At 34.2% G+C, this 140,733-nt stretch overlaps 22 protein-coding genes and 1 pseudogene across 25 annotated transcripts in view; 16 read left to right on the forward strand and 7 right to left on the reverse strand.

Moving 5' to 3' along the window:
• LOC123918462 (WAT1-related protein At5g07050-like) overlaps positions 1-790 on the forward strand; it is a 3,813-nt gene extending 3,023 nt beyond the window's left edge. Inside the window, exon 7 of the mRNA XM_045970524.1 lies at positions 137-790. Coding sequence (XP_045826480.1) covers positions 137-377 — 241 coding nt within the window. The 3' untranslated portion in view covers positions 378-790. The remainder of the gene's footprint in view (positions 1-136) is intronic.
• A 725-nt stretch (positions 791-1,515) lies between these two features.
• On the forward strand, positions 1,516-6,579 carry LOC123913913 (cytochrome P450 4X1-like). Its single transcript, XM_045964827.1, has 7 exons — positions 1,516-2,039; positions 3,276-3,475; positions 4,012-4,629; positions 5,106-5,256; positions 5,412-5,561; positions 5,740-5,906; positions 6,014-6,579. Exons 1-7 carry the CDS (start codon positions 1,694-1,696, stop codon positions 6,119-6,121), a joined length of 1,740 nt encoding a protein of 579 aa, XP_045820783.1. The 5' UTR covers positions 1,516-1,693; the 3' UTR covers positions 6,122-6,579.
• A 5,736-nt stretch (positions 6,580-12,315) lies between these two features.
• LOC123915383 lies at positions 12,316-15,884 on the forward strand (annotated as a pseudogene).
• Positions 15,885-16,880: 996 nt separating this feature from the next.
• On the forward strand, positions 16,881-21,169 carry LOC123914052 (disease resistance protein RPM1-like). Its single transcript, XM_045965025.1, has 2 exons — positions 16,881-20,400; positions 20,921-21,169. The coding sequence occupies exon 1, from the start codon at positions 17,599-17,601 to the stop codon at positions 20,386-20,388; it is 2,790 nt and encodes a 929-aa protein (XP_045820981.1). The 5' UTR covers positions 16,881-17,598; the 3' UTR covers positions 20,389-20,400; positions 20,921-21,169.
• A 164-nt stretch (positions 21,170-21,333) lies between these two features.
• Positions 21,334-25,411, forward strand: LOC123914049 (disease resistance protein RPM1-like). The gene has a single exon (XM_045965023.1). It carries the CDS (start codon positions 22,257-22,259, stop codon positions 25,077-25,079), a length of 2,823 nt encoding a protein of 940 aa, XP_045820979.1. The 5' UTR covers positions 21,334-22,256; the 3' UTR covers positions 25,080-25,411.
• Positions 25,412-31,039: 5,628 nt separating this feature from the next.
• LOC123914046 (disease resistance protein RPM1-like) lies at positions 31,040-34,744 on the forward strand. Its single transcript, XM_045965019.1, has 2 exons — positions 31,040-34,010; positions 34,443-34,744. Exons 1-2 carry the CDS (start codon positions 31,177-31,179, stop codon positions 34,573-34,575), a joined length of 2,967 nt encoding a protein of 988 aa, XP_045820975.1. The 5' UTR covers positions 31,040-31,176; the 3' UTR covers positions 34,576-34,744.
• A 3,298-nt stretch (positions 34,745-38,042) lies between these two features.
• Positions 38,043-39,001, forward strand: LOC123914063 (putative disease resistance protein At1g50180). Its single transcript, XM_045965038.1, has one exon. The coding sequence runs from the start codon at positions 38,255-38,257 to the stop codon at positions 38,999-39,001; it is 747 nt and encodes a 248-aa protein (XP_045820994.1). The 5' UTR covers positions 38,043-38,254.
• On the forward strand, positions 38,687-41,689 carry LOC123914062 (probable disease resistance protein RF45). The gene is made up of 2 exons (XM_045965037.1): positions 38,687-40,948; positions 41,386-41,689. The coding sequence occupies exons 1-2, from the start codon at positions 40,129-40,131 to the stop codon at positions 41,400-41,402; spliced, it is 837 nt and encodes a 278-aa protein (XP_045820993.1). The 5' UTR covers positions 38,687-40,128; the 3' UTR covers positions 41,403-41,689.
• Positions 41,690-46,020: 4,331 nt separating this feature from the next.
• Positions 46,021-49,692, forward strand: LOC123914047 (disease resistance protein RPM1-like). The gene is made up of 2 exons (XM_045965021.1): positions 46,021-49,049; positions 49,432-49,692. Exon 1 carries the CDS (start codon positions 46,197-46,199, stop codon positions 49,038-49,040), a length of 2,844 nt encoding a protein of 947 aa, XP_045820977.1. The 5' UTR covers positions 46,021-46,196; the 3' UTR covers positions 49,041-49,049; positions 49,432-49,692.
• Positions 49,693-52,877: 3,185 nt separating this feature from the next.
• Positions 52,878-56,554, reverse strand: LOC123914050 (disease resistance protein RPM1-like). Its single transcript, XM_045965024.1, has 2 exons — positions 53,513-56,554; positions 52,878-53,130 (listed from the first exon to the last, which is right to left on the reverse strand). The coding sequence occupies exon 1, from the start codon at positions 56,324-56,326 to the stop codon at positions 53,522-53,524; it is 2,805 nt and encodes a 934-aa protein (XP_045820980.1). The 5' UTR covers positions 56,327-56,554; the 3' UTR covers positions 52,878-53,130; positions 53,513-53,521.
• Positions 56,555-58,370: 1,816 nt separating this feature from the next.
• LOC123914048 (disease resistance protein RPM1-like) lies at positions 58,371-62,026 on the forward strand. The gene is made up of 2 exons (XM_045965022.1): positions 58,371-61,497; positions 61,746-62,026. The coding sequence occupies exon 1, from the start codon at positions 58,664-58,666 to the stop codon at positions 61,484-61,486; it is 2,823 nt and encodes a 940-aa protein (XP_045820978.1). The 5' UTR covers positions 58,371-58,663; the 3' UTR covers positions 61,487-61,497; positions 61,746-62,026.
• Positions 62,027-65,441: 3,415 nt separating this feature from the next.
• On the forward strand, positions 65,442-69,412 carry LOC123914061 (dr1-associated corepressor homolog). Of its 2 annotated transcripts, XM_045965036.1 has the most exons (7): positions 65,442-65,713; positions 66,789-66,924; positions 67,649-67,721; positions 67,818-67,911; positions 68,292-68,426; positions 68,523-68,580; positions 68,729-69,412. In XM_045965036.1, the coding sequence occupies exons 3-7, from the start codon at positions 67,667-67,669 to the stop codon at positions 69,203-69,205; spliced, it is 819 nt and encodes a 272-aa protein (XP_045820992.1). In that variant the 5' UTR covers positions 65,442-65,713; positions 66,789-66,924; positions 67,649-67,666; the 3' UTR covers positions 69,206-69,412. The 2 variants fall into 2 exon arrangements, with proteins under 2 accessions (XP_045820992.1, XP_045820991.1); XM_045965035.1 differs by lacking the exon at positions 66,789-66,924 and having other exon boundaries at positions 65,443-65,713.
• Positions 69,413-71,690: 2,278 nt separating this feature from the next.
• LOC123915384 (zinc finger protein GIS-like) lies at positions 71,691-72,641 on the forward strand. The gene has a single exon (XM_045966506.1). The coding sequence runs from the start codon at positions 71,691-71,693 to the stop codon at positions 72,639-72,641; it is 951 nt and encodes a 316-aa protein (XP_045822462.1).
• A 3,151-nt stretch (positions 72,642-75,792) lies between these two features.
• Positions 75,793-78,642, reverse strand: LOC123914053 (pentatricopeptide repeat-containing protein At1g11290, chloroplastic). Its single transcript, XM_045965026.1, has one exon. The coding sequence runs from the start codon at positions 78,526-78,528 to the stop codon at positions 76,099-76,101; it is 2,430 nt and encodes an 809-aa protein (XP_045820982.1). The 5' UTR covers positions 78,529-78,642; the 3' UTR covers positions 75,793-76,098.
• A 999-nt stretch (positions 78,643-79,641) lies between these two features.
• Positions 79,642-82,872, forward strand: LOC123914054 (pentatricopeptide repeat-containing protein At1g11290, chloroplastic-like). The gene is made up of 2 exons (XM_045965027.1): positions 79,642-82,357; positions 82,494-82,872. The coding sequence occupies exon 1, from the start codon at positions 79,713-79,715 to the stop codon at positions 82,107-82,109; it is 2,397 nt and encodes a 798-aa protein (XP_045820983.1). The 5' UTR covers positions 79,642-79,712; the 3' UTR covers positions 82,110-82,357; positions 82,494-82,872.
• Positions 82,873-83,193: 321 nt separating this feature from the next.
• Positions 83,194-87,749, reverse strand: LOC123915385 (cysteine-rich receptor-like protein kinase 10). Its single transcript, XM_045966507.1, has 7 exons — positions 86,990-87,749; positions 86,127-86,249; positions 85,872-86,044; positions 85,564-85,774; positions 84,276-84,513; positions 83,624-83,777; positions 83,194-83,548 (listed from the first exon to the last, which is right to left on the reverse strand). The coding sequence occupies exons 1-7, from the start codon at positions 87,747-87,749 to the stop codon at positions 83,234-83,236; spliced, it is 1,974 nt and encodes a 657-aa protein (XP_045822463.1). The 3' UTR covers positions 83,194-83,233.
• A 4,117-nt stretch (positions 87,750-91,866) lies between these two features.
• LOC123914058 lies at positions 91,867-93,530 on the reverse strand. The gene has a single exon (XM_045965031.1). It carries the CDS (start codon positions 93,526-93,528, stop codon positions 91,930-91,932), a length of 1,599 nt encoding a protein of 532 aa, XP_045820987.1. The 5' UTR covers positions 93,529-93,530; the 3' UTR covers positions 91,867-91,929.
• A 3,154-nt stretch (positions 93,531-96,684) lies between these two features.
• LOC123914059 (F-box/LRR-repeat protein 2-like) lies at positions 96,685-98,606 on the reverse strand. Its single transcript, XM_045965033.1, has one exon. It carries the CDS (start codon positions 98,502-98,504, stop codon positions 96,933-96,935), a length of 1,572 nt encoding a protein of 523 aa, XP_045820989.1. The 5' UTR covers positions 98,505-98,606; the 3' UTR covers positions 96,685-96,932.
• A 920-nt stretch (positions 98,607-99,526) lies between these two features.
• LOC123914060 (pentatricopeptide repeat-containing protein At5g42450, mitochondrial) lies at positions 99,527-101,666 on the forward strand. The gene has a single exon (XM_045965034.1). It carries the CDS (start codon positions 99,685-99,687, stop codon positions 101,299-101,301), a length of 1,617 nt encoding a protein of 538 aa, XP_045820990.1. The 5' UTR covers positions 99,527-99,684; the 3' UTR covers positions 101,302-101,666.
• Positions 101,667-102,008: 342 nt separating this feature from the next.
• LOC123914057 (cysteine-rich receptor-like protein kinase 10) lies at positions 102,009-106,549 on the reverse strand. The gene is made up of 7 exons (XM_045965030.1): positions 105,627-106,549; positions 104,785-104,904; positions 104,383-104,555; positions 104,081-104,291; positions 103,182-103,419; positions 102,690-102,840; positions 102,009-102,603 (listed from the first exon to the last, which is right to left on the reverse strand). The coding sequence occupies exons 1-7, from the start codon at positions 106,423-106,425 to the stop codon at positions 102,286-102,288; spliced, it is 2,010 nt and encodes a 669-aa protein (XP_045820986.1). The 5' UTR covers positions 106,426-106,549; the 3' UTR covers positions 102,009-102,285.
• A 2,681-nt stretch (positions 106,550-109,230) lies between these two features.
• LOC123914056 (cysteine-rich receptor-like protein kinase 10) lies at positions 109,231-115,413 on the reverse strand. Of its 2 annotated transcripts, none has more exons than XM_045965028.1 (8): positions 114,902-115,413; positions 113,811-114,202; positions 111,484-111,609; positions 111,135-111,301; positions 110,794-111,010; positions 110,321-110,558; positions 110,067-110,217; positions 109,231-109,874 (listed from the first exon to the last, which is right to left on the reverse strand). In XM_045965028.1, exons 1-8 carry the CDS (start codon positions 115,282-115,284, stop codon positions 109,566-109,568), a joined length of 1,983 nt encoding a protein of 660 aa, XP_045820984.1. In that variant the 5' UTR covers positions 115,285-115,413; the 3' UTR covers positions 109,231-109,565. The 2 variants fall into 2 exon arrangements, with proteins under 2 accessions (XP_045820984.1, XP_045820985.1); XM_045965029.1 differs by having other exon boundaries at positions 110,800-111,010; positions 114,902-115,344.
• Positions 115,414-118,353: 2,940 nt separating this feature from the next.
• On the forward strand, positions 118,354-130,468 carry LOC123913520 (transcription elongation factor SPT6 homolog). Of its 2 annotated transcripts, none has more exons than XM_045964291.1 (19): positions 118,354-118,514; positions 118,641-118,694; positions 119,396-119,513; positions 119,605-119,686; positions 119,798-119,873; positions 120,096-120,222; positions 120,421-120,577; positions 120,670-120,864; positions 120,956-121,081; positions 121,264-121,644; positions 121,743-121,853; positions 121,937-122,704; positions 123,843-123,987; positions 124,104-125,266; positions 125,361-125,567; positions 125,996-126,326; positions 127,137-129,602; positions 129,663-129,763; positions 129,912-130,468. In XM_045964291.1, the coding sequence occupies exons 1-18, from the start codon at positions 118,469-118,471 to the stop codon at positions 129,719-129,721; spliced, it is 6,612 nt and encodes a 2,203-aa protein (XP_045820247.1). In that variant the 5' UTR covers positions 118,354-118,468; the 3' UTR covers positions 129,722-129,763; positions 129,912-130,468. The 2 variants fall into 2 exon arrangements, with proteins under 2 accessions (XP_045820247.1, XP_045820248.1); XM_045964292.1 differs by having other exon boundaries at positions 119,399-119,513.
• A 2,323-nt stretch (positions 130,469-132,791) lies between these two features.
• LOC123916917 (ABC transporter C family member 12-like) overlaps positions 132,792-140,733 on the forward strand; it is a 10,318-nt gene continuing 2,376 nt past the window's right edge. The window contains exons 1-23 of the mRNA XM_045968506.1: positions 132,792-133,102; positions 133,384-133,795; positions 134,342-134,520; positions 134,603-134,642; positions 134,901-135,057; positions 135,314-135,428; positions 135,520-135,600; positions 135,725-135,749; positions 136,056-136,112; positions 136,295-136,360; positions 136,521-136,595; positions 136,681-136,788; positions 136,993-137,127; positions 137,286-137,392; positions 137,484-137,577; positions 137,674-137,841; positions 138,078-138,218; positions 138,355-138,555; positions 138,671-138,769; positions 138,848-139,000; positions 139,343-139,731; positions 139,844-140,024; positions 140,130-140,453. Coding sequence (XP_045824462.1) covers positions 133,463-133,795; positions 134,342-134,520; positions 134,603-134,642; positions 134,901-135,057; positions 135,314-135,428; positions 135,520-135,600; positions 135,725-135,749; positions 136,056-136,112; positions 136,295-136,360; positions 136,521-136,595; positions 136,681-136,788; positions 136,993-137,127; positions 137,286-137,392; positions 137,484-137,577; positions 137,674-137,841; positions 138,078-138,218; positions 138,355-138,555; positions 138,671-138,769; positions 138,848-139,000; positions 139,343-139,731; positions 139,844-140,024; positions 140,130-140,453 — 3,228 coding nt within the window. The 5' untranslated portion in view covers positions 132,792-133,102; positions 133,384-133,462. The remainder of the gene's footprint in view (positions 133,103-133,383; positions 133,796-134,341; positions 134,521-134,602; positions 134,643-134,900; positions 135,058-135,313; positions 135,429-135,519; positions 135,601-135,724; positions 135,750-136,055; positions 136,113-136,294; positions 136,361-136,520; positions 136,596-136,680; positions 136,789-136,992; positions 137,128-137,285; positions 137,393-137,483; positions 137,578-137,673; positions 137,842-138,077; positions 138,219-138,354; positions 138,556-138,670; positions 138,770-138,847; positions 139,001-139,342; positions 139,732-139,843; positions 140,025-140,129; positions 140,454-140,733) is intronic.

Consider the following 140,733-nt stretch of genomic DNA (forward strand, 5'->3'; position numbering starts at 1 on the left):
AAATCGTAACTAATTTTAAAATATTTATAATTTAACTGAATACAAGATACTCGTCAGATGTCAGTATAACACTATATATTTTACGTTTTCGGTACATTTTCTATTCTAACATTGATTTTTGGACTTGTGAATGCAGTGTGATTGGTTCCATCTTGGTTATCATTGGTTTATATTCTGTTTTGTGGGGTAAGCACAAAGAACAAGTGGTGGAAAATAAAGTAGCACCAGATGATAAACCCTTGCCAATAAAGGGTGCTAGGGTAAATGGAAATAAAGAGACAATTTCTGAATCCATTGATCAATTTAGTGAAGCAAAATCATATCAGAAAGGAGAACCAACCATTTCAGTAGTTATTATTAATTGCAACATAAGTTGATAAAAGTTTAAAAGGCATAAACAATATCTGATTCTTATGCAATTGTGAACTACAATATTGGACCAAAAAATGATGAAATTTGGGTTGGTGAAACTTATTGAAGAATTTGAATTTGTTTATCATAGGCTTAGCAACATTAACTTTGGCTAATTAGTTGTTTGTTGTATGGTGAATAAGATATATGGATCTTATGGATGTTGTTGAATTTGTAAGGTAATCTACCAAGGAGACATATATGCACCTTGGTAGAGATCTAAAGGAGTTGAAGAAGGCTTGGAAGCAAAGGTTTCCACTAGCCTCCAATAATTCAAGTTTCTGTTTTTTTTTTAATTGATAAAATTACCATGTTGGATCGATAAAGGCCCTTGAAAATCATATTTATTCCAAATTATTTTATGTTGTCTGTTCGAAAATGTCTTCAATTTTTTTAGAGCTACTTTTACACCACAATTTTCACTAAACGAACTAGCAACGAGCTAGAAGCGAGCTAAGTCAAAATGTAATAATTTCGCAAGTCAAGATGATTTGTTAGGCGAGTTGTAACGATATCTAATCCCAACACTACTTTTTATTTGTTAATTTTCATTATAAGCACATTTTGCTACTTTAACAACATTTTAACCAAACCCTAACTTAGAATACTTCGAAATTATGAATAGATAAACCATTTCCAAGTTTATGTAGATATGAAAATTGAAATTGGATTTTCGTGTGTTAGGGGAGGAAGACTGAAATTGTTTACTAGACAAATTGCAAGTTGAGATTCTATCCATTTTTCCGACAAAATTAAAGGTGCAATTAATGAACGAGATAAACACAAGGACAATAAGTTTCGGATCATCTCCTATTGATCTTCTCCACACCAATTCCAACAATTAGACCTCTGCTGTTGTTTTTCACTTCATACTTATTTTTCTTCACAATCTCAATCATTAGACTAACTCAGAAAAGATGACATAACACATTAAGGCATAAGAGAATCCAAACTTACTCTACAATATCACTAGAAGGATCCATTATTGAAATGATTTTGAATTCCCTAAATAATAAATTAATTAATCCATGTTACGTATCTATCACGTCAATTAACTAAACTCACATGATGATAAGCCATCAATAATGACCAAAAAAATAAACATTACTCCAATTTCCTCATCTTATCTTAATCACAAATAATACTTGTAGCAAAACGACACCGCCACTATACTCCAAAACACAAACAACAACGTCGTTTAGTGTCTCTAGTTCTAAACCATGTTTAAAAGAAACAGAACACAAAATCACATAACAAGAATCATCATCAATTACCATAGCTTATGATTAATGAGAAAATGAATGATTCACCATGTTTCACAGATTCTTCATCATTTTCAGTTCCAAATACTTTCATTGGTCTTCTTCTTCTTAACTTCAAAATCAGATCTTCATCTTCATGTAACAAAAACAACACTCTTCTCTTTACTCCTTCTGAGTTATTCAGAGATTTTGTCACAAGAGAATTCAATGCTTTTCTTTGGGTTTTTCTTCTTGTTATCACTACCCTTTTGGTTAAAAGACTCTCTGATCTCTTCACTTTGTTGTATAAAGCTAGAAAAATACCTGGACCTCCATCTTCATCGTTTTTTGGACACTACAAACTCTTCTCCAAACAAAATTTCAATGGTAATTAATCATCTTTTCTTTTTCTTTTATTGTTTTATATTGTTTTTTGGTGGTTATTTTGACTTATAGTTGTTGTTCTTTAGGGAATTTGTGAGTTGATGAGTTTTTAGTTATTTTCTAAATCAGTTTTTTATGGGATTTAATCAATTGATTGATTGAGCTCGAATGGTTAATGAAATTATTTAGGAGAATCCGAGTTCGATTCCAATAAAGAACGATTTTTTTTCCAATCCATAGTTATTTCTGATCAAACTTCGAATTATCAGGCCTTTTTCCCGGAGAACCGGAGGGTTAACACAATTTATTTTGCTGGATTTAAAATCAAAACCAAGTGAACCAGTTGAGGATGTTGAAATCTGGTTAGTTGGTGGTTGAGATGATGCCATGGTTTAGTAGAAACTAAGTAGACCTCTTATTAGTACTGTTATAATGCTATTAGGCTGCAGTTATTGTATGATCTGAGGTTTGTGCATTAGTCAGTTATTGAATAAATAGGGAAATTGAAGGAAAAGTTATTAAACATTTCTTTTAAGAATGTATTTTTTTTTTGTGTTAACCCTCGGTTCCTAGACGAAAGGGGTCTGGTAATCTGGAGTTCAGCTGGGAGATAAGTAAAACTTAGCCAAGAATCGAACTGAGTTATCCCGAATGATTCATTCCTTAAGTGGAGTTCATTAACCACTTAAATTTAATTAATCACTTGGTTAACTGAATATTGATTGGGAGAGACCAAACACTCGAATTATTGAAAGTGAGAGACCTAAGACTCTCGAATTTCCTGGGAGGGAACCATTTGTAACCATAAATCTTCATTTTCTTATCTCTAATTTTGTTTCTAGTGTGTTTCCTGTAACACCGCTGATCTTCTGTTTCTAAAATAGCATGTCAATGTGATAAATTTGTCGTTAGTCTTCTAAAATAGTTCAGTTTTGCAACTCGGGTGTCCCTGCAGTTAGGGATTCACATCACGTAGTTGGAACATCGGTAGCCATTCAATCTAGATTAGGCAATCCATATTCTAGCTTGGTATTTTGAATTTTAAAATACAAATAAAAATCTACACTTTAATATTATAATCTGTAAGGGCTACTTTTATACTCAGTTTCTAGATATTTTTTTAGAAGTTTATGCTAATTTCTTGTAAATGGAAAGTTGTCCTCTTTTTTTGGCTTCACTATTGTATGAAGAATCTGGCATCGAGTAAACTAATTGGATAGTCGGCCTTTTGATTTCCAGATGTGTTGTCAGAATCCCATGAGAAGTATGGTCCAATTGTTAAGCTGTGGTTAGGCCCTACTAAGCTTCTGGTGTCAGTTAAGGATCCAGTGCTAATTCAAGATATGCTTATAAAGGCCGAGGATAAATTACCTTTTACTGGAAAAGCCTTTCATCTAGCCTTTGGGGAATCAAGCCTTTTTGCTCCTTCCTATGAAAAGGTTCTTAACTGTCAAACTTTTTGTCATATTGATGTCCGCTTATTATGATTATCTTGACTTATTTTGTAACCTAATATGTTGTTGACTCTTGCATTGTTTCGAGCAATGTCAGAGAAACCTTATCTATGTCTGCAAAAGTACTTGAAATTACTTAATCTATCTTTCATTGTACTTTGAATTAGAAGTTGGTAACTAAGGCATTTGGCTAATAATCGATTGAACTGAACAGGAGAGTATGAATGTGACCTAGGATAATCATGTTCAGTAGGATAAATGAAATTTGAACTTAAGTGTTTGTGTAGATTTATAAGATGCGCTATGTGGCTTGTTCTGCAATTTTAAAATGTTTGTGCTCTTTCAGTTTAGACATTCTGATTCTTGAGACCATATTTTGTGGCTTTGTTTGTATATTTTGTCAAAATGTTTCTGTAGAAGTTACATATGCAATTTCTACAGACATATCCTGTCTTCTTTGTGAAACATGTTTTGATGCTGACTCCAGTAGCTGCTTGGAATTTAATTTAAATTTTCTTTAGGTCCAAAAGAGAAGGGAGTTATTGGCAACAGAACTGAATGAAAGATTGATGACGACTGCTGATCTGAATCCTCTGAAAGTTGCAGACTTTATCATAGATCAAATAGAAAACTTCAAAGTCAGAGGAAGCATTGGTTGCGAGTTGGTTTCTCAGCATATGGCTTTCACATTAATGGGGGCGACATTCTTTGGAGATGTCTTCTTGGCTTGGCCGAAGGCTGCAGTATACGAGGAACTTTTTATGATGATTGCTAAAGATGCTTGCTTTTGGGCTTCCTATAATGTTACTCCATTTTGGAAACAAGGATTTTGGAGGTATCAACACTTATGTACAGAGTTAAGATGCTTAACTCAAGAAATCCTTCAACATTGCAGAAAGAGCTGCAAGAGTTTAGGCCATATTGATCAAAATGTTCATAGCGAGGATGGTGCACAATACAACTCTAATGACAGTTTCCAAAATTACCATTTCTTTCGTGACCTTAATGATCAGCAAAATTCTATGGAAGAACCTTACGGGAACATCATGCGTCTGATGCTTCATGGATGTCAAACTACAGGTTCTTTAATTGCCAATGTATTGACTAATCTTGCCGTGCATCTGGAAATTCAGGACAAGGTAGCAATTTGTTTATTCTGTCTTAACTTATCCAGTTCTTGAGTAAATTTCATTGTAGATTATTTTATTTGTTTACTTTCCAGTGATCAAAACCTAGAGTCTTGAGTCCTATACTGAATCATTTTATATGATTCCCTAAATTTGAAAATTTTCTTATCCTTTAGATTGAACACTCTTTGTTTGGGAATTTGTATTTGCACTTCACATCTTTGTGGATCTGTCTTTCATGTGCATGTGTTTTCGTGTTTTTTCTACGGCTTATAATAATATATTCATCCTGTTGATATGAAATTGATTTCTTTTCACTACAGCTGATAATAATACATTCCCCCCCTATCCTTTTGATACGAAATTGTGTGTCAAAATATGATTTCTCATTTTTTTTTATGCTGTGTTTTTTATTTTAAATATAGATTTTAAGTAGTTGTCGATGTTTAGAAGGCATTCCCGTTACTTATTTTCATATGCTTTTGCAGGTTTATTCAGAGATTAGCATGGTTGGGAAAAACCCATCAAAATATGAGCATGAAGAAGTTTATAGGATGCCATTGCTATTGGCTACAATTTATGAATCTGTACGCCTTCTTCCCACTGGTGCTATGCTACAGAGGTGTTCTACGAAACACGGTGAGATCATTGCGTATAATAATTATTTATGTTACGCATTCTTAGCATCTTAAAATCTATTTCAGGATTGTTTTCGAACATTTCAACCTTCATCTTGCATATATAGATTTATCTGTTATACACTAATTTTTCATTAATGTTCTTCCCTGTGTTAGACGTGAGATTTTCAACTGGCGTAACCATACCTGCTGGAGCTGTAATGGTTGTGCCAGTTCAATTGGTACAGAAGGATGGCTTCAATTGGGGAAAAGATGCAAGTGATTTTAATCCATACCGATTTCTGTCAAACATTACAAAAGGATCAGGTACGAACCCTGGTCAAGATTGAAACTGCGTGAAAACTGTGTGGTTTTATAACTGTAGCAAATCCAGATCCCAGGTTTTGTACCTTATGTGGAACCTCGAGATTCGTAACTTAATATTGTTTTAGTCCTTCACTGTGGATTATGTCTGTTAATCTTTCAGTACTGATATTTCTTCTAGGTTCTGAAGAACAACTTGATTATGGAATCAGCTCGTTCGTACTAAACGATCCAAATGAAAATGCAGCATTTCTTCCTTTTGGATCCGGTACGCGTGCATGCGTTGGGCAGAAATTTGTTATCCAAGTTGTTGCCACATTGCTGGCATCATTACTCAAGAAATATGAGGTTGGTAATGTTATAAGAACTATAAATATATTTAACCCTTAATTATTTGAAATCAGGATATATTGGTTGGAACTTCATATATGTAAAATCATATTGGTTGTATACAGATAAGACTCAACTGTAGCTCAGATGGTGACTCGGAACCAATCTTGAAAAATCATCTTCTTCAACATCATCCTAATTCACAAATACTGTTTGTGAGAAGGAACCAGTGAAAGAATGAGAAAGACAAGTATACTATGTAGATAAAGTTGGTTTTGTAATTCAAGTCAATGATGCAGAAAAACATCGGTGTACCGTGTACCCTTTATCTTTCTTCACACGTCATCTTTTTCCTTTTTTTTTCCAAGATGAATGGGGAAGCTCTTCTCAATATTAATGGCTCATTGTGGTCATGGAGGATACAACTTGTGTTTATGAATTCAAGTTTTTTTCCTTCCTGTTTTTAATCACTACCCTATAGTGTTAGCTTCAAGCCATGGCACATGTTTTTGTTGGTTTTTTAAGCACTAAGGGCATGTATATATATAATGCTGCTAGGAGCCATAGGTTTTCCTTCCCTTTCTCTGGATGAGGAACACTTTCTCTTTTGATGTTATGACTTTTTTACTTCGGTAAGAAGTTTGTTCTTGTATTGTATCATGATATTGTCAGAATAAAATGTACTTGGATATTTACTGTGTCTTTCTTAAATACCAAAGTTTATGTGGGAGAAACCTTTTTTGTTGTTGTGATAGATAAACGAAATGAGTCAATGACAATAACTATTGGAAACTAACAAACACAAATGGAGGAGTTGAAGTTTGAATCCCGATCACAGCGTCCGATTAACTAAAATTGAGTTGCACTCAAAATTGCTTGTCACTTTTATTAAGAGAAGTTGAATTTTTTTGCATCAATGTGGAATGAGTAGTGCATATATTTTTTAGTATGTTTAATTATGTGGTGACCAAAACTGGTTTTGTATAAAATATAAATTGGATTTGATAAGAATTACTTCAATGTAAAATGATTTATTTTCAATGTTCAAATATCATATTAATAAGTTGAACAAATTGACAACAAAAAAAATCACATTTTGAGGCAAAATTTTCAAGTTCTAACTTTAAAGAACTTATTTTAGATGCAAAAATAATTCTACTACCCATACAATTTTAGCTTTTATTTGCATTTTTGCGCGCGTGCATGCGTGCATTAATGTTAAATATTTTTTTTTTTTTGAACAAGCCAAAATGAGATCTTTATATAAACAAAAGTCTACTCAGCACAAGATGTACCAAGAAAGACTAAGTAAGGTTACAAAAAAGTCAAAATACAAGGACCAAAAGAAACTATACAAAGCCCAAACAAAGCATAGGACTAGACCACCAACTATGACAGTTTAAAGCTAAAGTACTACTCGTCGCTTTCAACCACCTAAAAGAAAAAGTCTTGATCTTGTCCAACATATGATGCACTGTGTTTGCTGAGCCTCTGAATAAACTGTAATTTCTTTCGGTCCACATAACCCACACACAAGCCAGCCATATAAGCTGCATGAAAGAACGTCGTGCTCGAAGACCACCTGCTGAGTATGTAAACTGAACAAAATGATCGGGAATAGTCTGAGCTGTCACCAAAGAAGAGCCAATCCAAGAGCTAACAAGAGACCAAAGAACACCAAAGGTACTGCAAGAAAGGAACAGGTGCTGAGCCGTCTCAACCTCTCCGCATCCAGAAACACAATGATGGGCCGCCTCAGATAAAATCCCTCGAGTAACCAGGTTTGCTTTGGTAGGTAGCCTGTCCCGCAAGAGTCGCCAAGCGCAGATGGAAACCTTCAAAGGAACCTGACGATGCCAAATAAGACCTGACGCATCATCCAAAATAATTGCATCATGTGTCGTCAACAGCTGATATGCACCCCGAACAGTATAAACGTCATCCAGGTCAGATTGCCACTGCCACCTATCTGGAACATGGTCCTGCAAAAAGAGGGTAAGAAGTAAAGACTGACACTCCCCCAGCAACTCCTCTTCCCACGCCCTCAACTGACGCCGCCACACCCACGCCGCTCCTCCAATCCCCCAACCCTGCATAAACATATCAGCCACTAAAGCCGATTTGTTTTCTGCCAAGTCAAACAACCGCCCAAACCGCTCCCGCATCGAGATTCCATCCACCCAGGGATCGGTCCAGAAAAAAGTGTCGGACCCATCCCCCACCTTTCTCGAAACATGCTCTCTGAACCACCCTCCCCTTAGCTCTCCTCCGCCATCCCGAATACGCGCCATCTCCCTCCACCATGTAGACCCACGCGCTCCACCCTCACACAGCCTGCCTCGCTCAACTCCATAACGGCCTGCCAACACTCGAAACCACAAACCCTCTCGATCCACTAGCATCCTCCAACACCATTTGCCTAACAGGGCAAGATTAAACTCTCTCAGCTGCCTCACCCCCAAACCCCCATACTCCTTACGTAAGCATATAGTTTTCCAGCTAATCCAAGGTATTTTCCTAAAGTCCTCACTTCCCCCCCAAAAAAATTTAATCAAAATAGATTCAATAGAAGAGATAGTACCTGAGGGAGCCTTAAAGAAGGAAAGAGCATAGACAGGCAGAGAGGTCAACACAGATTTAAGCAGAACTAGACGACCACCAAAAGAGAGAAAACGACTCCTCCATCCCGCTAAACGATTCCTTAAACGATCCAAAACAGGTTCCCAAAAACCTAAGCGCCTCGGATCACCCCCAATAGGAAGGCCTAAATAAAGGAAAGGAATTTTTCCCACTTTACAACACAGAGCTGACGCCGCCTCACCTAACCAAGAATCAGGGATATTAACCCCAACCAGCAGGCTTTTGTGAAAGTTAACACGCAAACCCGACATAGACTCGAATAGCACAAGGACAGCCCGCAAAGCACGAACATTCGCCCAACACTTTGTCCCCATCAATAATGTATCGTCGGCGAACTGAAGATGCGACACCGAAACTGGAGCAATCTCGCCAACACTATACCCCGTAAACAAATCACGCTCCACCATGGCCTCCATCAACACATGTAAACCCTCCGCAGCCATCAGGAAAAGAAAAGGGGACAACGGATCCCCTTGTCTTAAGCCCCTCTCTAGAGGAAACTCATCAGTTGGACTACCATTGACTAGGACAGAAGCAGTAGCTGTACACACACACTCTTTTATCCACTTCCTCCAAAGGGTCGGGAAGCCCATTCTCCCCATAACAGCGTCCAAATAACCCCAATCAACAGAATCATAAGCCTTCTCAAAATCAACTTTAAAGAGAAGCAACTCCTTCTTAGACTTGCGGGCCTCATCCACAACCTCATTCGCAATAAGGATGCCGTCAAGAATCTGCCGGCCCTTAACAAACGCTGTCTGGGAAGCAGAAATCACACTGCCCATCACGAGACGCAACCGGTTCGCTAACACCTTTGCCAAAATTTTATAAAGGCTGCCCACAAGCGATATAGGCCGGAAGTCATTCAACCTTTGAGGACTATCAACTTTAGGAATCAGAGCAATAAACGTGGCATTTAGACCCTTAGTCAGCCTACCATTACGGTGAAACTCCAAAATAAAGCGCATAACGTCATCTTGCATTTCGGCCCAAAAATCCTTAATGAAACCAAAATTAATTCCATCCGGGCCAGGGCTTTTATAACTATCACAATCCCACACAGCCGCCTTAACCTCGTCCAAAGTGAAAGGTTTGACCAAACTACTCGCCTCTGTCGCTTGCAACCGCTTAAAGATAAGATTATCCAACCCAGGCCGGTCCACATTGACTGCCTTAAAGTGAGACGCAAAGTGAGAAACAACCGCGTGCCTAATAGGAGCCACACCCTCCACAACTGTACTGTCCACTTGCAAAGTCGAAATAGCGTTGCCCCTCCGTCTACTCGCAAGGACTGAGTGAAAATACTTGGTGTTGGCATCCCCTTCTTTGAGCCACCGCGAGCGAGACTGCTGCCAACAAATACTAGCATTCAACCGGGAAAGCGACTGAACATCCGATGAAACCCCATAAAACTCCGCTAGCTCAGACTCAGTTAAAACCTCCTCTCCCCCCTTTTCATCAAGCACAGCAAGTCGGTCCTTAAGAGACTCAATCCGACTAGGTAAATTCTGAGTGTGAGCCGTATGCCACTCCTTTAATGCCGTCTTAATCCATTTAAGCTTTTCTTTAAGCACAAAACCTCCCCAACCATCAAACTGAAAAGAATTCCACTTTTCACGCACAAACAGGTTGTACCCAGGAACGTCTTTCCAACACTTCAGCATCCTCAAGGGACGGGGTCCCCAATCCTCCTCATCTGCTGCCAGAACTAAGGGGCAATGATCAGATAACCCTCTCATCCGAGCTACTTGTGTACAATTAGGCCAAGTCAAGCTCCACTCTCCAGACAACAAGAATCTATCCAAACGACTCATAGAACGCCCATCCCCTTTGAACCAAGTGAACTTTCGGCCACACAGCGGTAAATCAATAAAAGAATTCTCATCAATAAAGCGATTAAAGTGAATATGATCCGAGGAGCGATACCCGTCTCTAACCGAACGACGTTCATCAATGCTCCGAACAGCATTAAAATCCCCACAAACGCACACCCTAGACCTCCCTAACGCCTGAATTTTTACCGAAATCAAGTTCCATAAAACCTGTTTCGCCCCGGAGTCGCAAGGCGCATACACATTTGCCAAATAAAACTCCTCACCAGACCTAACAAACCGGCCATGACACCATAACACATTCTCATAGCTCTCAGACGACCACACCTCCACCTCAGAAGAATCCCACAAAGTTAACAGACCCCCCGACGCGCCCACCGAGGGACGGAAGGAAAACGCGTGAGGAGAATTACCCCAAAGAGTCGAGCAAATAATATCGTCACAAGATTGCAACTTGGTCTCCTGTAGACACAACAAGAGGGGATTCTGATGCCCCACCAACTTACGAACCTCCTGCCTCTTAGCTAGCCCCCCCAAACCCCTAATATTCCAAGAAACAACCTTCATCGAACACTCCCCCCTCCCTGCGTCTGCCCCGACGCCGCCTGCTTTGTTGTACCCTTCCGAGCGAGCACACTAAACATGTTCTCAGAAGCACCTTTGAGCTGCACTCCTATAGTTTCCCTTACCTCTCTGACATCGTCCACAGCCACCTTCTCACTGCCTTGCATAACCACCCAATGTTTCCAGTCATTATTGGCAGAAGCTGTCGATGACGACACAGTAGAGGAAGCTTGATGACTCACACCGCAAACTCGGGGTGTCCCTACTCCGTTTCTATGGTGTCGCTCATTCTTTTTCAGAACCTTTAAAACTTCAGTGCGATCATTACTCGGCATTCTTGCTACTTTTTTAATGCTAGAAAGTGTGTGCCGAAAGACGCCTCCTCCTTTTATCCTTCTGGATTCCTCCTGACCTCTCTTCTTAAGACTCCCACCATTACGATCTCCCTTATGGGATCGCTTCCTAGCAGAGAAAACCACCCCGGCATCCCCTTGATTAATATCATTCAACCATTCTAGACTCCAAGGCCCCGATAACATAGAACCCTTCGCACCTGGTGGGCAGGAATTTCCTCGTTTACCACGATTTTCAGTAAAAGGTGGCTTAACACGCCCTTCTACATCAACATGGCTTACACCTCCGTCTGCTGGCGAACAAATAGATACGCTCCCTTGTCTATCCGTTGAAAGAGGAGAAACTCCTATCTTAGAGGCGCGGCCGGTATTCCAATCCAGGTACTCCTCACCCAAAGCAGGTGGATTATCACCTGTCACTCCAACATCCTTATTCTCACTCTCCACATCTACACAGATATTGGATAGTTTAAAATTCTCCTGGGACCCGGAATCATCTTCTTCCTCCATACCTTTCGCGAAATTCTCGACCATAGTGTCTACATGGTGTCGAACTTCCAGGTCATCCTGTCGCTCTTCATGATCTGTTTGGGACGTCTCCGATTCGCCATCATCCTTGAACAGGCATGAATCCTCCCCAAGAGTATAACCCCATTCCTCCACAATTCTAACTTCGACTTGAGTACCATCCACCAAAACAATTCTAACCTCACCATATTCTAATGTTAAATATGTTTGGATTCAATCCTAAAAGCTAGCTTATATGGTGAGGTTGTCTTTACATATTTATACATTTATTTGATGTTTGGAAAGAAAAAATTTCTGATGAGATTGAACAAAGGAAGTACAATAATTGTGACCACTAGAATGATGCATGTAGCTGAATATTTTAAGATAAAGAAGATAAAACTAATTTAATTAGATAATATTTTTTTCACATATATATTTTGCCCTGGATTGGGTTACTACTTGAGATTAAAAGTGATCAAAGCTAGAGGAGCAACTTTTTCCTCAGCTTTCAGTCCCATTTGCATGGTCATGGTTACCGTGGCAAGTATCTTCTTATTTGGCGATTTACTCTCACTTGGAATGTAATTATAATTATATTAAGTAATATTTGAAATCATTAAAATTTTCAAAAGATTTCTCAGGTTAACTAATAAAATATATAATATTACAGTGTGATAGGCTCAATGTTCATCTCCTTAGGTCTCTTATGTGTTTTATGGGGAAATGCCCACAGTAGGTCAGCTGCTCAAGAGGGTATTAGTATTATTTAATATTATTATTATTATTATTATTATTATTAGTATTTATTTATTTATTTTTACTATTAGTAATAATTAATATTACTATTATTTTTTGACAGTAGTTGGGCCATCTAACTTTAAAGAACTTATTCTAGATGTCAAAAATAATTACTACCCATTCTATTTTAGCTTTTATTTGCATTTTTAAGCGTACGTGCTTGCGCACACCGTTAAATATGTTTGGATTTAAACCCCAAAAACTAACTTATAAGGTAAGACTGTCCTTACATATTTATATAATCACGGTGTGCCGGTGTGATTTTAATAAAAACTATACTTTTGAGGTTCAACAAAATTACAGTGTTGTCATAATTTTTATAAATTCAGTCTTTTCAAACATGTAAGTATGTAAAAAAGCTTATTAGACAAATGTGGTACCTCTTTTGATACATACTATTAAGCAGAGACTAATCCCTTTCTTTAGACTCAAATGAACAAGTTGTAGATGGTATATTATAGGCAAAATTACACTACAGGTCCTTTATCTTATTTTTTTGTAACACTTTGGTCTTTTATCTTTTTTTTTGTAACACTTTGGTCATTTATTTTTTTTATTTGTAACACTTTAGTCCCTTTTTTGTAACAGTTTGGTCCTTTATCTTTTTCTATTTGTAACATTGTGGTCCTTTATTTTTTATAAATAAATAAGACAAGGACCAAAGTGTTACAAAAAAAAAGATAAAGGACTAAAGTGTTAAAAAAAAATAAGATAAAAGATATGTAGTGTATTTTTGCCTATATTATACTAAGTTCCAACTTCAATCAATCACTCTCCCTCAAGGTAGTTCTTATCTCTCCCAACAAATTGCATATTAGTACGATATATTTTCTATTTTCAAGGGTTTTTGAGTTTGTTTCCCCTTCAAACATATTCTATAACTAATTAATCCATTGCATCATAAACCTTGGGTCTATTTGTAAATTGGTTCTGAGCTTCTAAAGGATTTATGCATGATAATACAATGTTTAAAAAGGGTTTTATATAGTTTCAATCGATCTTAATGATCTTAACTTTATTTTGTTCATGAGTTTATCTCTTAATGAAATTTTAGTTCACGAGTTTCAATCGATCTTAATGATCTTAAGGGTTTTTTTTTTCACTGTGTTCTCAACTTCATCTCATACAACAAATTCTCACTAAAATAACATGTTATTATGCGAGAGACAGACGGAGAGAAGTATTGGAGCATATTCTTCTCTACTCATCTGATTTATTATATTGACAGGTTTAAATTTACGTTCTTAACTCCTAAACTAAAGGTGTTAAGTAGCTTTAGTATATTTAAAGCATGTAAATTGATATTGTTGAAGCAAGTCAATTAATTTTTTTTCCACAGTTTTATTAAAATACGAAATATAGAATCGGATCATATAAACAAATTGTTCCCCGTGCGTTGCACGGGTGTGAATCCTAGTAGTTATACATATAACAACCCAGAAACCTAAGCAATGTGGAACTTCAAAGAAACTTTACATATATGATCTAGCTATAACTTTCTACAAATTTTGCTTTAAGATGACTTATTTGTAGCTATAACTTCCTAGAATTGGTTAGTTGCTTGGTGGGGGGAAACAATGAGCCCATGTTGGTTTATGTGGTTGGCATGGGAGGACTCGGAAAAACCACTCTCGCTGAGCATGTTTTTGATGATCCGTCGGTGAAAAGGCACTTTGATTGCCGCTCTTTCATAACAGTTTCTCAATCACATTATCAGGGAGTTGTTGACAGATATGATAAAGAAGTTTTGCAAGGACAGCAATGAGCCTATTCCAAAGGGTCTGCGGAAGATGGATGATCAAACATTGAGTGAGACAATACCTTGAGCCAAAAAGGTACTTGGTTTTATTTGATGATGTTTGGAAAGAAAAAATTTCTGATGAGATTGAACATGCCTTAATTGGTAATAACAAAGGAAGTAGAATCATTGTGACCACTAGAATGATTCATGTAGCTGAATATTTTAAGAAATCTTTTCCTGTTCACATTCACGAGCTACAACGTTTGCCTCCTAACAAAGCTTGGGAACTGTTTTGCAACAAGGTGTTTAGAGGGCAATGTCCAACAGAACTTGAGGAGATGTCCAATGAAATTGTTCAAAAATGAGGAGGGCTACCACTGGCAATTGTGGCTATCGGAGGTCTTTTGTCAACAAAACCAAAAACCATGTTTAAGTGGAGAAAGCTGAGTCAAAATCTCAGAATGCAGTTAGAGCGCAATGTGCATTTGACCGATCTAATGAAGATTTTGTCTCTTAGTTTTGATGATTTGCCTTACCATTTGAAATCATGCATGCTATATTTTGGTATATATCCTGAAGACTACACTATTAAGCGGAAGAGACATAAGCGGAAGAGACATAATAGGCAATGGATGGCTGAAGGGTTTGTTAAGGCAATGGAGATAAGACAATTGGAGGAAGTTGTTGAAGAGTCCCTGATAGAGTTTATACAAAGAAGTTTGGTTCATGTTTCCAGAATTGGCTTTGATGGGAAAGTCAAAATTTGTCAAGTCCATGATGCGCGAAGTGATCATTAGAAAAATGAAGGATTTAAGTTTTTGTCATTTAATGCATAAAGTTGATGAACAAGTCACTGTTGGAGTAACTCGACGCTTTTCTATAGCAGCTTTCTCCAATAATGACTTGAAGAACTCAGGAACTCGTGCTATATTTGTTTTTGACAAAGGTGAATTGCCTGAACATATCATGGATGGATTATCTTCCAAGTTCAAGCTTTTGAAGGTACTTGATTTTGAGAATTCATTGTTGAGTTCTATTCCCGATAACTTGTGGAATCTTTTCCACCTAAGGTACTTGAACCTGAGTCATACAAAAGTTACAGTCCTTCCGAAATCCATTGGTATGCTTGTAAACTTAGAAACCTTGGATATAAGGCAAACTAAAGTGCATGAGTTACCAAAAGAGATAAACAAGCTCACAAAACTAAGGCTTCTTCCCGTTTATTACAGAAAATATGAAGGGCGCTATTGTATGTTGAACTTTACAGATGGAGTGAAAATGCAAGAAGGTATTGGATGTTTGAAATCTTTACAAAAGCTGTACTTTTGGAAGCAGAGCAAAATGTTGTCCAAAGAGCTCAAAATGTTGAAACAGTTAAGGAAGTTAGCATAAGGCGTATGCGGAGAGAATTTCTTGACTTTGATCTTGTATCAGCTACGCCCCATCTTAGGGTGCTCAAGTATCTTGTGAAGCTAAGACTTGGCTTATCTAATTTTGAAGATGATCCACACTAGACACTTTGAAGAAGTTGCCTAATTTGTTGCACAGAGGGACATGAATATGTGGATAACTCATGGCCAGGGGTGCTCCCTACAGGTCGGGGAGGACCTTGGTCCTTCCCAAAATGCGGTCCTCCCCAAAATTTTCATTTTTTTTTGGTATAAATAATTTGTAAGGTTTTTCTCAATGTTTTTTAGTGCGGTATAAAATTACTCAAATATTACATTAGTGTAATTTATATCTCTTTTTACACGCATGTACGCATGCGCACGCGCGTGCGCATGCATACACATGACGACCCTTAAAAAATTTCAATCAATCATACAACAACACAATTATTCTAATCAGGCAACCATTGAATTGAAAGCATGATAGATATATAACAGAATAATTTGAGCAGAAAAGAATCCTTTTCCGAGTACAAGTTATTGGCACTAGTCATATCATATCTGAGCATTTTCAACAACGTTTGGTTTTTGTTTACCCATTGCCACTATCTCTCTTTACAAATTCTGAAACAGGTTACCCCACAAATGAGACAACTCATTTCATTGCCACTTTTTGTTTGTACCACAATTATTGTCCTAATCGCACAATAGTACTATGCACGTTTTAAACACTCTCTCTGTGCCTTGTCTGCACTCTTCCAAACTTTTTCCTTCCTTCATACCTAATTATTCATGCTAATATTTGCAGGTTGCTGGAACAAGATGAGAAAGCAACATAAGAGATGGTGTTATATACTCAAAAGTGAATTTAAACATGCATAAGTTTCCCATTTTTAAAGGCTACGACCACATATTTAGGAATGTCAATTTGATTTGTAAATGAGAATTCCCACGAGGATTGCTCTATTTGGAAGCTCAAAGGCGGGAGATTTTTGCCCGCAAAGATGAGATTTACGTCGTCAAATAATATTTATATTGGTATGATCAAGTACTTTATATATTGGTTCAAAAAAAAAAGTACCTTATATATTATATTTATGGTCATTACATTCATGAGTCTTTTAAGTTTTTCTATTTATAATAGATAGGTCCTGTAAACTTTGTAGGTAGCAAAGTACCTTATGAAGATGAAGAAGAATACTCTCCGAAACGGAGAATGAGGAGCATTTAGATGATAGAAAAGAAAGTGTTAAAGTACTTCCCGCTCAATCTACACCCCGTTAACATCCTTACACGTGCTCCATCACTTCTTGGTTGCTTCTTCACCGACACAAATACTCCATCCGGTCTCATATATATATATATATATACTAGATACATAACTTTTTTAATGAATCTAAAAAGTTAATTTTTGCTTATATATGAAACCAAGGAAGTAATAATAAGCAAATAATATTCCAAAGACCAAGACTTTTCATTGGTCAAAGTCTACCACACAATAATACTACCCGCCGTCCTTTTTATAATAAACAGATGATTTTCTAGGTTCATTGAATAACTAATATGTTGCACGCAAACGAGCACTTGCAATATAGATCAAATACACAATGAACCTAAAAAGTGAGTTGTTTCTTATAAAAAAGAACCGGGTGAAGTAATTTCTGGTAGTTGTTTTTGTCAAATAATAATTGTTGTTTTTATCTCCAGTCCACCACACAAGCCTCTAATAGAAAGTGAAGTAGTTTCTTGTAAACTAAACACAACTTCACTATTCAAAGTGTTTGATACTTAAAATCTAATCACCAAAACAGACACTTGAACTTGCTTGAATTGCCAAAAATTGCTTGTATGAGCCAACCTGATTGATGACAACATTGTAATGAAATGGCAGAAGCTGTAGTGTCATTTGTTTTGAAAAAAATTTGTGAATCTGTAGTACAAGAAAGCAGTTTACTGACAGAGGTTGAGAGAGACTTCAACGACATCAAGGATGACCTTGTGAGCATCCAAGCCTTCCTCAAGAATGCAGACACAAAGGCTGCTGCTAATGAAGGAGTCCAAACTTGGGTGAAGCAACTAAGAGAAGCATCTTTTCGCATAGAAGATGTCATTGATGAGTATATCATGCATGAGGCACAAAAGATCAACCAGTCTAGATCCATAGCCACACTCCAAATGATTCCTAACATGATCTGGCGCTACCAGATTGCTCGTGAGATTCAAGACATCAAGTCATCACTTGGTAAAATCAAACAAAAAAATACAAAGTTTGAGTTTCGGTCTGAAAGTGGATCAGGAAGATCTCGAGGGTTTAAAGCTCCTAGAATTGGTGACCCTCGACTGGATCCTTATTTCATTGAAGAGACTCAAGTTGTAGGGTTTGAGGATCCAAGAGATGAATTGGTGAGTTGGTTGGTAGAGGAAACCGATGATCTCTTGTTGATTTCTGTTGTAGGCATGGGAGGACTCGGGAAAACCACTCTCGCTAAGCATGTTTTTGACAACCAGTTAGTGAAAGATCAATTTCATTACCGCTCTTTCATTACGGTTTCTCAATCCTACAACATGAGGGAGTTGTTGAGATATATGATAAAGAAATTTTGCAAGGACAACAATGAGCCTATTCCAAAGGGTCTGCAAAAGATGGACGATGTAAATTTTATTACTCAAGTGAAACAATACCTTGAGTCAAAAAAGTACTTGGTTGTATTTGATGATGTATGGGAAGAAAAAATTTCTGATGAGATTAAAGATGCCTTAGGTAGTAATATCAAAGGAAGTAGAATCATTGTGACCACTAGAAAAATGCCTATAGCAGACTATTTTAAGAAGTCGTTTCTTGTTCGTGTTCACAAGCTACAACCTTTGTCTATAGAGAAAGCATCGGAACTTTTCTGCAACAAGGCATTTAGATCTAAGCCTGGAAAGCAGTGTCCAACAGAACTTAAGGAATTGTCCGATGAAATTGTTCAAAAATGTGAAGGGCTACCACTAGCAATTGTGGCCATTGGAGGTCTTTTGTCAACAAAAGATGAAGACATGTTTGAGTGGAGAACGGTGATTCAAAATCTCAGAATGGAGTTAGCGCGCAATGTCCATTTGGCCGTTCTAGACAAGATTTTATCTCTTAGTTATGATGATTTGCCTTACCATTTGAAATCATGCATGCTATATTTTGGTATATATCCTGAGGACTACATCATCAATCGGAAGAGACTTACAAGGCAATGGATGGCTGAAGGGTTTGTTAAGAATGAGGAGCAAAGACCATTGGAGGAAGTTTCTGAAGAGTACCTGACAGAGTTAATACAGAGAAGTTTGGTTAATGTCTCCGCAGTTGGTTTTGATGGAAAAGTCAGAAGTTGCAAAATTCATGATGTGTTGCGTGAAGTGATCATTAGAAAGATGAAAGATTTAAGTTTTTGTCATTTAATGAATAAAGACGATGAACAAGTGACTATTGGAGTAACTCGACGCTTTTCTATAGCAGCTTTCTCCAACAGTGACTTGGAGAACTCAGGAACGCGTGCTATCATTGTGTTTGACAAAGGTGACTTGCCTGAACATTTCATGGATGGATTATCTTCCAAGTTCAAGCTTTTGAAAGTACTTGATTTTCAGAATTCTTTGTTGAATTCCCTTCCTGATAACATGGGGAATCTTTTCCACCTCAGGTACTTGAACCTAAGTCATACAAAAGTTACAATTCTTCCGAGATCCATCGGTAATCTAGTCAACTTAGAAACCTTGGATCTAAGGCAAACTAAAGTTCATGAGTTACCAAAAGAGATAAACAACCTCACCAAGCTAAGGCTTCTTCCGGTTTATTATAGAAGATATGAAGGTCATTATGATATGTTGAACTTTACAACTGGTGTGCAACTGCAAGAGGGTATTGGATGCTTGAAGTCATTACAGAAGCTTTACTTTTTGGAAGCAGATCATGGTGGAGTAGACCTTTTCCGAGAGCTCAAAATGTTGACACAGTTAAGAAAGTTAGGCATAAGACGCGTGCAACAACAATATGGAAATGCATTATGTGCTGTAATACAAGAGATGAAAAATCTGGAATCTCTTAACATTACTATTATAGCTGAGAATGAAACCCTTGACTTGGATTTTTTATCAACTCCTCCACCTAATCTTAGAGTTCTCAACTTGAAAAGTAGATTAGCAAAGTTGCCTGATTGGATTCCAAATCTCAAGTATCTTGTGAAGCTAAGACTCGGCTTATCTAACTTCAAATATGATCCACTAGACTCTTTGAAGAAGTTGCCAAATTTGTTGAGGCTGAATTTGTGGGATAATGCCTTTTCTGGTGAAAGTTTACATTTTCAAGTTGGAGGGTTTCCTAAGCTGAAGGAGTTGGATCTCACAAGGTTAAATAGACTAAGTTCTATAACCATAGATGAAGAAGCTTTACTTGGTCTTGAACACTTCAGATTTAAAAACAACCCTCAATTGAAGGTGTTACCACAAGACTTCAAAAACTTGAAAAACCTTCAATTCCTTGGATTTGCTGAGATGCCAGCTGAATTAGTTGATAGCATAGAGGAAGGTGGACCTTGCCATGGAATTATCAATCATATTCCCGTTGTTCAAATTCGTCAAAATGAAGGATCAAGATTTCATGACTATAAGTTGTACCGCATTCGAACTCAACTCAATGTCTGAAATATAAAGAAGGTACTCTTTTCTCTAACAATGTTATGCTTTTCTTATGAATGTTTGAAATTACATTGCTACTATAACCAATTTACATTTGTTTCAATTTTGTTTTCCAATAATATGTGCTTCAATCTTCCCTTTACATGATAGTTTGCATCTTTCTTGCTTTCAAGTAAAACAATGCTGCAATCCATGCAAAACCATGCTAAGAAAAGTAATGTTATCGTTATGATATGCATTTTGATAAAAATGTTGTTATGATATGTAACATCCCTCTGCATATAATGTGAATGAAAGTTACTATATATTTGTATTTCTGATTTTGTTATGTATAGTATTTTTGTATTTCCGAAAGTTGCTATATTATTGTGCACAATGTTTGTATTATGTATTGATGTCTGATAATTGCTAACTTCAATAAGCTCTTTCATAGATCATATAACAAGATTATTTATTCAGCATTAGAAAAATTAAGGTCTAAGATTATATTATTTGTATCATGCTTAATTTTGACAGTTTCCTTTGTCCATGTGAACAGATAAAATTCTCCATGAGATGCACTTTGTCAAATGGTTCTGGTTTTCGTTTTTCTGTTTTATGTCATTTGTGATGTCGTTTGCTCTGTACTCTTTTTTCCTTCATCAGGTTTTATTCTCCTGGTAAGGTTTTTAACGAGGCAGATGTTGTTTATGTTCTTGGTTGTGTATTTTGGGTTTTGGCCTAGTCCCCCCAATATTTGTAATTTCTCATTTTTTTACTTTGAATAAAGTCATGGAGGATTCTGAAATTGAGCTAAAGTCATTGAAACTTAACATCTGGTGGTGTCTGTTCCATTCTAATCTGCAAACCTGCATAAGTTGAGATAATTGGAAGCATTAATCATAAGTTTCATGTGCCTCAATCTCATTTTCCATCCCTCTAAGGCACATTAGCAAAAGAAAATTATCATAAAATAAGTGATTTTATTATTCAATGTAAAATTAATTAACTACGTGGTTAGGCTAAAGGATTAGATAGTTGAGAGTTATAACTACGTGACCATAGGTAATCCCAATTAAATATTTTCTCCCACAGCACCACAAGAATGGTGAGAGAGAGAGAGAGAGAGAAAAATGGCACAAATTTCAGATTAAAAAACATATAGAACTTGAAATTACAATTATACCAATATTTTTGTCCTTTTAATATTGAGGACAACAACTATTCTTGTTGCTAAGTTGAAAATTTTTGTCCAATGAGGAATAGACACCTGGCTCAATCACACGCTTCTCTTGTCTTCTATCATTTTCTTCTTTCTTTAAGCTGCTCAATTTCTTGGTAGTTTGTTAAAGGAAAAAATACTCAAGTTGGTCCTTGAAATATAAAAATAATATTTTACATTATTAATATATATCAAAATAATCTTTGGAATTGTTCAAATGCATCTCGAACATCACTAACTTAATGTTATTTACAACTGGCTTCTGAAGCATGGACACCGGACACAATACTAACATGTCAGTACCGATAATAATTTTTTTTAAAAGGACATATAACTCAATGTAATCATATTTGTTATTGTCGAACACCAACACATGTCTGACACCGCCACTGGAACATGCCTCGTTAGAGGAGTGTATGCGACTGCTTCATAGCAACTACTTATCACACCCACTTGTTCTTAAGGCAGTATATTTAAAACAAATTCATTAGAGCCGACAAAGTTGAAAACAATTGTATTTGTCACCACACAACAATAAAAAATTAATTTCTGCTAGACTCAAAAGTCTTCCCACAGTTCAAAGCTAAGCCAAAAACAAGGAACTTGAACTTGCTTGATTTGCCAAAAATTGCTTGCAAGAGCTAACCTGATTGATGAAAAATATTGAACTGAAATGGCAGAAGATGCAGTGTCTTCTGTTTTGCAAGAACTCTACAAATTTGCATTAGAAGAAGGAACTTTACTGACAGGAGTTGAGAAAGACTTCATTGACATCAAAGATGATCTTGAGAGCATCCAAGCCTTTCTCAAGGATGCAGATAGAATGGCAGCATATGAAGAAGAAGAAGGAGGATACGACGAAGGAGTCAAAACTTGGGTGAAGCAACTGAGAGAAGCATCTTTTCGCATAGAAGATGTGATTGAGGAATATAACATGTATGTGGCACTGACACCAAAGACAAACAATTCTGGATTCATTGCCACAATCCAGATGATTCCTAACATGATCAAAAGCATGAATTGGCGCTACCAGATTGCTTCTGAGATTCAAGATATCAGGTCATCACTTGGTAAAATCAAAGAAAGAAGTACAAGGTTTATGTTTCATAAGTCTGAAAGTAGATCAGGAAGCTCCCGAGGGACTAAAGCTCCTAGAATTGGTGACCCTCGAATGGCTCCTTATTTCATCGAAGAGACTCAAGTTGTTGGGTTTGAGAATGCAAGAGATGAATTGGTTAGTTTCTTGGTGGGGGGAAACAATGAGCCCATGTTGGTTTCTGTGGTTGGCATGGGAGGACTTGGAAAAACCACTCTCGCTAAGCATGTTTTTGATGATCCGTCGGTGAAAAGGCACTTTGATTGCTGCTCTTTCATAACAGTTTCTCAATCGTACACTATCAGGGAGTTGTTGAAAGATATGATAAAGAAGTTTTGCAAGGACAGCAATGAGCCTATTCCAAAGGGTCTGCAGAAGATGGATGATCAAACATTGATTACTCAAGTGAGACAATACCTTGAGTCAAAAAGGTACTTAGTTTTATTTGATGATGTTTGGAAAGAAAAATTTTCTGATGAGATTGAACATGCCTTAATTAGTAATAACAAAGGAAGTAGAATCATTGTGACAACTAGAATGATGCATGTAGCTGAATATTTTAAGAAAACTTTTCCTGTTCACATTCACGAGCTACAACGTTTGCCTCCAAACAAAGCTCGGGAACTGTTTTGCAACAAGGTGTTTAGAGGGCAATGTCCAATAGAACTTGAGGAGATGTCCAATGAAATTGTTCAAAAATGTGGAGGGCTACCACTGGCAATTGTGGCCATTGGAGGTCTTTTGTCAACAAAACCTAAAACCATGTTTGAGTGGAGAAAGCTGAGTCAAAATCTCAGAATGGAGTTAGAGCGCAATGTGCATTTGACCGATCTGATGAAGATTTTATCTCTTAGTTATGATGATTTGCCTTACCGTTTGAAATCATGCATGCTATATTTTGGTATATATCCTGAAGACTACACCATCAAGCGGAAGAGACTTACTAGGCAATGGATGGCTGAAGGGTTTGTTAAGAATGAGGAGATAAGACCATTGGAGGAAGTTGCTGAAGAGTCCCTGATAGAGTTGATACAAAGAAGTTTGGTTCATGTTTCCAGAAGTGGCTTTGATCGGAAAGTCAAAATTTGTCAAGTCCATGATGTGTTGCGCGAAGTAATCATTAGAAAAATGAAGGATTTAAGTTTTTGCCATTTAATGCATAAAGCTGATGAACAAGTCACTGTTGGAGTAACTCGACGCTTTTCTATAGCAGCTTTCTCTAACAATGACTTGAAGAACTCAGGAACTCGTGCTATATTTGTTTTTGACAAAGTCGAATTGCCTGAACATTTCATGGATGGATTATCTTCCAAGTTCAAGCTTTTGAAGGTACTTGATTTTGAGAATTCTTTGTTGAGTTCTATTCCTGATAACTTGGGGAATCTTTTCCACCTAAGGTACTTGAACCTGAGTCATACAAAAGTTAAAGTTCTTCCGAAATCCATTGGTATGCTGGTCAACTTAGAAACCTTGGATCTAAGGCAAACTAAAGTGCATGAGTTACCAAAAGAGATAAACAAGCTCACAAAATTAAGGCTTCTTCCAGCTTATTATAGAAAATATGAAGGCCATTATTCTATGTTGAACTTTACAGATGGAGTGAAAATGCAAAAAGGTATTGGGGGCTTGATATCTTTACAAAAGCTTTACTTTTTGGAAGCAGATCATAGTGGAATAGAAGTTATCCAAGAGCTCAAAAAGTTGAAACAGTTAAGGAAGTTAGGCATTAAGCACGTGCGGCAAGTATATGGAAATGATCTATGTGCTGCAATACAAGAGATGTACCACCTTGAATCTCTAAATATTGGTGCTATAGATAAAGGTGAAATTCTTGATTTGGATATCGTATCAGCTCCGCCTCATCTTAGAGTGCTCAATTTGAAATGTAGACTAACAAAGTTGCCTAAATGGATTCCAAATCTCAAGTATCTTGTGAAGCTAAGACTTGGCTTATCAAAATTTGAAGATGATCCATTAGACTCTTTGAAGAACTTGCCGAATTTGTTGAGGCTGAATTTGTGGGATGACGCCTATTATGGTGAAAATTTGCATTTTCAGAAAGGAGGGTTTCATAAGCTGAAGGAGTTGGATCTCACTAGATTGAACAGACTAAGTTCTGTATCTATAGACAAAGAAGCTTTACAAAGTCTTGAACACTTCAGATTTAACAATAACCCTCAATTGAAGGTGTTACCTCAAGACCTCAAAAACTTAGAAAACCTTCAATTCCTTGGATTTGCTGATATGCCAGCTGAGTTAGTTGACAGCATTGATCTAGAGACAGGTGGACCATGCCATTGGGTTATCAATCATATTCCCCTTGTACTAATTCGTCAGAAATGGGGACCAAAGTTTCATGACTATGACTTGCGCCCGATTCCTACTCAACTCAAAATCTGAAATATCAAGGTACTCTTTCCTGTGTCCATGTGAACAGATTCAAATTCTCCTGGTTGCAGCTGACATGAAGATGCACACTGTCTCTTCAATCCTTCTATAATGTGCTTGAATCACGTAATAAACTATTTTCTTGGATTGTACTCATCTACTATAATCAAGGAACTTGTACTGTATTTTTCTGTTTTTGTAATTTGTGGTGCATTACATTTATGAAATCTACTTGTAGCAGGTAATTGTTGTATGGATAATAATTTATCAGAAAAATACTAGAAAATGTTAACCTACAAATAGAATGTTATTATATTATATATCTAGTGAAATAGAACTGCTAAGTTTTCCGGCATCTATTATCAGTCTAGTTGGCAATGAGTTTGATTCTTCGAATTCGAGCTGATTGAACTTAGCAAGTATTGGACATCAGATAACATCTCGAATTCGAGCATGTGAATAGAAAAATAAATGATGTGAGAGTTGTCCTTAGTTTAGTGGTTGCTTCTTCGTTACGGTAAGAACATTTGCTTAACAGCATAAGGATCCAAATCCAATAATCTCTATCACAATTTATGAAACATACAATGAACTTCAAATTTCTGTACTAATTATTGAAACAATAACTTTCATAAAACTAATATAGTATTGATATTTAACTTCATACCTTAGAAGATTTTGCACTTTATATGGTAACATATGTAAAAATTGTTACTGCACATTGACTCTTCTCTGAAACATAGATCTCACAACACTCTAACATAAGCTCCATTGTCACAGAGACTTCTTGGTAAGTTGGTACGAGTAAATTACTCTTTTAATCTCTTAACTAAATTTTTGGTTCACTTAATTAATAAACATTGCATTTAGGTCCCCTAATTATATTTTCGTTAGTCAAATTAGTCCCTTATGTTAACTTTTAACACCAAAAATCTAAGGTGGATCAACATTGTAGTGATCCACCATAGATCTCATTAATTTTTTAATTTTAACCATTTGATATTTTTGTATAAATGAGAACCATTGAATCTTGTAGATGTATTGTATGTAATGAAAATGAAGATGTTGGTCCACCTTAGATTTAAAAGTTAACGGAAGGAACTAACTTGACTAACGAAAATACAGTACAGTATATTGATATGAACTCAACTCAGGTTAAAGGTAAACATTATATATTACCCCCTCCGTAACACTTTATAGGTAAAAATGCACTTTCTAGGTTCATTGTATACATTAAATATACAATGAACTTAGAAAGTGTATTTTTGCTTATAAAGTGTTACGGAGAGAGTATTATTTTTAATAAAAATGAATTCGATGAAATTTTTAATTAATTTTAAAACTTCACACTAAATTGAAATATTGTGCTAGTTTGTATCTGTCCTGTCCTCTGTCATGTATGTCCTCGCACAACAATGAAAAATAGTTTTCTGTATAAACTCAACGGATAAAATGAACTTAAGAATGTCTAAACAACATTAATTTGCCTACATTAAAAATGCTTGATACCTGTATAATTCAATTTTTTAAAGAAAATAAATCTAAATAACTTTTTTAATTTGAGAAAATAATTAGAGAAACTAATAAAAACTAGCAATAGACTCGTGCTATTGCACTACATCGAATAACCTCAGTATTTCTGATTTTGTTATGTATAAAAATTGTGCATTTCTTAAAGTTGCTATATTATTGTATATGATGTTTACATTTTTTATTTTATGTGTGATGTTTGTATTATATACTGATGTCTGATACAGAGTACTTGCTAAACTTTAATCAGCTCTTTCGTTAATCATGTAACAAGATTATTTATTCAGCTTTAGAATGGTTTTTTTGTATTATGCTCAATTTTAACAGTTCCTTGTGTCCATGTAAACAGATTCAAATTCTCCATGTTGCAGTTCACAAGAAAGATTCATACAGAGCCTAATATGGTAACATTAAATTTAATAAAACTAAAATAGTATTGATATTTAACTTCATATGGTAACATTTTCTTATTGATCCCTAACTCATTTCTCCTAATCAATCACTAGAGCCGGGTATACGGACCAAGGTCCGCGGGCCAACCCGTTTAACCCGCAGCCCGCACGGACTTAAGACCAAATTTTTTTGGCCCGTTTATATTTTTGCCCGTGTGGGTTGGACCGTTAAAACCGTGGGTTATGCGGGTTAAATCCGCGGGTTAAATCCGCGGGTTCGCGGGTTAGCCTGTGGCCCGCCTTATTTTTTTTATATAATTAATTACAAAATTTATCATATATAAATAACTTGGTCCATGTACAAATTCAACTTTTTTTAACCACAAAAAAAAAAAGACTTAGTCTAAACCCTAATTATAAAAAACAACAACACGCTCCAATTTTAAACAAGTAGACAACAATACAAAACATCAGGATTTAGGCATGTTCTTCTACTTATAATCTTTTGATCTTTTTCACTATCTTTTACTTTGCCTTAGCTGTATATACATTTGTTAGTATTTAAAAGATGCATGTCCAAATGGATAGTTATTTTTCTTGGGGGTATTTTCCGCTATTATGTTTTGAATAATTTGGTTACCTTTATGTGAATTAGTTAAGTTGAATCTGTTAATCTTTTTATGCTTTTTTGGGTACATGTAGAAATATTTTCTCACTAAAATGGACGGTACAAAAATGACGATAAGAATCAGTTGAATTTGATTTTGGTTGCATTACTTACAAAGAGAAGATAGATAAACTCAATGATATCACAAACTTTATTTATTTTTATTTCTTAGTTACAATTTATATGTTATACATAAAATTATTAATAATATATTTTTTTAAGTTTTCATTATATCAATATTTTACTAATTTAGTTTATTTTTTGAAAAAAGTGGTTTTTATTATTTTTTTTTGTAATAGTCCGCGGGTTAACCGTTTAACTCGCGGGCTTATGTGGACTGAACTCGGGCTTAATATTATAACTCGTTTATATTTGCCGACGGGCTTGTTCGCCTCATTTAATATGCGGGTTTATGCGGGGCGGGCTAGCCCGCATACCCAGCTCTATCAATCACCACCTAGGTAGGTACTGTTGGGAAATCGTTTCATAAAACAGTTTTATAAACGCAGCGGAATTTTAAAATTAAAATTTCCCATCAATGGATTCTTGTGAATGAGCATGATCAGGTCTAGAATATTACCTTTGAAGAACAAATTTGTGGTCGCCTTTCTTGATCACAAGCACCGCACTTGCAGCACCTCCACTTAGTCCACACGAACAGGAACCTTCGATCTCACAGTGCTAGCTGTTCTTGGATGAAGGCTGAGGGAATTTTGTGCGGTTTAGGGTTTAGAGAAATTCAGAATTCTTCTAAACTCAGTTAGGGTTCCAAAACGTGACTACTGAACTTCATAAGGCTCTATTCATAGAGTTTCTTATGAGGTCTTTAGTTTACACGAAATTGAGCTTCTCAAGCCCAATAACCGTTTTTCACTAACTGCACCCCCACAATAAGTCTTACTTATTTTTCCCTTCTTAACTGTCCTTATGTGTGTGACCCTGTAGGTTCTTATGACGTTGGCAATAATATTAATCGTAATATTATAAACAGTGAGCGGTATCTAGCAACACATCACTGTTACCCAAGTCACAGGAATGTCACGTGATCTGACTAACCTTTCCGTGATAAATATCTTGTGTATAATTACCCTTTTGTCCTCATGTCTATATTGAACACAAGGCATAGTATGTCATCCTTGTCTAGTTCAATATTGGGCCCATAGACATATCTCCCGTTATGTAGGAGGGACAAATTCCATCTAGGTCACTCATGTCCCTCAGCATGATTCGTGGGATACCCATCAACCAACTTTATAATTATCCAGTTACGGATAACGTTTGAATGGCAACAAGGTATTACACTCCTGCATCTAGGGTACATAGTGGTTTCAGGTCGAATGGTGGAATACACCTTTTATCACTATGAGAAAACTTATGACATTTCATAACACTCTATGTAGTATTCTCATGGTGGGTCAATCCGATATAAAGTTACCCTTAACATTTATATCTATGTGAAGACTTGATAACTCATTATCCATGATCAGTGAGATATGATCATCAGTCTACCAACATAATAGTCTTTATGCTTTAACGTTATCCCATTTCACAATAAAGCTTGAATATGGATATGTTTAAGAATAGTGTTCTTATATTTAATGGAATCTCACGATTAAGTCATACTTAACGTTCCATACAATGAACTTACTATTCTAGGGACTCTATTATTATTTAACACATAAACATAATAAAGAAAAGCCTTTATTTAATAAGTAAATTATTCAATACATTTATTATGCAATTATAAATAATTGGCCTCTAGGGCTTACACCAACAGGTACCTATAGCTAGTCTAAATGAACTGACTCCATTTCTTCTAATTTATCAGTGTCTCACATCAGTTTCGAGATGGCCTGACTATATGTTTATAAGTGAGGGTAATCCTCACCTTACAAATTGATTTTGTATGGTTGAGTTAGCCCGAACTCTTATGCACATTAACAAAACTAAAATATCATATAATAAGTGTCTATGTTTTCAATGTACTGATATTAACTTAACTAACCAAGTGTTTTCAATGCCTATATATTATTAGACTAATTTTAAGCCCACTACAAAATATATATATTTTTCAGCATCACTGATCGGCAAGTTGGCACTAATAATATAATTAATTAGAGCTAACTAATAATATTTCCAAGACCAAGACTTTTCTGGAACAAAAAAAAAAGAAGGTTATTTTATAAAATCAACTTAAAATAATTGTATGTCTCCAGTAGACTAAAAATAATAATAATAATTGTATGTCTCCACAATTAAATTGTATCTTTTGAGAGATTTTATTCATCAAATCGTGTATTTTCTATAAGTGTGAGATTTAAGTGTCTATCTCTTCGCATGTATAGTTCAATAGTAAAAAGTTGGGATATAAAGGAGTTAAGAAAAAGGTTAGGGATTCGATCACTGACAACTAACATTTTCCTCTCCCCCTGAAAAAAAAATTATAATTTTTCTTAATCAGTAGTGTCCATGAGACACTAATTTACATGACCATATATATATTGGTAAGATATTAAAAAATTGAGATAGTTGTATTTGTCCCCACACAACAATAAAAGCAGTTTCTTATATAAACTTAAAGGCTTAATTAATAAAATGGTCCCTTAAAGACATTTTTTGTTTCAGATTGGTCCCTTAAAGAAAAAAAGGTCCAAATAGGTCCCTTAAAGAAAAAAAAGTCTGAATAGGTCATTTAAAGACATATCCGTTAATCAGTTTGGTGACCAAACTGATTAACGGATATGTCTTTAAGGGACCTATTCAGACCTTTTTTCTTTAAGGGACCTATTTAGACCTTTTTTTCTTTAAGGGACCAATATGAAACCAAAAATATTTTTAAGGAACCATTTTATTAATTAAGCCAAACTTAAATCTTCAAAGTTGTTGAAACAAAATTAACTTCCCACATAAAAATACAGTTGTTGCAAATATAACAATATTAATATCCCGAAGACTAAGCAAGTCTTTTCGTTATTGTCTTACCAACTTTTTTTTTTAACTAAATCATATACTCACCCACTTCTTAATATTCTTTGGAGAAGACAAAGACTTTCAAAATGGATTATTTGCTCGATTTCAAATTATAAGAGAAAAAATATAAATAAATAAAAACATTATAATTTAAAGTATTTTTTTTCCTTTTAAAATAAGTTTTATTGATTTTTTTTTTTATTGCAAAGAGGGGCTAAGCCCCAAATTTTATTGATTATTGTTTATTGAAAAATGATGAGAGAAAGAGAGAGAATTTAAAACAAGTAGCATTTAATTTCATTAGAATAAGTGAAAACAATTCTTTAAAAAATAAATACAGTATTTTTCTCTTATAATTTAGGACGGAGGGACAATATATAATTAAAGTTACTAATTGTCTTACTCACCAACTTGTTCTAAAGGAAGTTTATAAAATCAAATCAAAATAATTGTATGTCACACAATCAACTTTGTTCTAAATAAAAAGTTCTGACCAAAAAAAAAGAGTAGTTTCTTGTGTAGTAAAATGACTTTCCAAGAGTGAATTGAAATGGCAGAAATTGTAGTGGTGTTTGTTTTAGAGAAACTCTTCAAACTTGTTGCACAAGAAAGCTACAAACTAATAGTTGCAAAAGCAAAGTTGCTGATAAAGCTACATGAAGGCTTTCAAGAGATCCAACTTGAACTTGAAAGCATCCGAGCTTTCCTCAAGGATGCAGACACAAGAGCTGCTGATGATGGAGGATCCAATGAAGGAGTCAAAACGTGGGTGAAGCAACTCAGAGAAACATCTTTTCGCATAGAAGATGTGATTGATGAGTATGTCATGTATTTGGCAAAAAAGGTCGAAAATTCTGGAAGCCCGATCATAACAAAAAAGAAATCGAAACAGTTCAAAACCAAGAAAAGAATTCAAATTGCTTCTGTTATTAATGGCATCAAGTCATCCCTTGTTGAAATCAATCGAAGAAGATTGAGGTATGACTTCAAAGCTGAAAATGGATCAAGCTCTAGAGGGGCTACTCGAAATGAAAATGATGGTGACCCTCGAATGGCTTCTCTTTTCATTGAAGCGACTCAAATTGTCGGGTTTGAGAAACCAACAGAAGATTTGGTGCGTTGTTTGGTGGAGGGAACCAAGGAGCTCGTGTTGGTTTCTGTGGTTGGCATGGGAGGACTCGGAAAAACAACTCTTTCTAACCATGTTTTTCATAACCAGCGTGTGAAAAAACACTTCGATTACAGACTCTTTATCACAGTTTCTCAATCTTATACTGTGAAGGAGTTGTTGATTGAAATGGTAAAGAAGTTCTGTAAGGACAACAAAAAGACTATTCCAGAGGATCTGCAGGAAATGGATAAACAAACACTGATTAAACAAGTGAGACAATACCTTCAGTTGAAAAGGTACTTGGTTTTATTTGATGATGTTTGGAAAGATATATTTTCTCATGATATTGAACATGCCTTAATTAATAATAATAAGGGAAGTAGAATCGTTGTGACCACTAGAATAATGAATGTAGCAAAATCTTTTAAGAAATCTTTTCATGATGTTATTCTTGAGCTGGAAACTTTGCCTGAAAACAAAGCACAGGAACTGTTTTACAACAAGGCATTTAGAGGGCAGTGTCCAACAGAATTTGAGGAGTTGTCCAACGAAATTGTTCAAAAATGTGGAGGGCTACCACTGGCAATTTTGGTCATTGGAGGTCTTTTGTCAACAAAACCTAGAACCACAATTGAGTGGAGAAAGGTGAGTCAAAATCTCGGAATAGAGTTAAATCTTAATCTAGACAAGATTTTATCTCTTAGTTATGATGATTTGCCTTACCATTTGAAATCATGCATGCTATATTTTGGTATATATCCTGAGGACTACACCATCAACCGGAAGAGACTTACCCGACAATGGATGGCTGAAGGGTTTGTTAGGTATGAGGAGCGAAAAACTTTGGAGGATGTTGCGGAAGAGTACCTGACAGAGCTGATACAAAGAAGTTTGGTTAATGTTTCCAGACTTGGCTTTGATGGGAAAGTCAAAAGTTGTCAAGTCCATGATGTGTTGCGTGAAGTGATCATTAAAAAAATGGAAGATTTAAGTTTTTGTCATTTAATTCATAAAGATAACGAACAAGTCACTGTTGGAATAACTAGACGCTTTTCTATAGCAGCTGTCTCCAACAATGACTTGATAAACACTACTAACAAAGGAATTCGTGCTATTTTCATTTTTGACAAAGGTGAATTGCCGAATGATTTCATGGATGGATTGTCTAAAGAGTTCAAGCTTTTGAAAGTACTTGATTTCGAGAACTCTTTGTTGAATTCTATTCCTGATAACTTGGAGAATCTTTTCCACCTAAGGTACTTGAACCTGAGTCATACAAAAGTTACAGTTCTACCAAGATCCATCGGTAAGCTGGTAAACTTAGAAACCTTGGATCTAAGGCAAACTAAAGTGCACGAGTTACCAAAAGAGATAAACAAGCTCACAAAACTAAGGCTTCTTCCAGTTTATTATAGAAAATATGAAGGGCAGTATTCTATGTTGAACTTTACAGATGGATTGAAAATGCAAAAAGGTATTGGAAGCTTGATATCATTACAAAAGCTTTACTTTTTGGAAGCAGCTGATCATGGTGGAGTAGACCTTATCCGAGAGCTCGAAAACTTGATACAATTAAGGAAGTTAGGCATAAAGCGTGTGCTGCAAGGACATGCAAATGCTCTATGTGCTGCAATACAAAAGATGAAGCACCTTGAATCTCTAAACATTGGTGCTAAAGATAAGGACGAAACCCTTGACTTGAATTTTTTATCAACTCCTCCACCTAATCTTAGAGTTCTCAACTTGAAAGGTAAATTGACAAATTTGCCTAATTGGATTCCAAATCTCAACTGTCTTGTGAAGTTAAGACTCGGCCTATCTAACTTTGAACATGATCCACTAGACTCTTTGAAGAAGTTGCCTGAATTGTTGAGGCTGAATTTGTGGGATGATGCATTTGCCAGTGATAGTTTGCATTTTCAAGTTGGAGGATTTCCAAAGCTGAAGGAAATTGATCTCACTAGATTGAATAAACTCAGTTCTATATCTATAGACAAAGGAGCTTTACTTGGTCTTCAACACTTCAGATTTAAAAACAACCCTCAATTGAAGGTATTACCCCAAGACCTCCAAAACTTGAAAAACCTTCAATTTCTTGGATTTGCCGAGATGCCAGCTGAATTAGTTGATAGCATAGAGGTAGATGGACCATGCCATGGGATTATCAATCATATTCCCCTTGTACAAATTCGTGAGAATGTTGGATCTCAATTTCATGACTATAGGTTGCGACGCATTCGTACAAAAATCAACATGATGCCTGAAACATCAAGGTACTCTTTTCCTCTAACAATGTAATGCTTTTCTTGTTAATAAATTACATTGCCACTCTAACCAAAGTACATATGTTTTCAATTGTGATTTGCATTTCATGCTTTAGTTTTCCCTTAAGATGAATGTTTGTATCTTTCTTGATTTCAAGTAATATTATGCTGTAATGCATGCACAACTATGTTGTTGATACTTTTCCTATTGTATTGATAAAAAAATTATAATATTTAAGTTGATTGTGTATATGTATCCTTCTGCAGAAAATGGCTTAATGAAAGTGGCTATATTTTTGCATTTCTGATTTTGTTATGTCTGATGTTTGCATTAATAAAATTTTATTTAGCTTTGGAAAATTAAGGTCACAAGACATATTAGCCTGTTATATTATTTGTACCATTCTCAAGTTTGACAGTTTCTTGTGTCCATGTGAACAGATTCAAAATCTCCCTGATGCAGCTCACAACAAGATGCACTTTGAACTCTATTAATTATCAATTTGTTTTGGCTTTCTTTTTCTGTTTTCTGTCATTTGTGGTGTGGATGCTTTTCTACATATATGTGTATTAACTTCTTTCATATTTCATTATGCTATTTTTCTTTGTATGCACTGCACTCTTTTTCCCTGAGAAGGTTTTTAACGAGGCAGTTGTTTGTATTTATTTCCTCTTGGGTTTTGGTCTAATCCCCCCAAGATGTTTGTTCTCAGTTGCAATTTTTAATAATATTTTACTTTGAAGTGTTGCTTTAGGTGGTTAGGAGGAGACGTGTCAACGTAGTTGAGACGCCTCCTTTCCATCATTTGCGCCTCATTGTGAATTTGTGATCTACAATTATACCAAAGAGTCATCGCCACTCTATGAACCACGGACACCGGACACGACACAAACACGATGACACCGATAATAATTTGAAAAAATGACATAATTTTCAGTGTAAACATAAGTGTTGGTATCGTGTCAGTGGCCGACACCGACGCGTGTCTGACAGCAGGGCACGCCTAATTTGAGGAGTGTCTGTGCTTGATAGTTGCCACTTAATATCTTGTGGTGTCTATTCCATTCTAATCCAAAAACTTATATGCATATTATTAGTCTATAGTTGAGTACCAAATAATAAGAAGCTAAGACAACAGTGATTACAACTAACTACTACAGATATAATACTAATTGTGAGAGATTAATTAGTTGAATGAAATCAAAATTTTGATGTTCAGATAGCATTTCTCTTATCGATAATATGAGAACTATGTGGATTGCGAATATAATCCTGTATCTTTTTAAAACTAAATTAAATATAAACTAGTACTAGCAAATTATTGCACAGATGAAATAAGAATTTTTCTATCATGTGCAAATTTGTACATGTTAAAAAGTTCAAAATAGTAAGTTTGTTTGAAACTTGTGCATTTTATATTAAATAATTTTTTAATAAATAATTGTTTTTCAATAAAAAAATTATTACTTTTAGTTGTTTTAATATGTGCAATATTATTCTGTCAAAAAAAAAAAGTGCAATATTGCCTAGGTTTGAATCTAGTAGTAAGAGATTTTGGTAATATGTGGGTTCGATTCTCAGCTTCATTTTACAACCAAAAAAAATTCCTAACTACCTACTACACTCACTTATTCTTTTTTTTTTTTATAACTCTCTGGTTCCAAGGGAAAGATGCCCTTGTAGTTCAGAGTTCGGCCGCGAGGTAAGTAAAGTCTAACCAAGAAATTGTTCCATCCAGGAATCGAACCAGCTAGGTTCTCCCGAAATCCGTCATTTGGTGAAGCTCATTAACCACTTGAGCCAATAGCTTGGATATGTTGAAAGAGAGTAAGTGTGAATGATTCCTAATTACCTACTACCTATTATTCTGCTTGCAGTATATGTTGAAAGAGAGTAAGTGTGAATGATTCTCAAAACAAATTAAAATAGAGCAGCAGACGATTTTGAAAACATCTGTATTTGTTCCCACACAACAATAGAAAATTAGTTTCTTGTAGACTAAACTAATCATTAATTAGTCCAAAGTTTTCCCACTAATCAAAACTAAGGTACATAAAAGCTAAGCACCAACACAAGGCACATGAACTTGCTTGCAAAAGCTAATATGATAAAAATATTGAAAATAGAATAACCATTCTAGATTCATGGACAAAAAATTAAATAAACATGTTTTTTTGTTGTCACAGATAATTAGAGCAAATCAATAACAATATCCTGAAGACCGTCCCGTGAGCTTAGTTCAGTTGGGAGGGACATTACATTATATATGCAGAGAGCTGAGGTTCGAACTCCGGTCATCCACTTATTCACCTTAAAGTGAAATTTCCAACCATTAGGCTACTTGACCAACAAAAAACAAAATCTCGAATACCTTTTATTATTATAAAAAAAAGACCTTTTATTATTTTTTTAATAATAATAATGTTATGTGAACAACTAAATTGAACGGCCGGTATATTGATATTAGTTAGTCGATTTTTTTGATTTTTTATTGTATCTCGGGCTGCGTGCATATAATGAAAGGTGTGTATAAGGAGTATGAATCCTTTCCATTTTTCAAAAGAAATGGAGATATCAATTTTTATAATTTTGAAGTAAATCAATAAAATAAATGTATGTTTTTTTTAAGAATTATTGACATTATTTGAATATTTATACACTAAAACTTTAGTAATTGTCTTTTCCATTTATTTTTAAAAATGAGAGGTCTCTAATCGTGTAGAAGTCTGAAATAAAGTACCCTGTGTTGTTCATTTTGGCTTTTGGGTTGTTCAAATATCATCCTCTAATAATAGTAACTACTAATAATAATAATAATATCCCGAAGACCAAGACTATATTCATTATTTTCACATTGTATGTATATTTATTTATATAAAAGAAAGTGTGTATAGAATTGAAGTTAATTGTCTTTGTCTTACTCACTAACTTATTCTAAGGGCAGATTATAAAACCAAATTAAAATGATTATTTCTCTCCCGACCTTTCGCATTTTTTTTCTACCTCTGAATTTTCGTTTTTGCCCTTGGCGGTACTGCGGTTTATACGAATTGAATTTTTTTGTCATGCTAAAAAATTTTGGTTAATATAAACCGAAATATTGTGTTCCAAATTTTTTTCCACATTTCCTGCATAAATTCTGCATAAGATCCTCAACTTCCACAATTTATTTGAAATATTAAACAATGTCCGATTTGAGTAAACGGCCACTCGTTGGAAATCTTAGGGTGTCAAGAATACAAATATAATTTTTGTTTTCAGGGTTAACTATCCAATTGGTTCAGTTTGACCAAATAATGAGTACTGGTACAGAAATAGAGAAGAAACTTTTCTCAAACTTGTAGGTAGATTTTCTCATACTATACTTAATGAAATTTAACAATTCCGGTGTCAATACTGTAGTAAATTTTGTCTTCTTTACAGTAGATTAACATTAATTAGCATACGACTTATATTCAGAGAGCTATGATAAATTTACCACAGGTATCGCTACAACATTTTGCAGAAACATTTCTCAAACTTATAGGTAGATTTTCGCATACTATACTTAATGAAATCTAACAATTCGGGTGTGAATCTTGTAGTAAATTTTGTTTTCTTTACACTAGATTAAAAATCATTAGCATACGACTTATATTCAGAGAGCTATGATAAATTTACCACATGTATCTCTACAACACTTTGCAGAAACGTTTCTCAAACTTGTAGGTAGATTTTCTCATACTATACTTAATGAAATTTAACAATTCCGGTGTCAATCTTGTAGTAACTTTTATCTTCTTTAGCTTAGATTAAAAATCATTAGCATACGACTTATATTCAGAGAGATATGCTAAATTTACCATAAGTAGCTCTAATTTTCACATAAATCTTTCTTCTTTTTAGGGGTAAATTTATCTTATTTTGGTTTATATAAACCGAATTTTTTTTCCATGTTTAAAAACTTCGGTTCGTAAAAACCGAAGTTTGTTGGGAAAAAAATTTCAAACCGCAAGGGGCAAAATGAGATTTTTTGGGGGTATAAAAAAAGGAGGGGGTCGGGAGAGAAATCATCAATTAAAATTATTGTCTCCACAATCAACTCGTGGAGCCCAAACAGATTTGGGACTCAAACCTTTGCATATTGTAGCCCATATCCAAAAAAAAAAACTTTCTATAGTTTCTTCTATATTTGTTTTGTTAAAAAAAAACTTTGTTCTGAATAAAAAGTAGTTTCTTGTGTAGTAAAAAGTCTTTCCAAAAGTGAATTGAAATGGCAGAAACTGTAGTGTTGTATGTTTTACAGCAATTCTACAAAGTTGCTGTAGAAGAAATCTACAAACTTGCTGTAGAAGAAGTAGCTTTGCTGAAAGAGATACAGAAAGGCTTTGAAGATATCAAACATGAACTTCAGAGCATCAAAGCTTTCCTCAAGGATGCAGACACAAGGGAGGGAGTCAAAGCTTGGGTTGACCAGCTAAGAGAAACATCTTTTCGCATAGAAGATGTCATTGATGAGTATGTCGAGTATTTATCTAAAAAGGTCAAGAATTCTGGAAGCGTAGCCTTAATCAAAAAGGTAGCTCAAAAGTTCAAAACTGTGAACCAAAGAGATCAAATAGCTTCTGCTATTCAAGACATCAAGTCATCACTTGTTAAAATCAATGAAAGAAGATTAAGGTATGACTTTAAGGCTGAAAATGGACCAGGAAGCTATAGAGGGGCTACTCAAAATGAAAATGATGGTGACCCTCGAATGGCTTCTCTTTTCATTGAAGCGACTCAAATTGTGGGGTTTGAGAAACCAACAAAAGATTTGGTGCGTCGTTTGGTGGAGGGAACCAAGGAGCTCGTGTTGGTTTCTGTGGTTGGCATGGGAGGACTCGGAAAAACAACTCTTTCTAACCATGTTTTTCATAACGAGCGTGTGGAAGAACACTTCGACTATAGACTCTTTATCACGATTTCTCAATCTTATACTGTGAGGGAGTTGTTGATTAATATGGTAAAGAAATTCTAAGAAATTTTTCTGATGATATTGAGCATGCCTTAATTAATAATAACAAAGGAAGTAGAATCATTGTGACCACTAGAATGATGCCTGTAGCTGAATATTTTAAGAAATCTTTTACTGTTCATATTCACGAGCTACAATTTTTGCCTAAAGAGAAAGCACGCGAACTGTTTCGCAAGAAGGCATTTAGATCTCACCCTGAAAATCAGTGTCCAAAAGATCTTGTGAAAATGTCCAATGAAATTGTTAAAAAATGTGAAGGGCTACCATTAGCAATTGTGGCCATCGGGGGTCTTTTGTCAACAAAAACAAAAACCATCGAGTAGGAAAAGGTGACAAAAAATTTGAGAATGGAGTTACAATCAAATGCACATTTATTTAATCTAAGAAGAATTTTATCTCTTAGTTATGATGATTTGCCTTGCCATTTGAAATCATGCATGCTATATTTTTGGTATATATCCTGAGGATTACACCATCAACCGGAAGAGAATTACCCGACAATGGATGGCTGAAGGGTTTGTTAGGTTTGAGAAGAGAAGAACTTTGGAGGATGTTGCAGAAGAGTACCTGACAGAGTTGATACAAAGAAGTTTGGTTAATGTTTCCAGAATTGGCTTTGATGGGAAAGCCAAAAGTTGTCAAGTCCATGATATGTTGCATGAAGTGATCATTAAAAAAATGGAAGATTTAAGTTTTTGTCATTTAATTCGTAAAGATGATGAACAAGTCACTGTTGGAATAACTAGACGCTTTTCTATAGCAGCTGTCTCCAACAATGCTTTGAGAAACAATAGAAATGAAGGAATTCGTGCTATTTTTGTTTTTGACAAAGGTGAATTTCCTAAACATGTCATGGATGGATTATCTTCCAAGTTCAAGCTTTTGAAAGTACTTGATTTCGAGAATTCTAGGTTGAATTCTATTCCTGATAATTTGGGGAATCTTTTCCACCTAAGGTACTTGAACCTGAGTCATACAAAAGTTACAGTTCTACCAAAATCCATTGGTATGCTAGTCAACTTAGAAACCTTGGATCTAAGGCAAACTAAAGTGCACAAGTTACCAAAAGAAAGCTCACAAAGCTAAGGCTTCTTCCAGTTTATTACAGAAAATATGAAGGGCGGTATTCTATGTTGAACTTTACAGATGGATTGAAAATGCAAAAATGTATTGGAAGGTTGATATCATTACAAAAGCTTTACTTTTTGGAAGCAGCTGATCATGGTGGAGTAGACCTTATCCGAGAGCTCGAAAAGTTGATACAATTAAGGAAGTTAGGCATAAAGCGTGTGCGGCAAGGACATGCAAATGCTCTATGTGCTGCAATACAAAAGATGAAGCACCTTGAATCTCTAAACATTGGTGCTAAAGATAAGGACGAAACCCTTGACTTGGATTTTTTATCAACTCCTCCACCTAATCTTAGAGTTCTCAACTTGAAAGGTAAATTGACAAATTTGCCTAAATGGATTCCAAATCTCAACTATCTTGTGAAGCTAAGACTCGGCTTATCTAACTTTGAACATGATCCACTGGACTCTTTGAAGAGTTTGCCATATTTGTTGAGGTTGAATTTGTGGGATGATGCATTTGCTGGTGATTATTTGCATTTTAAAGTTGGAGGGTTTCCAAAGCTGAAGGAAATTGATCTCACTAGATTGAATAAACTCAGTTATATATCTATAGACAAAGAAGCTTTACCTGGTCTTGAACACTTCAGATTTAAAAACAACCCTCAATTGAAGGTCCAAACCTTGAAAGACCTTCAATTCCTTGGATTTGCTGAGATGCCAGATGACTTAGTTGATAGCATTGATCCAGAGAAAGATGGCCGATACCATTGGATTATCAATCATATTCCCCTTGTACAAATTCGTCAGAATTTTGGACCAAAATTTCATGAGTATACTTTGCGCCGCATTCCTACACAATCAATATCTGAATATCAAGGTACTCTTTCCCCTAACGATGAATGTTATGCTTCTCTTGTGAATGTTTGAAATTAAAGTGCCACTCTAACCAAAGTACCTTTTTCAAATTTTCATTTAATTCTTCAATCTTCCTGTTACATGAATGTTTGCATATATTTTATTTCAAGTAAATTTATGCTTTAATGCATGCACAACTATCCTAAGAAAAGTTCAAGTTGATGGTGTAAATGTAATATCTATCTGCATATAACAGTTGAATGAAACTTTTAATATTTTTGCATTTCTGAAAGTTGCTATATTATTGTGTATGATGATATTTTTATTTTGTTATGTACTGGTGTTTGTATTATATACTGATATCTGATACTTGCTAACTTTAATCAGCTCTTTCGTTAATCATGTAACAAGATTATTTATCTGCACAATTTCGACAGTTTCTTGTGTCCATGTAAACAGATTCAAATTCTTCATGATGCAGCTGACAAGAAGATGCACTTTGAACTCTATTAAATGTCAATTTGTTTAGGCTTTCTTTTTCTGTTTTCTGTCATTTGTGGTTTGGATGCTTTTCTACATATATGTGTATTAACTTCTTTCATATTTCATTAAGCTATTTTTCTTTGTTGCACTGAACTCTTTTTCCCTGAGAAGGTTTTTAACGAGGCAGTTGTTTGTATTTATTTCCTCCTTAGGTTTTGGTCTAATCCCCCCAAGATGTTTGTCATCTATTGCAATTTTTAATAATATTTTACTTTAAACTGTTGATTTAGGTTATTAGGAGGAGAGGTGTCCAACGTAGTTGAGACGCCTCATCTCCATATTTATGCCTCATTGTGATCTACAATTATATTAAAGAATTGTTCCCGTCCTTATGAAGCACGGACACTGGACACAACTTGACACCAATAATAATTTAAGAAAATGACATAATTTTCAGTGTAATATAAGTGTTGGTATCGTGTCGGTGTTAGAATTAATATGAAATTGTGAAGAATTAATAATATTATATAGTAGTGAGTGAAGAAAGAGAGAATCGAAGGTCACCATAGCAGCAGCAGTTTGTGTAATCCATTTCTTCACCAATTTTTTCCAAGAGCTGCTGTACGCGGGAATATAAAGTTACATACTAATAAGAAAAACCGATTAAACCGAAAAATCAAATTGAAAGATAACCGATTTAGTTTAGTTATTGTTCTTCCAAGTTCACACAAACACCTATGAAGTGAAGACACTGTGTCAAGGAATGGCTTTAAGATTTTTTTTTTTTATTTAAGATTTGTTATCCCACAAACCCACTTGGGTTCGATTTGCAGTGTTGGCTTGAACTTAGGCTTAGTTTGAGTGGAAAGGAAGATGATTTTTTAGTTGTTTGGTATGACTGAAAGTGAATAGAAAATGAAAGAAAAGAAAAAGATAGTAAATTACATAACTACTCTTCTATAAAAAAGAAGATATTACTTATTTATAAAATATTTTAATTTTTTTTGTTTACAATGAACTGGGAATCGAACACATGACTTATAACATACTACTCAAATCTCTCACCACTAGACCAAACTTAGTTGTTTTAAAATATTTTAAATTTTGAAATAGGTAATTATTATACTATATTGTTGTCTCATTAAAGAGTTTCTATAAAACTAAATAATAATATTATATTGTTGGCCCATCATTGTGTTTCTGGCTGTGGCGAGGTAGAGTCGGCTCAGCACTTGTTCTTTTCTTGCAGCACTTTTGGTGCCCTTTGGTCTCTTGTCAGCTCTTGGATTGAATCTTCATTGGTGAGTGCTCAGACTCCTTCAGATCATTTTGTTCAGTTTACTACTTCAGCAGGTGGTCTTCGAGCTCGACGTCCCTTCATGAAACTCATATGATTTGCTTGTGTGTGGATTGTATGGACCGAAAGAAACTACAGATTATTCATAGGCTCGACAAACTCATTACATCATATGTTGGACAAGATCAAGACTTTTTCTTACAGGTGGTTGAAAAGCGATGAGTAGTATTTTAGCTTTGAACTGCCATAGTTGGTGGTCTAGTCCTATGCTTTGTTTGGGTCTTGTATAGTTTCTTTTGGTTCTTGTATTTTGACTCTAGTGTAACCTTACTCATTCTCTCTTGACACGTCTTGTGCTGAGAAGATTTTTGTTTAATATATATCTCATTTTGACTTATTCAAAAAATAATATTATAAAAAAAAACTAAATAATAAAGGCAAAATTACACTACAGATCCTTTATCTTATTTTTTTGTAACACTTTGGTCCTTTATCTTTTTTTTGTAACAATTTGGTCCTTTATCTTTTTTTTTTTGTAACACTTTGGTCTTTGTCTTATTTATTTATAAAAAATAAAGGACCACAATGTTACAAATAGAAAAAGATAAAGGACTAAACTGTTACAAAAAAGGGACTAAAGTGTTACAAATAAAAAAAAATAAAGGACTAAAGTGTTACAAATAAAAGATAAAGGACCAAAGTGTTACAAAAAAAAGATAAAGAACCAAAGTATTACAAAAAAAATAAGATAAAGGACCTGTAGTGTAATTTTGCCAATAATAAAGTTGCAATTGTTTTGTACCTGCGCATGTGCTATTTACTTTAATGGCAAGTATTGAGAAAAAATATTTAACTTAAGGCTTTGTTGGGATGAGAAAGGAAAGTGAAAGAAAATAAAGTGAGAGAAAAGAATGTGAGTAGAAAGTGAGATGATTGTTTTGTAGTAATTGACATAACTATCCTCAGACAAAATTAATATATTAATGTAGAAATGAGTATTAATATATGTATATATTTATATAATATTGTTAAATATTATTAAGTTATTTATTATTTAAATATTGATTTATTTATTAATTGAATTTTGTTATTAATCAAGTATTTTTTTTGGCAAGTATTTAATAAGCTAAAACAAAACAAAAAACTGCATTAATGTAAAAAAAAAATCATGTTAGTATTGCTACAGAGAAGTGCGTAAAATATGTATTTGGAAGGGTACTGAAACTATTTGATGCCAAAACTTGCCCCGAACTCTGGACTACTAGGATCCCTTTCCCCTAAAAACTAGAGGGTGAAAACAAAAACAAAAAATACGTAAAATAAATATAAGATTGAAGCAGTTAATTGAAAAATAAAACAAGAGTATTGCGACGTCGTTTAAATAAATGTATAGTTGTATATTAGTATCTCGAAAGCAAGGGTTGTATTGTCTTTTTACAATATTACATCTCCACTTCTTGTTTTCTTTCCAAATGTGGATGGAAAGGTTTTCACCTGTGGGACCCATGAAAATTAAACCTTCTTTCCTCTCTGACAAAGATTCCAAACGGAATGGTTCACTGTTCCTTTCCGTCCAATTATGGGGGGAAACCATTTTGGTATAGGGCCTACCAAAATCTTTCTTTCCTTCTCCTTTTTCATTTGTTCCAAACAAGCAAGATTCCTCTATTCATCCTCTTTCCCTTCCCTTAGTTTCTTTCCTTCCTCTTTCTCTGGAACCAAATACAGTGTTAGTGTTCTCCTCTTAAAGTTTCAAGTTCGATTGTGTCAATTTTAGTGGATTAGTTCATACAGAATAAAAACTAAAAACTTCTGACTTTAAACGGCCCCCGCAAATGGATGATGGGATTGATCCTATCGAACTAGTCGATTCTTAAGGCAGATATTGAGTTTTTTCTTAAAAAAAAATTGTTATTCGACTACACTAATCCTGTTATACACTAGTGAGGATCCATTGAAAAACTTTACTCTATATGGATTGATCAAACACACCATATGACACTAGGAGGATTCAAACTTGAGAACTTAAAATAAAGATATCCTTTTGTCATCCTAATAGTTTATCGTGCTCCCTATACCTTTATTATTTTACCCTTCCGTGATTTAAGTAGCGGACGTTATAAATATATGATGTTTTTGGGGATATCCGCTACCTAAATAGCGGACGAGGGTATCTGATAAATTCATAGGGCGCGCGAAAAATTGATTAGGGTGACAAAAGAAAAACTCTAAAAACTAAAAAAAAACATACTTCAAAGTCATAAGTCCTGGAGGCCAACTTATCTGTTTAGCCTTTTAAGAAGTTTATATTCCAAAATACGGGTTGAATATAGTTGATTATGATAGTATTATTACAAAGAAAATGTTAAATAGTGACTTCAAAGCAATATGGTTAATGAAATAAAAATCACAATATAATCTTAATATTATAATTTTTATTTAAAACTTTTGTTTTTTTTTCTTTCTATTTTTCACTATTTAGCATGATATAAATATAAATTCCTAGCAATGAAGAGAAGACAATGAATGAAGAGAAGAGACCACTTGGATTAAACAAATAATAGCATTATTGTCAGACAGCTGTATATAAGTGGGGTCTGAATTAAGTGCCATACACATCCACTTGTTCTGTTTATAGTAGTATATAAAAAACGGTTAAGGTTTTTTTTTTTTTTAAAACTTGGTATCCGGTCTTAGGACCGACTAATTGAAGGGGATCAATCCCACCGCCCACTTGCGGGGGCCCCATTTAAAGCCAGAGTTTTTTTGCTCTGTATGGACTTAGCCCACCGAAATTGGCACCAGTGGGAATCGAACCTGAGATCTTGAGAGGAGCATACTCCAAGGGCCCAAGACAACACCACTCGACCAACCCCAAGTGGGTTAAAAAAAAAACGGCTAAGGTTACACCGGATCACATTCACAAATGGTTCACTCTGGACAAGTAATCTATCGAATATTAATTTTATAAAATTTACAATTGGATTGAAAATTTATATCGTATAGATCATCCATAAATTTTTTAATTTGAAAATATTTGATGTGTTATTGAGATCCATTAAGATTTAAGTTATTTAATAAACCGTTAATCTTGATGTGTCTCAATAACATGTCAAATGGTTTTCAATTTTTCTAAATTTTCTATGGATGATCTATATGATCTAAACTTTCAATTCAACGGTGAATTTTGTAAAATTCGTATTCATTATAATGTTATTCGTGATTGGTCCACCATGGACCACTTAATGAAGTCGTCCATATTAGAATTTACCAATAAAAAACATTAAAATGGAGCCATCAAAATTGATATAATTGCAATTCTACCCACACAACAATAAAAAATAAAAAAAAATCAGTTATCTGTATAAACCGACCCAACTTTATCAATCATTACTTTAGTCAAAATTCTTTCCAAGAATCAAATCTAGCGTTTAAACAAAGTTAAGCATCTACAAAACACTTGAACTTCCTTGCAAGAGGATCATTGAAAATGGCAGAAACTACAGTGTCATTTGTTTTGGATCAACTCTACAATCTTGCAATAAGAGAAGGAACCTTACTTGCAGGAGTAAACAAAGATTTCAATGACATCAAAGTTGAACTTGAAAGCATCCAAGCTTGTCTCAAGGATGCAGACACAAGAGCAGCTGATGATGGTGGAGGAGGAGGAGCTAATGAAGGTGTCAAAGCTTGGGTGAAGCAGCTTAGAGAAGCATCTTTTAGGATTGAAGATGTGATTGATGAATATGTCATGTATTTGGGACAAAGGATCAATGATTCTGGATGTGTAGCTTCACTCAAAAAGGTAGCTCAAATGATCAAAACCATGAAGCAAAGACATAGGATTGGTTCTGAGATGAAAGATATCAAGTTATCTATTAATGAAATCAAAGAAAGAAGTTTGAGATATGAGTTTAAGCCTGAAAATAATGGATCAGGAAGCTCTAAAGGGGTTAGTCAAAATGGAAGTTTTAGTGATCCTCGAATGGCGTCACTTTTCATCGAAGAGGCGCAAGTTGTGGGATTTGAGTTGCCAAGAGATGAATTGGTGAGTTGTTTGGTGGAAGGAACTAATGAGGTTATGTTGGTTTCTGTGGTTGGTATGGGAGGACTTGGAAAAACAACTCTTTCTAACCATGTTTTTAATAACAAGGTTGTGAAAAAGCACTTTGATTGTCGATGTTTTATCACGGTTTCTCAATCGTATACTGTGAGGGAGTTGTTGATTGATATGGTGAAGAAGTTTTGCAAGGACTGCAATGAGCCTATACCGAAGGGTCTTCAGACGATGGATGACAAGACATTGATTGCTCAAGTGAGACAATACCTTGAATCAAAGAGGTACTTAGTGTTTTTCGATGATGTTTGGAAAGAAAATTTTTCTGATGAGATTCAACATGCTTTAATTAGTAATAACAAAGGAAGTAGAATCATTGTGACTACTAGAATGATGCATGTAGGTGAATATTTTAAGAAATCTTTTCTTGTTCATGTTCATAAGCTACAACCTTTGTCTCCTGAGAAATCATGGGAACTTTTCTGCAACAAGGCGTTTAGATCTAGGCCGGGAAAGCAGTGTCCAACAGAACTCGAGGAGTTGTCTGTTGAAATTGTTCAAAAATGTGGAGGGCTACCACTGGCAATTGTGGCTATTGCTGGTCTTTTGTCGACAAAACCGAAAACCATTTTTGAGTGGGAAAAGGTGTGTAAAAACTTGAGTATGGAGTTAGATCGCAATGCACATTTAACAAGTTTAATAAAGATTTTATCTCTTAGTTATGATGATCTTCCTAATCATTTGAAATCATGCATGTTGTATTTTGGTATATATCCTGAGGACTACATCATCAATCGCAAAAGAATTACTCGGCAATGGATGGCTGAGGGGTTTGTTAAGGATGAGGAGAAAAGGCTGTTGGAGGAAATTGCTGAAGATCACATGACACAGTTGATAAATAGAAGTTTGGTTCAAGTTTCCAAAGTTGGTTTTGATGGGAAAGTGAAAACTTGTCAAGTCCATGATTTATTGCGCGAAGTGATCATTAGAAAAATGAAAAACTTAAACTTTTGCCATTTAATACATGAAGATGATGAACAGGTCACAGTTAGAATAACTAGGCGCTTCTCGATAGCAGGTAATGCAAACAATGTGTTGAAAAGCTCTAATAACTCGGGACTTCGGGCGATTTTTGTTTTTGACAGCGGAGAACTAAATGAACATTGCATTAGCCGAGCATTTGCCAAGTTCAAGCTTTTGAAAGTACTTGATTTTGAGAAATCTATGTTGAATTTTGTTCCTAATAACTTAGGGAACCTTTTCCATTTAAGGTACTTGAACCTGAGTCATACAAAAGTTAAAGTTCTTCCTAGATCCATCGGTAAGCTACTGAACTTAGAAACTTTGGATTTAAGGCAAACTCAAGTGCATGAGTTACCAATAGAGATAAACAACCTCACCAAGCTAAGGCTTCTTCCTGTTTATTATAGAAAATATGAAGGTGATTATTCTATGTTGAACTTCACTACTGGTGTGCAAATGCAAGAGGGTATCGGGTGCTTGACATCTTTACAAAAACTTTACTTTTTGGAAGCGGATCACGGTGGAATAGACCTTATCGAAGAACTGAAAAAGTTGAGGCAGTTAAGGAAGTTAGGCATAAGGCATGTGCGGCGAGAATATGGAAATGCATTATGTGCTACAATACAAGAGATGAAACATCTTGAATCTCTAAATATTACTGTTATAGCTGAAGAGGAAATCCTTGACTTGGATTTCGTGTCAACTCCACCGCCTAATCTTAAAGTCCTCAACTTGAAATGTAAACTAACAAAGTTGCCTACTTGGATTCCAAAACTCAAATATCTTGTGAAGTTAAGGCTTGGCTTATCTAACTTTGAACATGATCCACTAGACTCTTTGAAGAATTTGCCGAATTTGTTGAGGTTGAATTTGTGGGATGATGCATTTTCTGGTGAAAGTTTGCATTTTCAAGTTGGAGGGTTTCCTAAGCTGAAAGAACTTGATCTCACTAGATTGAATAAACTAAGTTCTATCACTATTGAGAAAGGAGCTTTACTTGGTCTTGATCATTTCAGATTGAACAACAATCCTCAATTGAAGGTGGTTCCACAAGACTTTAAGCACCTGGAAAATCTTCAATTCCTTGGATTTGCTGATATGCCACTTGAATTGGTTGATAGCATTGATCCAAGAAAAGGTGGAGAATGTCATTGGATAATCAAGCATATTCCTCTAGTACTCATTCGTCGGAAAGTAGGATCGAGATTTCATGACTATGAGTTGTACCCTATTCCTACTATATCCAATGTCTGAAATATCAAGGTACTCATCCTTCTTACAATAGAATGCTTCAGTCTTCCCTTATAATATTTTTCTTCATAAAAAAGTTACTATATTTTATTTGATTGTGTATATGTAACATCCATCTGCATATAATGGTTGAATGAAAGTGGCTATATTTTGTATTTCTGGTTTAGTTATGTATCGTTTTTGTATTAATGAGATTGATTATAATTTTTTTCATTTTAATCGTGCATGTTTATCGATGTCTTATACTTGCTAACTTCAGTTATCTCTGTTATAAATGAAGTTACCAATATTGTTTAGTCAGGACTGAAAATTTAAGATCACAAGACCAAAATTAGCTTGTTATGTTATTTGTATCATGCTCAATGTTGATAGTTTCCTGTGTCCAATTGAACAGATTCAAATTCTCCATGCTGCAGCTCAAAAGAAGATGCACTTTGTTTCTTCATTCCTTCAATGGTGTGCTTGAATCTCCCAATAATAAATTATTTCCTTGAGTAGAACTCATCTACTTTTTAATCAAAGCAACGTGTATGTACTCTATTAATTGACAATTGAGTTTTGGCTTTCTTTTTCTGTTTTCTGTCATTTATGGTGTTGATCATTATTGACTGTGGATGCTTTTCTACAAACAGTGGAATGGACAATTCTTTGGATATTTCGATTCTGTGGATGTTTTTATACATGTTACGAGCTGTTTTCATAAGCTATATCAGAGAACTTATAATAATAAGCTGGAAAAAATTTATGAAAATTGTTATAAGCATTTTTCATAAGTTCTCCTCTTTAAGCCTCTCACACACCACACTTCCACTGATACATCCTCCTCTTTTGACTTAGGTTCTTGTGGTATCCTGAAATTACCCCCGCTTTGAATTTCAGCCTTGTCCCCAAGGTTGATTCCCGGAAATTGACTTTTTAGCAGTAGTTCTTCCTCCCACAAGGCCTAGGGAAATACAATCCCTAGCCTTACTAGGAATCTCTCACTCTCCCTCCATCAAGTCAAATTAGGCCATGAGGAGAGCCTCACTAGTTAGATCATCACATTGGACTAAGATACTTATATGTTGCTCAATATAAATTGTTTCATCCAATGTGAGACTTTAACTCACACCTGACATATCACAATAAAAAGTATTAGTCAAAACAACATGATTAAAACCAATATTCTCCAAGAAACCTGCCACGTGATTCGCTTCACAAAGAGTATGAGTGGACTTCATTTTTGTCACTTAACCTGCACGTTTTTTTATCCTATAATCAATCCCATTGCAAGGATGGGTAATAGGGAAACCTCGTTGAATAAGATTAATGGCCGTCAATGAATCCGATTCCATCCAAATATTAGTAAACCCTTGAGAGATAGGTAGCCGAAGGCTTTGGAGAAAAGCCCATAATTCAGCATGAGTAATCGAGCAAACTCCTAAATTACAAGAGAGGCCTACTAAAAAGGCCGCACCTGCACCGTGAGGCACTCCATCACAGTTAACATCACTATTTCACATGGCACAGTTCTTCCTATGATTTGCCTTTGCTGCAAAATCAAAGCCATTTGTCATACCCTTTCATGTCTTTGTCACTCGGCTTCCACTTTCGCGTGATGAAAAACAGAACAATAAGGGCTATAAGAACCGAAACAATGGCTGAAGCAGGATAGATGCTATTTCAATGGCATTGAAACCATTATCACTATTTTTTTGGTAGTTTGTGATGTAATAGGAGAATTGTCATCAACCTGCCCTTGTTGATTTGCTAATGGCACGTTGAATGTAGAGAATGGAGTGACACTTGCCAGACCAGCAAGAATATGTCCAGAAAGGTTGTTGTTATTTAGCAAAACATATTGGTCAGATTTTTCGTGATTCGGAAACTAAATTCCGAACTGTGCCTACATAAAATTGGTTCGGAAACTACATTCTAAACCAAAAATAAATTCGAAAAAAAAATATATAATAAAAAAATAAAAATAAATTCGGAATAAAAATAAATTCGGAAAGTAATTTCCAAACTGAGTTTAAGGGTAAAAACGGAATTTTGAGGGGCTGGGAGAAATGTAGGGAGCCTAAACAGAAATTTTTTGCCATCACTCTCATCAGCAACTTTGTTTTTTTTTTTCACCACTAGTTTAATCTGGTTCGTGGGTCAGTTTTGTCATCAACTGGTTCCAGCCCCCTTTGATCGCATTTGCGGGGATCGAACCGCGGTCCTCCCTATCAATATAAGCCCAAACGATGAAGTACACACATTCCTTGATTCTAGCAGATGAGGTTAATTCTATGGTGTGCTTGAATTTTAAAGGTTGAATTGAATTTTAAAGGTTAATTCTATGGTGTTAATTCTTTTGTGAGCGGCAACATGAAGATATTTAATTGAATCTGTTTACATATGCATAGGAAACAATCAAGTTAAGCCTTATATAAATAACACAAAATATTTTACTGATGGAAATCAAGAAAGATGGATAGAAGATTTAATTCGTGAGGTTTTTGCACCTCGGGATGTGTCAGATTTTAACAATCCATCTGCTTCGCCTTCATGAAAAGGATGATATCCTATGGAGGTTTAGTGCAAATGCTGATTACTCAGTAAAAAGTGTATATAGATTGTATTGAAACCTTGGTTAACCGAGAGGAGTGGAAAGTGGATGGTGATTGGAAGGAATTGTCTTCTCGATAAGCCGTGACTGAGAAGGAAGGGAGTGGGGAGCTCGTTATGTGTGGTTTGTGAGGCTGACGCAGAATCAAACTGGCAACTTTTCTTGGTATGTGCATTGCAGAAAGTATAAACCCTTAACATATTTTGGAGCAATTGATGGCTGCTTCAGATGGATTTGAAGACTTGTTCTGCAGGGTGCTATCTGGTTTTACAGCAGACCAGTTAAGGTTATTTTCTACCATATCCTGGAGTATTTCGAAAATGAGGAACAAGAAGTTATGGGATTCAGTGCAGGAAACAGTCAATCAAGTAGGCCAACATGCTATCTCAACGATTCAATACTAGCAGCGCGCAAATTCTGCAGGTACTGCAGACCGGACAGTGCAGCAGCATCGATTTCAAGTGTAATACAGATGCAGCACTTTTTAATGAATATCACTGTGTTGGGACTAGTTGCTGCATTCACGACAGTACAAGCGATTTTGTTCTCGCTTAGTGTTCCAGTCTCAATTTTTAAAGCATACATGTAATGTAAGACATGCTATTAGCAACAACATCTAACATAGTGCTTAGGTTTGTTTACACACAAGTAACATATTAGGTTGATGACTCCAACTTTGATCGACATATAAACAAACATGAAGGAAACTTTATCGAGGTAAATGTATCTTCAAATTACTCTAATTCTTTCACAATATTGGTAAAGAAGAAAACAAGTTCCTATATTTGTTATACCACAAAACAGTAAAGAAATGGAGACAGGTCACAAAAACTAGTTATCATGTTTGATTGATGAATATCAATTTGAGTAGGACACTGTCTAGTGTAATTTAAGTCCATTGTCCATTTCATCGACCGTCAAGACTCTCAATATTCAAAAATAACATTTTAGTCCGAGCTAAGTCCGGTGGACTACCTATTTAAGGGGGGAAACTTTCCACCACTTAATTTTTCTATTCACGAAGCTCAAACCCGAGAATTTACTTGAGGGGAGTCAAATTCATCGTTAGTTATACCAATAGATGCCGGCCTATTCAGCATTTTTCTTTTCCAGGTATATAGACATTCTAACTTAAAATTTACTAGTATTTTATGAAAATCTATTCTCACCTGAGAGATTTCATCAATGTAACATATTCAATAAATACTAGCAACATAATTGCATAAATCTTTCCTAGCAGATTGAAATATCCACAGAAATATCGATTCTATTGTTTGTAGAAAAAGCATCCACACCACAACTAATACTACAACAACACAATTGACAAAAACTGAAAAGAAAACCAGGACCATTTGTCAATTAACAGAGTACACACACATTCCTTGATTATAATAAATGAGTTCAATTCAAGGAAATAATTTATTTCGGGATGGAAGCACATAGCAGGAATGAAGAGACAAAGGGCATCTTTTTGTGAGCTGCAACATGTTGAATTTGAATCTGTTCACATGGACACATAAAACTATCAAAATTGATCATGATACGAATAACATAACAAGCTAATTGGTCTCGTGACTTGAATTTTCCGATGCCTAATAAATAGTCTTATTACATGATTTATGAAAGATCTGATTGATATTAGCAAGTCTCAGAATCAATACATTATACATATACCCAATCAACATAAGAATATATTGTAAGATTACTTTTCTTAGGATATTTCTGCATACATTACAGCATATTTTTACTTGAAATCAAGAAAGATGTAAACATTCATGAAAGAAGTTAAAAATAAAATTGGTAAAAATGTACTTTGGTTAGAATGGTAATGTAATTTCAAACATTCACAAGAGAAGCATAACATTGTTAGAGGAAAGAATACCTTGATATTTCAGATATTGAGCTGAGTAGGAATCAGGCGCAACTCATATTTAGGAAAACTTGATTCTACTTTCTCACGAACTTGTACACGGGGAATATGATTGATAATCCGATGGCATGGTCCATCTTTATTTGGATCAATGCTATCAACTAATTCAACTGGCATATCAGCAAACTCAAGGTATTTAAGGTTTTCCAAGTTTTGGAGGTCTTTGGGTAACACCTTCAATTGAGGATTGTCGTGACATCTGAAGTGCTCAAGAGCAAGTAAAGCTTCTCTGTCTATAGATATAGAACTGAGTTTATTCAATCTAGTGAGATCAAGTTCCTTCAGTTTAGGAAACCCTCCAACTTTAAAATGCAAACTATCACCAGCAAACGCATCATCCCAGAAATTCAGCCTCGACAAATTTGGCAATTTTCTTAAAGAGTCCAGTGGATCATGTTCGAAGTTAGAAAAGCCAAGCATTAGCTTCACAAGATATGCAAGTTCTGGAATCCAATCAGGAAATCTTGCTAGTCTAGCTTTGATATTGATTACTCTAAGATAGCGTGGAGCTGATACAAAATCCAAGTCAAGGATTTCATCCTCAGCTTTAGCAGTAATATTTAGAGATTCAAGGAAGTTCATCTCTCCTATTGCAGCACATAATGCATTTCCTTGTGCACTCTGCACACATCTTATGCCTAACTTCTTTACCTGTTTCAACTTTTTGAGCTCTTGCATATGGTCTATTTCACCATGATCGGCTTCCAAAAAAGAGAGATTTTGCAAAGATTTCAAGCATCCAATACCCTCTTGCATTTGCACCCCTGTTGTATCGTTCAACGTAGAATAATTCCCTTCATAATATTTATAGTAAACTTTAAGAAGCCTTAGCTTGGTGAGGTTTTTTATCTCCATTGGTAACTCATGAATTTTAGTTTGCCTTAGATCCAACGTTTCTAAGTTCAGTAGGTTACCAATAGATCTTGGAAGAACCGTAACTTCTGTATGACTTAGGTTCAAGTACTTTAGATGGAAAAGATTCCCCAAGTTCTCAGGAACACGTTTCAACAAAGAACGCTCAAAGTTGAGTACCTTTATAAGCTTGAACTTGATAGATAAACTATCAATGAAATATTCGGGCAATTCTTCTTTGTCAAAAACAAAGATAGCACGAATTCCTGGGTTACTGTTGCTTCTCAACACATTGTTGGAGAAAGTTACTATAGAAAACCGTCTGGTAATGTCAACTGTGACTTGTTCATGATCCTCATACATTATATGGCAAAAACATAGATCTTTCATTTTTCTAATGATTATATGACGCAACAAATTATGAACTTCACAGCTTTTGACTTTCCCATCAAAGCCAACACTAGAAACTTGAACCAAACTTGTTTGTATCAGCTCTTTCAAGTACCCTTCAGCAACTTCCTCCAAAGTTCTTCCCTCTTCATACTTAACAAATCCTTCAGCTATCCATTGCCCAATAAGTCTCTTACAGTTGATGGTGTGGTGCTCCGGATAGATACCAAAATACAACATGCATAATTTCAAATGCCATTGAAGATCATCATAACTCCGAGATAAAATAGTTGTTAGACTAGTGAAATGCATGTTGCCATCTAACTCCATGCCCAGATTTTGACTAAACTTTCCCCACTCAAAAATGGTTTTAGGTTTTGTTAACAAAAGACCACCAATGGTCACAATTGCTAGTGGTAGCCCTCCACATTTTTGAACAATTTCTTTAGACATGTTCTCAAGATCTGTTGGACACTGCCCTCTAAATGCCTTCTTCCAAAATAGCTCCAATGCTTTGTCATCAGGCAAAGGCTTTAGGATGTGAATATGAACAGAAAAATGTTCCTTAAAATACTCTGCGGCACGCATCATTCTAGTGGCCACAATGATTCTAGATCCTATTTCATTTTCAGGCATGGCATGTGCAATTCCCTTAGAAAAGTGTTCGTTCCGAACATCATCGAACCACAGCAAGTATCGTTTTGACCGAAGGTATTGAATCACACGGGTAGTCAATGTCATTTGATCCATCTCCTTCAGACCATTTGGAGCAGACTCCTTGCTATCCTCGCAAAACTTATTTATCATATCAATCAACAACTCCTCTGCAGTCTTGGATTGAGAAGCGGAGATGTAAAAGCAACAATCAAAGTGCTTTTTCACCTGCGGGGTTTCAAGAACATACTTAATAAGAGTAGTTTTTCCGAGTCCCCCCATGCCTACCACAGAAACCAACATGAGCTCATTGGTTCCCTCCACCAAACAACTAACCAATTCATCTCTTTGGGACTCAAACCCCACTACTTGAGCCTCTTTGAAGGAAAAAGTAGCCATTTGAGGGTTACCAAATCTGGCAGCTTTGGTCCCTCTTGAGCTGCCTGATCCACTTTCAGGTTGAAATTCAAACATTGAACTTCTTTTGTTGATTCTGGCAACTGATAATTTGATGTCATGAATCTCATAAGCAAACTGATACCGTGACTTCAGGTTTAACACCATTTGAGATACCTTTTGGATTAAGGCTTTGAATCCTGAATGGTTGTCGTTGACCCTCTGTGCCATATACATGTCATACTCATCAATGACATCTTCTATGCGAAAAGAAGCTTCTCTCAGCTGTTTCGTCCGAGTTTTGACTTCTCCATCAGAAGCCTTTGCGTCTGCATCCTTGAGCAAGGTTTGTATGCGCTCATGTTCATCTTTGATCTCTTGGAAGTCTCTTCCAAACCCTGTCAACAAAGCTCCTTGTGCTACTACAAATGGGAAGGATTGATGCAGAACACAGGACCATGTATTTTCTGACATTTCTTCATTTTATAATTTAGCAGATTTTATCTTGCCATGAACTTCAAGTGCCATGTTTTGATTCATTCAAAAGACTGACTAATGTTTTTTTTCTTTTTTTGTTGAGGTATGACTAATGATTTGTTGAGTCTACACGAATTTATTTGTTTACTACAGTATTATTTTGTTTCGTGGGAAAGTGCTTTCAATTTTGTGGGAAATTGCTTTGAAATTTGTAGCTCTTTGTTTATTTTTTTACTAGGTAGCTGCAGAATTATTTTAGGAAAATGCTCCTCCCTCACGTCCAAGTGCGAAACTTTCACATCAAATATTACAACTCTCAATAATGTTTTCACCGATATAAATTTTATAAAATCCACCGTTGGATTGAAAGTTTATGTCATATAGATCATTTATGTAAAATTTCAAATAAATTCAAAATCAATTGATATGTTATTGAGATACATCAAAATTAACAGGTTTTGTGTTTTTTAAATGCCGTTAATCTTTAAGTAGAAAGATTGGAAAAATATGCATTAACTCAACAGCTCTGACAACTCTATTCATGGTCACCTCCTCAATAAAACATTTATCTCAACTAACAGCATCTCCGAGCAATTTCACCTTAGACAACGGCCTCCCAATATTCAAAGGGAACAACCCCTCACAAAGTTTGTTTCCATCACAAGAAGGCCAAAAAATCTCTGTTTTACGAATACTAACTTATAATTTATTTTGACATGTTAATTCATTTAGCTTATAGCTTATTATTTTTTATTCTAATTTTCCCCTTATTATATCACTCAAAAAATTAAATATTAATAAACATATTTCTTTATGCTATTTCATTTTTTTTTTTACAAGGATCATTTCATATTTATACATGCTAATTCAATTGCCTAGTTTTACCTAATACTGTAGATTCATTTATATATATGCCGGTGTCATGTGGTTGAAATGATTGAGATTGTATCTCAAAACATAACTAACTCAGGTTCGACGCCGGCACACCCAGGTTCAACGCCGACACACCGTAACATGTTTATTTTGTCAATAGAAAGTCTAGGCTAAATAAAAGAAAAAACTAAATAGCAAGAGAAGAAAGAAAGAGAGTAATTAACAATAAATTAATCTGAGTTGGAGAATGCTCGTAAACAATCACGGTAATCCATCATCAAAACATGTTAAGAAGTCCTACATCTGTTGTGAGATGGCTTTGACAAGTGTTTATAAGCAAGTGACAATCCTCACCTTACAAGCCGGTTTTGTAAGGATGGGTTAGGTCTAATACTCATTTCTAATATGGTATCAGAGCCTCCCCTGATCTGTTGGGCCACCTATTATCAGGTTTTCGTTATCAGACCACCCACCATTTATATCCACGCACCAAGTCCAATTGTGTTAGACGTGAGAAGGTGTGCTAAGAAGTCTCACATCAGTTGTGAGATGACTTTGACAAATGTTTATAAGCAAGTGACAATGTTACCTTACAAGTCGATTTTGTAAAGATGATTAACCTCATTACTCATTTCTAATAAAACCTAAAACCATGTTTGAGTGGGAAAAGGATCAAAAGTATCAACACAAACATACAAGCATCGACATATGAATTCGCGTCACGATAGGTGCTGTTATTGCTAAAGTATTGTTTGTCAACAATAGCTGTATTTATTAAATAAAAATAAAACAACACCGACGGCAATGAAAATGAAAGTGATAATAATCGTCCACCATACACCAAATAAACAGAATTTTTTATTTTTTTGTCATACTAAATTACTACAAGTGACTCTAGAAATAAATAAAAAAACAAAAATAAGAGCAAAAAATTTAAGTAAATATTTTTTTTTAAAAAAAAAATTGAAGTATCTAATGCACTGCAAAACTATTTGACAACTCTCAAATTAGATTAAGCGATACAATATAAACCACATATACACCGATAGTAAAAACAAAAAAATGCACTATTATTCAATTATTTTTATTTCTTTAACCCTTTTAAAAAAAATGTTAAACAGTGCCTGAACATATTAATATAAAAAATCGATTTTAAAAATTGTGTATTCAAAATCTTGAATTTATGAAAAATTATTTTATCACCATTAATTTTGAATTTTATTTCATTTTTTATCATGCTTAACAAGTGCTCGAGCATTGACCCTCATTAGGCAACAACCAAGAAATTGGTCAAAGTCTTTGAACAGTAGCAGCAGGGTAAAGGAAGGCATCTCGAAGTTGCCAACAAAATTGCTTGCAAGATCTGATAACTTTGTAAGCAGGTGATCTAATAATCTGAGGAAAACATTGAGAATATCCAAACCTTGCTCTCAACTGATTCTAATAACTTTTTTTATTGAAATGGCTGAAACAGTAGTGTCATCTGTTTTGCATGAACTCTACCAATTTGTAATAGAAGAAAGAAGTTCAGTGATAGGGGTTGAGAGAGACTTCATTGACATCAAAGATGAGCTTGAGAGTATCCAAGCCTTGCTCAAGGGTGCAGACATAAAGGCTGCTGATGAAGAAGGAGGAGGAGCCAATGAAGGAGTCAAAACTTGGGTGAAGCAGCTGAGAGAAACATCTTTTCGCATAGAAGATATGATTGATGAGTATAATATGTATGTGGGAGAGGCACCAAAGATCAACCATTCTGGATTCATAGCCAAGATTCAAACGCTTCCTAACATGATCAAAAGCATGAAGTGGAGGTACCAGATGGCTTCTGAGATTCAAGACATAAAGTCATCACTTGTTAAAATCAAAGAAAGAGGGCAGAGGTATGTAGTTAAGTCTGAAAGTGGATCAAGCAGATCAAGAGGGTCTAAAGCTGCCAGATTTGGTGACCCTCCAATGGCTCTTTATTTCAATGAAGAAGAGACTCAACTTGTGGGGTTTGAGTCCCAAAGAGAGGAAATGGTTAGATGTTTGGTTGAGGGAACTGATGAGTGCAGTGTGGTTTCTATTGTTGGCATGGGAGGACTGGGAAAAACTACTCTTGCTAAGCTTGTTTTTGAAGACCAGCGTGTGAAAAAACACTTTGATTGTCGCTCTTTCATCACAGTTTCTCAATCCTACAATATGAGGGGGTTGTTGATTGAAATGATAAACAAGTTTTGCAAGGACAGCAATGAGCCTATTCCCAAGGGTCTGCAGATGTCAGATGGCCATAAGTTGATTACTCATGTGGGACAGTACCTTGACTCAAAAAGGTACTTGGTTTTATTTGATGATGTTTGGAAAGTAAATTTTTCTGATGAGATTCAACATGCCTTAATTGGTAGTAACACAGGAAGTAGAATCATTGTAACAACTAGAAGGATGCATGTTGCTGAATATTTTAAGAAATCTTTTCCTGTTCATATTCACAAACTACAACCTTTGTCTCCAGAGAAAGCATCAGAACTGTTTTGCAACAAGGTGTTTAGAGGGAAATGTCCAAAAGAACTTGGGGACATGTCTCATGAACTTGTTCAAATATGTGGCGGACTACCACTGGCAATTGTAGCCATTGCTGGTCTTTTGTCAACAAAACCTAAAACTGTGTTGGAATGGAGACAGGTGAATCGAAATATTAGAATGGAATTAGACCGCAATGTGCATATGACTCATCTAAGAAAGATTTTATCATTAAGTTATGATGATTTGCCTTACCATTTGAAATCATGCTTGCTATATTTTGGTATATACCCTGAGCACTACACCATTAAACGGAAGAGACTTACTCGACAATGGATGGCTGAAGGGTTTGTTAGGTGTGAGGAGAGCAGAAATCTGGAGGAAGTGGCTGAAGAGTACCTAACAGAGTTGATACATAGAAGTTTGGTTCAAGTTTCCAAAGTTAGTTTTGATGGGAAAGTCAAAAGTTGTCGTGTCCATAATTTGTTGCGTGAAGTGATCATTCGAAAAATGCAAGATTTAAGCTTTTGTCATTTAATGCACGAAGATGATGAACAAGAAACAGTTGGAATAACTAGGCGCTTTTCTATAACATCCATCTCCAACAATGTGTTGAGAAGCAAAAGCAACTCAGGAATTCGTGCTATTTTCGTTTTCGACAAAGGCGAATTGCCTAAAGGTTTCATGGATGAATTGTGTACCAAGTTCGAGCTTTTGAAAGTACTTGATTTTGAGAATTCTCTGTTGAGTTCTATTCCTGATGACTTGGGGAATCTTTTCCATCTAAGGTACTTGAATCTAAACAGTACAAAAGTCAAGGTTCTTCCTAGATCGATTGGTAAGCTAGTCAACTTAGAAACGTTGGATCTAAGGCAAACTAAAGTTCATGAGTTGCCAAGGGAGATAAACAAGCTCACAAAGCTAAGGCTTCTTCTAGCTTATTATAGAAAATATGGTCTTTATTCTATTTTCAACTTTACAACTGGTGTGCAAATGCAAGAGGGTATTGGATGTTTGAAATCTTTGCAAAAGCTTTACTTTTTGGAAGCAGATCATGGTGGAGTAGACCTCATCCAAGAGCTCAAAAAGTTGATACAGTTAAGGAAGTTTGGCATAAGGGGTGTGCGACGGGAATATGGAAATGCATTATGTGCTACAATACAAGAGATGAAACAACTTGAATCTCTAAATATTACTGTTATAGCTGAGGGTGAAACCCTTGACTTGGATTTTGTAGCAGTTCCACCACCTAATCTTAGAGTTCTCAACTTGAAAGGTAGATTGACAAAGTTGCCTTATTGGATTCCAAATCTCAACTATCTTGTGAAGTTAAGACTCGGCTTATCTAACTTTGAACATGATCCACTGGAAGCTTTGAAGAATTTGCCAAATTTGTTGGGGTTGAATTTGTGGGATGATGCATTTTCTGGTGAAAGTTTACATTTTCAAGTTGGAGGGTTTCCTAAGCTGAAGGAGTTGGATCTCACTAGGTTAAATAGACTAAGTTCTATATCCATAGACGAAGAAGCTTTACTTGGTCTTGAACACTTCAGATTTAAAAACAACCCTCAATTGAAGGTGTTGCCCCGAGACCTCCAAAACTTGAAAAACCTTCAATTTCTTGGATTTGCTGATATGCCAGCTGAATTAGTTGATAGCATAGAGATAGGTGGACCGTGCCATTGGGTTATCAATCATATTCCCCTTGTACAAATTTGTGAGAATGTTGGATCAAAATTTCATGACTATAAGCTGCACCGCATTCCAACTCAATTCAATGTCTGAAATATATCAAGGTACTCCTTTGTCTTACAATGTAATGCTTCTCTTGTGAATCTTTGCAATTACATTGGCACTCTAACCGATGTACATTTGTTCCAATTGTGTTTTTCACTTCATGCTTAAGTTTTTCCTTTACAATAATATTTGCATCTTTCTGGATTTCAAGTAAAACTATGTTGTAATCCATGCAAAACTATGCTAAGAAAAGTAATCTTATAATATCATGCTCAAATTTGATGGTTTCATGTGTCCATTTGAACAGATTCAAATTCTCCATGTTGCAGCTCACAAAAAAAGATGTACTTTGTCTCTGCGTTCCTTTTATGGTGTGCTCGAATTGCCCAATAAATTATTTCCTTGAATTGAACTCATCTACTATATAATCAAGGAATGTGTACTATATTATTTCCTGTCATTTGTGGTGTTGTCTATTATTGATGGTAGTGTGGATGCTTTTCTACAAACAGTAGAATGTAAATTTCTGTGGATATTTCAATTTGCTATGAAAGATTAAGTAAAACATTAACTTTCATAAAATTAAAATAGTATTGTTATTTAGCTTCATACCTAATAATAGGATTTTGCACTACATATGGTAACATTTACAAAAGGGTCTCTAGTTTCCTCTTATCTAGCAACTACTGCCTAAATTGATATTCAGCCTCAATATTCATCTCAGAAATCAAACAACATGGTAGCTAACAGTCTCAAAGAGAAATACTTTAATGTAGATATAGTTAACTGGATAAATGGTTTAATTTGTGTTTGTTTATATGTTGATCAAAGTTGGACAATCATCAACCAAATATGTTTGTTACGGTTAAAGAAGTCTCACATCGGTTGCGAGATGACCTGAATGTGTGTTTATAAGAGTGAGGGCAATTCTCACCTTACAAGCCGGTTTTCTAGGGTTGAGTTATGCCGAACTCTCAATTCTAAGAGTTAGCTCTGTTTAAACCAAGCTAAGCACTATATTATACGCTGTTACTAATAACATGGCTTACAAGCCTTACATTACATTCTACATGCTTTAAAATTTCACCATGGACCACAATGCTAGAGTCTAAGTTATGAGTTACAACATACCTGATATAGATGATGGACTCTGAATTCATGATAGTACATTACTGTGATCTGACTTGTACTAAACTCTTGAGTTACAGCATACCTGGTGTCTATTCCATTTCTAATCCACAAACCTGCATATATATAACTTGACATAATGGATACATATTTGTCTAGTACAGTACTAAATAGTAAGCAATTAACACAACAGTGATTAATTATCTATGGTGAAGGATAATTATTAATTCTGAAACAACCCAACTGATTAATTATTAGATAATTTTAACCCTATACTCGTCTCTGTGGGGGTTGAAACTTGAATGATCAAACATAAATAACCCTAATTTATCCCAATCTATAGAGTAAGACAAAGGCTAAGTTTTCTTGAAATGTCAATGTCTTTTCCACAAATTGAAAATAGTTTACAGCATTGCAGATCAATTTCTTTGAAGGAATTTACAAACAAATTTCATGTCCATTAGGGAAATCATTGATACATTCTACATGAGCACCCAAATACTTTAACCTGATGAAAAAAAACAGCAAAAAAGAAAAATCAAAACATAAGCATTGTCATGATAGAAACAACAAAAATAAAAAAAGATGAATGAAATATTAGAGTCAAATAGTAATATATAAGTCCAAACTAAAACATACGTTGGAAATCAAATGATATTAGAGTGTAGAGATTTTACTTACAATGGATTTTTATTTTGTTTAGGACGGATACAAATACAACATTTAGATTAAATATATTCATTTTCTTTATCAGGATAATTATCATTTCCTATTTGTCAACATATTGATATAAACATGTCAAAATATGTAAATGAATTAATCAAAGTAATTAAAAAGAAAAAAAATTGCAAATATAAATCATAAGCTTCTTTGCTTAAAAAAAATAAAAATAAAAATCATAAGCTTCTCAAATTTCAATTTAGGGTAAATAATCATTTACCCCCTGCAAAATAAGGAAATTTTCGTTTACCCCCTGCACAGATTTTTTTTCTGTTTACCCCCTTGCAAAAAATAGATTCTCTCATTTCGCCCCCTGGGTGTACAACAGGACAAGTGACTGTGCAAATTTGCTGACGTGGCTTGTACACATGGAAAAAAATCATTTATATATATTTTTAAATTCCACGTCAGATAATATTTTTTTCAAAAAAAAAAATTAAAAAAATTTTTTCCTACAAAATTTAAAAAACAAATTTTGTTTTTTTTTTCTTTCAAAATTTTAAAAAAAATTTCCCAGAAATAACTTTTTTTTTCGTACAAAATTATTGAGTATTTTTTTCCTAAAATAAAATAAAAAACGAATTTTCTTATTTTACTCCAAAAATAAAGATTTATTTTCAAATCTTTTTGAATTAAAAAAAACAGAATCTTCGCCGTAATCGTTTGCTTCCACCGTCATGATTGTATTTGTCGTCGTCTTCTTCAATCGCCGAAATCATCTTCTACATCATTATATTGTCTTCTGCTTCTTTATAATTTTCTAGTTTTAGGGCAAGTGGTTTTGATAGAAGAGGAAAACACCAATAAAACTTGTTTTTCTATTTTATATTTTTTTTGAAAATCTTTTTCTATTTTTTTAAATTCAAAGAGAATAACAAAAAATAAAGTTTTGTTTTTAAAAAATAAAGATTATGTTTTTTTTAATTCAAAAAGTTTGAAAATAAATCTTTAAAATTTTTATTTCGGAAATAAACTTTATTTCGGAGTAAATCTTTATTTTGGGAGAAAAATAAGAAAATTCATTTTTTTTTTATTTTGGGAGGAAATTTTTTTTTGTTGGAAAGTTTTTTAAAATCATTTGTATGAAAAAAAATTAATTTTTTTTGTAGGAATTTTTTAAAAAAATTTTGGGGAAAAAAAACAGATTTTTTTTTTTTATTTTGTAGGAAAAAAATTATTATTTTTTTAAAAAAAAATATTATCTGACGTGGAATTTAAAAAATAAATATAAATGATTTTTTCCACATGTACAAGCCACGTCAACAGGTTTGCATAGTCACTTGTCCTGCTGTACACTCAGGGGGCGAAATGAGGGAATCTATTTTTTGCAAGGGGGTAAACAGAAAAAAAATCTGTGCAGGGGGTAAATGAAAATTTGCTTATTTTGCAGGGGGTAAATAATCATTTACCCTTCAATTTATTATAAAAATACAATCCAAAAACAAAACACAAAAAATGTTTATTAGGCGTCTACTTTCATATGAAAAAGACACTTGTTTCATTAGTTCTTTCACAACTTTGTCCTTGATGCATCCCCACAATCAAATACAACAAAATAAGAACTAAAATAAAAAGACAAACAAAAAACAAAGGAAATAGAAGCAAGAGACTATGATTGGAATTCAAAGTGATACTCAAAAATTAATAATATATATGGGATATATTAATTCTCAATTTGTATAAGTAACCATTCAAATATGAGTTTAATTGTTGTGTCCAATGACGCGTTGCCACATCATTTAATGAATGTGACACATCATGTGTTTTTAATTATCATACATGATGTAGAAAAATATGGACAAAGTAGAACATATGAATAGTACACAAGTCAAAAATATATGATTTACCCTAAGAGGCGGCCTGAGTTTTTCGCTTTATGTTTGAGCCTCTATGGTAGAATCCGTTGGGGCCTGAGAGGCGGTGATTTACCCTATGACGGATGTCAGCGGTTCGAGTCCGCTTATCTCCAACTCATGAATTTGAATAATATATAGGTTAAATACATTGATTTTTCAATGTAAAAAATAATTTTTGTTTATTTATTTATAAATAAGACCGGACACCGGAAAGAGTAATGTAGTTTAATTTCATCATCATTCTTATCATAACAATTTATATTTTTTCTTTTTTTTCTTTTATTTATTATTTATTATTATTAATTACTGTATTAAATTAAATAAAATTCTTTCGTCAAACTCGTACGGACGGATATTCCGGTGAATCGAAACCTCGTTGGTTTCTGTCACACACCTGACAACACCTTCGGATCTCACATCACACCAGACAAACACATACACCTCGTTACTTTCTCTTCTAAATTGTTACCTTCTGTTACCATTTTTTTCATTCAATTTCGTTTCGTGATCCCAATTTTTTGCACGCCAATTTGATGCCATGAAGAAGAAGCTCGATACCCGTTTTCCTGCTGTAAGTTTTTTCCGCTTTTTAGCGTTAAAGTTTGTATCTTTTCATAGTTTCGTTGTGTTTTTGCATCTGGGCATTTTTTGTTTTTTGATTTAATTGAGTTTTGGTTATTTGGGTTTGCTGATAATTGAGAAATTCTGGGTTGTTGTGGGTGCGAAATTGGGTAGAATGGCATGATGGGTGTGACTGGAATTTAGTATAATTCATAAAATTGATTTTTTGTGTTTGATGATAGTTGAGGATAATTTCTAGATTCGCTGATATTGCTCAAATCTTTCAAAATACACGAACGGGAGCACGAGGTAGTGTATTTTCAGATAATATATACTACCGGAAATGTGCTTCTTGTAACACGAGGGGGCGGATTGAGAAATTATCCAATTAGGGTTTCTGGGTTGTTGGGATTGTGAATTGGGCAGAGTGGCATGATGGGTGTGATTGGAATTTAGTATTTAGTATAAATTATAGGATTTGTTTGGGTTTGATTATAGTCTAGGATAATGTCTCAATCCGCGCACCCCTATATTGCTCAAATCTGTCAAAATATACTACCGGAAATGTGCTTCTGGTAACATGAGGGGGCGGATCGAGAAATTATCCAATTAGGGTTTTTGGGTTGTTTGGATTGTGAATTGGATAGAGTGCATGATGGGTGTGACTGGAATTTAGTATAATTCATAGGATTTATTTGTTTGTGTTTGAAAATGATTTAGGTTGACAGTTACGCCTTATGCTTCTCGGTTTATATTGTGGATTCATCAAAATTCTTTATGCTATAGTGTCGCTGTCGCCACTATTTGACAACACTGGTTTTAGGCTTTTAGGCGGTCTGTGACAAATGTTATTAACAAATTTATGAGGAATGTATTCATTGGGGATGCTATGGAACTTTATGATGGGTTTGTTTTATATGTTCTAGGTTTTTTTGGTTAATAAACCTCTTTGGCCTTCCATGTGAATCATCCTTATGATCTGGAAATTTGCACTGGACAATATTTCTGTTTGCGTTGCCTCTTAAATTTTGTGAATTCTAAACGCAAAAGATACATTTTTTTGTCTTTTGCGTTTTGTGCCTCAGAAATTCTGATTGCAAACAGCAGTGCAAAAATGAAGATAGTTCATTGGGCGTTTTTGCTGCAACAAAGATGCCTTTATCATACAAAGTATGCTTGTAAAGACGTACCGGAATGTTATTTTTGACTGCAAGGTTTTAGGTAAATGATGGTCCTTGCATGTATTCCATACTATCCCAATTACTTAAAGTGAAGCTTGCAAAACATATTCACATTGTGCTAATTGTGATGTTTTAAAAAATGTAATCAGAGAGATGGATTGGTTAAACTAAATGGAGATGGTTATAGACGAATGCCATTGTCCAAAATGAAGTCATTCATAATTGTAGGTTTGGTCAAAACTTTTTTTTCCAGCTGCTGCTGTCATATTTATAGATAATTTGTTCATCTTCAGCATTGCGTGTGGAACTCATACAATTGGATATATCTCCTCCTACAGTTTTCGATATATGAAAGTTAGCATGAGTAACTGAACATAAAAAAAAATGCAACAATTTCTTAGGGTTTTTGCTGAGCACTGATTGTGTGCATCATTCTTTCCACTTTGAAAAAGCCAATTACGTTAGATTTAAGGCTGTAAAAAAATGGATGCTCATGTTTTGTGGTTAGATGTAAGTGTCTCACTTCTGCTCAACGAATAATGAAACTGGACTGTGTTTATGACATGGCCTCTTTAAGGGGTTGTGTTAATGCTTTTTTTAGGTTGATACAATTTCTACCATGCACAGATATTTGAACAGTTTAACCTTGTTGAATCAGTTGACTAATATTGTTATTCTTAGCCAATAGGAGTGTGGAAATTGAGAATATAATCAAAGAGATCTTTTAAAAGAATGCTTTATCTGATGGAAACGTTAATTTGCAGGCTCGGATTAAGAAGATTATGCAAGCAGATGAGGATGTTGGAAAGATAGCATTGGCAGTTCCTGTTTTAGTTTGTGAGTTCCTTGTAATTACCTTTTTAGTTAACCTTTTGCCATTTTCCGGGTCTTTTTTCTAATATGTTGTTAACCTCACTCTTGAATTTTTTACAGCAAAAGCTCTGGAGTTATTTTTGCAAGACCTTTGTGACCGCACTTATGAAATAACTCTACAGAGAGGAGCAAAGACCATGAATGCATTGCATTTGTAAGTCATGGGATATTTTTCTTTAGGAAATCATAATTTGTGAATTGTATCCATGCATAGGCCGATTTTACTTGCTCAAGTTTGATTTAATGATTAAGAATCGAGGTTACAAAATTCTTAATTCTCATTACTCCTTCAAAGACGGTTAGATTCCATGCTAAGTATGAACAAATCACCCTAAATATAAAGCTTTTGAGTTTTATATCTCATAATAGATTTCGTGGTAGAATTTATTGAATTCACTAAAATCTGCTTCTGATTGGAAGAAGTCATTTAACATGTAATATTCAGTGACTGGTTATGCATTGTGTCTCGATCTAATGTATATATCTTTAATATATTCTGAGTCTAGTCTAACCAATGGTGAACACAAACTTCAGGAAACATTGTGTACAAAGCTACAATGTCTTTGACTTTTTGAGAGACATCGTCAGCAGGGTTCCTGACTATAGCCACGGCCACGCTCACGCTCATGCTGAGCCTGGAGCTGATGATCGCGCCCTTCCAAAGAGAAGGTTCGAAGTCCAGTAGCTTTTATCTTTTTCTTTATCTTGTCTAAATTATCTATGCATATAAGCAATTAACGCCATTAAATTTGCTACATTTTCCAGGAAATCTGGCGGTGATGATGGTAATGACAGTGATGACGAGGCCAAGCGGAGTAAGATGGTAATTTCCCTTTTATGAAAAACCTAGACAATGCTCTACTAAATTATATTTTCTTCAAATGTTGCTAGAAAATTATTTCATGCTGATAATCTAAACTGGACTGCAATAGTTTTTAGTTTTGATCGATAACAGTTTTGTTTTATTACAGCATGAGTCAGGCCACACTGGCGGTACTGGCAGGGGAAGAGGAAGAGGCAGAGGAAGAGGCCGTGGTCGAGGGGCTCGAGCCGCAGAAAGAGAAGCCTTACATCAGCAGGTTGAACCCGAACCTTGCACCTCGATGCAACAAAGTAGTAAAGAAGTCTCTAATATGGCAGTAGATAATGGTCCAGAATCAAAGCAGTTATCAAAAGAAAATAATTCAGTTCATGAGGAAAGCACTCAATCTCTTCGAAACATTGATCTGAATGCAAGTATACATGAAAACGAGGACAAAAACAATACAAGCATGGCTACTCCTCAGGCCTCATTGCCTGAACCTTCTGCAATAACAGATATGCAACATGAAGAAATTCCCGGTTGGTCCCTTCCTGATGTAGACAAGATGGCGATCGACACATTGCAGCTTGCAGCAAACCTTGGTAATAGGATAGAAGAGGAGGAAGATTATGATGAGGAAGGGTAACTAACACCTTAAGGTGAAAAGCTGGTGAATAACAGAAGAATTAGTAAATCAATGATCTTGCGTAGCAAATATAGTTTTTTCTTTTTATTAGTAATGTTCGTTTCATGCACTTTTTAGGGTTTAAATGGATGTTGTTGTTGTTGTTGTTGTTGTTGTAGGAGTTACATTACATCAACTTTGCTAGTACAAGATCAAAATTCTTGGAAATGTTTGATTACCAGTTTAATTTCTGTCTTGTTTCTCTGTCTTGTTTTATTTAAGATATTGTCTGACAAATTGGTTTTCAAGTTCTTTTCCTCAATCACAGAGATAGTGTGGATGAATATTTAGTTAAAGCATAATGAAAGAAAAAGATCATCTAATTGATGGAGGATATTTGAATTTTATTTTTTTGGCTGCTAAAGGTATCTCTAAGTCAAAACCAGAGACTAATCTTTGAGATACAAAGATTTTTATTAAGGGAACCATATCTCTCAACAAATGTTCCTTCATACTCACCGGTTAAAAATACGTTAAAGTATTTCAATTATGCAGTGTTGATTTGCACAAAAAAAGTAATATAATTTGAAATTTTTACATCAATGTGTAAAGTTAGAAATGGAGACAAATTTTCCCACCTTTTAACATGAGCGCTGATGTACACATTTGAAAAAACTAATTTTATATTTGATGGCGCACTTCGAGAATCAAATTAGAAATGTGATAAATATAGAGATCCTAAACCCACATAGGTTGGTTTAGTGTTGATGGCTTGAGATTTTGATTATGGGGGAGGAGAAGAGGATGGAAAAAAAAAACTCAAGTATCAAGGAAACAAGGTTGCGAGTTCAATCCTTGTAACACTTGAATTTTACATTTTGTGCTTTTTTCTTCTCTTTAGTTCTTTTATCTTTAAAAAAAAAATCATTTTTAATACTCATGGTTCAAACCCACATCCTTGAAGACAAAAATATTGTCTCAATTCACTAAAGCAAAGATATTTTCTTAGAAAATATTAATTTACATAAGTACATATAAATACAAAAGAACAAATTTAATATTAATTTACATAAGTATATATAAATACAAAAGAACAAAATTATTTTATCTCGTAAAAAAATATATTTTATATTGTCGGTACATATTTTATTTTGTCTTTAATTTATATACTATAAATTTTTAGCGGCTCACCCCAAAAAAAAATTCCAATTCCGCCACTAGTTCTTTTCTTTCTATGAAAAATTGTTCGTAAAATCCAAATTTAATTCTTGATGAGAACAATTTTTTACCATATTTTATTTACCTCAAATACGGAATCAATGTGGGCTCTATCCATATGAGATGTATAAGAACTATTTGGTTGCTAAGCGGAGAGTCAGAGAATAGAATAATAAAGAGGTCAATGGTTTGACTTTGACCTCTATGCTCCACACAATTTATTATTTTAACTTAAAAAATTTACTAATCTCACACAAAATTGTAAAATCCAAGCCAGATCAAGTGCCTAGGATTGATGAGAATAAAGTTTCCTTTTTAATGTTATTGTAAACAAGTTTCCTTTGAGTAACCAAAATAAAAAGTTTCCTTTGTTTCCTTTTTATGTGTCAAAAAAATTTCCTTTTTTATTGCCAAAAAAATTCAATTAAGAAATTAAAATATTAGTTACTTGCTCTTGACCAAAAAAAAAATATTAGTTACTTGCTCAGCAGGACTTAATATACTTACCTTTTTTTTATAGAAGATATGAGCCATAAACTTGAAAGTTGAAAGAAGTTTTTTTTTTTTTTTTGGGTACATGAATGAAGGGTTTTATTGCTTATGAATTACTGTATAATACACACATTTAAATTGTTTTTCCACAAAAAAACTAAAAGTGGTCTATGTCAAAAGTATTCAATAAGATTTGAATTTTGTAAAAGAAGATGAGATTTGAACATGTTCATTATTTTTACATTAATAAGCCTTAATTAATTGGAACGTTTGAACTTTGAACATATTAAGCCAAACAGTGTTGAACATATCATGCATCTATTGATGAAGCCAAAATTACATCCGAAATTAATTCCATATTTCCATTTTTTTTTCTTCTAAGTTTGAAATCACATTTGAACTACATCAAAACTATGATGTACTAATTAACACCACTCATCCAATGCGGAAGATTTGACTAGAAAATAATTAACCACATGAATTACACAATATATAGTATATAGTTTTAATCATTTTAGGAATGTAGAGATATTCATGCACAAATCAGTCGGTCCAAGTCTTCCTTACATTGTTTCAAAATTAAATCCATGGCTATATTATAATTATAATTCAAATAATAACTGCAAAAAATATGAATATCATATCTCTTTCCTTATTCATAAAGATATTGCATTAACTCATATATTTTTTAAATAAATAAATAAACCTTGTTATAAGCTCTCTTTTCATCAAATCTAAAAATCACAACCCTATTTTTTCCAACATAAGCTATAGTTTACTATCCTTAATTTGTGCCATGGCTTCCGAATCCTCTAGCATCTCTGCCACTTCACAAGATCGAGGCGATTCTTCCAACTCAAAAAAAGTGGTGGTCACGAAGGAGATCGAACAAGATCAATCATCAAACTCAAATTCCAAAAACCCTGTCGATTTCGTGAAGCTATTGAAAGACGATTCGGTTCCTATGGCGAATGTGCAAGAGCATAATTTTTTTAGCCCTATTCAAGTCGGTTCGTCATCTCGTTTTCCTATTACCAACAATGAAGCGAAAGATGAGAATGAGAGTGAAGACAAAAATTCGGATTCAAGGTCTTTTTCATGCTCTTTTTGCAAAAGACAATTTTCTACTTCACAAGCGTTAGGAGGACACCAGAACGCTCATAAGGCAGAACGTGCCTTAGAAAAGCAACGGAAACAAAGGTATGATGGTGGTGCTTTAGGTTTAGGACAACCTCTTTTTAGCCCTTATTATAGTTATCCAAACACTCTTTTTACACCCCCTTATTATAATAGGGCACTTGGGACTAGAATGGAGTCCATGATTCAAAAACCATCTTATATTAATCCTAGGTTTACCCCACTTAGTATTGGGTATAGTCATGGTGCTTTGTGTTTGCAAGAGATATTAAGCCCTTCTCTTATGTCATTGAGAAATATGGGGGGTGGTAATAGTGGGATTGGAAATCTAAGCATTGGTGGTGCAACTACTTTAAAGATTGAAGATGGTTCCAAAAATAAATTAAAGATTGAAGATGGTTCAAAAAATAAAATTAGTGATATTCTAAAATTTGGAGAGTCTTCTACAAATATTGCTACAAGTTCAAACTCAAACTCAAACATAGAGAAGAAAAATAGTGTGGCTCTTACTTCAACTAAGGATGATATTCATCAATCAAAGTCCAACATTGAAGAAGAAACCTCCAATTCTGATGAATCATGTGGACTTGATTTGTCACTTAAGCTTTAAATAAGTTTCTAAATTTTGTTTCCATTTATCAATGTTCTTGTTAATTTGATTGCTACTCTCTAGCTAGTTGAACTTATTTCTTGGTATTTACTTTTTTTTTTTGTTTTTTGTAACACATTTTTGTTACGATCAAATTATTATTATTACACATTTTAAATTGCAATTATTAGTATTAATCGTGTTTTGATTGCTAAAAAATTATTAGTAGATTAATGGTGTTTTGGTTGCTACTACCTTGATTGACGTTATATATTTTGCTTGTTCATTTTAAATAAGTTTCTATATTTTTGTTTAATCTCTTTACAATATGTATTTTAGTAAGATTATTAAAAAATTAAAATATTGAGCTTGCTTTGAAGTACTGTGCTATTTTCTAAAATAAACTGTAATATAAAATAATGATTAGCATATTTTCGTTGAATTTTTAAAGTGGCAATGCTAGTAACAACAAAAAAAGCATATAGCTTGATATTAACATTTCCCGTTTTTATTTTAGAGGTAGAAATTTATGATCGGGGTTTGAATCCCGATTATTTTACTTTGTATGTAAGTTTTCAGTAACTTACTATATTTTGTCAATGTTCCAAATAAAAAAAGAGACTCTTATGTTTTTAACAATAATATTAGAGACTTTTTTTTTCTTTTCTATTCTTATAAAATAATAGAATCATATATTACTACTATTTTTTACCATTAAGAATTGAATTTGATATTGTGAGAACATTTTGTGTTGGGGGACTGCTGCAAATACTCGAATAAGAAGATAATGAAGATGGACATGATGATAATGCACATAAATTCTAAAGTGTGTGTGACACTAAGCTTTAGGATTGATTCGTCCCCATCAGTTTATGTAAACCGGATGCAAATGGGTTCACCGGCGAATCCCCTTCAGGATACTTTGGAAACCTTGACATGGATTGCACATACATATCAAGCATATCGATCAATGATGTTTTATAGAATAAAGTTCCCTCAATTACTCTCGTGCACTAGAGAAATGAAGAAATTACTTAGATATTTTAGGCAGAATTTCTGACTCATGGGAACATGATTTTATGATGTGTATTTATAGAGAAACTTATGTCAAATGATGAAGGGACACAATCCTTGAAAGGTTTTAAAAAATGTAAGTTTGAATTTCAAATTAACCATTACAACCTTTCAAATATATTTTGAAAAATCTCAAATAGATATTCTAAAGTTACGGCATTCATATCCCTTGCTTGTTCGCTTCGCATAGACTACACAAGCGGTATACTGAACACCAAGCCAACCTCCTATTAAGAAAAGTTATTAGAGGAGAGTCTTATATTTACAATGCAAATTAGTGATATTAATAAAGAATATATTTAGAAAAAGAATAATAATTGCGTTTAAAAATTTGTGGAGAGTCTTATATTTAGAGAAAAATTAAACTTTTTTTTTATAAAAAATTCCTATAAGTAGAGACGGAGGATTAATTAATTAAGTTAATTTGATATAGTTATAAAATTTTAAGAAATCTAAAATATAATAATTACGAATATATAAACATATAATATTTATTTAAGTGATTTTTTTTATAGACTATTTAAATGATTATTATTTAATTTTTTTGGTAAGTAAGTGATTATTTGATTTGACATAAACATTCGAACAAATATTTGTTTTTATTTTTTAACGAGATTTTTTTTTTTCAATTCGATACATCTCTCAAAAATAATTCACACACATAACTGAGAGCGCCACCTCATTATAATGTGAGGGGAACTAAAAAAATACGTTGACTTTTGTGAAATCCTATTTATAGAAGAAGAGCGACTATATAGTTTACATGCATGGAGACAAATGTCAAAAGAAATACCTTTTCCAAAAAAAATGTCAAAAGAAATACATGCAACATGACAAATGGTAAATGAATTATATGCATTAATACAACAACTATACTATACGGGCCCGTTTGGTGCGCAGGATAGCATAGTGACAGGATATGATATAAAACAGGATAAGGATAGGATAGGATAACAGCAGGATAACAGTTATACTCAGGTATCATATCCTGTGTTTGGTGCACACAGGATAACAAACATGATAACTATTATATTTTGTTTTTAATACATACTTGCTCATAATAATATGATAAGATATATAACATATTCAATTGACAAAATTACTCTTGTAAAACAATTGTTATTTTTTTAAAATTATTTTGTAATACTTTGAATTTTATAAATAAAAAATATAAATAAGTAATCAAATAACTTTATATAATAATCATTTTACTTTAAAATAAAAAATATAAATCAGTTTCCTATTTGTCAATTTTTTAATAATCATTTTACTTTAAAATATTATAATTTTAGTAAAATTTTGATTTTTTTAGAATATATAAATTACAAAATTACGCATGTGAGAAAATCACATATATATTTAAAAATTAATTATTTTATTATTTATATTTTATTAATTTTATTTTATGTATTTTAAAATATATTTTATAAAATAAATCAATAATTTTTTTTTTCTTATCCTATCCTGCTGGTAACCCAGCTCAAATTCAGGATAAGAATTATAACTAGAGAGACAGGATAGGATAAGCTTCAGGATTAACTTATCATATCCTGCTGTATCACCAAACACTGGATTGCGGCAGGATATGATACAATTATCATATCCTGTCTCTTATCCTGTGCACCAAACGGGCCCTACAAGTATGATATATGCAACAAATCATATGCATCTCATGTACTAAGCCATGTGTATTACATGCAAGATGTTAATGGATGGATCCTATACAATAAATAGGTTTGGATGACCTTAAGAAAAACATCAATTTCTAACAAAAGACTCACTCCTAAAGAACATATATATTCTATAAATATAATAACAATGGAGACATCAAGAAAATATCCTCTAACAATAGCATTTGTTTTGGCTTTTCTTATCATTGCATCAGGTCTAAATTAAGTGTTTTTCATGAATTGTCTTTTAAATTTTCACTTCATCCAATTTACTCATATATTCTCTCATATTTCATATGCAATATTTGTTCATATTTGTGTGTATTGTTTCTGTATGTAGATATGCACAAGGAAACACAAGCCAGTAGAGTGAGTAAGGATCCCAACGAAGATTATTGTAATACAACTGCCGATTGTGAAGGTAAAGATTGCGAAAAAGAGGAACTTCCCTATTGTGTTCACGGTGAATGTGTATGTATGCCTTCACCGACCAATGTATAGATGATTCACCACCAGCCCAGTCATTTACAAATTGAGTAATAAAATATTGTGCAACAAAATTGAATAGATAACAATTTCAGAGGACCAAGAAAATACAACTGAACATCTTTCAGGATCAAACTGCATATTTCCTAAAAAATTATACAACTGAATCTGATAGTTACAGGCCACTGATTCAACAGGGCACTATAAATCTATAATCGTCTATGAGAGTAACAATGGCGTCAATCATTTTACCAGTAATCCCCGCAAGAACATCTTCCATTCTTAAAATGATGGAACCTTTGTAAATCGCGTACTATAATTTCCCTACCAGTTACAAGTGAAATGTACTTCGTTGCCTCGTGGCAATCACCACAAACTCTTAGATTCTTCCTTATATGTATTGTTGTACCAGGTCTTGTATTCAAAAGTCCAAATGCAATAGCAAGCCTCTCACTATGGCTACTAACCAATTGTTCTTTCACGTCTTCTTCCACGTCGTGAATTGAATCGTTGTCAGGAACATAACCAGCAGCCCTGATCTCGTCTCCGAGAGTCTCGAGATAAGCGTAGATTCTTTTCGATTGAGGATGATTTGTACCTCCTGAGTAGAACGTGTGAACTTCGTTTCTCCATTCAACCAAACTACAACCGGGAGTTTTGTGGAGACCCTTTTTCTCCATGGCTGTTCTCACCTCGGCCACTTTGTCCCACATTGAAGCAGAGGAATACATGTTTGCAAGCAGTGCATAATAGCCACCTTCATCCGGATTTAACTCAAATAATTTGTCAGCGGCTTTCTCGCCCAATTTGACATTTTTATGAATTTTGCAAGCACCTAGCATTGCACCAAAAACAGTAATCCCTGGTTTGATAGGCATCTCGTGAATAAACTTCCAAGCATCGTCTAACTTGCCGGCACGACCAAGTAGATCCACCATGGCACCATAGTGATCCATGGAAGGCTTCAAGCCGTAATCTTCCTTCATGATTTTGAAATAGTAGAGACCCTCTTCCACAAAACCTGAGTGACTGCATGCTGAAATAACAGAGAGAAACGTTATATCATTTGGCTTAATAGAAGCTTCGTTCTGCATATCATCAAAGAGATCTAGAGCTGCTTTTCCAAGGCCATGTGTTCCATATCCATCTATCATAGCATTCCATGTTATCACATGCCGTTCATCCATTGTGTCAAAAATCTCTCTTGCAGTTTCGATGGCTCCACATTTTGCGTACATGTCAACGAGAGCAGTAGCAACAAAGACATTTTTGTCCATATTTGTTCTCATTGCAAGTCCATGAATCCACTTAGCTTGCCGGGTGACCGATAAATCTGCTAGAGCAGTAATCACACTCACAAACGTAAAGGAATCGGGTTTAATGCCTTGAGATTGCATCGTACAGAATAGATTCAAAGCTTCATTTACACAACCATTCTGTGCATAACCTAAAATCATGGCATTCCATGTGACATCTGTTTTCCCTTTCAAATTTTCAAATATCGAAGCTGCAATATCAGTTCTCTTACACTTCGAATACATAGATATCAAAGAATTGATAACTGCAACATTAGAACCAAGTTTCATCTGATCCAATAATCTGTGAACAAATCTCCCCCGTTCAAGATCGCCTAAATTAGAGCAAGCATGCAAAGCACCCATGATAGTAACATTTGTAGGCTCCACCTTTTCTTCCAACATCTTCAAAAAAGTTGAGAACGCTTCTTCAGATTGGCCATTCTGCGCAAGACCATCAATCATGGTGTTCCACGAAACAACAGTCTTGCTGCTCATCCTCTGAAAAACCAACCTCCCAGTCTCAACCGACCCACACTTAAAGTACATATCAAGAAGTGCGGTTGAAAGATTAACCATAGATTCAAATCCCGATCTAATAGCATAACCATGAATCGACATACCAATTCTCAAACCCTTAATATCAGCCACAGCCGGCAAAACACTAACCAAAGTAATCCAATCCGGCTTCTGACCATCCTCCTGCATATCCAAAACCAAATTCAAAGCCTTTCTAGCATACCCATTCTGCGCAAACCCCGAAACAACCGTATTCCAAGAAACCAAATCTTTATGCAGCATTCTATCGAACATCTTATACGCATCATCAATCTTTCTACATTTCGCATACAAATTAACAACAGCAGTCATGGCAATCAAATTTGACTGAAACCCATTAGCAATCATCATTCCATGAATCTCCCTACCCTTTCTATAATCCAAATTCTCACCACACAAATGCAACAAATAACTAAAATCATAAACAACAGGCTTAACCTCATCATTTTGCATCCTATTATAAAACTTCAAAGAATCACATAAAGTAGAGTTTTTTGCATACCCTTTAAGCATAGTATGATAAAGAACATCAATTTTTTGTTCAACAGGTTCAAAAACACGAGATGCTTCATTTATGCTACCAAATTTGCAGAACAAGCTAACAAGTTTGGTTTGAAATAAGTGTTCATTATAGAAGCCACTTTTGATGATTAGGGGAAGTATTTGATGAAGCTCTTTCATGGAAGTGCAGAGTTCTAAGAGAATTGCTGATGGGTGTCTATAGACATGAGTTGGGATGAAGATTCTTTGGTATAAAGGGGTTGTTGTTTTGGAGATATTGTGAAGTGGTGGAGTTTTGTGTAGTGCTAAGAGGTTAGAGCTCATTCTTCTTCAATCTATGTCTCACTATAGATTCATTTGGAAAGGTACCAAATTGGTTGGATTCGTGCTTTTTTTTCAAACATGGTATCATATATTGTTATATCTTCATATAACATTATTATCATAAATAATAATTTGTCAAAATGTTAAGAATAAAAAATCATCGTAATAATATCATTAGTTAATGAATTTATTGAGCTTAAGTGGTTAATGAACTTCACCAAAAATGACGGATTTTGGGAGAATTGGGGTTTGATTTCTGGGTGGAACAATTTCTTGGCAAGCTTTACTTACCTCGCGGCCGAACTCTGGACTATTAAGGTCTCTTTCCCCTAGGAACCAGAAGGTTATAAACCAAAAAAATCATCGTAATAATATCAATAGTTAGTTGGTCAGTGATGATTATTGCTAGACTTGGTAGGGAGGTACATAGTTCGATACCCGCAACTACGATCAGGAGGGGGCTGGAACCACTTGATGCCACAACATAATTGATCTTCGAACTAAGATTAAACGGTTCAGTAGGCTGGATACTAGTCGTGAAAAAAAATAAAAAATCATCGTAATAATTTTAGTTAAATACTAATTTTTAGTGTTAAATTAATCTTTCATATTTAAAATTAGCGAATCATCTAAAAAATAAAAACGGATGTATTCGTCCTTACAAAATTTCCTGATTTATTTTGATTTTTATCTCTATTGCAAAATAAAAGTTGTGGTTTACAAATTCGAGGAATCTCGAATGTAACATAAATGACAACTGGGCGAAAAGAGCATAACTTAAATACTAACAATACAAATAGTATGTAACGTAAATGATATTCATAAAAAAAAAAATACTCAAAAGATAAAAATGTTCAGATAAAAGTGTTTGATAAAAGTGTTTGATGTGGTATTTAAGTTATAAGGTTCTTCCACATATTGAATTAGCCTTTGAAATTTAAATCTCCTCATATGCTTAAGTCCTAACTTTCATTGAGAGTCGGACCACAAAAATGACTATCTATAGGTTGGATTGAGGTGTTCCATAGATTGAGTACTCATTTAATAGGACAATTGCGTAATTTTACCTTAAAAAAACATTAGATTCTTCTTGGATAATAAACAAGATAAAATATGTAACAGGACTTAATAACGAATAACGACCCTTAACTCACTCACACTGTCTTTAAGGAAACAGAAAAAGAATGTTGCAACCCTTTGCTCTAAACCCTTCAACCTTACCCAACACAACAACAACCACTCATTTCTACAAAACAAACACACACCCTTCACTTACACTCTTAGACCACTGCACTTCCACAAAACACCTTCATCAAATCCTTCCCCTCATCATTAAAACCGGTCTCTACAATGACCATTTGTTTCACAACAAGCTCATAAACTTGTTCTTCAAATATGGCACCATCAATGAAGCACTTCATGTATTTGAGACTGTTGAACACAAAAAAGATGCTCTTTACCATACTATGCTTAAAGGGTATGCAAAAAACTCAACTTTATGTGATACTTTGTGTTTTTATCTTAGGATGCAAAATGATGAGGTTATGCCTGTGGTGTATGATTTTGCTTATTTATTGCAATTGTGTGGGAAAAAATTGGAACTTGAAAAGGGTAGAGAGATTCATGGACAAGTGATAGTTAATGGGTTTGAGTATAATTTGTTTTCGATGATTGGTGTTATGAATTTTTATGTGAAATGTGGGGAGATCGATGATGCGTATAGAGTGTTTGAGAGAATGTCGGAGAAGGATTTGGTATCTTGGACTAGTTTGGTTGCGGGATATGCGCAGAATGGTTTTCATGAGAGAGCTTTGGATTTGTTTTTTCAGATGCAGGAAGGTGACTTAAAGCCGGATTCTGTTGCATTGGCTAGTGTTTTGCCTGCTGTGGCGGATTTAAAGGATTTGAGAATCGGAAGGTCGATTCATGGTTATGCTCTCAGATTAGGATTTGAGTCTAAGGTTAGTTTTACAAATGCGCTTTTGGATATGTACTTCAAATGCGGGTGTGAAAGGACTGCAAGGTTGATTTTTGAGAGGATGAACAATAAGTGTGTTGTTTCGTGGAATACGATCATTGATGGTTATGCACAAGTTGGAAAATCTGAAGAAGCGTGTGCTACTTTTATGAAGATGTTGGATGAAGGAGTTGAACCTACACGAGTTGCGGTGATGGCTGCTTTGCATGCTTGTGCTGATTTAGGTGATCTTGAGCGAGGAAGATTTGTTCATAAATTAGTGATTCAGAAGAAACTTGATTTTGAAGTGCCAGTTATGAACTCTTTAATATCGATGTATTCGAAGTGTAAGAGGGTTGATGTTGCTGCCTCAATCTTCGATAATTTGAAGAAGAAAACAAATGTCACGTGGAATGCCATGATATTAGGTTATGCTCAAAATGGCTGTGTTAACGAGGCTCTAAGTCTGTTCTATATGATGCAATCTAAAGACATTAAATCTGACTGTTTTACTTTAGTGGCCGTAATTACTGCTCTAGCAAATTTATCGGTTACCCGGAAGGCTAAGTGGGTTCATGGACTTGCAATAAGAACTTATATGAACAATAATGTCTTTGTCTCTACTGCTCTCGTTGACACATATGCAAAATGTGGAGCCATTCAAACTGCGAGGAAGCTTTTTGACATGATGCAAGAGAGACATGTGATAACATGGAACACGATGATCGATGGATATGGGACACATGGCCATGGAAAAGAAGCTCTTGATCTCTTTAACGATATGCAGAACGAATCTGTTATGCCAAATGATACCACATTTCTTTCTGTTATCTCAGCTTGTAGTCACTCGGGTCTCGTGGAAGAGGGACTCCATTTCTTCCGAAGCATGAAGGAAGATTATGGCTTGGAGCCTGCAATGGATCACTATAGTGCTTTCGTTGATCTCCTTGGACGTGCCGGCAAGCTGGATGATGCTTGGAATTTTATTCAGGAGATGCCTATCAAACCAGGGATTACTGTTTTAGGGGCAATGTTAGGTGCTTGCAAAATTCATAACAACGTCGAATTGGGTGAAAAAGCTGCAGACAAATTATTTGAGTTAGATCCAGATGACGGTGGGTATCATGTGCTTCTTGCAAACATGTATGCCTCTGCTTCAATGTGGGACAAAGTGGCCAAGGTGAGAATAGCCATGGAGAAAAAGGGGCTCCAGAAAACTCCAGGCTGCAGTTTAGTGGAGCTGAGAAATGAAGTTCATGCATTCTACTCAGGAAGTACGAATCATCCTCAATCTAAAAGAATCTATGCTTTTCTTGAGGCTCTTGGAGATAAGATCAGGGATGCTGGTTATGTGCCGGATACCGATTCAATTCATGACGTGGAAGAAGACGTGAAGGAGCAATTGCTTAGTAGTCATAGTGAGAGGCTTGCCATTGCATTTGGACTTTTGAATACAAGCCCTGGTACAACAATACATGTAAGGAAGAATCTAAGAGTTTGTGGTGATTGCCATGATGCCACCAAGTACATGTCACTTGTGACAGGAAGGGAAATTATAGTGCGAGATTTACGTAGGTTCCATCATTTTAAGAATGGAATATGTTCTTGTGGTGATTATTGGTGAATCAATTAGAACAAGCATTCATTAGGGATAGAGAACTAACAAGGCTGTCTCCTATCACTGTTCAGACTCTATATATTCTATGATCCTACCTAACAACCAAATTGATCAAAACTTGCTCAAGGCGCTGTCTAAAATGGACATGATATACCAGGTGGCTTCTATGGTGAGGTGGAATGCAAGACCAAAGTTATCAGAATCAAACTGGAGCATGACTTGTTAACATTAGCCTAGACTGATTATGGGACGAGGTAAAGCCATAAAGGACCTAAGCAATTGATTGCAAAGTTAATAGTTTATTGGAAAGTATTACAAGATATTGTTGCTCATGTACTGGGCGATTTGATTAACTGATAAAGGTTCTCTTCTTTCTCATTCACATTTCAGGTTAGTAATCAAGAAATAGTGGATATTGCTCGTCATTTTTGGGTGGGGAGCAACAACTAACCGCGATATTTATAAGCTTCATTAGTAGAAGAGAAGACGGAGATGCCTTTAATTGGTATGTACTGTCAGTGTAAAAAGTTTTACGCATGAATCTAAACACATATTACCACAGATATTTTATGAACTAATATGAAAAAGTTGTATAGTATTGAGATGTGATTGGATGTCCGTGTAATTGTTTTTGGAAATATCTATACCTATCTAGGCTCTAATAATACTAGTTGTTTTGTTTGTCAAAAAAAATACTAGTTGTTTTGTTGAAATATTTTCTATATACCTAGAAAGAAATCATGTAGATATCGAACTACAACATATTTAAAGAAATCATGTAGAAGAGAATTGCTGATGAGAAAGAACTTTGCTTTACGGCTTTACCTGAAAAGTGTGTTTAGTATGTAAACTGCCTAATGATCAACAGTTTAAAAAATTTATCAAATGAGGGTAGCGACTTCTCATCGGACCTCAAATGGATAGCCCAACATAATATAAGTCAGTTACAAAACCAGCCCAATAACATATAAGCCATATCAAATACATATAGATAGATTTTCAAAATCCAGAACAATTTTTTTCACCAATAATTTATGTAATCTTACTAAACATTATTCTGTATTTCTAGTAAATTATAGTTTTTCTGAATTGTATAAAGCTAAGAAGCAAAACATGTCCATTTATATTGATCATCTAGGCATCACTTCGGATAGGGTTAATTCATTGACAGTGACAGAGGTAGAAGCATTTGATGAAGTCCCTCTTTCAATTGTGCTTGTAGTCCTTACAACAGAAAAAGATGGACATATAGGACTGGGAAGAGTCACGTTGTCGCTTCCGAGCATGTGAACAACACTTGACATTGTAGGTCTATCAGCTGCATTATCTTGTACACACAATAGGCCAATCTGTATACACTTCAAAACTTCACTAGGCACATAAGAGTTTTCTATCAACGGATCCACCAATTCTAAACCTTTTCCTTCACTCCATAAGTTCCATGCCTATAATTGTTGATACATTTCATTTTAGTTATAAGTAAGAGAAAAATGAATCCAAGCATAAATTACGAAACCTACATATGTGAGAAGGCTTTGGCCACGCTCTGAAAGGTAGAATTTTTTGTTGTTCCTTTGTCCACTGATGATCTCCAACAAAAGAACACCAAAGCTGAAAACATCTGACTTTATGGAAAACAAGCCTTCGATAACATATTCTGGAGCCATGTATCCACTGCTCAAAACCAATAAGAACATAACACATCAGCAAAAAAAATCCTTAATGAGAAAATGTTTTTAAATAGAGCTTTTCATATTGAGGCGTACAATTTTTATTAGAGTGACAGAAGAAAATAAAAACTAGAAACATTATGAATTCAAATAGTGTAGATTCAAGCTTAAAATGTGATGCTATGTGGTTATATATACTCATGTAATCCTTGTAATGAAGTATGCAATACAAGAATGCATAGTATGTGTCGAAAATTCTGCCTCCATTGCGGTCCACCCCTATCCGCCTAATTGCGGCATTTTGTTTTCCTTCATTGCAGCCTCCAACACCTTCATTGTGTTGGGTGTGAATGGGTGGATTTAGTCCCTGTGTAGTGTTTATAAAGATTGGACATTCCTCCCCTTATAAGCCGGTTTTTTATGATTGAGTTAAGCTCAATCCACATTCTAATAGTATGCATACTTGTCCAATGAAATAAAAGCAAAATTAGTTTATACTTACTAAGTTCCGACAACTCTAACTGTATTTGCTTCCCCCTGGTCTCCTCCAAATGATCTTGCAAGTCCAAAGTCTGAGATTTTTGGATTCATTTCATGATCTAACAGTATATTGCTAGCTTTCAAGTCTCTATGAATAACCCTGAGTCTAGAGTCCTCATGAAGATACAGAAGCCCTTTAGCAATTCCATTAATAATGTTTAGTCGTTGTTTCCAGTCCAACTGTGCACCCTTTACAGTATCTACAGTACAATTTAAAGCAATACAAGTCTAATAAATATGACGAAATTTTCCATAAATACATCATTCTGATACACTGTTTGAAAGGAATTTAATATGGAAAACTTGTTTTCTGTGTTGATTCTGTCATATGCAAATGCAAGTCAGATACTTGGTGTTAAAATAACATGCAAAGGTGTTTTGAAAGGTTGGTTTTCTATATCAAGATTGCTTACACCTCGGTTATCTAATTTTCCCCCATTTGGTGTGAAAACCATAAATTTGTGAGTTAAGGTGTATGTTTTAATATCTATTCTGTTTTAGCTTATTTGACTTTGACTTCAAGAATATATGTTTCTGTTTAGGTATGAGCTTTAATTTTCTGTGTGGAAAAACTTGTGAGAAGTGAATTTGGGAATAGTGTGATTAGTTCACTTACAACTAATTTGTCCAAAACAATCCCGATGCTTCCTATAACCATATTATTAAGCTTAACACATGTATAAACATATTAATACTTAGAAAAGCTAGTTTGGAAAGGTCACATATCCCAATGTTCAGAACAACAACCCAATGTTGTCTAATAGCGTCTATGGAGATATCGCTATATCGTAGCGGAATCAACTAATCGCTATTACTACGTAATACACTATTTAGTCCAAAGTGTTGTCAAATAGCTGCTATAGCTGCTATAGCGGCGTTATAGCACGGTAAGGGTAGCAAGATTTGAACAAACCGCTATTTTCCGCAATCTGTGGTTGCAACAATCCATAACCTTCACCTAAAGATTTAGGTTCTTAAAAGATACCTAAATTGGACCAATATAGCTCATTTTAGACCTACTAGTTGCAATTGAAGTCTTCAAAGAAACAACTTAGGGGCTGTTGCAGAAATCATAGTTCGGTAAGAGTTTGAACCTATGTTTTGGCATACATCTTTCATAATACTAAAACTAATATTCATGTTTTATCCGTTCTTCTCTTTCATGCTTTATGTATTAAGACTGTGATTGATCAGTTCAAAAGAAAAAGAAAAGTAATAACCTGTGCTTTCGTTGTTTGAGAGTGTTGTACCGCGTAACTGGAAATCAAGGCTTGAATTACGCAAGTATTCATAGATAAGAAGCTTTTCATTTTGCTTAATGCAGCAAGCCAATAGTCTCACAAGGTTTCGATGCTGCAATTTGGCAATCAGCATTACTTCATTCTTGAATTCCTCCACGCCCTGTACCGAAGTTTTCGAAAGTCTTTTAACAGCAATTTCCCTTCCATCTGCTAAAACACCCTAAACATTTTTCCCAAATATCTTAGTAAGAATTTCACAAGAGGTAAAATCAAACAAAAAAATATAATGTATCTTGTATGATATCCTAATATATTACCTTGTAGACAGTTCCAAATCCACCTTCCCCCAATTTACATTTATCAGAAAAATTATTAGTACTTTTTAGAATAGTACTTAGAGGCATCATAGGTAGGTCAGTATTCACATTCTCCTCATTGTTACTCTGATCTTGAGAAAACATTGCATCAAGGATTTGCATCTCTTTTTCATCTGAAAATATTAAAAATTATCATACATATACAGGTAAATTGATAGCCTCAGCTTAAAAAACTGTTTGAGAGTTAGTGCTTACCTTTTTTCCGTTCTAAGCTCCTGTAATAGTATCTGCTGAAAGCCAATAACGCTACCGCTATTGTTGCGGTTACAACAATGATTATTATTTGAATCAATGACCTTGTTTCACCCCTTTCTTTGGCTGCATTAACAAGACATGACAAGGTGATGTAGTTGTGATAAAATGTTGAGTAAAATTGAAACACTTATTAATATTGTGCCGTGTAAAACTAATTTGTTTTGTGTTTGCATTTGTTTTTCGGGTTAGCATAAGGAGATTCAAATATACTAAAACAAATTTATAATAATCTTATTTGATAGAATTAAGTAAATCCGTCAATATTCCCAACTTTCTAGATTACTTTTAATATTTGTAGATTATACAGCTTCCGAGGTTAATGCGAATCAATTCGGCATTCAATGTATTTATTGTAAAGTTGTAACCAGCTATAAATTCAAGTTGTGTGATCTGATTTCGACACATAAAGTTAAATGCTTTTGAAAACTCGGAGGCCATACGACAATTTCGATGTTAAGTCATTGTTACCAGAAATGCAGTTTAGGTATAGAAGATGTCATTGAATTGGAATTTCTGTGTGTCTAGCTCAGATAACAACTTGTATTTATAATGGTGTTACCATAAATACATTGAATGTGTAATTGATTAGCACTAGCCTATGAAGATTAATAGTCTCGGAAAATTAACAATCTAGGGAACTGTATGGTCTACGAATATTTACCGGTTTACTTAATATTTTTAACAGATACATTACTAGGACATTGCAGTAAAATTGTTACAAATTCTTAAACATCAATGCAAGATATAGGGCTATAAATATTCAATCTTTGCATCTTATAGAACTTAAAAAGATGAACTGATACCTTTCTGAGATCCTAGCGCGTCATCTGGTATACCTTTCAAAAGGAATGGCTGAGTTTCATACATAATAACACAACTCGGCGAAAATACACGCCACACTCGCTTCTGCATACAACAATTTTCAACATCGTCGAGCATATTACTCAAACAAGTTCTACATTCCTCTCGAGTAATATCTCTGTTGCATTGCACCCAACCATACCTTCTTTGAGTACCATTTATGTTAAACATATGTGTACCGAACATTAAAGGTGTTTGAGATCCCATTTGTATCAAACCATTCATCAAAATCCTTGCATCACTATCAAATTCACCGACACTAGTAAAATTCTGTGTTTTATCAAACATAGGAATCCTCGGTCTTACAGCTAATTTGCCGAAGAAATTCTTGTTTGAGTACCTCAGAAGACAAAAGGGACACCAAAAAATAGCTGATGCATTATTCGGGCATACCTTCTTTATCAATTTGCTGGAATATTGAATGCATGAATTGCAAAGGGTAGCGTTCGCATCCCCACGACAGAAGTATAGTCCATAAACCATATCATTTAGATCATTACCTGAAGTTCTGTTACCAAAACCATTGCTGATAGCAGAATCTGATGTTAATACCGATAGCAAATTGTTGAGGTTGGTTTGGTATGTGCTTGAGGGAGGAACAGAAGATTTGTCGACACAAGCATATCTATAATCAAGTGGTTCTGTATAAGCAAAGGGGAAAAAGCATATCAATTTTATGGCAAGTAACCATAGATAGAACATTGTTGAGCTGCTACTACCACCTTGGCTGTTGAAGAGCTTATGTGAAGTTACTGCTAGTGAATCCTTGATTTTGCATTAATAACAGAAGTGATACCTGCGCGTTGCACGAGTTTGGCACGAGTTTGATTATATTCGATATATTTATTTTTTTTAATAATTTATAACACGAGAAAAAGGGGTATACACTGTCAATGTAAACTTGTTTTAAGTTGGCGTTGAGTATTGGACAAATATCTTGGAAAAATGTAAAATGATGATTTTTTATTGGACGGTGGTGTAACATTTTACACCGTTGGCGTATCTGTGTTAAACTCTCTTATAACAGTTACCTTTAATGAAGTGTACAAATTTGTTTGTCAATTCAATGAACAAACTATGAAAATATGTTGAGAAATAAAATTGTAGAAAATTTCAAACACCAAAACAATATTGTGAGACATTTTTCTTTGTGGACCCCACAAATCCTTTTTCTCTTCCGCAAACTTTGGGAATTCGAAGGATTGTCTGCCGTAGAAAAAGCACATGGTTTCATACAATTTTTTATCTTGGCCGTTAGTTTAAGATCGGAAGTCTCTAATTACATATTGGCAAAATCAGCATTAAAAGATCTCAACAATAGATTTTAAATCGGACGGTTCAAATTCATTTTTAAATCGGCATGGTAGATGCACCAAATCCAAAATTTAACTTTGACTTAAACTTAGACCACGTAAGACTCAAGTTTCAACTTTCAAGACACCTCGTTTCTTCGTTATTGTTTCGGAAAAAATAACATAAAAGATTGGAAAATTACTCTTTTTTCTTCTTTTATAATATTTACAAAGTAAATGCCTTCTCTTCCCGTTTAATTGCATACAAAATAAAAATTGAAAATGATAAAATGAACAAAATATTAAATATATCTCAAAATGATGAAAAAATAAATACTTGGTCAAAACACAAAAGAAATTCAAAGTAAAAAATTTGACCAAGAAGTAATTTAAATATAAAATTAATACTTAAAATAGATTATATGCAAACAAAATGATTAAAAAATTTACCTTTTTCTTGATTAGAGACTCTTTCAATAAAAGAAATAGTAAGGGTTCGTTTGGCCCGACTTTTTTTGAACTTAAAAGTTAACTTAAAGCTAAAGTTGAAAATATTGACTTAAAAGATAAAGTTAAAGTTGTTTGGTAGTAAATAAATAGTTAGTAAACACCTTTAAATATTATTAAATGCAACAATCTTTTAATTTTTTAAAAGGCCATAATAATCAAGTATTAATACACTTATAAGTAAAATATTATTTAAATACTACCATTTCATTTTATTTATTGTCAATTTTATACTGTTATTTAAATATTAACATTTCATTTGTTAATAAAAATATAATGTAACATGTAGGGATGCTCAAATCCAAACCAATCTAAAATAAAAATCGCAAACCGATCCAAAAAAACCGAAAACCGCAAAAAATCGAATATTTTTGGATGTGTTTGGATTTTCTTTTGTGAAAACCGCTAGATCGAATTTCGGATTGATTTTTCAAAACCGAACTAAATCGCACATATATTTTAATCCTTATTTATCTTTTTATCATTATGAATATATATTGCATTTCCCTATTTTTTGTTTATTTTAAATTTTGTTAATATCCTATTTTTTGTTTATTTTAAATTTTGTTAATATTGTTTGTTAGTTTAATTTATTTTATTTTTTACCTTTCGATATGTTTCTAATATAATTGACAATTGTCATTCCAAAATATTAATTTTTAATATATTATGTTATATCTTAATATTTATTTCGTAAAAAAAAATTACAATTTATAATTTGGATATCCAAAAACCGATCCAAATTAAACTGCATAAAATTGGATCAGATCGGATTGGATTTTTTTTATTTGTCATCCAAAACCGGACCGAGTCGCAAATAAATTTATTTTTGGATCAGATGAGTTTTTATCTCAAAACCGATCCAAACCGAACCATAAGCACCCCTAGTAACATGTAACAAAAAAATAAAAATATAACGTAACTGAATACTCCAATTAATACGTTTCATTAAAAAAACACAAAGGTAGCACCTTTAGAAAAGAAATGGTAGCAATTAGCTAAAAAGTAATGTACTGCAAGCACATGCTAGGATAAAGAAACAATTCAATGATAGTGGTACAGCGTAAATGGCAAGAAACAAAGTCAGAAAAAATTAAAATAAAAGAAAATACATACAGGGGGTGGGAATCGAAGAGGGGATAAGGAAAATAAGCTAGGCGTGTTTGAAATTAAGTTGGTATTTTTAACTTTTTAAATATCTACTTTTTATTCAATTTTCAACTTTAAAAATAAGTTGCTTATTAATTGTAGTACTTATTTGAAATAGTGTTTGGCCCTACTTCTTCTTTTAAGTGATTTTAAGTTGGAAAAAAGTCAGGCCAAACACTACCTTAGTTCAAGACATTAATTTGAATTACAACATTAGTGAAAAATACTTTAACTTTAGAATACTTTAGTCGATGATGAATTATTATCGTGGTAAGAGTTTGACCATATAATTAGGAAATGTTCATTAATATCGCTTTATTCAATAAATTAGCTCTCTCTTTTCCTAATTTTTGGGTATTCTTTTGTGTATTTTTTCCCGTTAAATACATTCACATGAGTGATGCATTTGGTGCTAGTTTTCAAAAACCATATATAAGAAGTTTCTTAGTTTTGGCATGATACAAGTAATTGAGCTAATGCTTTTGATGTCATCTTTACAGAAAATGAGGCTTTGCTATGTTTATTCCCCAACTTATTAGGAGAAAAGCGGAAAAAACGTCGTTGTGGAATCAACTTTTTAAGGAGGTCTCCTTTTGTCACCCTACCGGTTATTCGCACGTCTTACGTCTTTATTTTTTTATCTTTCTGCTACTTAAAATAGAGAACATTATAAAAAGGAGAATTTCTGAAAAATGTAGTCCGCTACTTAAGTAGCGTACGTTATAAAGGTAAGGTATTTTTAGGGGGCTGTCCGTTACTTAAGTAGCGGACAGGGATATTTTGGCAGATTCGTAGGGCGCACGAAAAAATGGGTAGGAAGGCAAAAGTAAATCTATTTTCTAAGGAATCAAATGAGAAGGAAAAAAAAGTTTTTTCCCTTGCTTTTCTTTGTTTTCGGGGTAATCAAATATAGGACCTGTTTGGATTTGTTTATTTTTGAGTTTATAAAAATTGTTTATGCAAATAAATAAATTTTTAAATTAATTTATAAGTTTTTATAACAACAATTGGGCTAATGCTACGGTGGACCACCTTCACAGGTGGTCCATTGTGGGCAAGTGATCTACCAAATATAAATTTTACAAAATTTACCGTTAGATTGAAAATTTATATCATATATATCATCCATAAAAAAAATTTAGAAAAATTGAAAATCATTTGATATATTATTGATACTCATCAAGATTTACCATATTTAATAAACGGTTAATCTTTTTTTCATTACCAAATAAGTTTCTATACAATTACAAATAAAACTACCAGAACTACTACATTCACATAAATCTAGGCAATTGACCAATAATGCAAGAAGAAGAACCATAAATCAAGCACCCCAACAAGAACAAAAACACAGTGCTATCCAAACTCATCAACAAATCCAATCCTATTCCACCTCTTGGATTAAACCCTCTTTCCAAAATATCAAAATCAATTCATGCAGCTGCTGTATTGTTGGCATCACATGACAAATGCAGTGTGATTGAAAATTACCAGAAAATCTACAAATAACATATGTAATGAACACATAGAACCTCAATGACCCTCAAAAATTCACTGAAACTAATGCTAGACTAAGAAATTCCTGATTGTGAGAAGGCATATAAGATTAAGAACACAGCAAAACATGAAACAAATACAATTTGTTTCCGTACAACATTCTAGAGTTGCTATTAAGGAAGTGAAAAAAGCAGGAAGAAAACACATACAGGTTAAAATAACATAAGTAACTCTGAAGTCTGAAAACAAAAACATCTTACATTTTAGAGCTCAAACATCAGCATAACACTTTATGAATGCTAGCAAACAAGGCATCCGTGACTCGAGAAGTATTTCTTCTTTATGTCACTGAACAAAAAACAACTTTTCTTTCACAATGACGGACTTGAAAATACAATCGAGGCAACAACATTAGTAAGCACTTTATGACAACCATTTTACTTTATCAATCTGAGTTGCCTGCAGTTTTCTACCACATGCTTCACTCCCATTTCTGTGACATTATTACAATATTCCAGTAATAGTTGCAAAAGTCCACGGAAACTCTTTGAGATCACATAAAGTGTTTCATCATCAACATTTGTATATGATAGGTTCAGCACCTCCAATTTGGGAACTTTAAAGTTTATTTCAAGTAGTTTCACTCTTGAACAGCGGGATAAGTTCAAATGTCTAATGTTACAACACATCCTTAACACTTGAGCAACACCTTCTTCTATGCCACAGCAACCGCTCAAATCAAACAGCAGTAAATTGGGGGAAATGGAAGCAAACATTATGATGTTTTCATCTGTTAACCACGGATTGTGAGCCAAACGGAGATACTTCACCTGAGGGCGTGAAGTAAAATCCATCAAAGATTTAGAACTCTCTAGACTTCTTTTCCCAATACTTGTGTGTTCCATTTTGATATCACTGAGTGAAGGATAACTCTTAATGAGTGCAAAGAAGGCAGATATTGTGAGCAACGAACAATGAGACAAGTTTATAGATACCAAATCACCCAGAAATAAAGACAGCTCCACAACATGTTTATCAGTCAGAAAAGCAGCATTTTGAAGATCCAAATGTTGGCAATGTTGACACTTGGATAAAAAATAAAATATTCCAGAATAACTATAGCCGGCGCAATTTTGGAGAACAAGTCTCATCAAAGGTAAACCTTCGTTTGCAATAGAGAATAGCAATTCATCGGAAATATTTGAAGATAACAAATCAAGACAAGTCAAATACTTCAAACTCACCAAGGAAGCAATGAATTGTGAAGTAATGTAAGATTCACCGTATACCTCGTTCGCTTGTCCCCAAGTATTGGAAAAGGATAAAGACCTCAATGCTGGTCTCTGGCGGAGAGCAGAAGCAATACCGTCAAAGGTTACACCATAACTGTCCAACATGATAGCCTCTTCGAGTAACTTACAATTTTTGAACAAGCGGAAAATCAATTTGTCGTCAATGTAATGATGAAAAGAGAGATTAACCTTGCGAAGTTTAAAAAGAGTGAATAAAAGAGGTTCTGACGCGTCGAATTCGCAGTGGTCTGGGTCACTGAGGTCGAGGACTTCAAGTAAAGGGAAACAATCGGAAATTAGGGAAATGTCACTGCTACAGATAAAACTCATATTGGAACAAGTGAGAGAGGTCAAAGTTGTAATATTTTTGGAAAAAGCTCGCAACCCATTCGCCGGAATCATGTCTTGGTTTGATAGATTGAGTGATGTAAGTTTCAATGGGAAACGACAGATTTTGTGGAGAAGCCTGTTGAGGTCACCACAGAAGCGCGAGAGGTTGAGGGAGGTGAGGTTGGTGAATCTACGAAATAGTATAGGAAGAAAAGGGAAGGTTTGATGACATATTGTGAAAGATAATCGGAGACGGTTGGTGATGAAGAGAAACTGTTTGGACACAAGGGAGAGTGATTCCAAACTGGGATTGTGGTCAATGAGGAAACTGATGACACATTCCCAACATTCAAGAGGTAAATATAAATCAGCATGTATTGTTTTTCTTCTGTTCAATTCACTGGATGAAGCCATTGTTGTTTTTTCTACAAGCAATAAATGTGCAAATTTGTATTCAAATGAAAACTACAACAAAGAGGTTTTAAAGCTATCTCAAAATACAGTAATACTATAAAGGATTAGTAAACTGCTCATAAAAAAGACAAGGATCACCTTTTCTTTGCCCACCAACAAATTGTTTGAGAGAGATTCTGTGTCTTTTACATTGAGGGGTTAGGTTAGGTCAAGAAGAAGATGAGAAGTTAAGGATAGAATAATAACATTGTTGTATCATCAGTAAACACTGTGATTATGATTATTGTGTATAGAACTAGATGTATCTGGGCTATAAATATAATTCAGAGATATTATCTATTCAATGAATTTAAAAAATGAACGTTAGCTTATAATTAAGGTCGAAGGGAGGAGTAATAAACCTTGGTCAATATTTATAAAATATAAAAAGTATTATTTTTAATGCAAAAAGTTACCTTTTTTTAACATTCTTGACCGATGCTCAATGAGTTAGAATGACCTTTATTTAATTACTAGCGGCCGCGTCTGTCTGTGTCTATTATGTTATGGTGAACTTGTTAATAAAAGATTTTTACTGCTCAAAAAAACAAAAGTCAGGGGTATTGTTGGTATTATAAAAAGTCCACACCAAAATTTGTGTATCCTCTTTATATATAGGTATAGATAAAGAGGGAATACATCAAGTGAGAGGAGAGTATTATGAGAGATGAGAGGATGAAATATTGACCATTGGATACAAAGCAACGGTTAAAATTAAATAAAATACAATGTGCGTGCTGCACCCTGCAGAAACAGAAAAAACAAACCGCTTCGTCTTCTCTCTGCTTCATTATTCCACAAAATTCCTCATATCCTTGTACCCATTCATTCACCTCTCAGAGGATCTAGTTTTTTTTAATCAAATAGATAAATGGTGCGTCCATATCGATTCAAACCTTGGATTTTAAAGGATTGTGGTGATAAGAGCAGATTTTTAAATGTGTTAGGTTTTTGTTGAAATAATAAAATCGATAGAAAAAACTTATCGAATTGTTTGTGAAATTTCAATGGATAATGAGACAATGGAATTGTCGGTGTATCCATTTCTAATAAAATAAAAGCTTGTGCATTTATGGTGTGCTCCTGCAATCCTGCCCCTTGTTTTAGAGAGAGATAGAAAGAAGAGGTGAAGGACCTTGTTCAAGAATGACAATGGGAGATGGAATGACAAATTGGATATCACGGATTTCGAATTTGTCAATAGATTTTTCTACATTCAAAGAATTAACCCAAATCTGAATCGCAAACGTTCACAAAGGAGGCGACGGAGATTTGAAGCAAGAGTGATCAGGTGCGGTCACATTTTTAATGAATAATTTAATGCCAACCGTTGATTTTAATCTAGTGGTTATTAATCAATCCTCTCATCTCTCACAATAGCAACTCCTCTCACTTGAAGTGCTCCCTAGATAAAGATATATTGATTCATTGGTGATGACAAACTTAAACATACATATTTTCTTACAATAAAATAAATTTAAGTCATTCATATATTATTAGTAAAAAAAAACGTCATTCATATATTAAAATAGTCACAATACACTATACAAAAAAAAAAAAAAAAAGTAACAATATAACAGATGAAGATAGAAAAATACTTACTAAAGATACATATAAGACTTTCGGTCAACAATATAATGTTAACAAACCAGATTGGAACATGATAAATGAAAAATACTTACTGAAGATCAATGAAACACCTATAGAGTTGTCCTAGCCCAAAGCCCTAGCCAAATTCAAGCATTGACACTATCTGGTGTTAGCTTCTTATTGTTAACCAATTTCTCTGCTGTCAAGTGATCGCACATTCATGCAGTATGTAAACTTACACCATTAGATTTCACACAAGTCTTTGGTTTCAACAGAAACAAGATGCAAGTAAAAGACTAATCTGACAATGTAAATTAACTAACTGCATGAATATGTGGTCTCGTGACTGCTCAGAATCCAAAACAGATGTGAGAAAGTGACTAAATGCATTGTGATCTGAGATCTAATTTTCAAGGGTCCTCTTGCCTAAGGTTATTGAGTATTAACTTTCCCTTGCACAATAACTAACAAACCTAACATTTTGGTTTCAAGCTTCATAAAATGGCATCGAAAATTGATATGAACACAATTCACAACTTATGCATCACATGGCAATTGCAGAAAAATCTACAAATACAACTACAGTGATTGCAAACTAACCGCAACAGGCCTCAAGTACCTTAGTGTTCTCGAAAAACAATCCAAAAGTATACCTAAATGTGATACACCATGTCAACAATACTCTCCTCCACCAATTTCTGGTTACCCTTCATGAGAAAGGGCAGAGTAAGTGTCCTCCAGCTGGTGGTAGTGTTGACTGTTGTACACCTCCTGTTCCTTATACTTATGGACCACCTAATCCTAACACTTTTGGACCTCCTCCTAATCCTTACACCTATGTGCCTTATGGTGAAGGTGGACGTTCAACTAATTATGTGGTTATGCAATTTGTAGTACCTATTTTTATGTTCTTTTCTTGTTTTATTCTCTTCTGAATTTTGGTAGTTTTTAATGTTAATGATCATTTTATAAATTGGGCATATTATGTAATAATGGTAAATTAGCTTGTTAATACTCAAATAGTTGAGACCCAATCAAGAGATGTTTCCTCTTATATTCCTACTAATGTAATTTCCATTACAGATGGCCAAATATTTTTATCTGCCGATATATTACTTTAGTCGATATGGACATCACAGGTAATGTACAGATATTCTGGTTTATTCACCTTAATTTTAGTCACTATTCACATAATAAAATTCATTTCAAGCTTCTTTTTTAAGAAACCTCAGATTGTATGATATTTATTTTTCTTAAAATGATATATCAAACACTTTGAATCAATCCCTTGGTATTTAGAAAGAGCTGAGACATAACCAAATGAACCAATCATGATTTGAATTAGCAGAAGGGGATTATCTCTTTGCCAACATTTATAACTGATTATTCTTTAATCAAGACAACAATACATAGGACGACAAACCTTAAAAAACTATGTTTATATATGAAGCAATTAGTTTCATTTGTTTCCTTACAACATTCTAGAGTTGCATTAAGGAAGTGAAAAAAGCAGGAACAAAAAGCATATGGGTTAATATGATTGTAATTTTTTGTCCAAAATAACATAAGTAACTCTGAAAACAAAAACATCTTACATTTTAGAGCTCAAAGTTCAGCATAACACTTTAAGAATGCTAGCAAACAAGGCATCCATGACACAAGAAGTACTTCTTCTATATGTGACTGAACAAAAAACAACTTGTTTTCTTTCTCAATGATGAACTTGAAAATACGATCGAGGCAACGACATTAGTAAGCACTTTATGACAACCATCTTACTTGATCAATTTGAGTTGCCTGCAGTTTTCTACCACATGCTCCATTCCCTTCTTTGTGACATCAGTACAACCTTTCAGTGATAGTTGCAAAAACCCACGACAACTCTTTGAGATCACATAAAGTGTTTCGTCATCAACATTTGTATATGATAAGTTCAAATTTCTAATGTTACAACACAACCTTAGAACTTGGACAATACCTTCCTCAAATCTATCATAACATCCGGACAAATCGAGCAACTGTAAATTGGGGAAAATGGAAGCAAACAGTTTGATGTTTTCATCCGTTAACCATGGATTCCAAGCCAAACAGAGATACTTTAATTGAGGGTGTACAGTAAAATTCAACCAAGATTTAGAACCCTCTAGACTCTTTTTCCCAATACTTGTGTTTTCCATTTTGATATCACTGAGTGAAGGACAACTCTTAATGAGTGCAAAGAATGCAGATACTGTGAGCATCAAACAATGAGTCAAGTTTATAGATACCAAATCACCCAGAAACAAAGACAGCTCCACAACATGTTTATCAGTCAGAAAAAGAGCCCTTTGAAGATCCAAATGTTGAATATATCGACACTTGGATAACAAATCAAAGATTCCAGAATAACTATATCCTTTGCAATTTTGGAGGCAAAGCCTCGTCAAAGGAAGACCTTCGATTGCAATAGAGGAGAGCAATTCATCGGAAATATTCGAAGATAACAAATCAAGACAAGTCAAATACTTCAAACTCACTAAGGATGCAATGAATTGTGAAGTAATGTAAGATTCTTCCCTTTCCTCGTTCGCCTGTCCGAAAGTATTGGAAAATGATAAAGATGTCAATGTTGGTGTCTCACGGAGAGCAGAAGCAACGCCATCAAATGTTGTATCGTAACAGCTCAACATGATGACTTGTTCAAGAAGCCAACAATTTTTGAACAAGCTGAAAAGCACTTTGTCGTAAATGTGATAATGACCAGAGAGATTAACCTTGCGGAGTTTGAAAAATGTGAATGAAAGATGCTCTGTCTCCGTCTCCTCGTATTCTTCGCGGTGGTGTGGGTCACTGAGGTCAAGGACTTCAAGTAAAGGGAAACATTCGGATATCAGGAAAATGTCAGTGATAGAGATAAAACCCATATTGGAACAAGTGAGAGAGGTCAAAGTTGTAATCTTTTTAGAAAAATGTCGCAACCCATTTGCGGGAATTCTGAGTTTATTTGATAGATTGAGTGATGTGAGTTTCAATGGGAAACAAGAGAGTTGACGGAGAAGCCTGTTGAGGTTAGTGACGCTACTATTGGTTAAGTGTGAGAAGTTGAGGGAAGTGAGGTTGATGAATCTGCGGTAGAGAAGATGAAGAAAAGGGAGGGTTTGATCACAGATTGTGAGAGAGAATCGGAGATTGTTGGTGATAGTATGGAACTGTTTGGAGATGAGGGAGAGAGATTTCAAACATCGGTTATCATCTTTGAGGAAAGTGATGATATATTCCCAACACTCGACAGGTAAATATAAATCAGCAGCAACAGCAATTGATGTTTTTCTTTTTCTTCTATTTGGTAGACTGGACAACGACGCCATTGTTGTTTTTGTTGTTGTTTTCTGTAAGCAACAAATTGTTTCAGAGAGACTCTCTGTCTTTACATTCAGGAGTTAGGTTAGGTTAGGTTAGGTCAATTTGGGGGTTTTAAGAAGAAGAAGAAGAAGAAAAGTTTGTACAAAATTGCTAATTTTATTTTATGGGTCACGCTAAACGGTGCCCGGGGCACTGTTAAGCATATATAAAAAGGAAATAAAAAATAAAATTTATATTGAAAATATAACTTTTTGTACTTTTGAGGCATTGAATGCATGCATTTCGAGACAGAATTTCTATTTTAACATGCTTAACCAGTGCCCGGGAGACACTGTTTAGCATTTTCCTTATTTTATTTCTTTGGTTGATAAAAGAAATTGCAAACTCATCGAAAACTCACACATACAAGGTGGAGTGATTGGGGTTCGAATCTCGGTCTCGACGTTCGACATTAGTAATTTCGGCATTTTTATCAATTGAGCTAGGATTTGTGGACCAAAATAGCTAACTTTAAAGACGTAGAAATTGGGGAGAAAAAAAGTTTGAAAAAAAAATGACACAAGTAACCTTGTATTGGGGCAATTTTAATTAAAAATTTGAGAAAAACAAAAATTTTCAAAAATAGTTTAAACCATTAAACCGAGCCGAAACCGAGTCAACCCGAGAAACCATAAACAGACCAAACCGAGTATTTAATTGGTTCGATATGGTTATGCATATGTCACCCATCGGTCTAACTGGTTCTGGGATTTGAGTCTGAAACCGAACCGAACCGATGTCCAGCAATCGAAGGGTCTGTTTGGCCTAGCTTTTTTTGAGCTTATGCAAACGGCTTATGCAATATAAATTAAGTTTTATGCTATTTTATAAGTTCACACTAGTTAAAATTGTAATTTTATAAATCATAAATTACTTTGGCAAACTTATAATAATATATAAAAAGTGAATAAGTTATTTAGATAAGCTTTAAATAAGAGGAAAAAAAATCATACTTAAATCTATTTATTTAACTTTTATTGTCAAAACAATATTGGGATTAATCTTTTTTTTCTTATTATAACCGGAAATAAGTGACTAGTTTGTCGTTTGACTGCAAATGCGAAGATCACTTCAAATTCCGGCAGCCACCTCCGACGGCCACCTAGCAAGCATTCCGTTCTCCCTGGTGGCTCCTCTAACAGTGATATGAAAGCATTAATCCAACATCATGCAAAAACTCACATAAAAAACATAGTTTCTAGATTCTCTATACCTTCATGGATCACACCCCATTTTCATTCTTGTACCTATCAAACTAAAACTCATCATGCCCATCATAAAAACACTGTTTCAAAAACAGATTTTCGACCAAATGATTCCGACTCGACCACTTTCAATATTGCCTGCAACATGTTTGATGAAATGTCTGACTTAACTGTTTCATCAGCTACCGAAATAATTTGCGGTTTTTCCAGGAGGAATTGCCATGAAGAAGCTATTTATCTTTTCTTGAGAATGTTTGTGTCGAGGATTAGACCTAATGAGTTTACGTTCGGAACTGTGCTTCACTCTTCGACTGTGCTTGGGAATGTTGAATTCGGTAAGCAGCTTCATGGTTGTGTAATTAAAACTGGTCTTGATAGTAATGTATTTGTTGGTAGTGCACTTGTTGATTTGTATGTAAAGTTGAGTACTATAGAAGAAGCACAAAAGGCTTTTGAAGATACTCAATATCCTAATGTGGTGTCTTATACAACGTTGATTGGTGGTTATTTGAAGAGTGGGAAATTTGGAGATGCTTTGCGGGTTTTTAACGAGATGCCTGAGAGAAATGTCGTCTCGTGGAATGCGATGGTTGGGGGGTGTAGTAAAACAGGTCATAATGAAGATGCTGTGAAATTTTTTATTGACATGCTTAGGGAAGGGTTTATTCCGAATGAATCTACATTTCCTTGTGTGATTTGTGCAGCTTCTAATATAGCTTCACTAGGAATTGGTAGAAGTTTTCATGCATGTGCAATCAAGTTTTTGGGTAAGCTTAATGATTTTGTTGATAATTCGCTTATTAGCTTTTATGCAAAATGTGGAAGCATGGAAGATAGCCTCTTAATATTTGACAGGCTTTGTAAAAGGAATGTAGTGTCGTGGAATGCTGTGATATGTGGTTATGCGCATAATGGAAGAGGTGTTGAGGCAATAAGCTTGTTTGAAAGAATGTGCTCTGCAGGCATCAAACCAAATAGGGTATCCCTATTAGGACTACTCTTGGCTTGTAATCATGCCGGTCTTGTTGACGAAGGTTACTCATATTTCAATAAAGCTAGGATTGAGAGTCCCAATTTGTTAAAGGCTGAGCATTATGCTTGTGTGGTTGACTTGCTCGCACGCTCCGGCCGTTTTGCAGAAGCCGAGAACTTCCTTTACCGTATGCCGTTCAACCCAGGAGTCGGATTTTGGAAGGCAATACTTGGGGGATGTCAAATCCACCATAACATGGAGTTAGGGGAGCTTGCGGCAAGAAACATTTTGGCTTTGGATCCTGGCGATGTATCATCATATGTGATGTTGTCAAATGCTCATTCTGCTGCAGGTAGGTGGTCAGATGTGTCCAAATTAAGAACCGAGATGAAGGAAAAAGGGATGATGAGGATTCCAGGTAGCAGTTGGATTGAAATCAGAGGCAAAGTTCACGCCTTTAAAGCAGACCACGATCATAATAAAAATGATGAAATTTATGTGCTCCTAAGAAATTTCTTTGAGCATTTAAGAGAATATGAGAGTTCTGATTGGCTCAACAATTATTGTGATTTCAGCGCCATATAAGTAATGAGCATAGTTCTGTTTGATATAAGGTAATTTATGTCATTTGGAATTTTAGAAGGGTTGCATACCTTTTGCTACTTGAGCATTCTATTAGTTGGGCGAGATGAGACTTGTCATTCTATTAGTTGGGCGAGATGAGACTTGTTGCTGTACTGCTGTGAAAGAGGAAACCTTTAGTAGAGCAACTCAGAGGCTGGTAACAAACACAGCACCCAAATCTTAGTAATTACCCCAACACAATGGAACATATAGATCTTTATGCTTTTTATTTTGTCTTGGTACTTAAACCTGACATCTGATTCCATGTAAGTTTTATTATGATAATTATCCTGATTAAAGTAAAATAAAAGAACATGTTTTGACCATTTCTCGTTGAAATGATTTTTTTTTCTGTTGTCCCTTAACTCTCTTGCTTTTACACCCTGATAGAAAAAACAAATAACTATTAGCTATGGGATATGTCGCATTTTGTGGTAGGCTAAATGGGAGATATGCTGTCTCTGCATGTTGTCTTTTCCTTATTTTTACTTAAATCTTCATACTTTGTTGTATTTTCTAAGCATAACAATTTCATGATTAAATAAATGGTGTTTATGCAGACCAATGCAATATTTGTAGTTTCCCTTTATTTTGATTTTTTGCTTTGTGATGCACCCATGTTTGTGTTGTAAATTACTCAACTTATTAATAAATAATGTAAACGAAAGTAGATGAATTCAGAGGTCAATTGACAACAACCCAAAGCTTTTCCCATGAATGAAAAAAGTTTTGTCTGAAAAATACAAGAATGTGCTGTACAAAATGGCATAAGCCATAACAAATACCTAAGATATATATTGTCTAAGACTCGATCATTTTTACACACCAAACTGTATCCAACCTTCCTAAACATGATGTTCTTTCTTTTGAGTAACTTACAATTACCTACAAGTTTTCTGAATCCTACAAAAGCTATAAGATGAAAAACATGTCCAGTTTCATTGTTCATCTTGGCCTCAATTCAGACAAGGTTACTTCATTTGCAGAGATAGAAGTGTTTGATGAAGACTCTTGGTCAACAACAGCTCGTTGGACGTCACCTCTTCCAACAGAAAATGCAGGGCGTGTAGGGCTGGTAAGAGTCGCCGAGTCACTTGCAAGCATGTGAACAACACTTGACATTGTAGGTCTATCTGCTGCATCTTCTTGTACACACAATAGTCCAATATGTATACACTTCAGATATTCACTAGGTACACATGACTTTTCTATCAATGGATCCATCAAGTCCAAACCTTTTCTTTTGCACCAAAGGTTCCATACCTATGTATACATGCATTTTAGTTTAGTTATAAGCATATTGTTTTTCTTTAGGAAAAAGTGAATACAAGCATAAGTTATGAACATACATATATGGGAAGGCTTTGTCCAGGCTCTGAAAGATAGAATTTGCTGTTTTTTCTTCCACTTATGATCTCTAGCAAAAGAACACCAAAGCTGAAAACATCTGACTTCACCGAAAATAATCCTTCCATAGCATATTCTGGAGCCATGTATCCACTGCTCAAAATCAATATATCAGTGAAATTCCTTCCAATATATCAGTGAAATTACATGCCACTTTTTTTATTTCCTTCCAATAAAACTGTAACACCTTTCCTAAAAATACTTTGAAGAGAGAAAATAAAATGTTGTTCAGCTGTGCTATTTTAGTTGTGGTGACAGATAAGAGAGAAAAAGTGGACAATGATTTTGTTCGATAAAACTAGCATTACTTATGAATTCAAATGAAGTAGGGTATTAAAATTTGATGCTATGTGGGTCAGGCATATTCATGTAATGCATTTGAGGAAGTATGCATTTTTGTACTGTTCAAAGAAAGCTAACCAGTTTATACTTACTAAGTTCCGACAACTCTAATTGTATTTGCTTCATCCTGGTCTCCTCCAAATGCTCTTGCCAGTCCAAAGTCTGATATTTTTGGATTCATTTCATGATCTAACAGTATATTGCTAGCTTTCAAATCTCTGTGAATAACTCTAAGCCTAGAGTCCTCGTGAAGATATAGAATCCCTTTAGCAATCCCATTAATAATATTTAATCGCTGTTTCCAATCTAGTTTTGCACCCTTCACGATATCTGATGGAAAAATATAAAGCAATGCAACTCTAAGAAATATGACTGAAATTAAAGCAGTATTCATAAATTCGAAAATTAAACGTTGTGGAGCTTATAATCTGTTTGAAGAAAATGTAACTCATGTCCTAGTTAGCATTTTATTTGTGTGTGTGATATATATATATATATATATATATATATAGGAGCACGCTCCCCAAGTAATCCCTATGTATGGCAGCTGCCCCTCTCTGGATGGCTTGGACTGTGTTCTGTTTTGTGCTCACATGGACTATGTAGAGGTACTGTTTTTCGGGTGATCAAAGTTAAAGCACGCTTCAAAAGAGGTATTCCTAGATCCTTATGTTTCTTAATTTGATGTTTGAGTTGTGATTAATGATTTAATCAAGATCTGCTGCTCATTGGAATTATTCCACTAAGACGATTAAATTTTTTGAAAACCCGTCTTAAATCTTCAACAGTGGTCATACACACCCACGCGCGCGCAACTCTATGAAATATTTTAAATGTGTACTCATTTAGGAATAATAATAAGCAATAATGATCTAAATAGTCAAATGTATTTGGTCCAAATTTTGGTTCATTCCAGATGGAGTATGTATTAAAGATGTTCAAAAGGGAAGATAAAGTAATATAAAGCAGGTTAATCGTTGGGGATTCATACCAAATAGGTGGAAATCAAGGCTTGAATTAGGCAAGTATTCATAGATAAGAAGCTTTTCATTTTGCTCAATGCAGCAAGCCAATAGTCTCACGAGGTTTCGATGTTGCAATTTGGCAATCAATATTAATTCATTTTTTAATTCCTCCACACCTTGAACGGAAGTTTTTGAAAGCCTTTTCACAGCAATTTCCCTTCCATCTGCTAAAACACCCTAATACATTTTTCAATTTTATTTATAAGAAAGTTGTTAAGAGAATAAATCAAACAAATAAATATATATGTATGCTATTCTAATATATTACCTTGTACACAGTTCCAAATCCACCTTTCCCCAATTTATATTCATCAGAAAAATTATTAGTACTCTTTAGAATGGTACTCAGAGGCATCATAGGTAGGTCAGTATTTCCAGTCTCCTCAATGTCAGTCTGATCTTGAGAAAACATTGGACTAAGGATTTGCATAGAATTTCTCTCTGAAAAGGTGGAAGTATTAGATATATACAGAAAGAACAATATTTGAACAGCACAAATCTGACACCATATAAAAATACATTCAACACAATTGTCGACGTAGCTGAAAGTGAGAGAAAAGATAGATAAAAAACACAAAACTGTATCTTTATACGGTCGTCAAAATATCATTTCTGATACAGGAATAATTGATATCCTGAAGTTTAAGAACTGTTGAGATTTTGATCTTACCTTTTTTACGTTTCAAGCACCGGAAATAGTATGCGCTGAAAGCCAATAGGGCTGCGACTGCTATTCCAATTACAACAATGACTATGATAATCCATGACCTTGAGTCATCCTTTTCTTTGGCTGCAATAACAAGTCAAGAAAATGTTGAATGAAGTGGAAACACTTGTTGTTTTAGGCTTTAGGTAGATAATTTGTTATGGAGTTATGTAGTAATTTTCCATTAATAAATATAGGATAATTACATATGAATGAAAGGTAAGCGGGCAACAAGCTGTGCCGCTAAAACAATTACACCACGGTCTTATCTCAAGTGGCAAAAATCCCTTGAAACATTTGTAACCAAAACTTTAACATATTGAAACAAGTACTTTTGATAATAGTCCGACAGATAAACTTTATTTTAAATCCTAGTTACCATGCAGGTCATGTTGGTTAATATAGTTAGGTTCCCTACCTATTATACTTTAATACAAGACTTTCCTTAATGTGAATTCACAAGTTTTGCTTAGTGTTGTTAAGATGTCTCTGAGTTTGGATTCATTGTCTCGTGTTCTAGGCAGGAGCTCTTGCCTAGTTTTCAAAATTTTAAGGTTGTTTTTTCGAAGACACAAGCCAACATGGTGTTGGGCCCAATTCCGACTGCATATTAAAACCATGCACCCAGTAACTATGTGTTGAAGTACAATATATTTATAAGTGGGAAGCATCCCTCATCTTACATATTGGTTTTGTGGGTTCAGTTAGGTTCACCATAAAATATTAAGAACGTCTTATAGATCTTAGCCAATTGGCACTAGCTGCATGGTACAAATATGAAGTCAAAGACAGAAAAAAAGTCATACCTGGCTCAGAAATTGTACCATTCACAAAGAATGGTTGAGTTTCATACATCATAATACAACTTGGAGAAAATATTCTCCACACTTTCTTCTGCATACAACAATTTTCAACATCCTCAAGCAAGTTACTCAAACAAGTTCTGCATTCCTCATTAGTAATATCTCTGCTGCATTGCACCCAACCATACCTACTTTGAGTACCATTTATGTTAAACATATGTGTTCCAAACATTAAATCTGTCTGTGATCCCATTTGTATTAAACCATTCATCAAAATTCTAGCATCACTATCAAATTCACCAGCACTAGTCAAATTCTGTTTTGCATCAAACATAGGAATCCTTGGTCTTATAGTAAGGTTACCAAAGAAATTATTGTTTGAATACCTCACAAGACAAAAGGGGTACCACAAAACTGCTGAAGCATTATTAGGACAGTGTTGTTCGAGCAATCTGCTAGAGTTTTGAACACATGAATGACAAAGACTTGTATTAACATCGCCACGACAAAAGTAGAGTCCGTAAACCTTATTGTTTTGATCACTACCTGAAGTTCTATTTCCAAAACCATTACTTGTAGCAGAATCTGATGATAATGAAGACATCAAATTGTTGAGGTTGGTTTGGTATGTGGTGGAAGGAGCAACAGAAGATTGGTCCAAACAAGCATATCTATAATCAAGTAGTTCTTGTGTATTGCTATTGTTCTGAGATGCAGCAAAATAGAAAAGGTATATGAATTTGATGGTAAATAACCATATATGATGCATTCTTATGCTGCTACAATTACTGTTTCTGATCATTATAGTTTGTATGTGATGATGTGCCTTAGAAACCTTTAAATGGACGTAACATCCACCTTATATTATGTTCAAAGAATCATAAAATGGCTTCCTTATAGTGTAAAGTTTTTGACCATTGAGTATTAGAAAATTGAAGAATATTGCTAAACTGAAGACTTAATCAAAAAAATATTGGTAAATTAAGGCAACCTAACAAGTGGTGATTTATTTAATTTAATTAACAGTATTCAAATTGAAAGAGTTTGATTCATATCAGAAAATGTGGTGGGGGTGGGCCATGCAACAGATAATTTTTTATATTTGAAAAGTCAATAAGAACAGGTGGTTTGTTTGTAAAGGACAAATAGTAAGTTTTTATTGATTTTTGTCAACTTTTAAGCGTATAGAAAAGAAGATTAAACATTTTGGAGTCTCCATTTTCTTGTTAATAATAATTTAATTTAATTTACTTTAATCAAATGAATTACATATGCACATTGAAATGTAGATAAATCTTTGATTTTCTTTAAATTTTATTCACATTAGCTCATCAAGAAAAACACAGGAGTTTTATAGCCAAAAAGTATTGAATGAGTTTGGTGATTCAAACATTTTGTACAACTTTGTTATTTTATTTTATTTTGATTATGACTAGATACTGCGTCATCAAGAGAAGACAAAATAGACAACAGTTATGTTATTTTGAATATGAGTGGTCAATGAGTTAATATGATTGGCTTTAAACTTGCTATGTTATTTATTATCGGTATATTTGATGTGCTAAAACATAAGAAACGGATAAAACAATTTCAGTTGTAATGTGTTTGATTTTAAAACTATTTTTGGGATTGGAGAAAAGGAACAATTTTTTGTCCTCTACACAGGTTGTATAATACCAAAATAACGAGAACAGCCAATTTAGTCCTGAAAGTGGCACTCACTGTCATATAAGTCCCTGAATTAACGAAAACTGCAGAAAACTCCCTGAATGTTAGTTTCATTGGTCAATTTAGTCCAAAATGTTAGTTTCATTGCTGACATGACATTCTGACTAGGCTGTTTTGATGATTTGTTGGATTTATTTAAGTCAATTTGGCTTTTATTTTAATTAACATTAATTTAAAAAAGAAAAATATGATTAAATATAGCAAATTAAAATAAATTCATACTCAAAACTCAACTCTTTCACCTTCAAACTTTCTTTATAGAAAAAAAAAATAAACCTTCAAATGTGAAAGGGAAATCATTCATCCAAATCTAAAATACTAAAATCTACAAACCTTCAAAAAACAAAAATCTACCAACACAAAATTCCTAAAAAATCTTAACAACAAGTCAAAAACAACATAGAAACAAAAACCATCTTCAAACCCTTTTCACCTTCAAACTCAACCTTTCCTTTCATCATTACTATCCATATCCATCTCACCTTCTAACCTAATCTTCAACCCTTCTCACCTTCTAACCAGCCTTCAAATTCAGAAACAAGAAACAATATAAAAATACCATCGCAGATTCAACCCAACAGTTTCCATTTCTATTTCGTTTCTGGGTTTATGTCATATCCATGGCTTCTACCCTTTTTTCAAAGTCAATCCACTTGACTCAGTTAAGAATCTCCCTTTTAAGCAACAAATAGAAAATCTATGAAATTGAATACAACTCAAAACTCAATCGAATAACAATAACCTACAGACCGTTCGTTTAGCAAAGCATAATCATAATCCATGATTTTTCAAGCAAGTTCAGTTCTAGATTAGTAAGGTTCGTGTGATTTGTTCTAGATCTAGATCTAGTAATCCATGATGCATTGATGCTTGATGGAGGGTTGAGAGGAGGAAGAAGATTTGGGTTTTTAGATTTGGATTCCTTTGCTGTTGAATGTTAATAATAAATAAATTATGAGTTTGATTTTTGTTGGGTATGAATTTTCTTTAATATATTATGCTTTATTTTGTTTTTGTTTTCAAAATTAATATTAATTAAATTAAAAGCTAGGTAGACATTAAAACATCCAGCAAATTATATAAATATCCTAGTCATAATGCCACATCATTGCATTTAACAGATATTTAACGTTTTGGACTAAATTGACTGACGGAATTAACATTCAAGGAGGTTTCTGCAGTTTTCGTTAATTCAGGGACTTATATGACAGTGAGTGCCACTTTCAGGGACGAAAGTGGTTGTTTACTACCAAAATAACTTATTTGTCCAGCAAATGTCATACAAGATAGAATTTGTCAATACCTTAAATTTTATAATGTGTTGTTCTATCATATTCTATTCTCTCTATTACTTAGATTTTTACGGTACCTTAAAGTTCAAATCTATTAGTTAGAGTTTTAAAACCAATATGTGAATTTGAACTTATAATTTTATTTATTTTTTTGAAATGGCAATAAATGTTGAAGTCACGTGATTCATCATATACTAGGTTGCACCATATTCCTCATAGATACTATGTGTAAACCAAAACGTTAATGTTATGTTTGGTTTGGCGTTTTTTCACCTCTAATGTATCTTTGGTTTTAATTCTGGAGCAACTAGAATTGATTCTAGACGTATAGAATTGATTTTGGCTTGTTTGGTTTCTCAAAAATAGAATTGATTCTGCCTCTAGAATTGATTCTACTTGAAGCTAAAAATCGTAGTTTCTGATTCTATAATTGATTTTTACACTCAAATTCTTTGTTCAACTCACTTTTGTATGAATATATCCAAACATAAATCAATTTTGTCGAACTCAATTCTATCAAAATCAATTCTTTCAAACTCAATTCTGTCAAAATCAATTCTGTCCACCGCATAACCAAACACATATACGGTGTGAATTGTGAAAGAAGAAATCCCAAAAAATGTGTAACTTAATACAATTTAAAAGCAAGATTATGTGATTTACAACATGAATAGAATAAATATCTACAATGTTAGGATTGCAACTCTAAACTATTACATGCTTCTCATAGGAGGCTGCCCAATTTGTTGTGATAATTGGTTCTACAATTTGTAGTCAGTGATCTCAATTGTTGATAAAAAAATCGAACAGTTGAGATTTTGAATTCTCATATTGTCAAAGTCATTGAGTTGTCATGTGTTATCCAACGATTTAAATACTCGGACCAAAGTAACTTCACAGAATATTTTACCATTTTATGTCCCTACCTAGGGAAAACATTTGATATTGTAATTTCATTAACAGAAGGATCATTGGAAGTTTTTGAAGTTGATCCATGTTCCTTAACGTTTCTTCCAACTGAAAATGCAGGATGATTAGGATTGGGAAGTGCCATTGTATCACTTGCAAACATGACAACAACATTGGACATGGTTGGTCTATCAATTGCATCTTCTTGTACACACAACAAACCAATGTGTATGCACCTTACAACTTCATTGGCTATGTATGTCTCTTTCAATATTGGATCTACAAGTTCCAAACTTTTTCCTTCATGCCAAAGATTCCAACTCTGCATGCATATAGTGCATATTTAGAAACCCTACTTTAGTTCTTACTTAGCTTGTGACTAAAATCACACAATTTATATTTTAGTGACAAAACATGATAGGTTTTTTTGGGTAAAAATCAAAAAATTTATTTAATTTAGAGAGATAAAAAAAATAAATTAATCCTAATAATTTCAAAAGTTGTGAAAACTCACATATATAAGAAGACTTTGACCGTGTTCTCCGAGATAGAATCCACTATTTCTTTGTCCACAAATTATCTCTAATAAAAGAACTCCAAAGCTGAAAACATCAGATTTCACTGAATATAACCCCTCCATAGCATACTCTGGAGACATGTATCCACTGTGTAAAATCGAATGTCAGTCAATTTAGCAAATTTTTGCAATTAAATGATTAAATCATTTGAATAGAAAGAATTGTCATCAAATGAACAATTAACACGTACTATGTGCCCACAACTCTTCTTGTATTTTCTTGAGCTTGGTCTTTTTCAAATGCCCTTGCCAATCCAAAATCAGATATTTTTGGATTCATCTCTTGATCTAGTAGAACATTACTAGCTTTTAAGTCTCTATGGATTACTCTAAGTCTAGAGTCTTCATGAAGGTACAAGAGTCCTTTTGCAATTCCATTAATAATGTTCAATCTTAACTTCCAATCTAGAAGTTTTCTTTTTTCATCATCTAGCATTAATTCAAGTGACAAAGAAAATGTTATTTGTCACCAAAATATATTGAGCATAGCAATATAACTACAAAATTTATATGAATAGTTACTAATATGCTGACTGTGTGAATGCATATCTCTAACTTTTATTTTTGAGCAATCTCTACAAAATTTATATGAATATATTGAAACATGAGAAGAAAAAAAAATGGAAATGGTATAAAGGCATTAAGTATATAGTCAAACACATACTAGTACCAAATAGATGAAAGTCAAGGCTAGAGTTTGGCATGTATTCATATAAAAGCAACTTCTCATTATCCTCAATGCAGCAACCCAAAAGTCTCACAAGGTTTCTATGTTGCAATTTAGCTATAAAGATCACTTCATTTTTGAACTCTTGTGAACCTTGACCAGATGTTATAGATAGCCTTTTGATTGCAACTTCTGTTCCATCTACTAAATTACCCTAAAATAAATGTTGAAAAGAAACAAAATAACATAAAAAAAAAATTGTAACTCCTATTGAACGAAAAAATACTAACATAATAATTAATATATTAATATTTGTATATTCAAAAAGAGAAATGTACCTTATAAACAGGGCCAAATCCACCTTCTCCTAGTTTACATAACTCGGAAAAGTTATTAGTACTTTGTTTAATCCAAGTTAAAGGGATTATTGGAAGGTTGGAATTTATTGAATCGTTTCCTTTACGGTCATGAAGAGATATAGGAATTGTCTCTGATTCTAATCCATCTATATTAATAAAACTTTTGTTAGTCTAAATTTTGCCTTATTACTATACGTCACAACACTGACACATACACGTATACACCGATAATATTCAAAGGAATTGTTAATTAGTATTACATTTTTCTTGTGAGAAATGAGTTTAGAGAATTTTTAATCATAAGTACTATATATATTGTGTTACTTGCCTTTATTTGAATGATTAAGCCTCCATATGAAGTAGATACAACAACTCATGAGAGCAACTGCCACCACCAACACAATGACTATGATGATGATCAAGGTATTTGATATTTTTGAACCTCCTTGGCCAGCTACAAGTGCAAATAAAAAGATGAACATGTCACATTTCTTACCACTTCTTAGATAGATATTGTATTTGAATGAATGAATATCGTTTATTTTAGTAAAAAAATGGAGATAATGTCAACTCTGGAGAACATTTCAATTAAAATTGGACTCTTTGATATGATCTAATAAAATTTATTATCTCATATAAGTTGATCTGTTTTGGATCGAAAAACCATTTTAATTTGCCAAACTTAAATATCTTATATTTTTACCCTTTTTTTTAAACTTCTTTTATATATATACACACCGGTAAATTGCTCTTCTCTTCTTCTTTCATTCTCGTCGGAAAATATCTTTTTATTGTGTAAAATTTCAACAAACATATTTTTTAATATTCTGTCTGTTTAACAAACTGAAAAGAAAGAAAAGAGCAATGATCACTATCATTTTAAAAAAGTCATGTTAGTGCATATAGTCTTCAAAGACAGCATAAAGTTTCACACCATATATAGTCTTTGACCAAGGACAGTGGTTTTGAAGAAAATACTATAAGTTAGGTAAATAAAGTTTGGTTAAGAAATTGTTTTTTTTTGAATTTAGGTTCTCACAAATGATTTGTTTTTCGGCGAAGTTCATTAATCACTTGACTCTAATGACTTAGTTATTATTTTAAGATGTTTTCTCTTCCGACCCCACGTGTTTCTTTTATATCCCTGAATTTCCAATTTTCCCCTTGCAAAAAAATTCGGTTTTTAGAAACTGAATTTTTTTGCCTCGAATTATATTTTCGGTTTCTAGAAACCGAAATTTACTTTAAATTTGCACTAGAAAAATTTGGTTTCTGCGAGGACAAAATTAAAATATTGAGGAGTATAAAAGAATCACGAAATCAGAAGAGAAAACATCTTAAAATTAATAAAGGTCATTACTCATTAATTATACACATGATAAAGAACATGAATTAAAGCCCAAAACAATTAATCATTTGCCTAATTTAATTTGCTTTCGCCGGCAGGAAAGAGTCAAAACCCAAAAGCTTATATGTTTTGGTCAAGGTTAGAAAGTGATATCTTGTCTCCTTTCAAGACTAGACTAGAAGAACACTATATTTTTTGTTCCTTTTCTTTTCTTTTGTCAGAGAACATTAGTTTTTTTCAACGATGTACAAGTATTGTATTTTATAAAGTTTATTTTTTAATGATTATTTTATAAAGATGTTGTAAGTGTAAAATATCTATGAATTTTGTGGATCATTAATTTTCACTAAGAAACATAACTTGTTACTTTAGTATATTTAGTTTTTCTCTCAATCGCTTTTTTTTTTTTACAACACTCGAATTCAATATCTTGTGTCAAAATAAGAACACTCGAATTCAATATCGCAACTAATAAATCTTAATTCACTTTCCACTCCGACCAACATAAGTAATGTTGATATTAAAGAGAGTAAATTGTTGTTTAACATATAAACTTCTTTAAAAAAAATTCTCTTTCAAATAAACTATTATCAAAGAAAACAAACGAACTTTTCTAGATAATAATATTTAACATTATAATATTTACTTTTCTCATCTTGATAACTACACATTGCTAGTCAATAAAAATTTCAGTAATTCATTCATCATAGTAGAAAAATAAACTAAGCATTGTTGAATATGTTGTTGTGTTGTTGGAGTTTGTTTGAAGTCTCACATTGTTTATGTTCCCGAGCGGTTAAGTGTATAAATATGTGAGGACAACCTCACCCTTTAAACTAGCTTTTGGGGATGAGATCCGAGCATATTTAACAAGCATTTTATTTAAGATAGAACTATAATCATTTTTAATGAAGTGTTTCAACACCTTCAAGATTGAAAGACTTTGTCTTTCATACAAAAAAAATAAATTGAAAGAATTGTCAAATTTGCATTATATATTGACACACTTGACATTAAAGGGTGTAGATGGAAGAAACAATAGTTATGTTTATTTTATTTTGTAAATGGAGGAAGAAACAACTAATATATACACTTATATAAACTATTGTTTTGTCAAATTTATTTCTAACTATTTATAGTAGAGAAACAAAATTTTAAAATAAAATAAGAAATAATTAAGAGTATGGTGTCATTGTGGACTTAGTTCAGTTGGTAAGAACACTGCATTATATATATAAGAATTGGAGTTTTGAATCCCAAACACATCATTTAAAAAATTGTACGATAAAAATATATAAATAATTTACCTGCCAAAGGAGTTGATGTTTGATAAATAAGTTCATAGAACTTAAAATCATCATATTTTATCAAACAACTTGGAGCAAGAACTTGCCAACCAATCTTTGTCCCACAACATTTAGGAACTTTGTCTAACATAGCCCCCAAACATTGATTACATTGCTTGTCATTAAGGTCCCTACTACACTGCACCATTCCATATCTTTTTTTATTAGTACTCAAATTGAACTCACCCATTGCAAATAAATTTTTGGTATCCAAAGTAGCTTCTTTGATCAAACTTTGCATATTATCCTCAGCTTTCTCAAGTTCTTGTGGATTATTGATGTTTTCTGACCCAGATATGTTGTACCATGATGGATCTGTTGTTAGCTTTCCAAAGAAATTATGATTGGAATATCTGAATAGTGATTGATCCAGAAATTTTAAGTTATGAGAGCAATAATTGAAAAAAAAAAGAATAATCAACAAACATTAGGAAAATAAAATTGATCGATCTTCAATTTTGGCATCACTAGAACTTGCGACAAAATTAGAGACAAATTTAAGATTTTCAAATCTGTCGATAATTAATTCAACTTTTTCTAATACTACTAAGTTATACTGAACTGGGTTACTTCATAAGTGAGTATAACTTCGAACGTGATTAATTAGTTATCTTAATAACTTATTATGAATGTTGAATTTCACTTTCAAGCTATTTCACAAATTTTCGTAAAATTAAGAAACTATTTAATACTTCATTATATAATTTATAATTAATATATAATATATTTTTCAATATTATGAATAAATATCTTAGTCAAAAAAAAATTATGAATAAATATCGACCAATTAGTAGATAACATAGCTACAGTCTTCGTGAGCTTTAGTTCAATTGTTAGAGACATCACATTATATATATATATAAATCGGAATTCGAACTTCAGACACTCAAATTGTTTATTTTAATGTGAAATTTTAATCACTAAACTACTTAAAAAAAATAAAAATAAAAGATAGCTCAAAATTTCAGATTTATATAAACTTGATCTCCCTCCTCATATATAATGGAATTGTCAAATTTCTAGGGGAGGAAAATGCTCAAATCCATATGTACCTGAGAATGCAAAAGTTGTACCATATAGTAACTGAGGCTCTATTAGGACAGTATTGAGGAATATCTGAGGCAGCAGTAGAAACACAAAATTGACAAAATGAACCTCTAACATCACCCCTACAATCATAGAGACCATAAACAGCATCAACTGTGTTATCACCTATGCTTGTGTGATTATATCCTTTGCTTACAATAGCATCAGAGGAAAGCAATGACAATACTTTGTTAAGGTTTGATTTGTATGTAGCTGTAAGAGATTGTTCTGTTGAGTTTTTACAATCATCACCTACATAGTTTGCAGATTGTGCAATTGATTTTGTGAAAAGGGTCATGAAGCTAAGAAATCTAAGGATGGAAATTATGAGTATGAGTTTTGTTGCCATTATATTTGTGATGAAATGATTTTTTATAGCAATATTTTCTTCTGGCTAGTTGAAGTTTATACCAAAAATTGAGGTTATTTATTGATATGTAGGGTACTAAAGTCAATTGCCTATTAATTATGAAAACATAAGAAAGCAACACTTTGGGCTAAACAATAAATATTTGAAAGAGATGGCCAAATGGAGGCTTTTTCTAACATGAAGAAGTGATTCATGTGGTGCATCATGCAAAGTCTCGGATAACATTATAACGAATACGAATTTTACAAAATCGACCGTTGGATTGAAAGATTCTATCATATAGATCATCCATAAAAAAATTTAGAAAAATTGAAAATGATTTGATATGTTATTGAGATCTATCAAAATTAACGATTTATGAGTTTTATTAAATATCGTTAATTTTGATGGGTCTCAATAACATATCAAATCATTTTCAATTTTTCTAAATTTTTTATGGATGATCTATATGGTAGAATCTTTCAATCCAACAGTCGATTTTGTAAAATTTGTATTCGTTATAATGTTATCCGAGATTTGTGCATGGTGCAACATATGAACCACTTGCTCGGCCCCAAATGGCCAATATATAGTATGATTGTTCTTGTTTACTAGACTAGAATATAAATGGTTTGTTTTGATTTGAAGTAGTTGAATTTTCAAATTTATTGATTTCTTTAGAAAGTTCATTGGATTAGAAAAAAATAAAATTATTGATAAAAATGATTAATCACATCTTTACTTCATTTTAGTTAATTTGCACGTATGTCACATTTCATATTAGAATATTGCATAAAGAAAGGATGAGGTATGCCTTGGTTGAAAGTTTGAATTTATCAAGATTAGGTAAAATCTAATCTATATAAGATATATAGAAAGTTAATTGTTCTGAATAAATCTAAACTACTCTTGCTTAAGGTGCTATCACGTGTCTCAAATGAGGGTAATTGATGTCAAAAAATTTGATGATTGAACTAAAAGTACACTCTTTTTCAAATGAAACCAAGCCATATGAATCATTTGGGGCATTTGTGAGTGGAAAAATGTTTTATCAAACCAAAATTTTCATTGTAACAAAACCACCGAACCGTTTATGTCTTTTTCAGTTTAAATGAAACTAAGTCATCAACACACGTGACATCTTGTTACTTCTCCCAATGTATCACCAAATTTCAAATTCAAATTTTTCCCCTCATCACTTATTCAAAATTCTATATATCTTCACTCGTTTTCATATCATTCACCTCTCTTCTTTATGTCACTTTTTTATTTTCTAATCTGCATTTTTATAGCACTCGTCTTCTTCATTTTTGTCTAACTAGATGAACATTTATGTCCAAACTTTTCTTTATAAGCATTTTTACGAGACAATTTCTAATTGATAAAAATTTCAAAATAATTATAAAATGTGAGACAAGTTCTAAATTACAAAAAATTTTGAAAAAAAAAATTTATACGGGATAAGTTCTAACTTATATAAATTTCAAATTAATTATTATATACGGGACAAATTCTAACATATAAATATTTCAAAATAATTATCATATGAGACAAGTTCGAAATTATAAAAATTTCAAAAAACTTATTTTATAGGGATAATTTCTAACTTATATAAATTCCAAATTAACTATCTGTACAAGATAAATTCTAAATGATAAACATTGAGAAATATTTATTAAATGTGAGACAAGTTATAAATTATAATTTTTTTTTTTAAAAAGCTACTTTATACGAGATAACTTCGAACTTATATAAATTTAAAATTAATTATCATATACGATACAAATTCTAACTTATAAAAATTTCAAAAAACTTATTTTACGCGGGATAAGTTCTAACTTTGTTTTCCAATGTTCTTTTGGTTACAAGAATGATGTAACTATTTAAAATCTTATGTCTTTTAGGTGTATGTTCAAAGTGAATCTTATATCTTTTAACAACTTTACACCATATAACTATTTTTACCTTTAAAACTAATCAAAATTCATAATTTACACTTTGGAAAAAATATATTTGTCTGCATATTTCCAACAATTCTAAATACTTATTAACTACATCTAAATTTTAAAAATATTTGCTTTCAATTTTAATTACCAAACTATAACTTAAAAAATTGTAGTCTCCGTTAGTATATTCAGGGTCGGTTCAAGGGTTAAGCGAATCAAGTAAGAGTTTTATATGCTCTAAACAAAAAATAAAAAAATTAGTAGGGAAAAAATGTCTCATATAAGTGATCGCTATGATATAGTCCATATATGTGCCTCTTCAAAAAAGAAAAACCTTAATGATCCAGGTTCAACGTTCAAGTCTTAAAAATATTTGAAAAATGAAAATTACACGTGGGAGCGTGACATGCACATTGCCACATGTGCTCCAAATTGGACACCAAACCCCAATTATTCTACCAAAATGACACACATATCCCTCTCTCTCTCTCATTGGTGAAGCTTGACAAGATACCGATACGATACAACATCGATACGGAAATTTTTTCAAAACTCTCGATACGATACGACCGCGATACGTTATTTAAAAATTAAATTTAAATTTAAAATTAAATATATATATATATATATATAAATGCACAATATACAAACATAACTAAAATCGATAATGATAAAAAATTAACATTCAAATTACTCAAATTGAGCAAACAAGTAACAATTACATATCTTAAGTTAAGTACTATTAAAGAAGGGGAGTGAGATGAGTAACTTAAGTGTTTAATTAGTTGAGTTAAGAGTTAAAGGAGTTAAAGAGTGGGAGGTGGATCATCAAACAACATTAATTGTCCGATACTTTTTCGATACGTGTTATATATTTTTTTAAAAATAATATTAATTTCCGATACGTGTTTCAAAGAGTATCAGACGAGTATCGATATCAAGTACATATCGAACACGATACTTCGTCATTTTTGGAGCATCGGGACAATCCATCACCCACAATGTCAATGACATGGCACAATGAAACAAAACACCCAGTGGCACTACCGTAAATAAACTAAAAAACCAAGGACACGATCGTCCATCAAAATCTCCGTTAAACTCACTCACACCCTTCACTCTCTCACTCACACTCTCTTCATTTCTCAAAATCACCAAATTTGCGTTTTCATTTCACTCTCTTTCATAGCTTCAGAGAAACCCTTTCTTCAAGGGTTAGGGTTTCCATTTTCGCATCAATGGCACGAGTACGAAAAAAATCTCTTCTCGAAGATGAAGAACAAGGTCAAAATCCATCACATTGCAGTTCTCTCGTTACGCACATTACAATTATCATCGATTTTTTTTTTTTGGTACTAATTTCATTTCCCAGTTCTGATTCGTTTTTTTTTTTTTTTTTTGGTTTTACAGAGAAAATCCGAAGGAAAGGGAAAAGGAAATTAGCTTCTACTGCCGACGATGATGGTAACACCATGAACTTAGATTCAACTAGCTTCATTCATTGCTCTTACTGTGACGTAGCTCAGTGAAGAGTTCATTTAGTAAATTTTTTCAATTTTTTTAGCTAGTAGTTATTATTGCATGTGTTGATGCTTGATTTGAACTGTATTTTTGTGATTTTTGAAGTAGAAGTGAAAAATATAATGATGTGATTTTTGTTTTGAATATGATGAAACAATTTTTGTTTTTATTTTTCTGATTTTCTTAAGTATATAAGTGAAAAATGTAATGATGAGATTTTTATTTTAAGAAAATGTGTTGAAGCAAATTTTTGGTTATACTTTTGTGATTTTTTTAGGGTAAGTGAAAAATGTAATGATTCAAGTTTTATTTAAGTATGATATGATAAAACAATGTTTTGGTACTTGTTATGACTTATGAAGGATATACACCGACACGATTAATTTAGAAACTGGTAACAATTTTTTGGTACATGTGTTGGTGTCCTGAGTATTGGACCCAACACCAGACACACCTTCAACCTGAAGTGTAGGTGTGACATTTATTAATCGTTTAAACATGAGAATAATTTTCCAGATAAATTTTATTTGATGTACTATAATTATGGTGATGGGTTTCATTATTTTTTATAGGCGGTGTAAGACAATATTATTGAGGATGGAACAAATTTTGATGATTTCTTTTTTTTCTTTGACTTCATGAAGCAGAGGAAGACTTGGATGAGTTTGAGATTGATGGGTTTTTAGTTGATAATGTCGAAGATGAAGAAGATGGTGGGGAAGAAGATAATCCTATGCAAACGCAAAAGAAGAACAAGAGAAGGTTATTATATTTTCCTGCCCTTTAATGCAATTTCACATTTCTGCATTGCTTATCATTGACTCAATACTTCGTGTTTGTTACCCATTTTCAGGAGATCAGCAAGAAACATTGTTCTTGATGACGAAGACCTCGAGTTAATCCGTGAGAACAAGAGCTTAAATCAAGGAAAAATGGTTAGCTTTTGCTTTTTACTTTTTATTTTTTATAACTAGTACTTTGGTGATTTCTAAGCACCAGAAAGACTTTTTTATTATTTATCATGTTTCTTCATTCAATTTTGGTAGAGTGCTGGAAAACTCAAGAGGCTCAAAAAGACTGGTGTAGATACTGAGCCGATGGAACACTCTTCTGATGATGAAGGTGATCAGTATCAGCTTGTGGTTCTATCATTATGTATCTTGTTTCCCTTATTTATCATTATTCAAATGTCATATGATGACTGCTTGTCGGACAAGTGTGACATGATAATTATGAAGTTGTTTGGAACAATCCTGCCTAATTTGTCTTCAGTTTTCAATTTCTTTTTTCTCCTCTCCTATTGTTTGTAAATTGATTTAAATTTAAATAATCCACGTTTTCCAGGATCTCTTTTTGATGGGCTTTCTGAAGATGAGTCTAATGATGCAGAATATGATATGTCAGATGATATGTCAGATTTTATAGAGGATGAAGAGCCTGTTGTCTATGGGAAAGGAGATTCTCTCATCAGGTATACTATATCACGAGTCACATAAATGCCTGTGGATAATAAACTGATAGTTTTTATACCGTCTTGCTGTTCTGATGTCACATAAATGCTTGTGGGTAATATACTGATAGTTTTCATACTGTCTTGCTGTTCTGATGTCATAAACTTGACTGGTAAATTATTAGCCCTTCAATATTGGTTTTTGATGTTGATTTATAGGAAAAAAAAGTTTAAAGACATTAAACATTCGTCTTCGCTTTCAAAAGAAGCCAAGCGTAGATCTGGCAAGTCAGGTCTTCCGGATCAGCCTAAAAATAAGTACGGAGCTGGAGAGGGTATATCTGTAGCTGATGCAGACTTACCTGAGAGGATTAAGGTCGTGCTTTTAAAGTTTTTGTTAATTACTAGTATATTTGTTGTCAATCATAATTTTTTGATTTAAAGTTAATCTATCTCTAATTTCTACAGATAATTGAGGACATTGTAGGATCTATTCCAGTTGACAGAATGAGTATTGAAGAAGAAAGTTCTTGGATACTCCGTCAACTTGTGTCCAACATAAATCCAATGTTCAGCGAGGCCAAATCCTGCAAACTATTTGATTCAGTAAATAGGGAAGATATTGTTAGGTTCTTGGAATTGCATCATATAAAGAAATATGATGTAAGAAGTACATGATCTAAATTATTTTTTTGGTTCATATACGCTGATTAAAATTCCTTTTGTTTTCTAATGTTTCTTTTTTACATTTTAGATTCCGTTTATTGCAATGTACCGTAAGGAACACTGCCCCAGTCTTCTGGGAGATGGTAAACAGGATGAGTCAGAAAATACATTATTGAATGATGGTGAGGGAAAGCCTAAACTGAACTGGCACAAGGTAATTTTAAATTTTTTGTTTTTATTGTTGGCTGATATGGATTCAACAAAAAGTAGTCACATTTCCTTTTTGAAAGATTTATGTATTGCATAGGAAGAAATATAAATATTTAAAATTGCAAATTAAGTGAATGAAAGAACTTTATGTATAAACATGATGAAATGGGTCCATTCCGGGTGCAGATACTCTGGATAATCAAGGAATTGGATATAAAATGGCTACATCTTCAGAAGCGGAAGAGCATGCTCCAAAAGTACTATAACAAACACTTTGAGGACGAATGCCAAATGTCTTTCCTTGCCGAGGAATCCAGTTTTCATAAGCAGATTTTTGACTCGATCACCAATATGCTTGAGAAGGCTGAAACAGAGAGAGAGATTGATGATATTGATATGAAGTTTAATTTATACTTTCCACCAGCCGACGAGTTCTTAAGTAGTGGCTATAAAAGGCCTCTGATGAAGACATACTATTCCGATTGCAGAAAGGCAGGATTGTCATCACTTGCTAGGAAAATTGGAAATCCTGAGAAATTTGGTTCTCTAGTTACTCTTAACCAAGTGGTATGTTTTGGCTTTTGTTTGCACATGCCTTAATATTTTCATAAATCAGTTTTTTTTTTTTTTATTGATAAATAACTGGAGAGTTTCTTGGACACTAGGGAATTGTCAGTGAAGAAGATCCAGAGGAATCTCCGGAGGTGATGGCTTCAATATATACATGTGAAACTTTTCCAACATCAGAAGCTGTACTTAAAGGCGCCAGACACATGGTATTCTGTTGATTTTATCAATTGGTCCTCCATAAGTTTATCAAATTAAATTGTCTCAGCTTACACTACAATTTTACTTTCAGGCTTCCTTGATGTTAAGCTGTGAGATACCTTTCAGGAAATATGTCCGCGGCATATTTATGGATAAGGCTTTAGTATCAACTCGCCCTACATTGAAAGGAAATATAGTAATAGATTCCTTTCATGAATTTGCTGGATTTAAGTGGCTGAAGGATAAACCTCTCTTGAAGTTTGAGGATTCTCAGTGGCTTCTCATTCAGAAGGCTGAAGAAGAGGAGCTTCTTAAAGTAGACATAAAGTTGCCTGATGATGCTGTAAAGGAGTTGATGAAGGTCTGCAATGATGCTTATCTAAAAGACAGTGAAGGAACATCTACTCAACTTTGGAATGAGCAGCGTAAATTAATCCTGCAGGATACTATTTCAAACTTTCTTTTGCCTTCTATGGAGAAGGAAGCACGTGCATTGTTAAATGCCAAGGCAAAAAACTGCTCATTAATGAAATATGGGATGCAGTTTTGGAATAGAGTCTCTGTTGCACCATATCAAAACAACGAAAATACTGCTGCACAAGAGCGCGGAGTAGTAGCTTGTTGTTGGGGAAATGGTAAGCCAGGTACCACATTTGTCATGTTGGATTCAAAAGGCGAGTTGGTTGATCTGATGCATGCCGGGTCACTGACATTGCGATCTCAGAATATCAATGACCAGCAGCGCAGAAAAAGTGATCAGAAGTGTGTTCTCAAGTTCCTTACAATTCATCGACCAAATGTTATTGTATTAGGAGCTGCCAATGCGTCCTGTATAAGGTTGAAGGAGGACATTAATGAGGTAAGTTACTCTAATGTCTTGCTGGATGGGCCTATTTTATTTGTATTATTTGGTTTTAATCCCACCTCTCCCGTAAGAGTGATGAAATTTTATGTGTAGAGTGAAACTATTATTGTATCCTGAACTGATGTGCAGGCATCTCAAGAGTTGATAACTGTACTCTTGTAGGTTCCAAATGAGACATTAATGCTCTAAAACACAAATGTTTTTATTCTTTATTTCTAAGTTTTTTTCTTTCCCTTTTCTATTTGTCGTAGGTTGCATATGGCATATACTATTTAGATTTTCTTTAGGTCTCATGTGGAAGGAAGCAAGGGTCTTGCTGAATGCTAAGGCGAAACCTCGTTATTGATATAGTATGTGATGCAAAGGCTAAACCATTGTAAAATTTAGTGGTATTAGGGCTTTGCACAGTAGTTGTGGTATTAGGATTATCAGTAGTTGTTTACTATTAGAGTTAGAACTCAGAATAGTTTGCTGCTGTTAGGGTTATATGTAGTAGTTTGGTGGTATGTGGGATAGAAGTAGTAATTTGGTGGTATTAGGGTTATAAGTGTCTTGGGTTGCATGTCATATATTATTCAGATTTCTTTGGGTTTCAATGGGGAAGGAAGCAAGAGCTTTGCTGATGGTAAGGCTAATACTGGTTATTTATGTAGTATGAGATGCATTGTGGATTATAGTCCCCGTGACTCTTGAGATACCCTTATTTTTTGAAACAATTTGTTTTGTAACAAGGATACTATATATTTTATATATTCACCACCATTGTCACATTTAGAAAGCATATTTTTATTAAAGATTTTAGATTAGTATGAAAATGTGGTTTGGTTTGTTTACTTGAGTAATTCCTTTTAAGTTTAAACTGCCTTAATGAAATGTAGTTCCTTAATTTTTATCGTTATTGGTTATTTCTGCATTTTGCAATTACACCTTAGAGGTTATTAATTTTCTCCTCTATAATAACATTCTTAGGAGCTCGCTATTTTGTTGGTAGGTAATGCTAATGCTGCATGTTAATTATCTTTGGTTCTTAGTGTTACTGGTGCTATTTTAGTTATATTTACACGGGTTGTTACCCTTAATTTGTTAGTAGACACCACAATTCAATGAGTTTTATTCAATAATTATCAATCAGATTATTTCCATTATGGCGGAGGACAATTTTCAAGACGCCGATCAAGATATGAATGGACTACCAGCAGTTGTATTGGGGGATGAAGGCTTGCCTCGTCTGTATGAAGAGTCAGAAATTTCAACGAGCCAGTTTCCTAGACAATATGGTAATCAATTGATTTTTTTTCTTGCATCCATTTCCACTATCTATCATCCCTTTCCTGACATTTAAGAGTATCTTTTTGGATAATTATACAGTGTTCCTGTTTTTGAATTTTTTTAGGCATTGTCAAGAGAGCTGTGGCCCTTGGCCGTTACCTTCTAAATCCGCTGGCAATGGTTGCAACACTGTGTGGAGTCAATAAAGAGATATTGTCTTGGAAATTGAACCCTCTGGAGAGATTCTTATCAAGTGACGAGAAGATGGAGATGATTGAATGGATCATGATAGATATTACAAACCAAGTAGGTATAGACATAAATTTGGGAACTAGACATGACTGGCTGTTGGCACCTTTGCTGTTCGTTTCTGGTCTTGGACCCATAAAAGCTGGTATTTTGCACAGAGAACTACTTGGAGGTTCAGATGTGAGAAACCGAAAGGACTTGGCTAAATTTGGACTGAACACAAAAAGGGTTTTCTGCAATGCTGTTGGTTTTTTACAGGTTTCTTGTGATGACCCAAATTTTGTTGATACTGCTGGAAATATCCTTGACCGTACAAGAATTCATCCAGAGTCATATAGTCTTGCTGAGGAATTAGCTAGAGCTGTTGTTACCAAACATTATGCTGATGCCAATGATACCCAATTGAATGCAATTGAATGTATTCAAAATGATCCAAAACTGCTAGACAATTTTGATCTAAATGAATATGCAGATAGACTGGAAACAGAAAAAGATGAATACAAAAGGGTTACTCTTTTTGACATAAAGATGGAACTACTCCATGGATTTAAAGATCCCAGGAGCCCTTATCAGGAACCGACTCAAGATGACGAGTACTATATGGTAACTGGAGAACCGGGGGTTGCCCTGATTGAGGGAGAAAGAGTTCAGGCAACAGTTCGTCGGGTACTGGCTCGCCAAGCATTCTGTGAGCTTGAATCTGGAATATCTGGAATAGTGTTCAGGGAGGATTTTTCAGATGATATTGGGGATATACCGTTAACGGAAAAATTGCGTGAAGGTGTTGTGCTTAAATGCAAGGTCAAACTAATTGATAAGAGTAGATGCCAGGTTACTCTGACATGTAAAGTTAGTGATTTGAAGAGTGTTGGAGATCAAAGTTTCCGTGAAATGGATCCCTATTATTCTCAAGGAAACATCATCTTGCCAAGTCAACAAGAGTCAGCAGACAAAAAGGATATTGCAAATAAAAGTTTCTTGTCAAGAAAAATTTCTCATCCCCATTTTCAGAATATAACTGCAGATCAAGCAAAAGAGGTATGTATTTGTTGCTTGATATTTGTGTTCATTTAAGTTTCCATTTCCAGTCACATCATTGAGATATTTATTTCATCTTTTCTTTATTGAATAGTTCCTTGCAGATAAGGCTGTTGGGGAATATATTTTCCACCCAAGTTCAAAGGGCCTATGTTATTTGACCTTATCTCTTAAATTTTTTGATACAATTTATGTACACAAAGACATTTTGGAGGGTGAGAAGAGTCATGATATGAATAGCTTGGCTGAACTTGGAAGGACATTAAAAATAGGAGAGGAAATATTTGAAAACATAGACAAGGTCAGTATCCTTAACTCAAATATCAGATGGCTTTATCCTCTAGATGTTTCTATTTTTTGTATGGTGCTTAACTGCTTGGGTTCTTACAATCAATTTATCACTCTTGAAATTTCCTTTGGTATGTGTGTTTATGTCCTGTCGAGCAATGAGTATATGAAGGTCAGGGATTCTGGGGTCATGGTTTTTTTGATATCATGAGTTGGCTCATATATATATCATATACATATTTTTTGCACTTCAAATAAATGGTAATACATTCGGGACATGTTTGTAAATTAGTGTTAGATTATGATAGACTCTGGAATCATAAGTTAGCTTTAAATTGATCATGAATAATTGATTACCTTGAAAAGATTTTTTATTTGTACTTGTTTATCTAGAAATTCACTTCTTTTGACTGTCAATAATTTCCGCTGCTTTGACAATAGGTTATTGAACTATATGTCAACCCATTGGTAGTTCAACTGAAAAATTTGATTAATTTCCGAAAATTTAAGAAGGGCACAAAAGCTGAAGTTGACGAACTGTTAAAACACGAGAAGGAGGAATATCCAAATAGGATACCATATGGCATTGGCATTTCATATGATCATCCTGGCCTTTTCATATTGTCGTACATTAGAAGTACCAATCCACATCATGAATTTATTGCCATCCATCCAAAAGGATTCAGGTTCAGGAAGCAAATATTCAACAACATTGAGCAGCTGATGGCATATTTTCAAAGGCATATCAATGATAAAGTTACACGTGGAAATGGTAAAGCAAAATTTCTATTTATATACTTATTTGAGCAAACATTCTATATTCTTGCACTTTTTAACTTCAAAATTTTATGTCCTACAAATGTTTAAATTTGGGGAGTCAGCCAAAGTTATAGGTATGAGTTTCAAAATTCATTTGATAATGAAATCTTCTGCTTAGATTTTGCATTACTACAATTTCATGCATTTGGTATTTTTATTCGGACGAAAACCTTATTTCATTTCACAAATTGCCTCACAAGCATTATTCCCCTTTTTCTCTTATAGCTCTATGAAACTAAACCTGTTTATGAACCTACAATCATCTGAATTCTTGTTTTTTCATTAATAAACATAAAGAGTCTTTCACAACTTTCCAGAAATCACTGTCAGGACTCTGAAAACATATACACATTGTTTTTTTGCCTAACTTAATACATAATCGTTGTACACAATTCAATCTTATATTCTATACACATGACTTATTTTTAAGAATGACAGATTTCAACTACATGCTTTATGCATGTGCATGAAACATTTATGTCTATTTTGTTTCAGGCATATTAAACAAACTTCATCTTCATAAGTATTGGTGCACTGTTAGAAAAATCAAGTTTTTATTTATGTTTCTCAGCAGTTTGTTCTTCTGGAAAGTATATTTCTCGTCATGGATTTTTTTATTCCAATACATTCATTTTTCTCATATTGTAAAATGTGTTATCATTACTCATACACCATTTCCTAGGAGAATACAATATTAGTACTTCACTCCGTTTCTTGTTTGTGTACTTTGGTTCGACTAACTTATCTATTCTATGTCTTTCAGATTACAATGAAAGCGGGGATGGTCGTGGATCTGGTCGCGGCCGTGGCCGTGGTCGCGGTGGTGGGGCGTGTTACAAATGTGGTGAGTCAGGTCACATGTCTAGGGAGTGCACCCAGGAGGGTGGTGGAGGTGGAGGAAGGGGCGGTGGATCATGCTACAAATGTGGCGAGTCTGGTCACATGGCAAGGGAATGCACCCAAGAGGGTGGTGGAGGTGGAGGGAGGGGCGGCGGTGGCGGAAATTGTTACAAATGTGGTGAGTCGGGTCACATGGCTAGGGAGTGCACCCAAGAGGGTGGTGGAGGCGGCGGCGGTGGTGGTGGAAATTGTTACAAATGTGGTGAGTCAGGTCACATGGCTAGGGAGTGCACCCAGGAGGGTGGTGGAGGTGGAGGGTGGGGCGGCGGCAGTGGTGGTGGCGGCGGTGGTAATTGTTACAAATGTGGTGAGTCGGGTCACATGGCTAGAGAGTGCACCCAAGAGGGTGGTGGAGGTGGAGGTAGGGGGGGTGGTGGGGCATGTTACAAATGTGGCGAGTCTGGTCACATGGCTAGAGAGTGCACCCAAGAGGGCGGTGGAGGTGGAGGTAGGGGGGGTGGTGGAGCATGCTACAAATGTGGCGAGTCTGGTCACATGGCTAGAGAGTGCACCCAGGAGGGTGGTGGAGGTGGAGGGAGGGGCGGTGGTGCTTGCTATAAATGTGGTGAGTCTGGTCACATGGCTAGGGACTGCACCCAGGAGAGTGGTGGAGGTGGAGGGTGGAGCAGCAGTGGTGGACGTGGTAGAGGTCGTGGGCGTGGACGCGGATCTAGTCATAGTTCTTTCTCTCAAGATGATAGTATGGATGTCAATGATGGTGGTGGGAGTGGATGGGGAGGAACTGGTGGTAAAAGTTGGGGTGGAAATAGCACAAATGAAGAAAGCAATACCGAAAAAATTGGTTGGGGAGTCGCAACTGGTGGTAAAACTTGGGGTGGAAATAGTACAAATGAAGAAAGCAATACAGAAAAAGGTGGTTGGGGAGTCGCAACTGCCAGTAATAGTGGGTCTGGAAATGAAAATGCTGGCTGGGGTGCTGCTCCTGGCAAGAAAGAAACTCCCTCTGGTGGTAGTGGATGGGGAACAACCGGTGGTACAAGTTGGGGTGGAAACAGTACAAACAAAGAAAGCAATACAACAAGCAATGGTGGATCTGAAAATGAAAATGCTGGATGGAGTGCGGCTCCTGGGAAAAATGAAACTCCCTCTGGTGGTGGTAGTGGATGGGGAGCGACTGGTGGTAAAAGTTGGGGTGGAAGCGGTGCAAACGAAGAAAGCAATACAGCTAAAGGTGGTTGGGGAGTCCCAACATCCAGCAATGGTGGATCTGGAAATGAAAATGCTGGATGGAGTGCTGCTTCTGCGAAGAATGATACTCCCTCTGGTGGTGAGAGTGGATGGGGAGCGACTGGTGGTAAAAGTTGGGGTGGAAATAGTACAAACAAAGAAAGCAATACAACAGGTGGTTGGGGAGCCACAACTGCCAGCAATGGTGGATCTGGAAATGAAAATGCTGGATGGAGTGCTGCTTCTGCGAAGAATGATACTCCCTCTGGTGGTGAGAGTGGATGGGGAGCGACTGGTGGTAAAAGTTGGTGTGGAAATAGTACAAACAAAGAAAGCAATACAACAGGTGGTTGGGGAGCCACAACTGCCAGCAATGGTGAATCTGGAAATGAAAAATCTGGATGGAGTGCTGCTCACGGGAAGAATGCAACTCCCTCTGGTGGTGAGAGTGGATGGGGTGGGACTGGTGGTGGGGGTGGATGGGGAGGGAGTGGTGGTAAAAATTGGGGTGGAAGTAGTACATATGAAGACAGTAATGTAGCAGAAGGTGGAGGCAGTGGCTATGGGGGCGGTGGTGGACGAGGAGGTGGTAGAGGTGGAGGGGCATGCTACAAGTGTGGTGAGTCAGGGCATATGGCTAGAGACTGCACCCAGGAGGGTGGTGGAGGGAGGGGTGGCGGTGGACGAGGAGGCGGAAGAGGTGGTGGGGCGTGCTACAAGTGTGGTGAGTCGGGTCACATGGCTAGGGAATGCACCCAAGAGGGTGGTGGAGGACGTGGAGGCGGAAGAGGTGGTGGCGCGTGCTACAAGTGTGGTGAGTCAGGTCACATGGCTAGGGAATGCACCCAAGAGGGTGGTGGAGGTGGAGGGAGGGGAGGCGGCGGTGGAAATTGTTACAAATGTGGTGAGTCGGGTCACATGGCTAGGGAGTGCACCCAAGAGGGTGGTGGTGGTGGAGGAAGGGGCGGTGGCGGTGCTTGCTACAAGTGTGGTGAGTCGGGTCACATGGCTAGGGACTGTAGCCAGGGCGGTGGTGGAGGGAGGGGTGGTGGAGGTGGAAGAGGTGGTGGAAATTGTTACAAATGTGGTGAGGCTGGTCACATGGCTAGGGACTGCACCCAGGAGAGTGGTGGAGGTGGAGGTGGAGGGTGGAGCAGCAGTGGTGGAGGTGGAGGTGGAGGGTGGGGAAGCAGTGGTGGAGGTGGAGGGTGGAGCAGCAGTGGTGGAGGTGGAGGCGGAGGGTGGACCAGCACTGGTTGAAGTTCATTGCCTACTGCTTATATAATGGTTTATCTTTTGCAGGTGCATTGTTAATATTATTATTATTATTATTATTATTATTATTATTATTTTAATTTCAAGGTTCTGTTTCGCAATAGCTTTAGGAGTTGTTTATGCTGCTGGATCTCATTACTTGTGTTAACTCCTTTTTTTCTTTCTATAATAACAGGATCGGTGTTATTTTGTTTTTATGCTTCATGATATGGTGGGATTTTTTGAAATTTTATTATGGATCCTCTCTAACAAAATCTGCTCCGACATCCCTTTTCTATGTTGAAGTATGTGATCTCATTTCTCTGATACAAGGAAATACAGCAGAACGAAGTTTGGGGCTCAGTTGTTAGCAATGCTGGCTGTACCTTGATATCAGAATTCTGAATAAAGTGGTTCGCATGGTAAGTTTGCATCTCCCTCTAGTTATGAGAGTGGATATGGAGAGACAATTGGTAAAAGTTGGTTATAATTTCTTGATGCTAATGACTACTAGTGGTTGGTATATTTCCCTCTCTAGAAGTAAAACTTTCTCTGGTTTATTTTGCTGGTATTTTTATTTATGGCTGGATATGTAGGTACAAAAACATGAGTAATATTTGCAGTCTAGTTTATGATTCCTGAGTTATCCAACATTTAGAGGAAACTTTTTCCTATGCTCTTTGCATAAATATTTATCCCTCTATTGTCTACCCTAATTAAAAGATTGTTACTGGCTTTCTATTTGTTTGGAAATATTTTTGCTGGAATGTATGTTACGTTAAGTTATGTTTGGTCACAAGGGTAATGTAAACACTTAGGAGGTAAAGAAATTCAGTTCTCTATATAAAATAGGAGAAACATCAAAATGATTGGGAATCTCTGTAGATAACACTTCTCTTAAAATAAATCAGATAATTTAATCTTTTTGAAAATAAACCCATTTCTTATAGTTTTTCTTTGAATATAAACTGCTTCCTTACAATCCAAATGACATGTGTTCAATTTGAAAGAGCTTACAACCCTTCTTGCATTGAAGAGGATTTTTCGTTTCGATCCAAATTCTAAGTCATTCATGATTTGCACATATACTAAACCAAAGTCACTTCTATAGATTATCCATAAAAAAAAAGGACACTTCTATAGAGTTTTATTGTTTGTGATTAGTTACTATCCAAAATATGGTGTCATAAATAAGGAAGGATAGTGATGGGACGCACTATCCTCGCGTGCATCAGCAGAGGACAAATGAAATATGTCGACTGCTCCGTTTTAGAGTTGGAAAATAAGCTCTCATGGTAATGGGTTCTCTTCTATAAAATATTTTCAAGTGAAAATCTACACCATTAAAGTTTTATCTCAGATGTAATAAAAAAAAGTTTTATCTCAGATATTGTACTCACTCTGTCCCAAAATAAATTATCTAATTTTGACTTGGTGTACTATTCATATCATCTCTTTTGACCTTATTTTTCTACTAATATATACATGCAAATATTATCATATGAGATGTTTGATTTGTCTCGATGAGTATTTTCAAAATATACAACTTTTATAATTTTTAATAATATAACTAAAGATATTAACGATTAAACATTGACAAACGTAATTGTTGTCAAACGTGTCATTTATTTTGGGACAGATGGAGTATTAACTTTCTATGAGCATTGACTTGCATTATTTAAGAAGGACGCAAACTAAACAAAAAAAAGGAAGAAAAATCACCAAAAAGTGTAACATTTATTCCCTCGAGTTTTTTTATTTATTTAAAAAAACACATTTCTTCCTTGCTTTGGACATGAATATCATCCTCTTATCTTAAATGTTCTTTAGTGCAATTTCTATTTTTAAATTCTTAAATGTGTATACTTAAAGTTACAAGTTACAACAATTGCATAGTCGAGATACACGGCAAAACACTTTTTCAAGAGATTTAACACCATTAGATTTCTAAAATTATAGACAAAATGGACAAATTAGACAAAATGACATGCATTATTAATATAATATAATCATTAATGATGTGCAGAGAAGATATCATATTATAAACACATATCTCATTCAGATAAAAAATAAACAAATGTATTTATTTATTCTTTTTATATTATTAGCCATTAACATTATAAAGCTCACGGGGGACGGTCTCGTGTTCCCACTCCCACGTTGAAAATCATTATTGAACATTTGTTTTTGCCATTTTTAATAACACTCTTTTTTAAAAGTGGAGTTTATAGAATGTTAATGAGGTGACAATAATACAATCCGTCAGCCATGACGTAAGTAATGAAGTATTATAGTGTATGTCTTATTCATATTTTTGGTCCAAACTTCCAATGTTAATTTCTGTCTTTGTTTTGTTCATCACTCACTCAATTTAGCAGCATGCATGTAATATCGTCAACTACCACGTCACATTTTTTGTCTTGTATTATCAAGTCCTCAATTATTCATTATTAGGAAATCATTTTCTCTTCTCACTTCTCCCCATATTCTGCATAATAGTATGTTTAAGGAATCCCACGTGTATATATCCCTATTTCTATTAGAGACAAACAATGGCCTAATTATATACTAAAAAAAAGTATAGATCTTATTAATTCACTCAAAAAGATTTAGTTTCATTTTTTTATTCATGATTTTGGTCTACTATTTCTAAATCCACAATTTTGTTCATTTGCTTGAGTTTTTCTAGCTATGTATTTGTGATTGATTTTTATGAGCACAATTTAAGAGCAATTTTAGGAAATAAAAATAAATATAAAGGTGAAAAAATGTCAAACGCTTAAAATGAACAAGAAAAATAAGAGGGTCAAAATCGTGAGTGAGACAAAATAGAAGGACCAAAACTATATTTTTAAGTCAAAGATTTTTGGATTATCTGCTATCATAATTTCCACATCAGTTCAGAACCGTTAGATCAAGATCGAATGCCTATGGATTTAAGTGTTTAATCACACCTTTAAAAGCAATATATCTTCACCAATTGTTAGTTGGTTCTGTGGTGATTGACGCCGAACTTCGTAGGGAGTATCAAAAAAAAAAGAAGCAATATATCTTCGCATCATAACCGTCCAATCTTAGACCAACGTACTGTTATGAGCTGCTCACAGTTTGGAAATTGACAAATTGTGGACTGCAGAGAATCTAAGCTTCTTGGCCAAATCATTGGTTATTTATATCTTTCAGTCAGCAATACTATGTCATTGCACTTTTCCCTATCTTTATTTGATACATAGAAAAGTTGCAGTGGAAGTAGAACAAAACAGTCAAACAAGTCTTGTTTTCAATTTGAATTGGAAAAATCTGACGCATTCTTTTCCTGCAAATTCAAGACCAACATAGTTTACTTGTAACTGAGTTCAAGCTGCTTTTCTTTTGTGAAATAACAAGGTATGAATCACTCATTTTTCTTTCATGATGGTCTATGTAGCACCCGAGTCCTGACACTTACTTTGGATTGAAGGCGTGTCTTGTGTCTCACGGGTATAAGGGTCTGACACAACACCGACTCATGTGATTATTACTTCCATTTTATCAAATTATTACGGTGTCAATATGTTGGTGTTAGTGTCGTGTCCGTATCTGTGTCAGTGCTTAAATAGACGAGGGTGTCTCATTTATTTTATCCTGTCATATTTTAACATGAGAATGTCTGTTGTTTAATGTTGCAGTTAGTTACTCATCATTCTTGTGTTAGAGAAAGAGCTTATAACAGCATCATTGTGTTTGTATCAACTGATTAAGCCAAAGATGGGTTTTGAACCATTGATTTGGTACTGCAAGCCTGAACCAAATAGTATTTGGGAAAAAATAGTAGATAGTGCTTTTGGATCTTATACACCATGTGCAATCAACACTCTTGTTATCTCAATCTCAAATTTGGTTCTTATGTGTCTTTGCTTATATAGAATATGGCTTATTGCTTTCAATGCCAAAGCTCAAAGGTTTTGTTTGAAATCAAATTACTATAATTATATTCTTGGAATGTTGGCTAGTTATTGTGCTTTTCAACCTTTGTTGAGATTGTTCACTGGAAATTCAGCCTTCAACCTGAATCAGGAAACTGATTTTGCTCCTTTTGAGGTGAGTTTGTCGTATCAAATACTCCTATGAAATCACTTTGCAAGAATGAACGGTCAAAATTGATATTCGATGTTGTTAGCTCTAGATTCTGTTTGGTTAAACACCTTAATTAAGTACTTATAGTATAAGTGTTTCTCTTATATATGCTTATGTATAAACTATTTCTTAAAAAAAGAGAAAATAAAGTCAAACAGTTGTCATATGAGTGATAATGTTTTCAAAAGCTATCATGAAAAGCTTATGGGAATAATCTGATACTGACTTATGAAAGTTTTTGGAGATGTCATAAGCTGTTTTCAAAAGCTAGCATGAAGAGTTTATGGAAATAAGCTGATACCGACTTATGGAAATAAGCTGATACCATGAGCTTTTCCAAACAGTGTCACAAATACTTATGCCAGTAGATAAAAACTCAAATAAGGCAATTCAAAAAAGTCCCAGTTCGTCTAGTGATACCAAAGAATATGTCATACTGTAAGAGAGAATATGTAAAATTTTGGTTGGAATGTGAAATATAAATCCCTTACTATTTCTATGTTCTTGCAGATAACATCTTTGATCATTGAATCACTTACTTGGTTCTCAATGATAATTCTCATACTCTTGGAAACCAAGGTTTATATTAGGCAATCTAGGTGGTTGGTGAGGTTTGGAGTTATTTATGTTTTGGTGGGAGATATTGTAATGTTTGGAGTTATTCTGTCAGTGAAAGATTACTCTAGCAGGTTGGTTTTTACCTTTTCGATACATTGCATTTTCACTTTTCTAAGCTGTGACAAATAAAGTAACCTATGATTGCTTTTGCAGATCTTCCCTATATCTGTATCTCAGCACTATTATCTGCCAGGTAGATTTATGATTTTCATCTCTTTTAATGAATCTCAATATAATCTTCATTATACTGCATCATTTGATCCGCGTTAACCGCATGTGTGAACTGCATTAACCATTTAAAAACATTACTGTTACTACTGCAGTAGCATGTTATATCAGTAGTAGCTTGTAAACCAATGCAGATTGTGATTATTATTTACAGATGGACATTGAATGATGTTTGTCATTGAAATCGTAATGAACTTATTATGGATACTTTAATCTGATGTAGGTGTTGTTTGGTACATTACTTCTAGTTTACATTCCTAATTTGGTTCCATATTCTGGTCATACAACAATACAAGCTGAGATACCTGACAATGGAGAATATGAACCACTTTGCGGAGACGATCAAGTTTGTCCCGAGATGCGTGCCAACTTTTTATCTAGTGAGTAATCCAAAAAATGGACGAGTTAATAATTTTATGTTGTTTTACAATTTCTTCGCTAACTACAATTTATAGTGTTTTCTCAACATCAAAGATTTAGTTAAGTGCAGCTAATATTCACGATCTAATGAAAAAATAAGTATACTCTTGAAAACAGTTAAATTTGAGGAATCTCGAGACCATCAAATATGTGTATTATTTTTTGTATATTCGAGACCAGAAGAGTATTAATGTTTTATTTATGTATTATCTGAAGGATTAAGTTTTGGATGGATAACGCCGCTGATGAAACAAGGCTACAGAAAACCAGTCACCGAAAAGGATGTTTGGAAGCTAGACAAATGGGATCAAACTGAGACATTAAATGAAAAGTATACATTTTCTTTCCTTATTGTATGCTTCTTCATGAAATTCATATATACAGTACTAGTATATAATTTAAAGTACTTTTTGTTTCTGCAGGTTCCAAAAGTGTTGGAATACAGAATTTGAAAGCTCTAACCCCTGGCTTTTAAGAGCATTAAACAGTAGTCTAGGGAAAAGGTGCATATCGACAATTTTTTTCAAGATATTTTTGTTTCACTTTAACTTGTTAATCTCTTCAAAATAACCTAAGTAATTCCGTTCTCTCATTTTTTTTTATTTGATTTGGCTTAAATTTGATTAGGTTTTGGTTTGGAGGCATCTTTAAGGTGAGACCCTAATTTTTTTCATATTGAAAGTTACTTATTATTTCAGGTTGAGAGGATTATTTTGTCACTATAATGCATGGTTTTATGTTGTCACTACGCTGCAAACCTTTATATTATGGAAAAATGTGGTTGCGATGTCATTGCAGTTACATCAAAATTTACTATATTCCAACTACAATTTAAATTCATGCTACTATGGACAAAGTTTACATTTTATAGTAACCATAAATCTCTCATTAGAGTATGAAAAAGTTTGCATACTAAAAGGCATGTGATAAGATTGTTGAACTTTAATGATTTTTGCAGATTGGTAATGATCTTTCTCAATTTGTGGGACCAATTTTGCTGAACCATCTCTTAACTGTAAGTTTATTTCTCCCCAAAACCAAATTGGATTGACGCGAAGATACTAAATAAAGAATATAATGATGCACAATTAATGATACTATGATAGAAAATATGAGAAAAAAAATGGACACACAAGAATGTTTGATGGGTTGAACTTAATATATTATAGTTTGTGACTGTTTTTTTTTAATGTGCAGTCAATGCAAAATGGAGATCCGTCTTGGATCGGTTACATCTACGCCTTCTCCATATTTGTTGGAGTGGTATGGCTACTGTCTCTTAAGCAAAATGATAGAGGATTATACATTTTTTACTTTTCACATCGGATAGAGTTTTATCTTTGATATCATAACTGTTGTATACTTCTGCATAGCACTAAATAAAAATATTAAAAGAGCAATAATTAGATGTTTCTATGTTCAGTCAGTTGGTGTTCTATGTGAGGCACAGTATTTCCAGAATGTTATGCGCGTTGGTTTTCGCCTTAGGTCAACATTGGTAAGTCATCTCTATCTCCTAAAATAAACCAGTTTTTCCGAATACATCTGCATAGTTTATATGATGTGACTTTTTCTAATTATAGGTGGCTGCTATATTCAGAAAGTCTTTGAGACTAACTCATGAAAGTAGAAAGAAGTTCTCAATGGGGAAGCTTATGAATATGATAACAACTGATGCCAATGCATTACAGGTTCATTTCCTACGTACTTTTCATTATAACAGAGCCAATATTGTCAAATAGCGGCGCTAATAGCACTATCGTGTAGCGGTTATTTGTCAAATAGGCCTATGGAAACCGATACGCTATCCTAGTCCTGCTATAAGCGCAATAGTGGCGCTACTATGGACAATGTATAAATTTCATTTTCTAATAATATTGCTTTACAATGTTCAGCAAATATGTCAACAACTTCATGGACTATGGTCAGCACCATTTCGAATCACCATAGCTATGGTTCTCCTATACCAGCAACTAGGTGTTGCTTCACTCATCGGATCGCTAATGCTAGTTCTCATTATTCCACTACAGGCAAGTAATTATGATTAAAGTCAAACATGTTTAACGATCTGATGATTACGATTGATGTAATTTTTTTGACAATGTATATGAATTAAATAATTTCTTTAATTTTATAGATTTATCTATCATTAATAACTAATAACTAATATATATATTTTTGAGTACAGACATTTGTGATTAGCAAAATGAGAAAACTGACAAAGGAAGGACTGCAACAGACAGACAAAAGAGTCGGTCTGATGAACGAAATTCTTTCTGCCATGGATACAGTAAAGTAAGAGCACATTAAAATATGTCCACTTTCAACATTAAAGTATAGATTATTATGTCTTAACATTTTTTGTGATATGTTGAACATTATTCAGATGTTATGCATGGGAAACAAGCTTTCAGTCTAGAATTCAAAGCATTCGACATGAGGAACTATCATGGTTCCGCAAAGCGCAGCTTCTATATGCTGTATGAATATGAACCTTGACCTGATGAAAAATGAAATTCTCCTAGACTATGGAAAAATTTGAAGCTGTCTTCCTAACTATTTTTCTTCTATTGCAGATAAACAGTTTTATACTGAACAGCATTCCAGTTCTTGTGACAGTAACTTCCTTTGGAATGTTTACTTTACTTGGTGGAGAATTGACACCTTCAAGAGCATTCACCTCACTATCGCTGTTTTCGGTTTTGCGCTTTCCTTTAAATATGCTTCCAAATTTACTAAGTCAGGTTGTTGTTTGCTCCCATCTCATTTATATAATAACTACATTGTTTTGCTCTATGATTTATACGTTTAGTCGCTATAAAATAAAAAATTATGTTCATTGTGGTCCCTACAAATCTTCAATTTTTGCAATGTTTTAAGGAATAGGCACTAAAATCAACATATTTATGATCTAAGAAATAAATCTATGATCAAGATATGAAGCCATTTCTTACTGTCTACTGATTGTATTTACTGACAGGTAGCAAATGCAAATGTCTCCTTGCAACGTTTGGAGGAACTGTTTTCGGCTGAGGAACGAAATTTACAACAGAATCCACCAATTGTTCCAGGACTTCCAGCCATATCAATAAAAAATGGAGATTTTTCGTGGGATCCTAAGGTCGATTTTTTTACTGATTCTTGTGAGCATTTCCATTATTTTGCCGAAGATGTCTTAATAGCTTTTGAACTAATTACAACATTATAGTCTTTATATTACTTGTATAAAAATGTGTATTCAATTGATCAATTCACAGGCAGAGAAGGCTACATTGTCAAACATCAATGTTGAAATACCAGTTGGAAGCTTAGTTGCAATTATCGGAGGTACCGGAGAAGGGAAAACATCGCTTATTTCAGCAATGCTTGGAGAGCTACCTCTTGTATCTGATGGAAATGCTACAATCAGAGGCACTGTTGCTTATGTTCCTCAGATTTCATGGATTTACAATGCTACAGTGAGTTGCAGCTTTGTTATTATGTTTCTAAGATTTACGATTTATTCATTATGAATTCAAAGTGAACCAATAGTACTATTTAATTTATCATTCTAAATCACTTTTTATTTTTCAGGTTCGCGAAAATATATTATTTGGATCAAAATTCGATCATGGACGGTATTGGAAGGCCATCGATGTCACTTCTTTGGAACATGATCTCAACTTTTTACCTGTAAGATCATTTATAAACTTTCATCTTCTTTATATTTTTCAAAATTGTTTCAGATAAAATTAATACAAATTTTTTCAGGGACGCGATTTTACCGAGATTGGAGAAAGAGGAGTCAATATTAGTGGTGGACAAAAGCAAAGAGTTTCTTTAGCTAGGGCTGTATACTCAAATTCTGATGTATATATATTTGATGATCCTTTAAGTGCTCTTGATGCTCATATTGCCCAAGAGGTATCATTCTTACAAGTCCTTTTTATGATATACTCTCTATGTTCCATTTTAACTGTGGCTTTTGTAGAAGTATTTTGTTCCTATTTATTCGTCGTTTTCAAAGTTCAATACAATATTAAACTATTAATTCAATTAAGAGTAACAAAATTTATTATTTTTTGGTATGTATAAATAATCTTAAAACTATTACAAAAAAGGACTGATCATAGTTCATATAGTTTATAGAGCCTGATCATTGTGTAAATAACCTTAACAATATTTTGTTGATCATTTAATTTTTCTGAAATTGTCTATGATCATAGTTAATATAGTTTATAGAACTTGATTTGCAATGCCCTTTAGGTTTTCAGGAACTGTATAAAGGAAGGGCTGCAAGGAAAAACGAGGGTTCTTGTTACCAACCAGCTTCATTTTCTCCCTCAGGTGGATAAAATTATTCTTGTTAATGAAGGCATGATTAAGGAACAAGGAACGTTCGAGGAGTTGTCGAAATGTGGTCCTCTATTTCAGAAACTAATGGAAAATGCAGGGAAAATGGAACAAGAAGTCGATAGTAATTACGAAGATACAGATAGTCATGAAAAGACTGATGTTATACCCTTGAATAATGATGCAATTGTAGAATTACCAAATGATACAAACTATGAGAAGAAGGGAAAATTGCGAAAATCGGTACTTGTTAAGAAAGAAGAGAGGGAGACAGGCGTGGTTAGCTGGAAAGTTTTAACGAGGTAACATTGACATGAAATTTAAAATTTTCGTAGTAAATGAGTTTTTCTTCAAGTTATTGTTATTAATTGTCATGAATCAACTGTCTCATAAGGTTATTGTTATTAATTACAGGTACACATCGGCTTTGGGAGGACTGTGGGTAGTTTCTATACTTTTTGCATGCTACACATTAACAGAAGCTCTTCGAATTTCAAGTAGCACATGGTTAAGTGTGTGGACATCTCAAGATTCAACTGCAGCTTCTCGAGCCGGATATTTTCTTATCATCTATGCAATTTTTTCAATTGGACAGGTAATTCTGTAATGACTATGAGTTTCTATTTAACACTTGTATCTTCTCAGTGGTATCTGTGGCACTTGCAAGCTAAGAAATGAATATTTTCTTTGCGGTATTCAGGTATCTGTGGCACTTGCAAACTCTTATTGGTTGATCATTTCAAGTCTTCGTGCTGCGAAAAAATTGCATGATGCAATGCTAGATAAAATCCTACGCGCTCCAATGGTATTTTTCCAGACTAATCCTGTCGGCCGAATAATTAATAGATTTGCGAAAGACACGGGAGACATTGATACCAATGTTTTTAATTTGATGAATTCGTTTCTGGGGCAAGTCTGGCAACTACTTTCAACATTTGTTCTTATAGGTACTGTGAGCACCATATCCCTGTGGGCCATAATGCCACTTCTGATATTCTTTTATGCTGCTTATATATACTACCAGGTGTGTTCTATATCTTGCCCTTACTTTTAAACATTAATTATTTTTTGGATTCGGATTGCTCGCAATCACAATTCCACGCATTCACGCAGTCAGCATATTAGTGGCCGTGGATCGAAATCGAACAGTCCAAATTTCAAGCTCGTAATTCAGAATTGCGATTGCAGGCATGGCCACCAATGTAGTGACTGCATGAATGCGCAAGATTGTGATTGCAGGCATTCTCATTTTTTTGAGGAATTTATTGACAATAAAGTGATCATTTTATGATGAATAGACTAAT

This window comes from Trifolium pratense, linkage group LG3 (assembly GCF_020283565.1).
Source record: "Trifolium pratense cultivar HEN17-A07 linkage group LG3, ARS_RC_1.1, whole genome shotgun sequence".
Lineage (NCBI taxonomy): Eukaryota > Viridiplantae > Streptophyta > Magnoliopsida > Fabales > Fabaceae > Trifolium > Trifolium pratense.

Coding starts and splice junctions, on each gene's coding strand:
- LOC123914062 (XM_045965037.1), top strand. CDS start 40,129: ATGTTGAACTTTACAGATGGATTGAAAATGCAAAAATGTATTGGAAGG.
- LOC123913913 (XM_045964827.1), top strand. CDS start 1,694: ATGATTAATGAGAAAATGAATGATTCACCATGTTTCACAGATTCTTCA. Junction 2,040..3,275: donor CTCCAAACAAAATTTCAATG/GTAATTAATCAT, acceptor TTTGATTTCCAG/ATGTGTTGTCAGAATCCCAT. Junction 3,476..4,011: donor TTGCTCCTTCCTATGAAAAG/GTTCTTAACTGT, acceptor AATTTTCTTTAG/GTCCAAAAGAGAAGGGAGTT.
- LOC123914049 (XM_045965023.1), top strand. CDS start 22,257: ATGGCAGAAGATGCAGTGTCTTCTGTTTTGCAAGAACTCTACAAATTT.
- LOC123914058 (XM_045965031.1), bottom strand. CDS start 93,528: ATGGCTTCATCCAGTGAATTGAACAGAAGAAAAACAATACATGCTGAT.
- LOC123914057 (XM_045965030.1), bottom strand. CDS start 106,425: ATGATCAGAAACAGTAATTGTAGCAGCATAAGAATGCATCATATATGG. Junction 104,556..104,784: donor GTGCTTGAAACGTAAAAAAG/GTAAGATCAAAA, acceptor CCACCTTTTCAG/AGAGAAATTCTATGCAAATC. Junction 103,420..104,080: donor CCTTGATTTCCACCTATTTG/GTATGAATCCCC, acceptor TTTTTCCATCAG/ATATCGTGAAGGGTGCAAAA.
- LOC123914053 (XM_045965026.1), bottom strand. CDS start 78,528: ATGAGCTCTAACCTCTTAGCACTACACAAAACTCCACCACTTCACAAT.
- LOC123914047 (XM_045965021.1), top strand. CDS start 46,197: ATGGCAGAAACTACAGTGTCATTTGTTTTGGATCAACTCTACAATCTT.
- LOC123914060 (XM_045965034.1), top strand. CDS start 99,685: ATGAAAGCATTAATCCAACATCATGCAAAAACTCACATAAAAAACATA.
- LOC123914046 (XM_045965019.1), top strand. CDS start 31,177: ATGGCAGAAATTGTAGTGGTGTTTGTTTTAGAGAAACTCTTCAAACTT. Junction 34,011..34,442: donor ATGATGCCTGAAACATCAAG/GTACTCTTTTCC, acceptor CCATGTGAACAG/ATTCAAAATCTCCCTGATGC.
- LOC123914052 (XM_045965025.1), top strand. CDS start 17,599: ATGGCAGAAGCTGTAGTGTCATTTGTTTTGAAAAAAATTTGTGAATCT.
- LOC123914056 (XM_045965028.1), bottom strand. CDS start 115,284: ATGGCAACAAAACTCATACTCATAATTTCCATCCTTAGATTTCTTAGC. Junction 114,203..114,901: donor TACAACTTTTGCATTCTCAG/GTACATATGGAT, acceptor ATCACTATTCAG/ATATTCCAATCATAATTTCT. Junction 111,011..111,134: donor GATTTGGCCCTGTTTATAAG/GTACATTTCTCT, acceptor CATTTATTTTAG/GGTAATTTAGTAGATGGAAC.
- LOC123914063 (XM_045965038.1), top strand. CDS start 38,255: ATGGCAGAAACTGTAGTGTTGTATGTTTTACAGCAATTCTACAAAGTT.
- LOC123914061 (XM_045965035.1), top strand. CDS start 65,681: ATGAAGAAGAAGCTCGATACCCGTTTTCCTGCT. Junction 65,714..67,648: donor TCGATACCCGTTTTCCTGCT/GTAAGTTTTTTC, acceptor GTTAATTTGCAG/GCTCGGATTAAGAAGATTAT. Junction 67,912..68,291: donor ACCATGAATGCATTGCATTT/GTAAGTCATGGG, acceptor CACAAACTTCAG/GAAACATTGTGTACAAAGCT.
- LOC123914059 (XM_045965033.1), bottom strand. CDS start 98,504: ATGGCGTCGTTGTCCAGTCTACCAAATAGAAGAAAAAGAAAAACATCA.
- LOC123914050 (XM_045965024.1), bottom strand. CDS start 56,326: ATGTCAGAAAATACATGGTCCTGTGTTCTGCATCAATCCTTCCCATTT.
- LOC123915384 (XM_045966506.1), top strand. CDS start 71,691: ATGGCTTCCGAATCCTCTAGCATCTCTGCCACTTCACAAGATCGAGGC.
- LOC123913520 (XM_045964291.1), top strand. CDS start 118,469: ATGGCACGAGTACGAAAAAAATCTCTTCTCGAAGATGAAGAACAAG. Junction 125,568..125,995: donor TATTTGAAAACATAGACAAG/GTCAGTATCCTT, acceptor CTTTGACAATAG/GTTATTGAACTATATGTCAA. Junction 126,327..127,136: donor TAAAGTTACACGTGGAAATG/GTAAAGCAAAAT, acceptor TATGTCTTTCAG/ATTACAATGAAAGCGGGGAT.
- LOC123915385 (XM_045966507.1), bottom strand. CDS start 87,749: ATGTTCTATCTATGGTTACTTGCCATAAAATTGATATGCTTTTTCCCC. Junction 86,250..86,989: donor CGCGCTAGGATCTCAGAAAG/GTATCAGTTCAT, acceptor TTGTTAATGCAG/CCAAAGAAAGGGGTGAAACA. Junction 86,045..86,126: donor GAGCTTAGAACGGAAAAAAG/GTAAGCACTAAC, acceptor TAATATTTTCAG/ATGAAAAAGAGATGCAAATC.
- LOC123914048 (XM_045965022.1), top strand. CDS start 58,664: ATGGCTGAAACAGTAGTGTCATCTGTTTTGCATGAACTCTACCAATTT.
- LOC123914054 (XM_045965027.1), top strand. CDS start 79,713: ATGTTGCAACCCTTTGCTCTAAACCCTTCAACCTTACCCAACACAACA.